Consider the following 135,682-nt stretch of genomic DNA (forward strand, 5'->3'; position numbering starts at 1 on the left):
ATAGCATTGATTTATAAAAAATTATAATTGAGAGAGGAAAAAGTTCAAAAGAACGTTCAGTGATTTGACATCTTTATAATGGAGTATCTAGCATCCAAAAAAGCTGATCATTGAATGAAAAGTTTACCTGAGTTACAATGGGAAGTCCAAGTAGATACATTAATATGCATAATCCTGCAATGAAATAGGTCCTCCTGGCCAGTAAATACTTTGGAAAGCTGTCAATTATAGCACTTGAAATACCTTCTACCATACCAAACTGTAAAAAGCAAATTAAACAAAAACACTTCTTATTCATGCGAATTCTATCTCTGTAATTCTAAACTTCAGAGATTTCAATGAATTTGCCATAGATTAAGTTGCATACATGCAATCATCTCTTTTGAAGTACAACAGTGAACAACACTTCACATGAGTTGGTAAAATTGTTAAAATACTTTGATGTATATACACCAGTAATCTACACTTCATATGTACAGTATTTAAAAATTGAAACTCATGACCAGATATTGTAATTAATCATAGTTTTTTATTAGTGATATTATCAAATTCCCATGATACTTGCTTGTACAGGTTGATAACCACTGATATAAATTGATGTAAATTTAGCTGATGATAATATCATATACTAATTATCACTATACACTTGACACTTGCGCAAAGCAGCTGAGTGACACCTCACTGTCTTGCTACTGTGAAAAACATGTGTGCTAAACAAATAATTCAAAAAAGGTACTCAAAAGTGCATCGAACAAATACAAGAGTCTCACTCTCTCCTGCTTTTTATACACTGAAATGTGTTTGTAGACTGTTTGAGTCTCTAATGATTGTGACCAGTCCAACTTTTGTTTGCTCAACTATTTAACCAAACAAAGCACAACAAGCTTGCAATACAACAGTGTCTGGTCAAGTCTGTTGTGCACATTATCTCACCTGGCTATCCAAGCCCAGAGTGAACAGCATAAAAAAGAAAATAATCGACCAGAATGGACCTCCCGGAATTCTTGCCAGCGCTTCTGGGTAGACAACAAATGCAAGCCCAGGACCTGACAACAACAAAAGTACATTTAGTAACTTTATTTATCAGCCATTCACATCGTTGTTAGGGAAAACTACCTTGGTATGTGTGTCTTTTGGCTAACAGTTAACCATGTAAATGTGACTGAGTGCACAAAGATAGAAAAACATTTAATATGTTTTTTGACCTGTTCAAGGTGACTGCACAATGGTCCAAAGGTTTTCAAACAGACATGTCCTTAGGGGGAGGGATTAAATGGCCACTCAGCCATCGTCAGGCCAAACAAGAGATCTATGAATTTGCATATGGGCCAAGATTCCTTCCAGACATTATGATATTATAGTGTCATTTCTTATGGCAATATTTTCAGATGCATGTTAACAAAACCGTTCCAACAATTGAACAGAAAGATTTGTTTCGATGATCACAACATACATGATACTGTGTGAGAAAAACAATGTCACATTACTTTGGACAGATCAGTGTAAGTAATGGACCATTGTATGCAAAATGGCTGAATAGTAGAACATCTCTCTCCAGAGAATATATTTTGAAGACAAAGCGCAATAAAAGCAGAAAACTATAGCTTTCATCCATACAGAGTCGTCTTGAATATTAAACCTTACAATCAAACTGTAGAACATACATTCTCACAGACGTACGTTCCGTTAATTGACCGCTAGTATGTTAGTGTGAATGTACAGTTCATGTCCATTAACACATCAGACCAGCCAATGTTTCTCAGTGAATACTGTATCTATTTCTTTTGATGCCTGCCATATTCAAACATGTATATCACTACATCTACAGTTAAAATTCATGTAATCAGTAGATACTGAAATTCTCTTAAAATTCCATCCTTCATGGGTTTTGCAGTGACTTCTTACACAAAATAACCCTATGCACAGCAGTGCATAGTTCCTGTGCTTTGATCACTATCATTCTGATTTGAATAAATTCTAGCATGATAATATTCTCACCTGATGTGACCACTTCATCTACTGGCTTGCCAATGGAATGAGCCATGTAACCCAGCACAGAAAAAATGGCTAATCCACCATAGATACTGGTGCCAGAATTTACTAATGGCACTATGATAGAGTCCCTGTAAAATAAAACAAAGCAACAATCTATGAAAAAAACAGAACTGCAAAACAAAATATTGCCAATAATTATTTATAGATACAATTTGTAACAGTTAAGGATTGTCTGATGGTAATGGTGTGTTTTCCATCATATACTTGCAATTTCACACTTATTCTATAGTAACTAAAATCTCTCAAGCACCATGATGTATGGAGCACATCTGAGTAGATCATGAAACAAACAAATAAAGAATTAGATTTTGGTACTTTTTGATGGTAACACTTGCATGTTTCGTGATAATGTACTTTCAAATCACTTGCTCTCATCAGCTAACTGTTCTGAACTTCATAATACAACAAGCTGTGAAATGAATGATCATTAGTACTGCTCATTTCTCAGTCTCAGAGAAAAATACAAAAGTCATCAATGCCATTTCACATTACCTCCAACAATTGTGATGGAATCTATTGAAACTTGCAAATGTGAGCAAACCTCCCCAGGCTGGTCCCAATGAATAGAAGATCTGTACTGCTGCATCACCCCACACCTTTAGAAAACAGAGGAAAAAACAACAGAAACCTATTGTATGAAAAAAAAGCAGCATGCATATTGAAAGAAAACTGTGGAAATAAATGCAGGCTTTGGCTGTATGGTGCATCAAATCTTGGAAGATGAAAAAAAGCATTACCATGTCATCATTTTGGCCATATTGATAGAAACATTTGGTTTGTAAACATTAGTTATTTTTCAGGCACCTTTGAGTATAGCATTCTACATCTTTCTGTGCACCATGTATATGCTTAGTATTCACAGGAAATATAACTGCTATACATCAACCTCGATTCATTACCTTTGCATCAGCCAGCAGATGAAACTTTGGAATCAAAAAGAATTTGAGACCTTCAGCCGATCCAGGCAGCGTTACACCTCTGATGATAAGGATTGTCAAAACAACATATGGAAATGTTGCTGTAAAATACACCACCTGCAAAACAAAATCACGAAGAGAAAAATCTTCAGCTGATGGAAAAGAATACCATGGAAGCTAAATTTCCACTATGATGTTATTCCTTGTCATATCACATATTATATAACATGCATACTACATTTAAATTCATATAAATGAAATGAAAAGTGAAATGATAGGCCTACAAATACAAAGCATGCATGCTTGTATTTTCCACCCTTTATTTTCTCATCACTGGTCATTGATATCAGTTTCAGTAAGACCACAAAACTTTCAGGCCAGAACATTACACAGCATATTGTACTATTAATTCAGGTGTGGTAGCTTAAAGAATTCAACCCCACATATTTATTTTTTAGAGTTTCACTGATTTCAACCAAAAGAAATTTTTAGTTTAATTGATTTTCTCTTTAGAATTCCTGCCTACTATATCATAATGGACACAATTAAAATTGTTTATCTGTGACAGTGAAAAATTTCCCAGCATCAAAATTATAGGGGTTATGAACAATGATACTGCAGCTGAATTACTTCATCAACAATGGGCTGTGTAAATTCTCGATGCAGTGCCTTATCTGTAATGTGACCATATTGGAATGTGTTGCAAAATAAATCAACTTGCATTCTATTGTAGCACTGCAAACACAGGTATAGTGATCAAGTCAGTATTGAGGGAATGTGTCGTGTATACTGCATTGACTTAATAATTTCGTCTGTCATGGCTGTCACACATAACACATGCCATTATGCAATGATATTTTCCAATTTTGAGTAACTCATTCCCATATTGTCATATGAATTTCAGCCAGTTTATAGTTATCCATATTAGGACTGATGAATGTGATGAAAGTATTACACTTGATCAGTACACACAACTTAATTCATGTCAGCTGCAGCGTATGTTAGGGTCTATGTTTGTACATTAAGGTGTATATACTGGAAAATACCAGTGAAGAAAAATATATTGTTACAGTTATAAAATATCAGGAATGGGCGTATTTCCCGCTTTCTCTAAAGGATGTACAGGGTCAGAAGCTGTAAATATTGCAGCTACAGTGCGTCAGTAACTTTGGCAACACAGTACATATATATTACCTCAGTGCTGGTATTGTGTAGAAAATATGAAGCCAACATTCCAGAGTTCTTATAAAACTCAACATTGAATACTGCATGTCCTATGTATGAATTCTTTGTTAATTAACAAAGTCATGGCGACAAGGAAATTGGTCTTGTTGAACACCGAATAACAATGAATTTCATCAAAGTTACGTATAAATCATTCTAAGGGAATGGCAATTAATAGATAAAATGTGATCTTATGCATACATTATCTGATGAAACATTGTCTGGCAAACTTGGGTATGCAGTATACTATATAAAAAAAAACCAACATGAACAATTCAGTTTATATCTGTTCATTTTGAAAGATGCTCATTTTTGAGGAAATGTATGTCTGAACAAGACATTAAAAGGGACTTGTTCATTATGTGTGCTCATAATTCCTGATTCTTTTTCATATATAATGTATTTCTTCAACAATATACATTATCAACCACTTAAATCACCACAAAACTGAAGTATTAGACACATACTGTAACACAAAAAAAAACGCTGGTTGTACATGCCCCTTCAATCCTCTTCTATTTATAAGGGACTATGGACAATTAAAACATGCGCTTAAGGTTCATTGCGTTTGACTTCAGACTCCCTCCCCTACTGTACATAGAAGTTTGAAGATCTCTGCTGTGGCATACAGTCAAACAAAATGTGAATTTGTGCATGATATAAAGCTACATTAAGTCTCTCCCCTTTACTGAAATTAGTTTTGTTTGTCACAAGCATGTTTTAATAATCCATCATCCGTCACAAGGCACAGTACAATAAATTACCCACAATGCTGTTCGATTTGTACCAACGACGTTAGTTTTCTTATAACTTTTTCAGCTCTGTATAAAAGCAATAATGTGAAGTCTCACGATAATTGATTAATTATATTTATTAAAAGCACGTTGAAATATTGTAGTATAAATTTCAAAGAAACCATTAAATAACCATAAAAGTCACATTCTTCAGGTACTACAAATGCCACAGTTTTGGGAAGCAAGTTATTACCAACTGAAGGGGTCATTCTCTGAAAATAGTTAGCATGTAAATTTCTTTTGTCTTTTCTATTTGGAAAAAATCAATATCCTTTTGTTTCATAAAACAGGTGCAACTAGTCTCCCTACTTTCCATCACTTTATTCTGTATGGCTGAGGACACGATCATAGGAAAATTTACAAAAATCCTTTCTCTTCTCTCAATCAAGCACAATTTTCTTAATCCTTTAAAATGGGAATTGAGAAGAAAGGTGTTTTTAAAAGTACGTTCTCAGAATTTTTACAAGTGGTCCAGGAATTTGTCTACACATGGGAGACATGGTAGACTTCACAGGGGAATCTACGTTGGTACAAATCGTGATGTATTGTGGGAAATCTCTAGTACTGTGCAAGGTTCTTCTACTGGTTTCATTATAGACTAATATGATTTTTGAGCACTATTCCAATGACCATAATGTCCCTTTTAGTAGTCTTTGAAAACTTTTGAAAACTGTACATGTTGTCTAAGTACAGTATGATATATCTCTGTGTGGCAATTTACTTTTGATCCAAGTTTTCTTAAACTGTGAATGCTGAATTATCAACCTTTTTCAGATAATTTGTAGAATAATTCTGCTTGATATCCGGGCATACCCAAGTTTATACTTCACAGATAACAAAGAAACACATGAAAGTAAATACATTCACAATACATCACAAAAATACTAGAAATAAATGAAGGTACCTTCCCATAACTGGCTCAATACTTTGCTGTAATTGTAACAAGAAGTAAACAAGTTTAATTTTTCACAGTTTTCAAACCACTGTTTATAATAAATATATCTATTACAGAATTATGCCATGAAATTGTTCACCATTAAATCAATGAGCTATGTTAGCAAGCTTTTTAAGTTGCGATTGAAATATTTATGCATGGCCAGATCTGCATTTGTGCTATGTTCAAGCGTACGCACACGTACTTTACCAATCAAAATGTTGCTTTTTTCTTTCTTTTTTTGCATGACCATGACAACCAAGGGCAACAAAGCATTATACATGTATCAATAGCGTGCAATGCACAGAAAGTATGAAATGAGATACGACAGATGATGGAACTGTTCTGTCGACATAGCACACTGGCTCTTATTATCTCTTTCACTGAAATGCAAGCCATTTTAATGTGTTATGTACACTCAGATCTAGCAATAGTATTCTGTGAAAGCTGTCACATGCAAATCATTTTGAAGCAAATCATAGATAGAAAAAAACATGCTTATAATTTTTTTAAAAACTCAATTGTGCAATGATTCCTGCTATCTAACCTTGCAAATTTGCAGAAATTTTGCTTAGAATTCAGTCATAATTTTTACTATAGAAACTTGTGGCACACAGCACACAACATTCTATTTTCTCATCTGTATTTGCCTGCTTTTCAATGCCCCAAACTAAATTAACCAGGAGAAAGTCAAATCCAGCAAATACCGATATAACTAACAAATAACGTAAGATTTTAAATTCACAGATTATAGTCTCAAGATTCAAGTCTCCTTATCGATCAGGGAGCACTTCTGTAGCATCTTTCTTATCGTGAAACCAGTTCTTATTCTCTGGTATTATTACCAAGAGTTTGCGACTTCATGAAAACATTTTTATATTCAACATCCCAGCAACATTCAGCATATATAGCTTCAATTGACAAAAGTACACAAATTTGTAAGGCCCCAATAAGGATTTGTTTCAGGCCATGTTTTCAAAAGTGGTTCTGCCACATTTTTTTACAAACTGAACTGTGATATTCAGTCAGTTCAGTTTTGATGACATTTGAAACACATACATAAAACTTGTCTTGTATTGTGATAAAACACCACTCTCCAATCTGAAACGTGTTTTTACACTGGTATGCAGATAAGAATGGACAGTGAAATTGATCTAAATGTTGCCACACTTGTGTAATTGGTTTGTAAAGTTGTTCCAAAACTTGCCTCAGAAGTTGCACTGACATGCTATAACTGCGGTGAAAATCAGAGAGCTTTTATGGACCCATAATAAACACACACCAGGGAGTACACTTTGAAGTGCACTTCACATACACAGACTCATATTACCGGTACATTCCTTATAAGCTGCTTTGAGTTACATTGTATCACAGCCAAGTCAGAGTCTAGTTGTCATAATCTTGTTGCCTTTGCATTGTAGAAGTTCTTTGGCAAAAAATATCATGATTTACAGGAAAAGAGGTGAATATACGCCAGATATAATAAGTGAGAAAGTTGTCGAAATGTACAGGAATACAAAGTCAGGAAATCTTTACCCTACACACACACACACACTATTCAGTGTCTACTTTATTGCTTTATATCAACAATTACAGCAGAAGCCTACTGTGAAACAACACTATCATCCGTCTGTTGTTTGCCGCAACTCAACTAAAGTTACCGATCCTGTAGTAAATTTTGAAACAACTTTACAAACCAATTACACAAGTGTGATAACATTTAGATCAATTTCACTGTCCATTATATATCTGCATATGACAATAACGAAATATTCACCACTACATTGTTTTGAAAAACGGAAATTCCCAGCAAAAACAGGGTACCCTGTTCTTGAAAAGCATACACAATTGTAGCCTAGATTCCTTTTCCGTCCGCTTGCCTCCGTACCTCCGTCCCCACGGTAGTGTCAAGCGGACGGAAAAGGAATCTAGGCTAACACAATTGGAACCACACAACCATTTTTATTTGGCCTAATGATGCTCTATGTATTTTATTTGAAATATTTGCAGATAAGCCAGTATCTGTTGGAGACATATTTATCCTCATTTCTCTTTTTAATTCAAAAAGCATAAATACCAGATGTATTACTACCAAAGTTTGTTAAAACAGTATAAAGGCAGCCTAGTAATCAAAAGCTGCATCCACTGTACTGCAGAGATTCACAGGAAGTTTTTAGTCCAGTAAAAGTATTATACTATTTGCCCGGCAAGATTTTAAAATCCAATTGTAAAATGCACAAAGTAAAAAAGAATGTGCTTCTCACTAAATAAGAGAAGTTATCATTTTCATAAATTAAAGGAAAAAATATCATTTTGGAATTGTCGTGCATGATAATTATTTTTAACCATAAAATACCTAAGACAGAGTTATAAACAGACATACATTACTGTCACTGAGTCTCTTGTTAGGCCTCTAGGTTCATTCTATAGACCTTCTATGGGATAGTTGTAAATGGATAATACACTTAGAAAACTGAAATGTATTAAATCTGTTCAACATCTTCCTTTGTGCTCCTTTATATATCTGTCAAACAACATCAGAATTGCATGCCTTTTGGTCAAGTTTGCAACTTTGAATATTGCAATTGAGTGTTGTGAGCAGAAAAACCTGCTTTTAACTGAAAGTTTCTTGGCAAAGTGTATGCCTTTATAATTACCATACATTAATATTAAAGTCAGGTTCACTTACTGTAATATGACACAGGGTCTGCCATCAAATTACAGTAAGTTACAAGTAACTGCAGTCACCCATTACATGTAGTTTATAAATTAGTCAACCCTAAATTCAGGGTACAGACAGTGCATAAAAAGAAAGTCATGTGGAGATCTATTTACATATTGCATAACACTGGACAATTGTTGAATACAACACACAGGTTTCAGAGACGGACTCCCACTGTCAACAAAGGCCCACTTTCCCACAGTCAACAAAGACTGCCTGGGAGAAATGTACATTCAATCAAAATTCCGGCATTATTTTTTGAACAAAAAGTGGTGTGCTTGCATGTACTATTAGAGTTTATGGATGTAAAGACGACTGACAAATATTGAAGGTGCAAAGCACACTTCATGATTGGTCAGTCTGATGGTTGAAGGATAAAATTTGCCTATTTAAATGTACTATGCTTGACTGTGCAGATTAAACTTGACCAGCGCAGTGGATGTTTGAATGGCAGCTAAATTTTGATGATTCGATTTTTAAACAATAAAAGTATATTCTTCATTTTCTCACCGATACTTCCACCATTTCAATTTTGTTCAAAGATAATCCAACATCAGTTTAGAAGTGTACAGTTTCTGCTTGAAGCAGTCTACTTTTGACTGTGTGGTACAGCTCTCTGTTGCATAATACTTTTTTTAGTTTGTATTTCAGATTTTTTTGCACTCTAAACTCACACTGTGTTTGAAGTTTTCAATACAGGTATAGGTCTAAAATGGACATCTAAAGGTAAAAGTAGTGTGTCTTTAAAATTACTATGTTGTAGATGACAATGAGTATACCAAAATGATGAGAAACTTCGATGTTCCCATTTATTAAAATCTTTGAGATATATAGTATTGACTTAATACCCCATGCCCTCTGATTTTAAGGAGGCTCATAGTACATCAAAACAAATTTCAGCCTTCAAAGAAGTTAGAAGCTGACAACACTTTTTCATACATTTATCAGAATGGCTTATGTAAAATCTTTTGTTAAAGTTTCAAGAAAATGACAGTGTTATGATGAAATTTTTGTATATTTCTACTTGCAAGTCAATGGATCTAGCTGACACTGCATCACCCATGGGTAACTTGACAAATGATTTCCACAGCAGGTTATTTTTTGAAACAATGTTTTCAAAGGTCAACAATCTTAGATATCTTTTGAAATCCACATTTCTTTCTTTTTTCTTTTTGTCTATCTGCCTCTTTGTCTATCCGTCTGAATTTTCAGTGTTACTGAGTATTCAACCTCAAGATACTTTCAGATTACAACAAACATTCAAAGAAACCATCAAATTTCTGTAGAAAATTGTTAACAATGTGCAATTAACCTTTCAAGAGTAGAACTTCAATGTCACCTCGGGTTTAAACATTTGCCTTTATTTTCTCTAAATATTAATTTCATCAAATTCAACCTTTCATGGCCCAATGGCTTAAACCACGATCCCTCTAGAGAGACTGTAGACAAACTAACACTGGAGGTCATTTATCACAGATGGCATTGACCAGCTTCACTATCACATTTACCAGTGAAATCACATGCCCACCCACTTTAATATCTAAATCCAAGCAAATTTTTACCATGGATGATCAAATTTGATGGGTCAATTTGTGAAGTCATATTTCACTTCCTAGCCCCTGATAACATGAGAAATTTTACCTCTTAAGTTTGGTATTATTCCCACTGTGTTTTCAATGCTGTGGATTAGGCAAGGAAACTACAGACACCTGAATCTGAAGATTCAATGATGATGTCTGACAAATAGGACTTGTCATTTCACACAATGAACTGATGACTTCTTACCTTGCCTGATGATTTGACTCCTTTCATGAGACAGAGGAAGACAACAAGCCATGCCAACAGAAGACACAGCGCCAAGTGCCAACGTACGTTTCCCAGGTTATCAAGACCGGATGAAAGATCCAATACGTACCGGCTGGAAAATAAGAGTGGAGTTCAATCAATTTCAGTGACAAACAGACATAATAAATCAAACACATCTGCATTTCATGAGGTACTTCTCAAGTTTTGAAAGGAAATGTTTTTCTTCGATTAAATCAAGTTGTGTAAAGAAATACAGTGGTAAACTCAATCGGCTATGACATTGTATCTCACTGACTTGACAATAAGTATACTTTAACTCCATAGATGTAAAAAATTTAAGTCAAATCTACAAATTTATGTATGATCTTTATTAATCATTATATGATTAATAAAATCAATCCATGTCATTTCACGTATACTCCTCTTCATTGTCTTAAATTAAAGTCTCTAGTTCATGGGAAAATATTCAATACCTTTCTATCTGCACACTTAATCTTTAATTTCTGTTTTCAACTTCTTCCACAAAATTTATTATTGCTCTTTAATAAATACCAAAGTGAAATACAGCATAAGACTCTTAGCGACTTGCAGTCATTCTGTTGATAGGAAAATCCTGCACATCAGAAAAAGTACAAGGGTATTTATATTTCAGATAAAAACTCTGAACTTAATCTCAAGGGGTTTTGATTACTTTTGTAGCTATTTTCCCAAAGTAAAAGACCATTTCAAGACATTTTGCAAATATCTTTTGGCAATTGATTATTGAAATTTGACAGCAATCTGAATATTCTGCAGATGTTACTCACTCCCAATATTCCTGGGATGGACTGACTACATCCTCACTTGAAACATTAAAAGTGGCATTTCCCTTTGCATCTAAAACCATACAGTTTTCAGTGTTCCAGTCATTTCCGCAGGTTTTCCAGGGCAGCTCCTTGGTGAAAGACGCAAAGAAATAAAACAGCGTGTACGAAATGATGACATTGTAATAGACGCTGACCAAGAATGAGATGACCACCATAGCATAGCCGGCACCTGGGAAATGAGTAAATTGAAACATATATCAATAATTTGAGGTGATTCCATCTGGAAAACATGGTGGCAAAGATCTTCAATGAGTAAATTGGATGCTGCAGACATTCATGAATGGTTGAGGTATGTGCTGAGTCACAATGTTTGAACTTGTGACTCAGCTGACTCAAGGAATTGTCCAGACTGACTCAAAGAGTTTTGATATACTGAGGGTAGATAAATGTTTTCGATTTCATCAAAGGCAGAAACAAACAAACTTTTCTTCATTAGCTTTTTCACCATATTAGCAATCAGATATGATAACGCCAATTCTGATGGCTATGGTTTCATTATTTTTTTCCTAACCTCCTGAGGTTTACCAAGATCATGCCACAGTACAAAATTATCTTACCACGAAATAGGGGACACAATTTCCAGGCTGTGATTGGACCTTCGCTGCAGAACTGACCCCATGCAACTTCCATGAAAAACAATGTCATACCGCATAAGAACATCATTATCAGATACGGTACAAGAAAAGCTCCTGCAATAGAACAATTAAGTGTGAAGTAAAATAAGTGTTAGAAAAGTTTAAAAGATCATTAGTGTTATTTCTTGTTATTTATTTATTTATTTATTTATTGCCACATCAACAAATCAGTAATTTTCATCTTGCAAGTGCAGTGGGATTTATTGACAGGCATTTTAATAGTTTCCATGCAATGCAAAGAATTTTTCAGGCTCTCCCCTTTGCTAAGACACGGGAAAGAATGGAAAGCCTTGGTTTCACACTTTCTAATATTTAAGCACTGGATAACGCATTGAGATGAAGGTGTTGACATCGTTTTCACGGCGGCGCATAAATAAATATAATCGGAGTGCCATATAATAATCGGAGTGTCTATTGATAAATTAATAGGTCACTCTCTGCGTATTGTTTACGACTTCTATTCATCACAGTGGTTCAGATATTTGCATATGACAGAAAAGCCACGATGGCCTTGGAGAGTACGCTTCATGGGCCTACTCGCATGAAGGTATTCTCCGAAGGAAGACTTACCCCCTCCATTCCGATAACATAGTGCTGGGAATCGCCAAATGTTACCGAGACCAACAGCGTAACCAATTAATGATAAAATGAAATCCAACTTTCCCGTCCAGTTACCACGTTCAACGTTCTCAGCTCCCTCGCCGGACATTCCGCCCTTACCCGAAGATTCTGGCGGACCCTAAAATACAGCACATACAATGTAATCATTGAAATGCACCTTCAGTTTACAATTGTTCGAGATACAGACAACTTATATAGTGAATTCTGTAAAGTATAAAATGATAAAGTACAGTAGATCATTTTACTATCTCTACAGAGCAGGTTTCGTAAAGCCCTCAACTTTTCGTAAGATTCGCACTCCGCATACGCGCATGGGTGGGTTGACTGTAAATCAACACACGAGAAATGCTTCACAAAATTCATAAGTAAGCTGAGACGGTGTATCTACGTGTACTAAATTCCTGTCGCTATGTTCAACTATTTTCTGGATTTGCCGAGATTTTACACATGGAGAAGACTGGCAAACCAATCACTTGGGACGCGTCAAGTACAGTCCCAGTCATTTCTTTGATTGAATGCGACGTGCGATAGCACGATTGCTCCCACTTATTCCAGGGTTGAAGGTAAGTTTTCACATTCGTGATAATTAATGGCGTGTTTTACTTTCCCTCTCAGTTGCATGCCCAACCTACAGACAAAAAATACCAAAAGGATGAACAAAAGTGACTCAAGGACGGTGACTCCGGTGAGCATAAAAAATTGTGCACAGCTAGCTTTCGCTTGTTAAAGTATGCGTGAACTTGTTAGCGTACTAGGCCCGCGTACTGAAAAGCTATTAAAGTCGACGTAGCGTCTTTACCAACCTGTTGATCATCGTTGACCGCCGGCTTTTCGTCGATCGAATACTGTGACATCTTTACGTTATAAGTGATTCATGAAGTTGAACTGCACACTAAGTTTTCGGGACGTTGCTGTCCCGGATAACTTCGACCGCAAACAGTAGACCTGGAAGAGAGACAAACTGATGTCGATGTTTTGAGAAGGTTCACTGCTAACTTTTATTATGCAAATTTCATTAATTTGCATTACAATAGGACTCAAACAAGTGCAGAAGTCATATGCGTCAAGTCATGGGTCCTGATCGTGGCTGAATCCCATATCATGACATGGGATTCAGCCACTCCTTGGGACCCAGAACCCTCGTAACAAATATTAAAAGCGCAAGTGTGACACCGCGAAAGGTTGCCACTAGGTCACCTTTGTGTTGATAATGTTCAAGGTCACGCCTACCTTGTTTGTGTAGCAAGTTGGCTGCATGACCATAAGTTTCTCACTGTTATCTAAGAACTTTTCATTTGCAGCGTTGTGCTACCATGGTGCTACTCATGAGTTCAGCCTGTTTACTAGGGGCGATTTTGAACAAAAGTGAAAATCTGTAACTTGTATGATCAGGAGACAGTGGACTATTTCACTGTCACGCCAAAATGCTTCATCTTATTGACATGCGCATATGAAATCATAATGTTCCGGTGATGCCCCGTAGTGGATGCTCACATTTTCACATGGCGGAGCTGTTATTAAATACCCATCCCGGTGCACATAAAGCACAATTTTAGACCGATGATATTCTCCATAGAATCGTCTTTGCATAAATGAATACATTATTTAAGTAATTGAGCATTACTTGCAATAACCCCTGCTAAGAAGGGTTAATGCTATCATTACCGGTTTGAGACAATTACATGGAGGTTTCCCGGTGTAGTCAGTCATGAAGAATGTTACTTTGTAACAATTGTTATCACATGTCATCCGATCGTACGAGTCATTCGATCGTTACCTCGCGACCTACATCATTCAATAGATAGCTGGGTGGAGGTGGGGGGGTTACTCCCGCTATTGATATGGGGTTATGGTTTACCCAAGTTGAAAATATCTCCAAAGAGTGACCCATTGTCAGCAATCAATAGACCCTCATAGAGAAGGGTCACCCCGGGTCGTCAACCTTATATTTAAGTTCGCTACATTTGCATTGCGTTGTGCCGACCGGGCGTCTTCACAAAATATTGAAACATCCAGAAGTCATGATTACTTTTATGATTATGATTACAGAAGTTATTACATTATGATTGTGTATTTCATTGCATGTAGAGGTTTCTCTAATACCTGAGGACATTTTCTATGTTACCCAGCCATGTTAGTTTGTGTTTGTTGTTGTTGCTGTTGTTATTGTCATCGTCGTCGTCGTCGTTGTTAGGAGGTAGTGAAAAAGAGACCCATGGGGGAGGGACATATACCCATACATCTTTCTGTAGGACGACAACACGCAGTACCCCTCTATCACCGGAACATGATGACTGCCCGAACATTGACTGGAGCCATCCAAGTTTAGCGAACGTAAAATATAGATATAGGCTACACTTTTCATATGTAAAGGAAGCCATAAAAAAACGTCTGCAAGCAGGGTTATTGCAGCCATGTTGTTTCACATGTCCACGGCCTAAAAGTGGAAATTCAAAGAGAACAAGAAGGGCAAAGAACAAGGAAAGTTGGAAACGTTGCCTTCTCTACATCTACAATAGAAAACCGTACAAGAACAAGACATGGAAACTATCATCGCCACCACTGTCATGACTGAAGTAGGCTTCTTACTACGAATTCTTGCAAAATTTGTGCATGGCCTTTCAATGAGACATTGATATTGTATGGGTATTGTACAATTTATCATGAAGAAAGACACAGCAGTAGTACCACGGTCCCCGTGACAGTAGGGGCCTACTAACAGAAGGATATGTGCGCTTCGTTACACTTACAATTTTTAAATACCGCGAACTTTTACCGCATTTATCAATTGCATCAAATAACTTATATGGATAGAAAAGTTATTTAGTGGATAAGGCTATTAGGATCACACAGACCAGTATGAGTATGGAAATCTCACACATTGCTTTCGGAGCGGAAGGCAAAGGAGAGAGAGGGGAGTACAAAGTGCGCGATAAAAAAACATGCGGACTAAAATTTACTACAAGGCAAATATGCCCATATGTTGTTGGAATTCCTAATGTCACTGCCGGATTTTATAAGTCTATATATCTTTTTTCGATGGTTTTTAGCTCCCATAGCCATATGTATATATGGCAATGGAAGCTATTCTTATAGGCTAGGGAAATGTCTGTATGTATGTTTGTCTGTATGTCTGTATGTCTGTATGTCTGTCCGTCAACATCAAAAACTCCAAAACCGCTGCACATTTCATCTTGATATTTGGTGTGTACATGGATGATGGGCTGTAGATGAGATTTTGTTCAAATGAAGTTGTCATTGCCAAAAATATGCAAATTAAATGAAAAAATGTAAAAACAGTCAAAATTGAAAAACTCAATAACCACTGAGCAGATTACATGAAAAATTTGCATGTAAGTACTTTGGGCTGACCTGAAATGATTATGCTTTTTTTATTTTTTGATATTGTTGAAAATATGCAAATTAGTGCCAAAAAAGGCGTTTTTGGTAAAAAATCTTCTTCTTCATAACCGCTGGTCAGACAGCTTTGATATTTGGTATACGGGTCCCTAGGGATAACCCAACTTGGATTTGTTCAAATTGTGATGAAATATGCAAATCTGTATTTTTAAGGAATTTTTTTGTCATTTTTGGTCAAAAATTTATTTCATCAAAACCGCTCGTCTGACAGCTTTGATATTTGGTATACAGGTTCCTACAGCTAAACTAAATATGATATATAGAATATATGATGAAATCTGCGATTTTGTATTTTTGGTGCAATTTTTGCCATTTTTGGTCAAAAAATGTTTTACTCAAAAACTACTTGTCTGATGCCTTTGATATTTGGTATACAGGTTCCTAGGGGTTCTCTTAGTGTGATATAGTGAAATTTGATGAAATCTTCAATTTTTGTATTTTTGGGTCAATTTTTGCCGTTTTTGGTCAAAATATTTGTTTCTCAAAAGTTAGTCATGTGATAGCTCTGATATTTGGTATACATTTTTATACATAATTATGATGAAATCATCAACTTTGTATTTTTACAGCTAATTTTGCCATTTTAGGTCAGGCCATCCTGAAATGAGCTATCAAAGATCTCAACCTTCTTCATCAATACATATGTCACGAAAAGTTGCTCTCTACATAACACAGCAGAGCTCTGTCGACTATTGGGTCGCTTGTTTTTTTCAAAACTGCTGGGCAGACAGCTTTAATATTTGGCTAACAGGTCCCTAGGATGACCTTAGTGAGATGATTTCATACAGTCAGGAAATACTTAATTTTGTATCCATGTCTATAGTAGCTTCAGGGACATTCGCCCTATGTTTAAGATAATGCGGTGATTCAGTAAGCATTTGAAATGGTAAACTGTATTTGGTGTTGAAATGCGGTAAAAAATAATGAGAAAACATAGCTGGGGTGATTTCAGCAGGTTTGGTTTCCAACAAATATATTCAAAGTTTTTTTCAATGTTAAAGAGTGATGGAGGGAGGGGGGGGGGGAGTCCTGGCAGATTTTGAAAAAAATCCAAACAAATGTCAATAAAAAAATCAGCCACAGAAGGTTTGTCAAAAAGAAAAGGTGGGATTGTGGGAAAAAAAGAATGTACAATGTATCGGATAAAAAAGATAATGTTCCTCATCAATCTTCCAGACAATCCCCTTTTATCAAATGGTACACCCATGATGTATTTTTGTGTGCAATTAACCATGCAGTGTATTTTAGTTTAAGATGTCAATCAAGTTAGGTAAGGATTTGAAAGGAATAGTCAAGTTCACCACAGTTAAATTTCTTAACTTTATCTCTTGTGTAATCATCCTTGTGTAATTGGTTAAGTTTGTAAGTTGCTCCATATGTGGATGTACCAGCTGTTCTGGAAGAAAACAATGTTTACTTTTCCCTGTAGGGTTTCTGAGTTGATGATGGTATGTTGAAATCTCTCCATGTATCTGGTGCATGGGTAAAATGTAAATATCGATTGCATGTTATGTATTTCAGTCTATGTCAAATATTGTTAATGAAAAATCATGAAGACCTTGCTGTGTGCTTGTAAAAGATAACATGTTTGTCAATACATATTAAAACTGCCTTGCAGTTTGATTGTCTTAAAAATTATCACAGAAGTTGAAAACGAAAAGAAACTAATCAAATTGCTGTAACATATTCACCCCCAGTGTCTGTAGGCCTATACTTAACTATTTTATCATTACATTCAACTTTTTGTTATATCTTTATCACTCTTCATGGGCCAAGGCACATTTGGGGTCAATGTCATCACTCTGTGCCAGTCTGTGAATGTCAGTCTGTCTGTATGTGTATGTCCATGTTTCATACAATTGTTGGTTTGTTTTGATAACTGTATGGGAGCGAACAGTGATTATTGTCACTATTTTTACTGTCTGTTATGAGTGTGTTTGTTTGATTGCTGCATTGTCTGCTGTAATGTGTTGGTTGATGTCATCATTCTACTGAGACACCGGGATCATGGATGGATGTGACTGATGTGATTTGATTTTGTAATCATTTGAATTTCATACAATTTTTACCACTTTGGGACGTCGAACGTGTTGATGGACTAAGTTGCCGGACCCCATTTATTGCCCAATGTTCCGCAAAAAGTTCCGGTCAGTGATTGCGAGAATGCGCATGCGCAATGGAACATTACCTCCGAGAATCGCAAATAAAATATGCTCTGTGTAACGAAAATGTCGTGGAAGACGAGAGCTTCATTTTGTCTTTGGTTGTAAATTGTACAATGATCATGGTCGGTCACGATTTTTAAGACAGTCACCGGTGGTTCTTCAAGTGAGAAGCTTACGAAACTTTTTTCCAGTAATCATATAGAAAATACACTCTAAGAGTACTTAGAACATGTTTGTGAGAAGTAGAAATGTACCTTCAGTCTAACAATCCTTGCTGGGCAAGGAAGTGGATGCACATGCGAAGCTTTATTTATAACAAGTGACTTATAGGCCAATTCTCGGCTGGGGTACGTTTTGTAACTTTCATAAATGTAATAATCTCCACCACGATTGCCACTAATTTGGGATAATTGGATTTTCATATTTTTCAAATTTCTCAAAAGTGTTAGGTGCCGTACAGCTTAATGTTGCAATATTGCAAATTACTCATAAAAACAAGTGTTTACTGTAAAAAGAAAAGCAGGTGAGATTATATTTGTGGATTAAATCGGCATTACTTCACCATCCAATTATCCCAAATTAGTTCTAATCGTGTTCTCCGTAAATGTAACATCAACCATAACTGTAATCAGATGCCCCATTAATGTAATATCGCCCATAAATGTGACAAAAATCACCCATAAATGTAATAAAAACAACCACAATTGTAATAAATGCTAACCATTGATGTAATAAAAAAAAATCACCCATAAATGTAGTTCTTGTCAACCATAAATGTAATAAATCTATTTTGTCATCGCAATTGAAGAATTATCTCTTAACTACTTATCTGTGACATAAGGAAAGCAACTTCACACATTGTTCATATCTGAATTGTTTGCGTTAAGTGTGTTTTGTGTATTTTGAAAGTGTATTTTAGGTTTCGCTGTTCTATGTATTGAATCCATTGGCCACAGCAAGACACAATGGTAATCTGCATGTCATTGCAATTGCTACTCCAGAGTGGAAAGACTGTATAACACTACGATCCTTTAACCCTGTTTTTCGAAAATTTGCCATACTTTCTTCATCAGTCGCCTAAAATTCATCTTCAGTGGATAAATTGTGTTGAATAATTGAGAGATTGTCTGTATTTCTATGATGTCCCACCTGAGGTTTGTTCTTACACTAGGGATGCTAATTTTGTTTTATTATGTCTACGGTAGTGTTCCCACCGTGTTCACTAGATTGAAATGTAGATATATGTTCTCCTCAACATGTTTTGTATCGTAAGTTTTTGTTATAAGGTTGTATATTTCTCTGTTGTTTGCTCTGAGTCGTCTGTTGTAAACTTTGTGTGGCATCACTGGTGACGAGCTATTTTGACGCTTCCTTATTATCATAAAATGTCATCATTAGTGTCTAACTACTTTTCTACTTCCTTGTTTGATCGAAGTTTGATCGGTACCTCTGACATTGTTCTAAGTGTATTTTATTCTGTGCTTCGGAAAGGAAACCTAGTTTCAGGAAAGTATGCAATAACATTACAACAGTCATATTGAAGTTTATTATTTACTCGGGGCATTGATAAACAAATGATCACATACAAGTTCAAATTTATTACATTAGTATAGTTGAGTTTTATTACATTTATGGTAAATTTGTTTATTACATTTGTGGTTGCGGGTTGTTACATTAATGGTTGACTGTTTTATTACCTTTATGGTGGATTTTATTACAATTGTGGTTAATATTACATTTATGGAAATTATTACATTTATGGAGGTTACACGTTTCACATTCATTTCTTCGGGTATACTGTACAGCTTTTATATATGTATATAAGTATGTATTTAGGTGTGTGAAACAGTGTCACCATGATAATTATATAAAATACTAAACATAAGTAAAATGCGAATATATGGGTTATTTGGAAAGCGATCTGAGTATTTTTACTGATGATAAAATGAACCCTTGCCTGTACTGTGGTCGTGCGAGCAAAACCTATAACCGAGTAATATCGAAATCAACGTGGGCGTAAGAAGCACGTTCCTGCCATGCGGCATGTCTGTGTTGGCTCTGCAATCTCCCCAAATAAAACGCATTTAGCACAATAATGATCACGGAAGCATAAGTGAATGATTGTGCCTTTGGGTATAAGATTTCTAGATGCGTGTCAGAATTTCGTATTTTATCAAAGGTCTTGAAACTTTATGAAAGTCAGCAAAGGACGCTTTGGAAAGCAACGAAAAATTAACCATCTCTTTAGTACGATATACTTTCTCGTGGTTATGAGGAACTATCTCTTCCATACGAACCAGGGCTATAGACTTGACATTTCATTATGCCTTGGAGATAACCTCCTTAATTGGGATTTATTAATTTTCGATATGACTCGCGATTTTAATTTTAGTACATGCCGATTAAGACTTCTTACATGTAATAGCTGTTTAAACTCTGATCATGAACATTTTTAGTACGTCACCAGAGTATCGTCGAGTACAAACTATAAAAATACAAACAGCGATATGTTGCTGCCTCATCGTCCTTTTCGTGAAACGCAACTGCCGGCTTCTGTGCTGCACCTGTGCCCGGCTTCCCCCACCATAGTAAGTACATATATAGCCACCGAGGGGCTATGTTTAGGGTGCAACATGCCGTGTATGGATCGCCTCGGTAAGCTTATGCATCCGAAATGTGAAATTAAAGTAATAAACACGATTGGGACTAACTTGGGATAATTAGATGGTGAAGTAATTTCTGTATAATCTGCAAATGTAAACTCATCTGCTTTTCTTTTTACGTTACACATTTGTTTTTACGAGTAATTTGTAATATTTGCAACATTCAGCCATAGGGCATCCAGGGTTCGAAATTAGCGGTAGTCCCGCGTCCACAGACTGCCAACTTTCCCTTGGGCTACAAAAACCCATGAAATGGTAGCCCACACGGACTACCAAAGCCTGGGACATGAAATTACTTAGTTCGACATGATGTTGATGGCTGTGAGATGACCGACGCTGATACAGTCAACCCAGCTGGACACAGAAAGGCTAGACTATGACTTTGTCATGCAAATTGAAAGGCGCCAGTGCAGTCGACTTTGCTGCGACAAAATTTCAATGAAATTTCATTTAATCTGAACTGATGTACTTGGATGACAGGCTCGGGACATGATGGCCAATGAAAATTCATTTTTGTAGCGTCCCTAGTACTAAACCCAACACTCGACTTAGCCGACCTCATGTGATCCGTGTCAACATGAGTATTATGAATTATTTCCGACGAAAAAAGATTTTCATTCAAACATGGGCTACCAGACCTTGTCACTTGGCTACCAACTTCAGAAAATGGTAGCCCAATGGGACTAACAGGAGAAAAAGTTAATTTCGAGCCCTGGGGCATCGAACACTTTTGAGAAATTTGAATATGAAGATCGAATTATCCCAAATTAGTTCCAATCGTGTTAATATTACATTTCTACTGACATACAAAGACACCACAAAAGAGAAAATGTCCCAGTCAGCGGATGCTGAAAACCCGGAAAACCACAATTAAATGCCTACTTTAACACTGTAAAGCCTGCCGCACAAGAGAGAAATTAGCTGAGCAAAATTTCATCTGAGGGCTGTTTGCTCAGCTAGTTTACTCTCCTGAGCGGTAGGCTTAACTATGGCTTAACTTGGCCTAGAATCCTATTCCGTCCGCTTGCCTCCGTACCTCCGATGTGGGTCGGAGGTACCGAGGCAAGCGGAAGGAATAGGATTCTAGGCTAGGCTTAACTGTGAACAGTTCGATTTCGACACACAGCATACAGAGAAATATGCAACTCATAGAAGTCGCATGCCATTGCTTGTATGCGTGTTTATCTTAACCACTTGCTTTCGTCCTTGGAAAGTTATACAATGTATTTATTCATGAATAAAACCACCTGGCGGCTCCTCTGAAGATTGTAATAAATATGTATGGCACCCTCTTTTTGTCCCCAACATGCTTTTTGTCTTCGGCTATATGTTTTAGTAGCTCCACAATTTTTCTTTCAGGTAGAAGTCACTGAAAGAGTGGATATGTTTCCCATAAGGTTCTGGATTGAAAATGCTAAATTTGACAATGTTCCCTTCTTTAGCAAGAGTTAACACACTTATCAGTAAAAATCATGAATGGGCTTCCACAAGGCGAAATTCAAGAATTGTGACCTGCTGGATTTACATATGTAATGTGCCGAAGTATTTTACACATCAAATATTTACAGGGAAGCTGGTGGCAAGAACCTTCCTGCTAGGATTTACAATATTCCCCTCCTGTCCACTAGTTTCCCCAATAAGCACTCCCTGCCTTCCCTCCGTCCACTATCAAAGCACTAAACAGCTATTGACAAACTGTGCAAACAAGCAATCCCTACTTCACTCCACCTCCCCCCTAAATGAAGTTTCAACACTGAGCAAAAGAATAAATTTCTTTACCTACCCATGCACTGATAACACTGATAATAGCAAAAGAAATTGCTCACTATCAACCAAGACATCTCCTATGAATTGTTTATGCAAGCATCTTTTTGATTACAGTGAGCAGGTTTGAAATGGGTAGGTTGGATTACCAGAATACAATTTATTCAAAGTAATGGTTGCTTGTTTTATAAGTTCTGTCCATATTGTTTCTGATTCGCCAAAGTTCAACACTGCATAGCGTTTTAAAAGTTGTTGGGTGTGTGTGTGTGTGTATGTGTGTGGAAGACAACAACAGCAAATAGCAAGTACAACAGACAACAGTATTCTTTATTTGTATGTATTTATTTCCTCACGATTAGCTTGGGTTGTCCCAATTTATGGTTAAAAATGTCCATTTAAAGGATGTTCATTTCAATCTAACTTGCTCTGTGGCGAATTCTGCTCATATCAATAGCAGATTTACAACACAGACATAAACTAACCATCAGAAGAGTATAGGATGAAGTTCTTACACAACATTGAAGTGAAGACTTAGCAGATCACATAGCAATACTGTTTCAGTGAGACGGTGAAATGTCTGTGAATATGGTACACATACTCTGGATTCAAAGGTGTGATATTAACCCTGTCACTATCAAACTATAGCGTAACCTTCCAGAATCCAATGGCTGGGTGGACACCTTAACTGAGAAAATAGAATTGCCTAGAAGCAAATGAACAGAGAAGGTATTTGAGTTTTGATGTTACTAGTTTGAAAATCCTTCACACTTGTATCGCAACATGTAGAGTATATACTGGTAAATGAGAACCAACAATGCACAGCTACGATGCCACTCTATATTCTTTGATTGAAACTTTTCCTAAGTTGACTAGATTCCCATAAAATTCTATTCATTCGGACTGAAAATGTAGATAGAGTAAAAATGTCATCAACAGCCAAAATAAGAGCAAGGATATTACAGATTGCCAAAGTCTTTAAATTTGGATATGAGACGTAGCTTTATTGACATTAAACAGCACATGTTTAGATCATAAAAAGTGCATGTCAAGATTATAAAAGACACAAAGCAGCTACATTTCTTCCCATATTTTGTAATCTCTTCTAGATGGCCATTCTATAGCATTTTCACACCTTATTGCCATTTCCTTCAATGGGATCTTCCTTTGCAACATTAAGGTGAGGGAATTCAAGTTGGTGGCACTCTAGTAGTACAATGATTACCATTCCAAAATTTCTGGATGTGAAATGCCCTTGCCAATGAATGATATAACAACACAATAGAATTCTATGGGAACCATAATAACTTCTTCAGTGAAGAAAATTATTGCAGAAAACAAAATTACTAAGAAAAATAAAAATTTGATCAATGTGTGTGGAAAATCAAAAAAAAAGTTGGTTTTAACCGACGGCAGCAGCAATAACTTCACTTGCACTATGATCTTCACTTCGTACAGTAATTTGCATTGTGACACTGCCCTCCATCATCGCCAACCTGGCACGTACTAACGACTCATGACCACCGCGATAAACACCAGCTAAATACAGGGTATGTGAACTTCGACCTTCAGCGACCTTGTCTGACCTCTCGCAAGGCTGCATACCAAGGAAAGTAACAATATTTTTGACGGCCTCTGTCGGTGACAAGGAAAGATAAATCTTATTGTAAATTTATGAGAATAACACAGTAGAAACATTACTGCATTTTAAAAGTCAGGAGGTAAAAAATTGAGTAGATTTTCAAGGAGTCAATTCTATATCAATGACTTTCACACAAGATTTGTTTCATCCATTATCTTTAGTCGACTCCATAGAGTGTCACCCTTGAGGTAAGATGGATGTTGTTGTGGCAGATTTGTCACACAGCCAGGAGTCTGATCCTTCCATCACACAAGATACACACAATATGACTTTTATAAATATCAAATGCTACACTGACCAGACTGATAGTGAGTTTCTCTGTTCCTAATGTGAATATAATAGAAATACAATTTCTTACAGCATAGTCTACAACACTTGAACTTCATACCTTCTAAACTTTTAGCTGAGAGAGCGTATGTTTCTTCAATTTGGTTTTCTTCACCGACCTCTTCCCATGATGCACCAAAATTTGGTTTCATGACTCGCTGTATGTGGTCAGCAACCGTGACCTCTATGTCTTCCAACTGAATTCAAACAAAAAAAGTAGACAAAGGTTATGAAGATAGCTCAAGCTGAAAAACTGGAAGGCAAGAATAGCACTGTTGAATATCGAATGAAATCTTGATAATTTTACAACAACAGTTGAAACAAACTGTAGAGGGCTCAGAAACGTCTTAAGTTTTATGAAGCTTTTGATGAAGAAGAAAGTTAAAAAGACTCATTGGTAGAAAACAATTGACATCAACATCTTTGCTATGCAACCACTGTGTATACAATAATTGACTTCTCTTTTCTATCAGATACTCACAACATATTCATCTTCATAACCTTCATCATCAGGTTCCCCTGTGTTTGGATCACAATCTTTTACAATAAACTTCATTGTGTTACTGAATGATGCTGTCACTGCAAAAGACACAAACAAATATGCTTGTTGTCAAAAAAGTCCTACATCATCCAACATATGAACTACAACATTTATTTCAACACAAGGTGCATTTAATTTGTTAGGATGACTTTTGTTCTATATATTGAATATAAAAGTAGTAGTAGCAAATCAAGTAGTCTTTCAGGACCACTAACTTTTTTACTCCGACTAGTGACGTTACCATTCCACTGATCTGATTGACCAATGAATACTAGCACTTGTATTACAATAAAACTTTAATGTGTGGAAGACTAGTGTGCTAGGGCAAACTAGACTGTGAACTTTCAAACTAGACCACAGGGCTAGTAAACTAGACTGCAGGACAAGCAAACTAGCCTGTAGGACTAGTGCACTAGACTGCAGGACTAATAAACAAGACTACAGGACAAGCAAACTAACATGCAGGACTAGTAAACTAGATTACAGGACAAGCAAAATAAACTGCAGCACTAACAAAATAAAATGCAGGACAAGCAAACTAGACTGCTGGCAAATGCATTTACCCTGGGACTGATCAGGAAACCACTAAATAAGAAGATACAGTGCATATATCACTTTGGTGTAACAAATTTAATGAAATCTTGAATCCTTTGCAAAAAATCTTGTCTAAAGAACTGAGGGCAATACAATGTACTACTAGGAAAAAAGGGCATCAAGTTGAGTTCCTGGAGACTGTCAAGAAAACTAGAATTTTGACAACAAGACAAACCTGAAATTGGATCTTCTGGTAGTTTAACACATGTATAGGTAGTCCCTGGTGTGTTGTATTTTAAAACTGGTGCTGGTACGTAGCAAAGTACTTCAAAATCATCTGATGTATCCATGTGTATTGTAACATTTTCCAGCTGTTGGTCATTTAATGTGTTTGTACAATCAAACTGAAAACAGAAGAAGAAAATATTGTCTAGTATACCAGATAAAGGTTTAAGTAATGAAGTTTCAAATTCATATGCAAAAATGCTCACATTGTTACTGGTTGATTTATGGTAAGTATTGATTTCTTTGGCTCAAAGAATGATCTTGGAAAAAAAAGAGGTCTTAAGTGCACTTTCTTATAGTAAATATCCATTTCAAAGCACAGTGTAGAACATCACTGATAGTTTCACCACAGAACTCCATTTCTGTACATATGGTCCAGTCATAGTAGTGAAAACAACAGTTTGATATGATGAACTTTGGCTGTACATCAAGTACGTGCTCTTCCACACAGCATCCTGTCTACAGAGGGCGCCATGATATAAATCTGTTCAAGGAATAAGTTGGGTTAAGGTGAAGTACTACGAATTACGTCAAAATTAGGTTGTGGTGTCATTTTCTTGAAACTTTGCACAAATATTCTTGGAAGTTGTGCAAGTGCAAAAATGAAATAAAAAATGGGGGTCACCACGCTCGTTTCCATGGAAACGGACGTTAAAATGGCGTCGTCAGAAATAAATTAAAATGATATAATTCACTTAAACTAAAGAAAGCAATTATAAAACGCTTAGCAAATGAGTTCATTTTAATAAATACCAAGACTTAAGATCCATATCTATCGAATGTATAGTTTTCATGATGTTTGTAAAGAAATTTTAACATAAGTATCGATTACAAAATGACGATATCGAAATTATATCACTACATAATTTTCGAACTTTCTTCCTGTCGCTTTGAATGGTGTCATTTTGACCAATTTTGGTGAATAAAATCCTGACATAATACCATTTAGTTTACACTTTTAATAAAAGGGTGTCACCACGCTACTTTTTACAATATCTCCAGGTGAATGGGTAATATGCGCCATGTAAATGGGAGAGAAATGTTAATTTTTCGCTCATATTGAATAAAACCAGCTTCCTAGGGGGTCAAAATATGACAAGGTTATAGGTCACATGTATTTCTAAGAGACTGGGTCAAAAAATTAGTTAAAAGCGCAATTTCAACAATGACAGGTGATGTTAAATACATGCTACAAAATAACCCATTTGCGGCAGGCTGGACTTAAATCTGCTTAGAAACGTTCTAAAGCGCGTGCGCGTCCGAATTCGTCGCCCTTTACCTTAACATTACAAGTTCGGGGCAGTCTAAACTCTCCATCTAAAGTCATAAAGCAGAGCACCTTCCCACAATCTACCCTTTCAATCCATTTCAACCTTTGTACAGTTTGCAGCATCCAACTGGAAACAACTGGATTTGTCTACAGAGTGGTAAAGGCAAAGAGGTCCTGAATAGCCATGTTTCAACACTGGCTCCTTGTAACTTTAACCCTTTCATAACCATGGTTTTGCCCAACCCCATTGTTATGAATGGTGATGTTAGACCTGTTTACAGGGAATTGGGGGTGAACAGGTTAACTCATAAACTCACAGTGCTTTGATTGGTCAATGGGAGCCCAAGTCCCATTCTTTTAAACACTGAACAATGACGACATACCTGAAATACTATATGTTCAGCAAAAGTGTGTTTGATACAGTTTATCATGTACTCCGTTTCAGATTCTGTCAACTCGGCTGGTGTGACAGATGATTTGAATAGTGGACCAAGGGCTGCAAACTCTGGTATGGCTCCAAGTTGTTCTGAAATACCAAATGATAACACCATTCAAATGTAAAATCCATTGACACACATGAAATTTCATATCAAAATATCAAAAATTGCTGACATATTTACTGATGCTATTTCCTGTCTACCACACACAAAACATCACTATAATGGTTAACACAGTTGTGGTGTAGCAACTTCTGGAGCAAAAACAGTGTCACATAACTTTACTACACAACTTGGCTTATGACACCTTTTAGTGAACAAAGCCACATGCTTGTAAACGTGATCAGTATCTACATGGAACACAAAATGAAGAATACACATCAAGTCTTTGGAGCAAGACAATGATGACGTCCAGTTTGCTTGGCTTAACCTCCTCATTATAAGGGTGTTTGGCTTGTGAGTGGAATTTGGTCAATGAACAGAGAAACCTTGCAATAGGTACTATTGCTCAATTAGCACATTAAAATATCGGCTTTTGCAATAAAAATATTTTTGGCACAAGATTTCTCAAAGTATGGTTATTTTTAAAATACCGTTGTCTTACCTGCAAAGATATCTTGCCTGGACGCAGCCATCTTATCAGGGCCTTTGCCTATGCCTACATCTCCTGTAAAAACAAACAAACAATAATGCCATATATCACTATGACATCAAAACTCTAGTGTTTCAACTTTCTTGCACTGAAGACAGGCAGTGTGGTCTTCAGCAAAGCATCATCAATGAACAGGACTTGGAAATTCAGGTGTACTGCACTGTACTGTTCAAGTGAATTTCAATGACAAAGGTAGTTGCAGAAACAACAGAAATTTCAATCTGTGGCTCTAAGTTCTAATTCACAAACAGGAATTAACTTAAGCTTCTAGGCTCAATTAGATGTAGAGCTACATATTCATTCTTTAATTGTATCAGAGGTCTATTTTGAAACCTGCATTCCACTTGGAGTGTCAAGGAGTCCAGAGTGAATAAACCTTACCTATAACTTGTTTTTGATCTGTAATTGGTTGAGTTTCAAGTGGTACACTCTTCATATCAAATGGTACCTCCGAAGGCTCTGTAGTGTAGTGATGCAGCGCTCTCTCCAATCCAACAATGGATACATTCAGAGCTGGAACAGCATGAACAAATACTGTGATAATCTAAAACATTTCTAGGTTGAAGTATATTTCTGTCCTGAATGTGATTAATCCTTTCATCAGCTTTCTCCTCAATGAATTTCTGCTCTGCCATGAGTATGGTTGTAACAAAATATCATGAACGGATCTCACCAATTATCGCATCTCCTTATGAAACCCTCCCACTTGACCACTGTAAATGATAGGATTGTACCCATATTTTGTGGTGGGGGTGTAAGTGGCAGGGTGATTAAAATATAACATCTTATGAATCAAAATACAGGTACACTGCAAGTTGGTTGTACAACTCCCACTAGAATCTCTAGTGAACAAACTCTAAATCTCCAGTCTGTCAGACAACTTATCCAGATTATCCAGGGAGATACTTACAGTTGAGGATGTAGACAGAATTCAATGCCTTCTGGTGTTCTTTCAGGACATGCAGGTACAGAGTGGCTCTGTCTCTCACTTCATCATCGCCGTCAAGTAGACATCTGTGAGATGATAAAACTACAGATTAGCTTTGATGTGAAAATTGATAATCCATTTCTCTGATTCACATGGTGATATTGACAAGGAAGAATGTACAACATAAGTTCTGTTTGCACTCCACCACTTACTAAGTATTGTACCACAAAGCTAACTATTGCAGACAAACCTGTTTGCCAGTATAAAGATGGCTTTACTGTATCAATAATCAATTACAAGACTTGGCATGGAATGTTATTTACGGTGGCCCAAAACTACCTGTTCTCCGCATTCAAAGTCTGCGTCGCATTCAATTGTTTTTCTCTCACATATGTCTCCGCATTCAAAGTCTGCGTCGCATTCAATTGTTTTTCTCTCACATATGTCTCCGCATTCAAAGTCTGCGTCGCATTCAATTGTTTTTCTCTCACATAAGCTTATGTCTCTGCATTCAAAGTCTGCGTCGCAATCAAATGTTTTTCTCTCACTTATGTCTCCGCATTCAAAGTCTGCGTCGCAATCAAATGTTTTTCTCTCACATATGTCTCCGCATTCAAAGTCTGCGTCGCAATCAAATGTTTTTCTCTCACTTATGTCTCCGCATTCAAAGTCTGCGTCGCAATCAAATGTTTTTCTCTCACATATGTCTCCGCATTCAAAGTCTGCGTCGCAATCAAATGTTTTTCTCTCACATAAGCTTATGTCTCCGCATTCAAAGTCTGCGTCGCAATCAAATGTTTTTCTCTCACATATGTCTCCGCATTCAAAGTCTGCGTCGCAATCAAATGTTTTTCTCTCACATATGTCTCCGCATTCAAAGTCTGCGTCGCAATCAAATGTTTTTCTCTCACATGTCTCCGCATTCAAAGTCTGCGTCGCAATCAAATGTTTTTCTCTCACATATGTCTCCGCATTCAAAGTCTGCGTCGCAATCAAATGTTTTTCTCTCACATATGTCTCCGCATTCAAAGTCTGCGTCGCAATCAAATGTTTTTCTCTCACATGTCTCCGCATTCCAAGTCTGCGTCGCATTCAATTGTTTTTCTCTTACATATGTCTCCGAGGTATGCCTCAGTGTACGTTATTCCGCGAAGCATAATTTCTATCGAACAGCGCTCTCAGACGGTCGCTATTGACAACGACGAACATTGTATCAAGTTATTTTCAATAGATTATCGATCGAAAATTTGTTTGGACGCCGCTTGTGCCGGGCGCTCGTGTGTTGAGGTCACGTCATAAACATTTCCACAATAACCCATATATTGACTTATACACTTAAATATCAACATTGAAGGTATCCGTTGGTTTCCTGTACTGAAATTAAATCGACGACAATTTTTTTAGTTTTGGTGATACTTTTACGTACGTTTCGGCACATTTTGGCGCACCTCGGCGTAGTTTGGCGCCATTGTGAACGGGGGACTACACGCGAGTGAGCGAGACAACAATGTGTCAATTTCGGACAAAAGGATATCGATCGATAACGTTCACTGCACGATTACAGTGGAGACTCTACGCCCGTTCGCCTCTGTTCTGTGTTATTCTTGCAGTTTACTGGGATTTTCATCGTTAATATTCGCCAAAATTTGGTATAAATTACAACAACCTCACTGGTATTTGGTCTGTATAATTTAAGAGACGCTAACCGATTAAAATGGGTCAATATTAGACCCTGATTCTGCATATGCAAACGCTGTAAGATCGCCATTTTATTGAGGGCAAGAGCAAAAATTCAGCGATCGGAAAAATAAAATGCAACTAAAACAAGTTTCGTCGAGAAATTCAAAAAAACTAAAACGACAGCAATTTTGTATATATATCAAGGAAACACCGTGCCACTTTTCACTATAATTGGTTCAGAATTGAGAAATTTGAACGAGCGATAGTTGTACGGTCTGTTCAGTACATTAAACGCAATTGTTTTCTATGGGAAATCGAGCAGAGTAGACACATCGTAAAATGAAAAATACATCTGAAAAAAACCGTTGGTTTAACTTTTTCATTTCGCTGTTATTTTTTATAATATTTGGTATGACACATATCATGAAGGGTAACTAAAACTCTACGGTTTTATTTTTTTTAGTTTCCCTCTTTTTTTATGACATGACGAGTTGAAGATCGTTTTGCTGTTGACTGTGTTTTTACTTGATTTTGCATATGTCTCTATCGCTTACGTATTTTTGGAATTCCCTTGTGAAATTCTTCCCAAAATATTATAATTGTAAGGCAGCATATACGGGAAATAGGACCTGTTGCTCTTTCATTAATATTTAGATGTGCAGCAAGGAAATACGGCGAAATTTTCAACTTGACGCGGGAGGTGAAATTGACTCTCCGAACGCGCACTCCACGTATGTGTGGCAAAAATTCGGGACGCATACGTGGAGTGCGCGTTCGGAGAGTCAATTTCACCTCCCGCGTCATGTTGAAAATTTCGCCGTATTTCCTTGCTGCACATCTAAATATTAAACATAGGGCCAAAGTCCCTGAAGCTACTATAGACATGGATACAAAATTAAGTATTTCCTGACTGTATGAAATTATCTCACTAAGGTCATCCTACGGACAAGTAAACTAAATATTAAAGCTGTCTGACCAGCGGTTTTGAAAGAACAAGCAACTCAACAGTTGACAGAGCTCTGTTGAGTTATGTAGAGAATAACCTTTTGTGACACATGTATTGATGAAGAAGGTGGATATCTTTGATTAACATTGTGAGTTCTGTTTAATAAGTTGAGACTGTACATACTCAGAGAAAGCACACTGAAGAGACAAAGGTTTGAAACTTAAGAAGTTCAAGGTCATCAAAAGCATTATAAGGAATCATGTTACACTTTCATTGTACTGTTTACACAGATTGCATAATTGCTATAAATAGCACATGAGGACTCTTTATACAGCCCAGCTTTACCATAAAAACCCTATCACTTTGACCACTCTTTTAATTGACCACTCTATTTTTTTCCTCAAAAAGTAATTTTATTTTATCCTTACCAAGTCAACCATAAATGGAAATTAGAACTTTCTCTATCTCTATCTCTATCTCTATTGACTATTTTGAGCAATTTCTTTTAGATAACATAAAGCACAATAAATGACGGTTCAGAATATGTCAAAGTTGGGATTCAGGAAAGTTGCCTTTACATGTTTTAATCCTCCAAGATGGTAAGCATTTCACTATGAACTGTCAAAAAAAGTTGAACTTTCTGATAATTCTACACTAAAATTATTCTGGCTTTGATGATTTCCTAATTAATTCAATTATTTAAAATCATATTAATTATTTTTTTTCTGGGTGAATTGATAGGGTTTATACAGTACAAGAATTACATACAATGTAAGTCAAATTTTGACCAAAAATGACAAAAAAATTCCTTAAAAATACACATTTGCATATTTCATCACAATTTGAACAAGTCTAAGTTGGGTTACCCCTAGGGACCTGTATACCAAATAACAAAGCTGTCTGACCAGCGGTTATGAAGAAGAAGATTTTTTACCAAAAACACCTTTTTTGGCATTAATTTGCCTATTTTCAACAATATCAAAAAATTAAAAAAAATAGTTTCTCAAAATCGTATTTTTCATCTACACAACAAATATCAAATCAGTAAGTACTGCGGTTCTCAAGATATTTGAGTGGACGGACGCCTCACAAACGGACATACATACATACATACATACATACATACATACATACATACAGACTGACGACGGACGCCGGACGGATACCCATCCCAATAGCTTCTATAGACTATAGTCTATAGTAGCTAATGAAAGAGCAACAGGTCCTATTTCCCGTATATGCTGCCCTTACAATTATAATATTTTGGGAAGAATTTCACAAGTTAGGGAATTCCAAAAATACGTAAGCGATAAGAGACATATGCAAAATCAAGTAAAAACACAGTCAACAGCAAAACGATCTTCAACTCGTCATTTCATAAAAAAAGAGGGAAACTAAAAAAAATAAAACCACAGAGTTTTAGTTACCCTTCATGATATGTGTCATACCAAATATTATAAAAAATAACAGCGAAATGAAAAAGTTAAACCAACGGTTTTTTTTCAGATGTATTTTTCATTTTACGATGTGTCTACTCTGCTCGATTTCCCATAGAAAACAATTGCGTTTAATGTACTGAACAGACCGTACAACTATCGCTCGTTCAAATTTCTCAATTCTGAACCAATTATAGTGAAAAGTGGCACGGTGTTTCCTTGATATATATACAAAATTGCTGTCGTTTTAGTTTTTTGAATTTCTCGACGAAACTTGTTTTAGTTGCATTTTATTTTTCCGATCGCTGAACTTTTGCTCTTGCCCTCAATAAAATGGCGATCTTACAGCGTTTGCATATGCAGAATCAGGGTCTAATATTGACCCATTTTAATCGGTTAGCGTCTCTTAAATTATACAGACCAAATACCAGTGAGGTTGTTGTAATTTATACCAAATTTTGGCGAATATTAACTATGAAAATCCCAGTAAACTGCAAGAATAACACAGAACAGAGGCGAACGGGCGTAGAGTCTCCACTGTAATCGTGCAGTGAACGTTATCGATCGATATCCTTTTGTCCGAAATTGATACATTGTTGTCTCGCTCACTCGCGTGTAGTCCGCACGATGGCGCCAAACTACACCGAGGTGCGCCAAAATGTGCCGAAACGTACGTAAAAGTATCACCAAAACTAAAAAAATTGTCGTCGATTTAATTTCAGTACAGGAAACCAACGGATACCTTCAATGTTGATATTTAAGTGTATAAGTCAATATATGGGTTATTGTAGATGTTTATGACGTGACCTCAACACACGAGCGCCCGGCGCGGCACAAGCGGCGTCCAAGCAAATTTTCGATCGATAATCTATTGAAAATAACTTGATACAATGTTCGTCGTTGTCAATAGCGACCGTCTGAGAGCGCTGTTCGATAGAAATTATGCTTCGCGGAATAACGTACACTGAGGCATACCTCGGAGACATATGTGAGAGAAAAACAATTGAATGCGACGCAGACTTGGAATGCGGAGACATATGTGAGAGAAAAACATTTGATTGCGACGCAGACTTTGAATGCGGAGACATATGTGAGAGAAAAACATTTGATTGCGACGCAGACTTTGAATGCGGAGACATATGTGAGAGAAAAACATTTGATTGCGACGCAGACTTTGAATGCGGAGACATAAGCTTATGTGAGAGAAAAACATTTGATTGCGACGCAGACTTTGAATGCGGAGACATATGTGAGAGAAAAACAATTGAATGCGACGCAGACTTTGAATGCGGAGACATATGTGAGAGAAAAACATTTGATTGCGACGCAGACTTTGAATGCGGAGACATAAGCTTATGTGAGAGAAAAACATTTGATTGCGACGCAGACTTTGAATGCGGAGACATATGTGAGAGAAAAACAATTGAATGCGACGCAGACTTTGAATGCGGAGACATATGTGAGAGAAAAACAATTGAATGCGACGCAGACTTTGAATGCGGAGAACAGGTAGTTTTGGGCCACCGTAGTTATTCCAAGTAAAACAGCAAATATTGCAAAGATATTAAGGCACAGTGCTTTACATTTTTATCTACTACATTTGTACAAATATTATTAGTACCTTTCAAGGAGCACTAGGACACTGGGCAGCAGGTCTTCACAGTTGGCTCCAAACTTGGCAAGTGAACTCACAGCGGCTGAAAGAAGGCACAAAAGTTAGCTGTCTCTGTGTGAGCTACACTGCACATACATACAGCTATATGAAAATATACACAACCATACAATAATAGCAGTCACTTGGCCAGTCTATCACTTTAGTTGTACAGTGGCAATATTCTCTGTACTCGTTTACAGGGAATATGTAAATGCGGGGACTGCATAATCTGTGCATCAAGATTTCAAAATCACATTATTATATCTGTGAACATCGCCAAGTTTGACAGGCTCCAAAAACAGAGCATTTTGATACAAGTAAAGTCTGAACACAATTTTGCATACCGGCTCTGACTGATGCATTTTCCAGGATTACCCTGTTGTAGATAAATCTGATGTATTTGGATGGTTGTTGTGTACGTGGGCCTTCACGTCCTAGTAGATGTAAGATGCGCACTGCCAGTGATGTGTGCTCACAGTCCTCAATGAACTCACAGAGATGGGCCAAACCAGCCTCCTTGGCCTCATTGTTCTCTTCAACAATGGATATCACAGTGTCAACGATGGCTTTCTTGTAGTCAAAACCACCCTGAAACAGTCAGAAGGAATAATGCTAATAACCAGGGTAGACAGACAAAGCAAAGATGGAAAACAATAATGCTTGATTTTGTCTTCAAGTTCAAATACTTCATTTTGCAAATGAGACAGATAGAATCATTCCTCACTATAAGTGAGTGATTCACAATAATAGAAGTTTCATCACCAAGACATGCTTGGGAGTAATATAACCCTGTGTTGTGTTGATTATACATCTTGCAGAGTAGACACAACACACATGATGGAAATAGTCATTTCTTTGGCTAAATTATTATTCACTATCAAATACATTGATGGCAAAGCAGATAAGACCTGCAGGTAGCCTCACCTCATCTCGGAGCATGGATGACAGGAAATTCATCATGACATTGTGTTTTCTTGGATACTTCATACACAGTGACTTGATGGCTTGTACAACCACCACTTTGAACTCATCTGAGATCTCAGACATGAAGCTGGAGATTTGTTTCATCAAACGGTCCACACTACTTTCACTGCCAGTCTGAGGGATAGTATAACAGAGATGAGATCAGTTCTGTCAGTGTTGTATGTAGTATAAGACCTTTCTGACACCAATATGTTTGGGAATAGAATGCATTATTATACATCTACCATCGAGGATAATAGAATTTTGTGTGGGCTAAAAAAGCTATACACGGAATGCACATTCCATAGCATTTAGTTTCCAGGCATCCCCAACCAGACCCAACAATGCAGTGCATTCTCTGGCTGCATCTGCTCGTTAACTGTCAAATGATTTCAAGGGACCCACTGGACGATATATATTGTTTCGCACTCTGTACATTATGGTGTAATCCAGAAGCACGTACAAGATAGCATTCCATACTTGCACTATAAATCAGAAGAAATATTGTTGAACCTGCATTAAAACAGTCGATACCAGGCTCATTTGATGCCCAAGTCACAAATGTAAGACGTATAAGAATAAAGTTATTACAAAAATACCACAAAGGATGCACTTGTAATTACCTCATAATATGGTTATTCAGTGAAAAAGAAAATGTGAAACTGAAGATTAAATCAGAGATTATTGCAGTACTGTAGAGATTAAACAGCATGATATTGGTCAGACAGTGTCACACCTTCCCTAAGGCCTTTTCAACTACACATATATAAACCAGTGTGATAAAAGTATCTGCCAGCAACAGCAGAGTAGTGTATTGAAGAAACTGCTTGATCTACTTACCTTGAGCAGAGTGGTGATGGCCAGTGTAGCAATACTTCTATTGACATCAGTGATCAAGTTCTCCAAATCAAGGTTGCAGGCAGTGACAGCAGCTGGATGGGACATGGCAACCTGTAGATGAGAGGTGGAGATGCATTCAATGGGATTCAAAAATCAGACTGGCTTTATGGGGCTTCATAATCTCATTTTGCATTCATGATTTAAGATAAAAAGGTGTGCTGATCTGGCAATGAGCAACTAAGGGTAAACACTGTAGAAAACTGGAAGAAGAGCTGGACAATGTGTATATCCCAGTGGATATTGTGATTTGAGGTGAATAATGACCAAGTATGTGGAACAGCACATTCATCCACGCAATCAGGGTATGACTGGTGGGTAGAGGTGTATCACGATAAATGACTAAAAAGAGTGTGTGTAAATTAATGAAAGACAGACCTTATTGAGGGTTTTGGTGGCAGCAAATCTCAGTGTTGGTTTTGGTGAACTCAGGAACAGTTGTAAAACAGATACAGCAGGGGCCAATTCTCTGGCTGTTGTATTCTGCATGTTAACAATGGCATGGGCTGCTTCATATATCACCATCTACAACAGAATGATATTGTTGTCTGTGAAACAAACTTGATTTACATGTGGAAATCATAAAATGTCTATGTTACTAATGGGGAAAGGAACAACCAGTCCTGGTTTACAAGTAATTATTATTTCACAGATACATACATACTGGGTAAAGACTAAGTGTACTTGAATGGGATTGCTTGCTAGCATGCAGATACATGACAGTTCTCACTCACAGTCAAAGTCAATGCACTCTAAGTTGAAGAGGATTGGATTCATTTCAAGAATTGAGAGAGATGATAATAATTGTGCAAAACACCCCATGGAAATTGAAAAATAACAATTCCAGACTTACCTCACTCTTATGGCGTAGACAACTCTCAATGAAGTCAAAGAAAGGACTGTCATGGCTGAAATGAAATGAAATTAGTAAATATGCTGCACTCTAATTTCTATAATGTTTTGTCAATTATGTATTCCAAGGACTAGTTTACAACATTAGACAGTTCAAAGTTCAACAAACTAATGTCCTTTACCATTATAGCCACAAACACAAATTAATACACCCATGTAAAACAAAATGCAGAAACATATGCAGGTGACTACAATTAAATGATAGTGCATTTCACACAAACCTGTTACCCAAATTTTCTGCAAAATAGGTTTACAAACAAAATGATCTTAGATTGTCCACAGTCCCTCTATCCACCGGTCTGGAAACGTGGCTGGTTTCTTTGTGACACTCCGTGATATGAACAAACACACGATTCACACCTTAAACAAAGGACACTGACAATTTCAACTGGCCGTTATATCAATGTCGCTACCCCACGATCCTATGACAGCCGCAATGTGATCGTTCAAAAACATGACATTTGTGGGTTGTTATTTTCAGAATATCACAAAACATTACAACTTGTTCCCTTTAGAAACACTAAACAATTTATTTTTTCATTAAATGGGTAACGTTGCCCCTCTAGATAAAACTTGAAAGGGACCACACATTATGGTTGCATTATGATCACAATCGAAAAACAAAATGGCCACGCACTGTTCGCAAGTGTCATGGACTATTGCCCGAAATCAAGAAGACAGGCAAAATCAGCTGAATATTAACATCAACAGCTGAGTAGTTCATTACCAAACTTGTTATTGTGTTGACATGATAGCATTTTGTAAAAGGTATTTACTGTGCCTGAGCGCGAGCGTACGTATCGAGAGTTCGCCATATTGACGCTGCATGGGAAAATATGCGAATAAAATCTACGTGCATTTCTGCAGTTGTCGTTCCTATTCTTCTCAGTTAACAGACATGATTTCACAGAATATTACACAGAAAACATATTTAGATCATATTTGGAGGCACTGACTACTAGCATTGCAAGAGAAAGGGACGACAAATTTTCCGGTGTGATTCCAGCCGTTGCTTGTGCTACGTCAACACACTCGCAGCGGTCAACCCCAGAAATTATCGCACACTATCATCATTTACGATGGGATAAGGATCACGAAAAACACACACCGGTTTCAGGATATGATAATTTCTGTCTTCGTGTCGTAGATAGACACAGAGAACACTTAATAGAGCCAAAAACAGCGAAAATTCGAGAAGAGTGTACACACAATCGGGGACTGTGGCATGCAGGACAAACCCAAGCTACGCATTATCACGTGACTTGCCCTCGTATCGCGGTTCGGCTGTGCAGTCTAGGTGATTGACACCTTTTACAATAGGCGTTTCCAGACCGGTGGATAGAGGGACTGTGGATTGTCCCATACTTACTGTGGCAAACCGGTGAGAGCTGGTAAGTATTACCCTGATTCAGTAATTATAAATTCAGCAATGAGACTTTATCATGATGTACTTACCCAGCATCTTCTTCCACTAGTAATTTACATGCAATACGGATCTATAACAGAGAAAGATTAGTTATGAGTGACCTGCAAATACCTCTACATGAAGTCAGGAACTCCAAAATCAATTTAATTACAGTCACAGAAGACTGACAGTTGTCACTATTGTTACAGCTGACCAAAGCAGTATGTTTCTCTCGTAACTATAGCACCATTTACTTTGCAATAATGTACCTCATACTTCAGAAAGACATATATTGCCTTTTCATTGTAGTCTTGTGAAAGAAATCAAAGACAATTATGTGAGAATTGCTTGGTTAATACAAGATTTAATACAAGGTGCACAGCTGCTTTATGTTTGTTATGGTATATTGAAAACACCACTGTTACATTATACTCAGATTTTTTTACAATTGATCTCTCAAAATACATTAATCTTGTAAAAAATAGTGACAACATCACTGTTTGCTCCCATATAGTTATCAAAACAAGTCAACAATTGTATGAAACATGGACATACATATACAGACAGACTGACATACACAGACTGGCACAGAGTGATGACATTGACCCCAAGTGTGCCTTGGCCCATGGAGAGTGATAAAGATATAACAAACAGCTGAATGTAATGATAAAATAGTTAAGTATAGGCCTATACAGGCACTGAGAGTGAATATGTTACAGCAATTTGATAAGTTTCTTTTCCTTTTCTACTTCTGTGATAATATCTAAGACAATCAATCTGCAAGGCAGTTTATGTATTGACAAATATGTTATCTTTTACAAGCACAAAGTAAACTGTTCTTGATTTTTCATTTACAACATTTGACATAGACTGAAATACATAACATGCAACCAATGTTTACACTTTGCCCATACACCAGATACATGGAGAAATTTCAACATACAATCATCAACTCAGAAACCCTACAGGAAAAAGTAAACATTGTTTTCTTCCAAAACAGCTGGTACATCCACATCTGGAACAACTTACAAACTTACAAACCAATTACACAAGGATGATGACACAAGAGATAAAGTTAAACTGTGGTGAACTTGACTATTCCTTTCAAATCCTTACCTAACTTGACATCTTAAACTAAAATACACTGCACTGCATGCACAAAAATACATCGGGGTGGACCATTTGATAAGGGATGGTGTCTGGAAGATCGATGAGGTACATTATCTTTTTTATCCGATCCATTGTACATTCTTTTTTCCCCACTCTCCAACCTTTTCTTTTTGTCAAACCTTCTCTGGCTGAATTTTTTATTGGCATTTGTTTGGAATTTTTTCAAAATCTGCCAGGATTTTTTTACCCCATTTCAACACCAAATACAGTTTACCATATCAAATGCTTACTAAATCACCACATTATATACTCTCAGTTCCAGTAGGTATAAAATTACCAAAAAAAATCTTAAAAATACAAAATGAAAGATATCCAAGTAAAACTGAAAGTTTCGCAAAGTTGCCCCAAAAATTCAAAATTCCGGATTTCAACTTAATTTCAATATATCTTATTAACAAAAACCCTAAGGACTGGTTTACTAAATATCAAAGCAATCAGACTGGTAAATTTTGAGAAACAAATTTTTTGACCAAAAATGAGAAAAATTGCCCCCCAAAATACAAAATTGCAGATTTCATCCTAATTTTAAATATATCTAATTAACATAAACCCTAGGAACCTGTACACTAGATATCAAAGCTACCAGATCAGAAGTTTTAGGAGAAAAATTTTTTGACCAAAAAAGGCAAAAATTGCCCCAAAAATAAAAGAAATTGCCAGTTTCAACATACCTTCAATACATTATATTGAGATTAATCTTACATACCTGTATACCAAATATCAAAGCTATCAAATCAGTAGTTTTTTGATTAAAAAATTTTTTATCAAAAATTGGGAAAATTGCCCCAAAATTACAAATATGACAATATCAATACAATTTGTGCAAACATGACTGAGGTCATTCTGAGGAACATGAATATTAAGTTTCATAGCAATCAGACGAGCGATTTCAGAGAACAAGATTTTTTTACTAAAAACAGAAAAAATACCCTTAAATTACAAACATGCAAATTTCATCCAAATTTTTGCACACATAATTTAGAATACCTAAAGAAGTCTGCATACCAAGTTTCAACCATATCTTACCAATGCTTACTGAGTTTTAGCCATTTGCAGGATTTTTCCTTTTCCCCCCTCATTTGCATATTCTTGGCACTGACATGTTCATTTGAACAAATTCACATCTCCACCCCTAGATGCACCTGTACACCAAATACTAAGACAGTAAGTGCTACGGTTTAGGAGTTTTTGATGTGGACGGACTAACAGACATACATACATACTTACATACATACACACAGACGCCATTTTGCCACCTTATACGAATACCTCCCATTTGCATATATACATATGCATATATGGGAGCGTAAAAAATAATATATTTTACACTTCTCACTGATTCAGACTTACCAACATACAAACAGCATATGGAGATTTCAGAGCTTGCCTGCTGTACTTGGCAACCAATTTTGACACAGCAAGACGATCATTCTTTCTGATGTGATAGAGCAGACCCAGTGCATGGTATTGCACCATCACATTATCACTGGACACTGCCTCAGTGGCTTCATTCACCCACCGTTTCACAACATCGTAACTGGTCTTCATCAAATGCTGTCAAGGGGAAAAATTCAAATTGATAAATCACTGGTATTTTTACATGCTTTGTATGGTATGTTAAAGCAGGTTTATGTTTTCAGATGCCTTCAAATGTACAAGTCTTTGTTAATATGCTGCATACTGGACATGTAATGCCTAACTGTTTTACCCAACTTGACATAATGATGATGGTGATGATGAAGTAAGAATTTAGCAGGAGAAAGGTTATAGAGATTCAGTACCTGGCAGGTTATCACCACTTTTCACTTTTGCCACCAAAACTGTGTTATTGTTTGATTTTGAGTTAACATGGGTGACATTGACAAATTCATATGTAGCTACCATGTAACGTTTGCACCAGCTATGATGACCTGTGACCACAACAATTACATGTGCACTTCAAAATCTTACCAACAGAAAGACACACTGCTCAAAATAACTTTTAGAAGCATAAAAGAAATCAAATTTTAGCAAAGTATACAATGCACACCCATACAATATGAAAACTTGGTCTTACCAAAGAAGAAACCAGGGCAGCGCTGGACACAGCGTGTACTTTATCCACAATGGCCTGCTTCATGTAACGTTCAATGCTCTGTAACATTGTACTCTGAAATGAATCACATCACAGACTTGAATGACAATTCTCATACAATGACAATGTAACAGAAAATACTTGATGACATTTTTGCTAATACTCAATTCTTACAATAGTAAATGCATACGTTGCTCATGAAACTCTAGTTTTCTTTACTGCAATATTTCATTGCGTCAGTACATATTGTTACGTGCAGAGAAAACGAACAAAAGGGTGAACTCAGCAGTTAACGTTTAAACAAAATTTATTACGAAAATAAAACTAATTGCTAAGTCAGGGATAGAGTACAAGCTTTAAAAGTGTACAGACTACTTATCTCAGCTGGGACGGCAAAGCTCCAGTCTCAGAGTTGTAACAGTCAGTTGGATGAATGAACAGTCCTTTGGCTTGCAGGCTTGAAGTTGAACAAAGTCCACAGTATAAATCCAGCGTTGGCAGAGAAGTCTTGAAAAGTCTTGAGAATGACTACTGCTGGAGTTTAGTAACACACAAGAGACACGATCCCAAAAGTCTGACTGGAAGCTGAGCGCGTCCCTTTTATAAAGGCATATAAGAACAATCTAGAACTTTTATTGACATGCTAATTACTGTTCTAAAATTATCTCCCTTACACAACTAATCAACTTTCCAGAACATTCCAAACATGACTAATTGAATTCAAGGTTGTGAGGTCATCAAGGGCAGTGACCTTGGGAATGTTCTAGACTAATTGAACTCAGGTCATGATGAGTGTGGGGGAAATGACCTACATAACACACCCCCTCTTCAAAAAAAGAAAATTTTTCAAAGAAAAATCTTTCTTTTACAAATGTAATCTTGAAAAAGATTTAAGTACTCAAAATTTTTTTACTCTAAAGTAAAATTTCTTGAAAGTGAACAACAATAAACTCTAAATACGAGAGAGACAGTCTGCAATTAAATTGTCTCTGCCTTTGATATGTCTAATATCAAGATTAAACTCCTGTAACATTAAACTCCATCTTAGCAATCTCTGATTTTTGCCTTTAAATTTCTGCAGAAAAACAGAGGGTTGTGATCAATATAAACCACTATTGGCTGATTTGAAGAAGTAACATAAACTTCAAATGCTGTAAAGCTAATATCAAAGATAAACACTCTTTTTCAATTGTAGAGTAGTTTCTCTGGGATTTGTGTTTCTCTGGGATTTGTTAAATTGCTAAATTTGTTAAAAATAGCAAACAGGATGATCTGTCCCATGACTATCCTCTTGCAATTTGGTATTGGAAAAACTCGAAATGGCACTGAATTTGGCATAAAGTATGCATGGCAAAGTCCGTTATTTTTATTGAGTTCGATAAAGTCATTGTTCGGCAAATACTGGCTTCCTCTTGGAGATATTCCGCTTTCGCAGGATTCAGTCTGTCTGGATGTTGTTCCACTGGATTACTGTCGCAGACATCTTCGTTGTGATAGATGATGTTTGTCCTTGTTGGAACATCTTGAAACAAATGTTCATGGATTGGTTCTTTCAGCTGTTGTTGTTGTTCTGGCTGGAGGTGTGCCAACTTTGTAGACTCCAGCTTCTCCAGGATTTCTGAGTTCTGAAGCTTGACCGAGCCCAGCTTTGAGTTTAGAGTATTTTCACTCAAGTCAGTTTCAGTATCACTATCTTCATAATGGCCAGAACTGACTGCACTGACAGGCTGAGTTATAGTAGGATTATCCCTATCCAAATATGGCTTAAGCATATTTATGTGACATAGCTGTTTTTGTTTTCGCCTGTCAGGTGTTATTATGATGTAATTTAAATCACTCAATTTCTTATCAATTAGGTATGGCCCAAAGTAACGAGCATGGAGTGGTTTGCCAGGAATCGGAAGTAGAACAAGAACTTTTTGACCTGGTTCAAACTTCCGTTTTGAGGTGCTTTATCATATTTGATTTCATTGACTGCTGAGATGACTCAAGATTTTCTCTGGCTAATTCACATGCTTTAGAGAGTTTTGTACGAAAATCTGACACATATTGCAAAATATTCAGACAATCATCATCGTCTGATAGGAATTTCTCTTTAACGAGCTTAAGTGGGCCACGGACTGTATGTCCAAATACAAGCTCAAATGGGCTAAAACCAAGAGACTCCTGAATTGACTCTCTAACAGCAAAGAGCAAAAAATGAATTCCTTCATCCCACTGCTTCTCTGTGTCAAAACAGTAGGTCCTAATCATGTTTTTCAAAGTTTGATGAAATCTCTCAAGAGCACCCTGACTTTCTGGATGATAGGCGGATGACCTATACTGTTAATGCCTAGCTGATCCATTACTTGTTGAAAAATACCAGACATAAAGTTGGAGCCTTGATCGGACTGGACACATTTAGGGAGGCCAAATAAAGTGAAAAATTTGACTAAAGCTCTCACTATAGTCTTTGTCTTTATATTTCTCAGTGGTATGGCTTCTGGGAACCGAGTTGATGTACACATTATTGTCAGCATGTACTCATTTCCTGATCTTGTTTTTGGTAGGGGCCCAACACAGTCTATTAGTATCCTACTAAATGGTTCTTGAAATGCAGGAATTGGCTGTAAAGGGGCCTTTGGAATGGTCTGATTTGGCTTTCCTACCATTTGACATGTGTGACAAGTTTTACAGAAATGTGCTACATCCTGCCTGAGATTAGGCCAATAAAAGTGACTGAGAATTTTGTGATAAGTTTTCCTGACTCCTAAGTGACCAGCCCAGGGCGTTTCATGGGCCAGGCGCAATATTTCAGCACGATAGGGCTTTGGAACCACAATTTGATGTTTTATAGCCCAATCGTCATCAACCAAAACATCTGGAGGTCTCCATTTACGCATGAGAATACCAGATTTTGTATAATAGGAAACAGAGCTATCTGAAGTTTTACCTTCATCATCTACCCTGTCAAACAAAGACAAAATATCTGGGTCTTTGTGTTGTTCTGCAATGAGATTTGATCTAGAAAATGTCTGACTTTGGTCAGCAGAAGTTTTACTGGAAGTTTCAAATCCACGAGGGATAACGGAATGATCCGTGTCAAACACCTGACTGAGAAAGGTGTCATTTAAGTCAACATCTGTGACATTATTTTTGAGAGTATTTTGATTCTCGGAAGTTTTCTTTGACATGGCTCGAGTAATGGCACATGAAGGAAATAAATCGGGTATCTCTTGTTCAATTGGCTCTGGATCCTGATCTAAACTAGGATTATCAGTCACAAGTGGATTAGTAATGACCTTGTCCCCAGCAAGGTCGTTTCCAAGAAGAAGGTGAATCCTTCAAAAGGCAAAAAAGGCCTAATACCTAAAGCCACAGGTCCAGAAACAAAGTCCGAAGACAAATAGACATTATGGAGAGGAACAGGAATGTAGTCATTGCAATCTACCCCCTTAATAAGAACTTTAGAACCTGAAAATGACTTTTCAGAAAACGGCAGGGTATCTGCCAACAAAAGAGACTGGGAAGCCCCGGTATCTCTTAAAATTTGACAGGGGTAGCGGAAGAAAAATCACTAGAAAGTGATATAAAACCATCGTGAATAAATGGTTCGAAAATACCCATAATGCTATCTTGAGAAGAATTGACCTTGACCTCATTAATTGGGGATGAGAGGGATTTAACCTCAGAAAATGTGTTGCACACATTATTAGACTCTAATCGAGTTGATGAAGAAATAAAGCCGGTGGGTTAGATCCACTTTGACTACTTTGACCTTCACGTTTTCTTTTCAATTTGAAACAATCTGACATTAAATGGCCGTCTTTCTTACAATAATTACAAGAAAGTGTACCGAACTGTTTGTCAGAAGGAGATTGAGACTTGGGATCTGATGATGTGGGAGTGTTACTTGAATTTTGTGAACTGTTGTCATTTGATTTTCTACTGTCCTTTGAGAAATTCTTGGATGAAAAGGAGGAGTTAAATTTACCTGCATTGTTTCTGTATGAAAAGGACTGGGATGGTTTGCTGAGAAAGGAAGATTTGTGGGTCAATGAATAATCATCGGCCAAACGTGCAGCAACCTCCAATGTATCTGCCTTTTGTTCATTGATAAATGTCTTGATGTCACTCCGGATGCACCTTTTAAATTCCTCAATCAAAACAAGCTGTCGTAATTTGTCATAATTCTGACTGACCTTTTCCGAAGAACACCAACGATCAAACAGTTGTTCTTTTGTTCGAGCAAATTCAACATAAGTTTGATCTTTCGCCTTCTCACAATCCCTAAATTTCTGACGGTAAGCTTCAGGCACCAACTCATAGCCTTGAGAATTAATTCCTTCACAGAATCATAATCTGAAGCCTGCTCTACTGACAACTGAATGTAAATTTCTCTGGCTTTACCCACCAAAGCACTCTGCAAAAGCATAGACCAGGACTCCTTAGGCCAATTCAGACTCTGAGCAATTTTCTCAAAATGGAGAAAATATTTATCAACATCCTTTTCTTGGAAAGGGGGAACTAACCTGAAATGCTTAGTGATGTCAAACTTGTCTGAAGGGAAGAATTTTCCTGACTGTCCAAGCTCTAAACGTTTTATTTCTAACTGCAGTCGGTGTTCTGCTAATTCTCTTTCCTTTTCTTTTTCCTCTCTTTCTTTCTCCCTTTGTCTTTCTTCCATTTGCAATTCTTTTTCTTTCATTTCCAATTCCCTCTCTTTCTGTCTTTCTTCCATTTCTAACTGCATTTGTATTTTTTCTTTTTCTAATGCCTGTCTCTCCTTTTCCATTTGTAATTCTTTTTCTTTCATTTGTAATTCTTTTTCTTTTTCTAATGCCAATTTTTTTAGCTCGAAATCTGCCTGTATTTCTAATTCCAATTTTTTGAGTTCGAAGGAAGACTCAGGCTCATAATCTTTTAAGGCAGACTCCTCAAAATGGCCAGAATTAACTAAATGTTTTGCAATCTTGAACTGTATTTCTCGCTTGCGCATAGATCTTTTGACATCTACTTTAAGGAAATTTGCCAGTGCTATGAGGTTGTCTTTTCTGAGGGAATTAAATGTGTCCTGATCAAGGTCATCCATAAATTCGTCTGGCTTGAATTCCGCCATGATTGAATTTCGCTGAGTTCACAGTATACAGTAGTTTTGAAAAGGTAGGCAAAATGTTGTCAAACGGCTCAAAATATTCGTATCCCGGACAAGCCCCCAATTTTGTTACGTGCAGAGAAAACGAACAAAAGGGTGAACTCAGCAGTTAACGTTTAAACAAAATTTATTACGAAAATAAAACTAATTGCTAAGTCAGGGATAGAGTACAAGCTTTAAAAGTGTACAGACTACTTATCTCAGCTGGGACGGCAAAGCTCCAGTCTCAGAGTTGTAACAGTCAGTTGGATGAATGAACAGTCCTTTGGCTTGCAGGCTTGAAGTTGAACAAAGTCCACAGTATAAATCCAGCGTTGGCAGTGAAGGTCTTGAAAAGTCTTGAGAATGACTACTGCTGGAGTTTAGTAACACACAAGAGACACGATCCCAAAAAGTCTGACTGGAAGCTGAGCGCGTCCCTTTATAAAGGCATATAAGAACAATCTAGAACTTTTATTGACATGCTAATTACTGTTCTAAAATTATCTCCCTTACACAACTAATCAACTTTCCAGAACATTCCAAACATGACTAATTGAATTCAAGGTTGTGAGGTCATTAAGGGCAGTGACCTTGGGAATGTTCTAGACTAATTGAACTCAGGTCATGATGAGTGTGGGGGAAATGACCTACATAACAATATCATGGACTATAGTTTCAAGTACTTTGAGTCTCTGACAATGCATGTAAGTTATTACATTAGAAGTAACCATTGGTTGTATGCTGTAATGTGGAGCCAATATTACCAACAGATAATTTCACATGGTGAAACTTAAGATGACAGATACAGAGGTGTAACTCACATGCTAGCAATCAAAGACAGCATGACAAGCTAATCTGATCTGACATTACTTACATCAGTGATCTTACAAAGAGTTCTAATGGCAGCAGCCCTGAACATATCTTCCTTGCCAGTCATGTCTTTGGTAAGACTGCTGGTTACGATGATTACGTCTTCAGCAATGTTGGCCATCTCTTTGATGGTCAAATACACCATACGTCGCAATGTTGGCTGAAAAATGGAAAAAGGCCCGATAATGTGTAAGTACCGGTAAGAGTTTCACATCATACCACAGTTCACTGAGATACGGGGATACTATGCTGCATTCTGTTGACCTGACTGCTAAATGCTTAGCACCTTATAATAAATATTAGATATATGCTATGTGTAAAAATACTGCAGGATTTAAAATGATGAACCAGAGTACAAAATCACAAAATCACAGCACAGGTGCTACAGATGAAAAGGTAATGGAAAAATTCAAAGGGTAGTCATCCGTTTCAATTTAACATGAACACTGATTACAGTAACATCAGTTTGGCACAATCTTTGATTTAGTTCTACCGTAATGTAAAAAAATCCTAACATAAAAAAAAAAACATGGTCTGCCTCTAAAATTTCACCACTGAACTTCCATACAATAAAATTATTTTCTAAAGTCAACCTCTCCAGTGAAAAGGGGAAGAAAGTATTCAATCTTTGAAAAGTGGTGCTCTGTTAGACCACTCAGCTTTACTGAAAGACTAGCTGTTCGTGTCGTATATACTTACATCATTAGATTGGAAAAGTTTTGTCATAGCAAAGAATGTCTCTGTTGCCTCCATGGTGCCAATGTGCTCTCCCTGTAAACACAGAATGAAATAAAATGTCAAAGTGCCTTGGAATCAAACAACATGCAGAGTGGTGATATGAAGAAAGCATTAACAAGTTTATAAGTATCCCTATACCACTGCTCCATGAAGTTGAAAGTGCTTGAATCCTGATGATAGTTATGGTAAGAAAAAACAAAAACAAAACAAAAACAAAAACTGAATTACCTCCTAGTAATCACCATCCAAAAGTGTCAGATAGCAAGAAAAGAAAAAAACACAAGGTGATGCAATTAAATAGTAATGTATAAAGATCAATTCAAAGCAAGCATCAAGAGGAAACATATAGATACTATAACAGTACAATACTAGTACACTGTACCAGTACATGCGATAATAAGCATACTTAAAAACTGAGGTTTGATGAAAGAAGCAAAGCAAATTACTGCCACTATGATTAAAGATAGAATGCACATCAGGGAGAGATTTTCTGGTCTACAACTTGTGAGGTTTATTTTGAAGCTCATGGAGTTAGTATTTTTCAACAGTTTATGTTTGCAAAAATCAATTACACTAGACAACTAATAAGAGAGATTGTAAATTTGTAGAATTACTAATGGATTTGGTATTCTTGTTGCTACTATGTGAGAATGTACCGGAGTAACATGCTCATATCAGCAGATATTCACAGCAAAAATTGAAGAAAAAACACCTTGTGTTGATTTTTGCAACACACTGATATGAATCAACAGTAATATTTTTTTCAACAAATCATCTGCACAAAATCTATTGCCTCTGTAACTCTACTTTGGGCCTCTAATTAATACTTTTTTACCATGCAGTACCACATCATGCAGTAACTTGTTTTATTTCTCCAAGTATGTATCTCATGATGACTTTGGCTGTATATTAATTTTACAGCTTGAAATACAGTCGCAAGATGATCACCACAGGTGAGCAAATCCACTAGCCACAGCTAGTAGGTTTACTGATTAATTAACCCTTTTCCTGCCAAGTCGGTGAAAATCCGCTTGAAATTCGGTGTAGCCAGAATCTAAGCACTGGTGACCGTTATTCTCCCAACCCGGTGGAAATCGGGCCCTTTTTGGGTACCCCCTTTCCTGCCAAGTCGACGGCACTACGTTTTGCTATCCCCTGTGCGTTTAGGGGTCATCCGAGGAGAGGTTTTCTGACAAGGAACGCCTTTTCCCCTCGAAATGGGTTCGCAGGGAGTCGATAGACAGGGAAAGGTGCAGAAACCTGTCCGCCAGTGCCCCACACCCGAGGGGGGCTGGGTTTTTTTTACCGCTTTTTAGCGGACTTGGCAGGATAGCATGGTGACGTTTTCTGGCGGAGTTGGACGTACTTGGCTGCCTGGCACTATAGAGATTGCTGCCGAACTTGACCAACTCGGCAATGCTAATCTAGAAGGCTACCTCTTGCAAACGACTTGGCAGATATGCCGATGGTGCGAGACGAAAGTCACTTATTCAGTTGTGCGTGACTGAAAATGAGAACGTATTTTTGACGGGACGGCTCGACTTGTTCCTCCGATGGAACGGATATGAACAACTCGGAAATACCATTACAAACTGGTGTCCGACGTACTAAGCTGGGCTTCAGCTCTGCAAGTTCAAGCCAGGCAACGTCCTTCACCGCCTTGGCCGTGCCATTCAATGGACGTAGCTTTGGATTTTTTATTTATTCCATCGTCCGAAGTATTGGCTCTGGTTTGCAGGCAAACGTATCCTCTTGCCGACGCATTAGTAACTACGTACGCTGTTTGCGTAAAGAGAATTCAAAAGGTGACATAAGGTCAATATGCTACGGGGATACCGCCTGCAGTTAGCAGGGACTGCTTTTGTTATGCAAACCAGCTAGCAGTACAATATGGCTGCCAGGCATGTGGACACGTCGATGGCTAGAACAATGGAAGCATATTGCGTTGCACCGTGCATCGCAGGCACGCAAGTGAGGAACTGAAGACTTGGGTGTAGTGACTGGTTATCACTGGTTAGCTGCAGCCCAAGCCATGTCGGTACAAACCCGTACCTGACTGAGGACCACTCGATTAAGTCAGTAATGAACGGTAACACTCGTAAGCCAACTCCCAACTGAGCTGGCTAAACTACGTTGAGCTGTGCTTCAATGGCTCAGCCATGTCGTTAATACAACGGCAAAAACGTAGTTTTTGTGCTACACTGCCAAGTCGTTTAAGGTACGTATTCAATTGACCCTACCCTGGGGAAACAGGACAGGTTTGCCGGTGCTTCTGCACCCCTAGCACGACCCTCAGGGTCTCTGACTAACAGACGAGTGAGGTGATGATTGTGCCTAGCGGACGTGCGTAATACTGAAGGAGTTTATTTCCGAAAAAATAAACATGAAACGGCAATAAAATGACGCACTCCCAGGGGCAAACAAAGCCGGTGACCTCAATTTTTTTCTGCAGCAACCCTTGAGCTCCTTCCCCTGTCTACGGGCATGTAGAAATTATCGAAGTCTAACACGTATAAGTACGGCTAAAACTACCCTGAAAATGGGCGATTTCTGCCAAAATGCCTGGCAGGATAACATGCAGGAGAGCCAATCTTTTGCAGGCACATATTATGGGGCGGTTTTCTACTGACTTGGGAGAATAACGGACAAGGGCGCTCGGCAGGATTAATTAACGATGTCCTGCCAAGCCCATATTTCACCACCAGGTCAAGATGGTTAAAATTAATGAAACACAACATATTCCACATGGTGTATTTTAACATAGTACTGTACATTTGAAGGCTGTTGAAAACATAAATACTGTAAACTTGATTTTTTGGACTAAAGATGCCATAACAGGCCAAGCCAAGTGGGTGAAAATAGTCATGTTTTGGCTCAATACCGCTTTTTACTGACTTAGCTGATTGAGAAGTGATACTGTCTGGCAGGGAAAGGGTTAAAGTTGATGAGGTAAAATGTTTGGGACAATCTCCAGTACAACATTCAGAAATAAGTAGGGTCTAGTGTTATGTTTGGGAAAGGGATCAAATTTTAAGAGTGTATGCGAGATGATTTTCACTGAACATGACAAGACTTACAGTGTTGATGATGTAGAGTATCTTGGTCAGAGTGTGACAGCATCTTCTTGGATTTATAGGTGTGTCATTGAAATTACGAGCCTGAAATTCAACAATCAGGAAAATATGTATTAGATCTTTCCAAAGATTCAGGCACAGTGTAGAGAGTGTGTGGTACACTTCCCTTGGTGAGAGAATACAGATATGTTTCCTGTTACACTGCAAAATCAACGATCCAGTAACAAGGAAACTGGAAGCATGTCAATGATAATGAGACTATCAGAATTCTCCTGTATTCCACAAAAAAATCCATCCACTATTTCAACTTTCAAGTCTTTTCAGCCATGTTCCCTTCTTCTATACAAGTATTCAACAACAACACCAAGATCTAAATTTACCATATTATATATTATTAACAAAACGGCTTAGCTCCTGGAATTGTTTTTGCAACATTCTGTTTCATGTTACTAAATGAATCTATAAATGGTAATGGTTACCATGGACTAGTGAAACCTAATTCTGGTCTGGTGGCAATACATACTGTTCGTTTCATTAGAATAATACGATTTTTTTTAAACATTCATACAGGTCTTATATTTTCCACATGTACTTACTTCTTGCAATACAGCACTCTTTTCCAAGTTTGCATATGGATTGGAAGAACCTGCAGGGTAGAAAGTAACCAGCCAGATTTATTTCTGAAACTCACCACAAGTGATCTTATGACATATAGAAAGTTGCATTTAGCTAGAACAGAAATATTTTTGGTTGATACTACGACAGATGACTGTCGAAAACTTGCCCACGTGACTTGCCTTATTAGCTGCAGAAGTCTCTGCGTTCAACTTTGAAGCCCTAACAAACATAGCCAGAAATTTGTATTGCCTGCTAGCGTGAAGTGGCACAGTAAATGAAATCAAAACCATTTCAAATGCCTACAGAATTTGTATAACTTTCTTAGGAACACAAGGAGACTTTTTTCAAATGAAAGGAGGACGCTATAGGTGTGAAGTTCATTGATGTTGTCAGATTCTCGCTTCGTTACCTCAAATCAGAGTTACAACATTTTACTGGCTGACAATACATGTAGTGTCTGTGATGTGATTTCAATTTCTTGACAAAGCGGCTCTAGGTAAATGTAACAGATTATTAAATACAATTCTATATCAACACAAAATCAATCATAAATTTTACGTGAGTGGCGATGTCCTACAATATTTCTTGAAACTTTCGATCTGGTATCTTCACGTAGTCAGTCGAGCCGACGACAAAATGAATCGGCAGCTGACACGATCGAAGCACAAGTCAATCATTCTGGTCTTACAAAATAACTTATTTCTGACTTACTGTCTTCCTCATCCTTCTTATCCCTTTTCAACATATGCATTTTCGTTAGAACAGTTCTCAAAAAGTACGCAGGAAAGTCAAAATTTTACTGATGTGTGCTGTATTACACTTCCACAACACACCGGCCACGTCACTTCATATGTACTGCGCATAATACTGCGCATAGGAAGTTCAGCAAAGCATTATGGGGAAAGCTCCCTAGGTTCTCATATTTAGCTCAGTTCGGGTGGATATGGTCATGTGATTATCGCTTTACAGCTTTTATAACTAGGCATTTAGATACTTGACTATCATCAAATCATCAAATAGTTATAAACCATTCCGTATCAAGTATTACAGTTTATTGAAGGGTAAATATCGCCCTCTTTTGAAACCAGAGCCAGCCTAGATTTGTTACCAAACTACCCTTCAGCGTTTTTTCTATTCAACTTTTGACAGCCTTGTCACAGGTGGCGCACATTGAACGCGTATAAAATTATATCTTATTTTTCACTTTCATGGTGAACTTTATTAAAAGTGAAACCAACAGTTGTAAATGTGTACACAACTGTATCAAATTTCCATTGTGTCAGCATAACAAATGTTAAATATATTGTTGAAACTGAAGCTATTTAACAACTTTAAACCCCCGGGTTTAAACCATATGCTTTCAATGATAGTTTCCTACCATATCCCATCTCTTCAGCAAAAGTGTTTAATGACTGTTCAAACCGACGGATTTTGTGTATACTAGATCTCATGCTGTATGTCAGCAACAGTTCAGTAGCTTTTTAGATGTTTTCAGGCTAAAATTAGCTTAACTGATGAGTCAAGCCCAAACTTTTTCAATCATGCATTTCTTATATTTTGCACACCACTAGTGAGAAAATAACCGATCTAGAATGCATTGTGGATTACAAACCTTTATGAACAGCCAATGAATCATTGGTTCGGAAAGCGACGACTAAGACCTGCGAAAATTACTACAACGGTGTTGTGCCGAATTCGTCAAAAATACAGGTCCGTGTCCCATGAATTCGAAATTTATGGGTCATCCTAAATTTTAATGCCACGTTATAAAGCCTAAATTTATCCACATTCCGGTGCAGAATTAAACCCATTCAAAAGATTTGTGCCATTTTCTGGTCGTTACTTTTTATTGCTGTTCTGACATTTCCGTCTAAAGTTAAATATGTCCCTAAAAATACGCGTCTGAAAATGTGCAAAGCTTGAGTTCCGAATTAGCTCATATTCAAAGTTCGATTCTGTCAGTCGCATGCTCACTCTTTTGTTACCGTTGACGTCACAAATAAAATTACTGCTCATGTAAGAATGAACTTTACATAAGTATTTTGCTTTGATGATAAAAGACCAAAAATAACGGGTTTTGATGTCTGCTTTCAATGTTTCAGAACCCTACTATATTTTTGTCAAAGACTTTATGCCTTACATGAGTAGCAGGAGAGAAAATACCTTCAATGAACAATATGGACTTACCAATTCGAGAGGTGAATATTACTCTACTTTCATTGTAGAATGGGAATAAAGGTTCGATTTAAATTGAAACACATTTAGATTTGAATAGCCACAACGGCGAAAACAATGCATAATTTTCCACCTAAAAGCAATGGTTACGTCACAGTCCTAGCATTATTACTTTGAATCCTTAGATTAGTCATAAAGTAAAGTAAAACAAGAGTTTGGTGTATTACCGTAGTTAGGGAACACCATATATTCTTGTCCGCTCACTTTTACTTCTTATGTATAAACATAAATAAATTGGCATTAGCTTTTGTTTCATTTATGTTTTATTTCACAGCCGTAATAGTGGCAACTGGTTACGTTGCATTTACATAAACAGTTATGGTTTTGATATCTCTGTACACATTTTGTCAGCCGATGCACTAATCACAGAATAACCTCTACTTAAAACACAAATATTTTAAGTCGGTAAAGTGAATGAACAAAATGCATAAGTTCCTGCAAAAATTATTTTAATGCTTTCGCGCACGCGTAGGCCTATTGCGGCGTGCACTTCATTTTCGTGAGGCTGCGTTCACAAAAATGGTGAGGGGAGGGTAGGAGGAATCGCGATTGAAATCTAATTTTTTTTCAGATCCCCCTCAATACTCTCAAAAAAATTTCAAGTCCCCCCGTCTATATGATCACTTTTTTTCGATCCCCCCTCAAAAAAATTATCATATAGCCGCATATTAGTTAGGAATTGAATGCACGCAGAGAAATGATACACGTGTATTGTGAAGTTCTGCTCGTAGATGTTCGGCACTACCTCTTATCAGCAGTTTGTAGAGCTATATTCCTAAGGCAAGTTCTTGTATTGATTCATTTTAAACACATCAGTGGACTTTTTGGATTTATCAGTCTAAGCCGACTTGAGTTAATCCAACTCCGGCCAGGTCAATGGCACCAGCTGAAGAGCACAAAAAATGACGATCATGAGTGAGTTTCTTGCTACATTTTGCCAACAACTGTGAAAAACTGAGCACAATGACCTACCGAACAAATAATTTTACAAAAGTACAAGACATATACGACTTAGATTCTACTATAAATGTTTTTACAAAATTGACAATATTTGAAGGTTAAAACATTCCAAACGTTTTAATCTCAGAAATTTTGGGTGTAATGATGGTGAATTTGGTAAAAAATAAATAAATAAATTCATTTAGTCACTCATTTTTTCATTTAAATTATATTCTTTACTGTTCAAAATTTTACTGTTGTGTTATTGTATGATAAGATGTGAAAATTTCATTTACTTCATGAACTTGAAATGAATGGTTTTATATATATTGATTTTAAGTGATATTCATGAAGAACAGTGACCAAAATTAGGCATGGTGACCTCATCTTTTTTCTCGATGTTTGATTATTCTTATATGCCAGAATTCAAAACTCCCTGGTAACTGTTAAGTCTCGTGGTCTTCTATGTGTTGTTCTCTGGCCTGATCTTATAATTATAAGTATGTTTCACTGTCATGAGCGTCCGAAACTCTTCTTTTCAACTACATCATCAGAGTCAGAGCTATCACTGTCACTGTCGGTATGCAGTGACAGCAACACTGCCTGTAGCAGTAGCAGGGCAGTAGCTGACCGTATTTTTGTTCAGTTTATACAACTGTGTTCTTCTTCTACTCCGTAATGCTGTTGAGTATCCAGAATTCAGCTTGCCAACACAGCCTGCATACGTTTACCATGCATTTGTATCATTGCCAAATGACTTTTAGTCTTGACTCTAATTCAGTTATCACCGATATTTATATATACAGGTTTTGTTGACGAACTGAATATTGTATATTTCAGCATGCTGTAGGGAGACACCAAGAAACTATATTTGATACATTGCACAAAAATATTGAAAAATTATCAACAGTGCCAACTTGTTGTTTTTATGAATATTTAATTGTATTCATACATTTGTAGATTTTTTCGAGACAAAAGCCATAAAATGCGACAAAATGGTCCTAGATTTTGTATAATTATTACTGACATTAGAACCGTTGGATGACACAAAATGTTGGGAACCAAAATATTTTCAGATCTCCCCTGACAGGCAGAGCAAACATTATTGTGAATAACAGTCTAAGAATGGTTACACCGTACTACAATTTTGAAAAGTACACCATTAGCTATTTTGGTTGACTGTGTATGCTGAAGGAAAAGAATTATGGTAGCACCAAAGACCAATGTGCAGAGGTCTCTAAAAGTCGTTGAACACACTTGGTATACTATCATTGCAATGTGATATCTTTCCTTTCAACTTAACAAAGCGATGTAAACCAAGGACCGTGCATTGTTAAGCTTATTTTTTCAGGCCACGGCCTTTTCAGAATGTGTTTATAAAGGTTGGAGATATCGGATAGCGGAATGCCCTCGGCGCTTCTCAGCGAATTCTCGTTCCATAACCGGGCATGACTGCTCAATTCTTCGTTGTAAAAAGCAAGATGGCAAGCTCTGATTCGAGTTTTCACGTTTTATTAACACTTCTTTGCCTATCGGTGAGGTTTGCGGTCGGCGCGACGTCGGTTAACTACACGATTCAGGCTGCTCCCGAAACTAGTATGTGCCAGTACACATTCAACGTACCCGACTCGGGTCAGGGTGGCTGTGCCACCGCAGCGAGCTCGGCAGACACCCTTGAAGAGCTGGAAAGCTTGAGAGAAGAAAACAGCAAGCAGAATAACAGACTTGAACAGCTCGAGGAACGACTGGTGAGAGCTGAGGCTGCTTTGTTGAACCAATCGTTTAGGATAAGCGACCTGTTGACGAATGTTGTGAGCCAGCTTCAAGGTATTGATTCAAATATACTACATGTTTTGTCATAGACGGGACAAAATATAATGGCAAATATTCATTGAAATATTTTAGAAACATTACGCTAACAGTTTTCAACATTGACAATGAAGTCAGTATATTTGTGAATAATAGGCCTAAATGAATAACATTTAAACCCGACATGAGATTTCAGTAGAGCAAATACTTGTAACATTCTCGGCTTCTATTTAGAGCAGTTTTCTGCTGAACAAACCACGTATACTTAGATCTCATTGCAAGTTGATAGCACGCGATATGTGCATCGATGGAATTCGAATACCAAATCAAACAAACCACGCCGAAGCGACTATTTTTATTCGTTGAAAGCCTGGACCGTTTGCCAGTGAGGCATTCCTATCTCCTTTTGGAATTGACGGCACAGTTTCAACTAGAGATTGCAACAGTACAACGTCCATCTAAGTTGCTATTTCAACTGATGAATTCGCGTGGATTATTAAAAGAATTACATCTTTGCCAAGCGGTGTTTATTCGGGCCACCAAGCCGTGCGAACCAAACCATCAACAATGAAAAATAGGTACTCAGACAAAAGTAAACGTTTTCAAAAGTCCCCATGGCCGACTCCGTCATTCGTATATCTACACGTACTCGTGGCATACTTAAAAGACGTGACACATTTCATTTGCATTTGACAAGGGCGCTTTTATATCTTAGACGAAAAAAAACACAACAATATCCCCGAACGTTCGTTTTGACAATTAGGCCTACATCAGGCCATCGTAGCTTCGATTGCTGTCATCACAGATGACACTGACGACGTTCTCGAGCAAATGATAATTTTTGTTCAAGTTGGCGAATCTTTACCACCTGGCAGTCACGTGACTGTGTCTCGACCGGCGCATGTGAGAAATTCACAAACCAACCAAAAGGGAATTTAACAACAAGTAACAACACAACAGAACTGAATCATTTTGGGCATATATTCCATTTGACTGAGTACATGTGTTTTAATACGTCAAATTCTATTCCTAACCATTTTATACATGTTTGACCCATGAACTAATGTCCCCGTTCCTCGTCGAAACAAGTACCCATAAGTCATGTCTGAAAATTAATCTCAAGACTTTCGTTCCCACGATACACAAACACTGTGATCAAAAATGCATTTAGGCATTGTCATTGAATGGCATTAGTACGTGACATTGTCATTGAATGGCATTAGTACGTGCATTGTCATTGAATGGCATTAGTACGTGCATTGTCATTGAATGGCATTAGTACGTGACATTATCATTGAATGGCATTAGTGCGTGACACTGTCATTGAATGGCATTAGTGCGTGACACTGTTATTGAATGGCATTAGTACGTGACATTGTCGTCCCAAAATGTAACTCTTGGTCAGATTCAACTCGAGAGGGTGCCCTTTCAAGTTCCGTTCTATGACTTCAACTGTATACAAGGTACAAAGTCGAAGACAGACAGAAATAATGCAATTAAAATGGTGATTCAAGGGGAAATAGGGATGACTCATGACAATGTCATATTTTTACGTTCAAAAAAGCAAGTGTATTGTGTTTTTCCTTTTCTTAAACTGAGCTGGAATACACTGTGTAATCCATGCAAACGCATTGTATATCATGTGTTTTAACACTTGAATATCAGAAGGGTGTGATGAGCATTACATGTAATAGTCTGGATTGGAAGTCAGTAGATAAATCCCCGGGTTTCAAATATCCAAGATGTTTGAACATTAGACAACAGCAAGCTGTGTTTGATACGTTGATGATATAAGCTATTTCGTCAGGACTTAAGAAGTAACATTTCATTTTACACACAGAACAAAGACACTGCCAGTCGACAGTAAATCGAAAAATATACTACTATGTAGTAATTACTAGTAATCTCAGATGAATGTCAGTGTAATGATTGAGTTTTAAAAAGAAGAACTGAAAACAAGGGGGCGATTCCTACATTAAAAGTCTGAGGGTAATGATGCGTTAGGTCCTAACATCTAGAAATACAGTGCTTTCATTATATCATTAAGCAATAAAGCACTCTCAGCGATGGTATACTACGAGATTTTGACCAGTTCACGACATATATGTACGAACGATAGCGAGTGCATATATCAAGTGGACTGATCAAAATCGAGTGGTATACCGTCACTGGCTATGCTTTATCGCTGTAGTTTATTGAAATTCTGGGATGAAACGTCAAAAAAGGATTTTTGCACTTGCCGAGAGTTCGCGCGTGTGCCAACTTTGGTATAATACGAATATACCGCTGTTCTTTTCACGTCTCGACCAATCAGATCACTTCATTGGTGCTATCAATATACTGGTATGATATAATACAAATTATGCTTATCATAACAGGCCGACGTAGCCAAAATAATACCAGCATGATCCCTTTCGCGCCCTTAAATCTGGAAAGACAGTATAGTGTTTGGTATTTATATGAAGAAAACATGGTCAAAAATCATGCTAAAAGTAAACATGCTAATCCTCGTTGGATGTCAGATATCAAAGTCCGTAGGTAACAGTTGCAGTGTTACGATAATCGTATAATATAAAATCAGTAGTATAAAACCAGACACCTGCTAGCGGAAATTCAAGATGACCAACCCCCAAGAAAATGTTATTTGAATTTCGTTATCATAATGATAGTTGGTGTAACGTTTTCATTTTTTAAATAGCCATTCGACTTTTTATATTTTTTTTTGAACAACAGCAACCGAGAAGACTTGCCCTGACCCATGGGTTACCTACGGCGAATCCTGTTACTGGTTTGCCAAGAAAGGCCAATCGACCAGTTGGCACAACGCCCGATTGTTTTGCCAAGTGATGAGTGAGGGCGCCGATCTGGTCGTGGTGAATGACAAGGATGAAATGGCGATGATCGAGGCATACGTAGACGTACTCGATGCTACAAACAGTTGGTGGCTTGGATGTACAAATAATCCGGTAAGAGAGACGAACACATACCCTTCTGTTCTTGAAATTTGATCCGACTTTGTGGAGATTTTACACTCAGTTTATCTCTTGTGATTGAGAAAACTTACAAGGGCGTTGCTCTCGGATTTAATGTCATTTTATCAAATTTGATACTGTAATTAAAAGATGAAAAAAGTTTCTCTCTCAGACATGCACAAAGAAGGTAAGGGGAACACCATTTGATTTCTGGGGGGGGTATGGAGGATTTTGAGAAAAAAAAATTGTCGCCAGGTGAGATAGAAGAAAAAAAAATTGATCCTGTCATGGCCTGAGAAAAAAAAATTGTCATAACAGACAGAAGTGAAAAAAAAATTGTCACAATGCACCAGAAATTAGCAAAATTTGGAAACCCTATTCTCATGTATTCTTTGCCGGCGCGCCGCCATAGGCGACGCAAATGTTTTTACCACAAGCAATTCTTATGTTTTTTCCCAGCACTTATGATATAAGCATGCACTACATAGGTCTACTTTACACCTCAGTACACTCAATGTTTTCTTCCCTTTTCTGACCCAAGAAATCATATTTCAGGATTTCTGTTGCAATATCTCAATGGCATAGGCACTATCTAAAGGGGACTTTTTGACTTCTGTAAATTGTGAAAATTTTAAAACACAAGACAGGAGTCAATAAACTAGTGTTAAAATCAATATATTATTCTTTCAATATAAATATATTAGGAAGATGCACAAGTTGACCATGAAAAATTGAGGAACAACAAATATAATGAAATACAAGGGAGGGGGTCATGCACTAAAAAAATTGAAAACTTCAGGGGGGAGTTACTCAAAATGTGGAGAGGAAAAAGGGGGCGGGGTTACTCAATTTTTTTGGCGAAACAAATTGAAACACATCTCAGATTGCACCATTGCACACATACATTTCTCAAAATTTTCAATGCGAGAGGGGGGCACCCCCTCTCGTGCTCTCCCACCCTTGGGTCTTCTAACAGTTTTACTGGTAAAAGACAAATTTAAAATACCTCTCGGATTGCACTACACTGCACCGTGGCGCACATCAATTTCTCAAAATTTTCACAGGATCTAGGACAAAACTGAACTGTTGTGAATTCATCCTTTATTATCACAGAAACATGTTTTCATTTACCTCAGTTCAATGACCATTTTGACAGTTAAACATACCATATTCATGCTTTTCATTAGAAGCTGGCAGCTGGAGAAATGACACAAGAAGGTCACAGATTTTCCATTCCTGTATATTTATTTATCTTCAGTCTCTGGCAAACAGAACTGTTTTTCACAAATTGTATTGTCATTGTTTGGTTGTTGAATATTGTGACACAAACACTGATCATGCATAAAATGTAAAAAAATATTGCAGTGTTCAATGTCATTTTCAAACAGTTTTACCGAGTGCAAAATAACCTGAAACTCCTCTCAGATTGCACCATTAAACACATCAATTTCCCAAAATTTCCAATACGAGAGGGGGAACCCCCTCTCGTTTTTCTCCCCCTTGGGGTGTTCTAACAGTTTCACATAGTAAAAAAATTAAAAAACACCTCTCAGAATGCACCAGACTGCACCATTGCACACATCAATATCTTAAAACTTTCCATGCAAGATAGGGGAAAGCTCCTGTGACTCTTTCCCCTAAGCCTCTCGCATATTCCCCCCTGTACTTTCAAATTCTGCCCGGTCAGATATCCTAGTGAAAACCCTGTCATAATACCCATCCAAATTAAACAATATATTATATGGTTAGATACTACGTGAGCTTTTATATCTTTATTTTATTGTGACTTGCAATTTCATTTTGATGGGTTCACCTTTTTTGAACCATCATGAGATAACTGATGATAGTCTAGCAGAGTACATCAGGATTTCAAAGGTCTTTACTGTTGCTGTATTTTGTAAATTTTACAAATACATGTATTTGTATTTAACTTTTCTAAGTGGGCGGGATCAGTCAAAATTTTAGAGTTAGAGAGGGGAGTTACTCAAATTCATCATGGTTGAGGGGGGGGGCGTCACTCAAAATTTCTGAGTTTCAGGCCGTAAATAATGACGGCGCATCACAAACTTGATGACAAAGAAAAAAAAATTTGCATTGCTACTCCATTTGAAAAAAAAAAAATTGACGCAGCTCTGACAGTAGAAAAAAAAATTGCTGTCACTGTGACAGGAAAAAAAAATTTGCTCCCATACCCATTTCCTCCATACCCCCCCCCCCAAAAAAAATCAAATGGTTCTCCCCTAAACAGTCATTGTTCCTTCGCACGGGTCCGTCACTTCGACAACTCTGATCTCGGGGAGCATCACGCTGCCCGTACAAGAGACCTTGGCAAGCGAAGATGGTAAACTGATTGTTCTGATAGATAATAGATACATTTAAAACCACATACATTCCGCCATAAGAGACATGGTTTAGACCGCACATAGAACGCACCCCGGGCACAGATATTCAGATTCTCAAAGTTTATAATGCAGTGGGTTTCAGTGTACGAGACGGATACATTGCACGTACAACAAACGATTAGCTTGGATATCTCTTTAGATCTACCAATGTGGGGTCTCATTCTGAGGCTCATGGTGTATCTAAAGTTTTCACTGGCTAATTTTTTTCGAAAATCGAAAATTTAATCCACCCAGAGTTAACACAGGGATGACATCCATTTGACTTTCAAATATAGGTAAATTCAGTGATGGGCCATTTCAGATACTAGTAATCTCTTTCCATAGAACCAAAATTTTCACGGTAACCCCGATTTTTATTCTTGATTTTGAGAAGAATGGTTTAAAGTTTCGTTGAGTAGTTTGAGCGAAAGTCTGAATCGATTTCGAGGCGCGTACTAATTGGGGGGGGGGGTAGGACAGATCCAACTTTATGCAGGGCGAGAGCCTTATGGTTTGCTGTCCTGTTTATGTCAATCGCATTTCTTCTTTCTCCCCCCTCCTCTCTCTCCCCCCCCCTCCTCTCTCTCTCTGTCTCTGTCTCTCTCTCTCTCTCTCTCTCTCTCTCTCTCTCTCTCTCTCTCTCTCTCTCTCTCTCTCTCTCTCTCTCTCTCTCTCTCATATCACATCCTTGCTCCTTTCAGTCAAGCAGCTTCTTCACTTAACAATAATAAGGTTGCAGAGATTAGCAATCGTATGATTCAGTCTTGAAAACGTAAATGTCAAATGCATCATAAACACTTTCAAAAACCTCTACGATTATTTTCCGAGCGGAATTTTATGGAATTCGATGAAAAAAACTAACGCGATATTTAGCTGCATGGCCAGTGAGGGTTACAACTGAAGAATGAAGCTATCATGCAGCTGTGCACGTCAAAATGGTAGCTTAGCCGGAGAGAAAAACTATCTATAGTGTCGTTACAGTTACCAATCACCGTATCCTAAATCATTCCGGTCTAATTACTCTATATTTATGCCAATCATCCTGGAGACTTTCTCCCGGACATTGAATGATGACTGAGATAATTGAAAATAAATCTTCCTTCGGGCTTACAGTTGATTTATTTATAGCATAACTGTTCACTGCTGACGAAGCATATGTCCGTACTCGAATATACTGCTGACGAAGCATATGTCCGTACTCGAATTTTTCCTCTGTCATAAGAATATTTTTTTAAAAGTGAAAATTATTAATTTATCGAATTGTGAATATCTAAGAAATTATTATTTGTTGGAAAATTTCTATTTTTTAAAAATCAACCCGTGTACAATTAGCACAAATTTGATAAAGGGGACGGACGCAGCCTGTCAGTCATATAACTAAAATGATGGTTGGACTCCGATCAGAACTGAATAAAATTCATTCATTCTGATAACTGAACACTCAAAATATCACACAATTCAAAAGACTGGCAATTCAGGTACATGATGCAATGTTATAGCAGCTAATTGACAATTGGTGATCCAAGAACTTGGGCAGGCCATGACTGGCGTGAGTTGCCCTTTGAGTTCCTTCTGTGACGATGCCATCACAGTCCCCTGTGATCTATTCCGCTCTTGGACTATGCATCCCATAGACGTGTGTGTACATATGCCTGGTTTTTCTCAGGCATATGTACACACACGTCTATGTGACGCATAGTCCAAGAGCGGAATAGATCACAGGGGACTGTGATGGCACTTGTCGCATGACAATGCTCGTCTGTAATCATGGCGTGTTGAAATGGTAATGGCATCCAGTGTAAGGTTTGATTATTTGAGTCAAAACTCTTAACAACACACAAAAAACTTCCAAAGAGTCTTCCATGTCATTTAATGTCAGTTACTATTGATAATGGAAACACCTGAATATACGATAATGTTATTTTAAAGTTCTATACTCAGTAACTTACCGATATACAAGTACGTATTCTTCTGCCATATAGTTTATCCATAGACTTCTCTATAGAGTCTGGGTTATCCTTCAACTCAAAAACTCATGTGGAATGCCCACTGTACAACTTCTCATTACAGTTTTTGTGTTTTTCCAATCGTCGACCACTGATCTTGAATTTTATCAAGAAAACAGTGCATAGTAGTGTACACGATACGTTGCGTTGACATAGCTAATGCATGCACTTTGCACATAAACGTGTGTCCCAGTACAAATGAAAACGTTATTTAAAGGTTACAACTTATTTCAGCTGGCTTGTCGGTATTAAAGCTCCTTCAATTCATTTACAGATGGTTGTACGGACGAGTTTAACTTTTTGTATCAAAATCCTTAAATTCTAATTTCGGTCTTTGGATTTGAGGCGTTTATCGCAAGTCCAGATAAGATGTAAACTTCTCATCCAAATGCGTGGTAATTTGAAACACTGCAAAAAGTGCTGGGTATTTCTGCTTACTCAACGATACGACTTGACCAAGCTGACGAATATCACTTCACACCAAAAAATTTGCATTAGATCGGATAGTATTTTTGAAAGCGTGCTGAGAAGTACGATTTCACCATGTGCCCTGCCAATGCCCATCTTTTTTCATCTCTGTACATTTGTCCTAGATCCTGTACACGTATATGACTAACTACATTGAAAAACGGCAGAAAAACAGCGGAGTCACTAGTCCTCCCAGTATCTTAATCCGTGTCTTTCCGTGTAATCGAAATTCGACGCACTAAAATGAATGCCATAACACAGCAAGCCAACAACTGGAAGTGAAGTAAAATTAAAGAAGTTAATTTGGCAACTGGCGGCTTGGCGATTTTCTGTTTTTCAATAAAGATCATGATGTGCCTTACTTGTTCTCTATATTTTATGCCCTGTAGGTTCTAATTCGTACGTGCTACGCTCGGACGTGTCTGGGAGTTAGCCATTGGATCTTAAATTACGCAATCACGTCAATATCAACGTGGCAGTTTCTGATTTTTCCATTCAATTTATTAAATTCAGACTTCAATTTGGACTAGACAAGTTGCCTATTGTAATCGGGGCAAGTCCAGTCTTCATTATCACTTCCAATTTTGTCATTCTTTTTTTCCCTTCTCATTAAATAGAACGGGAAATGGACCTGCATCGACGGAAACGAGTTGTCGTTTTCCAATTGGTCAGACGGACATCCAAGCCGTCGACCGAATCGTTGCATTCACATGTGGAGACTGAACAACCAGTCCTGGAACGACGCTCACTGCAACCAAGATTGGGCATTCATATGCGAGAAGAAGCTGGCCGTTGAATGAAACATGCATCCCGTACTGTCTGGTAGAGAGATTTTTACGTGGGATACATTATTTAGGTCATATATTCGAAAGGATTATGAGAATATTACAGAATCTAGAAATTAGACATTTACATAGTTTGTTTTATGATTGTAATATCATTTCCTTGACGAAACCTCCAGATCAAGTATACAAGCTTTTTACTTCGTCTTTAGAATGATATACTTACTATTAAAAAAGTTTATTCATCACCATTCTTTTCCTGTCCATGTTCCAGGTAATTCATACTTGTAATTTTGTTCATACCGACACACATCAAAGCTGAACTTGGCTAGGACTAGCCGATAGCACAATTGTCATTTTAATATTATGGATTAAACATTTCCGTGCCCGTATACTTTTAATAAACCTCTTTTTCGGCTTCCCAAGCAAAAAAGAAAGTAAGTAAAAAATTTAAAAAATGAAGAAGGTAAATGAGTAAAAAGAAAAAAAGAAAAAATATATATTAAATAGCGAATACACGATTATAGGTTTTGGGATTTTGTGTCAATAAGTCATAATTTATTTCCAACGCAGGCGCAAGAGGTAATGTGACCATATGCTCGCAACTACTAGTGTCAAATGCCATTGTCGTTCCAAATTATAGTCAAAGCAAATCCCTAAAATCAAGTCGTAATGAAATAACAAGTTTTTAAACAATGTCTGTATCAATAAAGGGACGCTCAGAAAAAATAGTGAAGTATTTACTCTGTAAGGGCTGTGAGTCGACAGTGCCAATGGCAGTAAGGGAATCTGTTGCCGCTATTAAGCGACCTAAACCCCCTTGTGTTCCCAAGGCAACAACCATCGCAACCAATGTGATCAGTGAGTGATCGGCATACGGAAACCATAAAATGTCGGGCGGTGGCAACGTGACGACAGAGCTAACACCGTATCCGTGGCTGATTATATACGAGTCCTTCTTTGCATGAATGGGAGCTTTGCCATCGATCGCATATAGCCTTTAACCCAGCCGAAACCAATCAACAGGTGTCAGGGGCAGAAAAAGTTCCGCAAACTCTTTATCACAAGAATTATCTCGTGAATACCTCCTGGCCGTGTTGCTTGAAGTGCTGTCGGTTATTCTAGCTTGGTATCTAGGATGGAACTGTCATCCACTCTGAATCAGTGATGATGGTTGTCATACAGACCATTATCGCTTGTGGCAAAACTACAACAAGGACGTTTCTACAAAAAATATATCACCATCATGGTGTATATAAGCGTTTCTGGGAGTTCCTCATCGAAAGTAAGCAGTGAGGAAAGCGGTGTTGACTTCATTGGTAGCGGTAGAGCGGACTCTGACAGCGTGGCCATGAACGGATTTGATGATAGCGTAGCCGACTCAAAGATATGGGACATCCACGACGAAGGACTAGACTTCTACGAGAACCACAGCACTGACATCACATCTACCAATCTCTGGGTTAAAAAGCAGTTTCCTAGACTCGTAAAACATTGGCAGTCATCGGTGGACAAGGGCTCAACTCTTCATATTTTGGCCATCGGCTCAGGAAGAGGTGATGTGTTTCGTCTTTTTCCCCCACAAATAATGACGGGAGAGCTACTACGCTGTCATTCATGTGTTAGCCAGGCGTGTGTCACACAGTCCGAATAAAATCGATAGCGTATTAGGGAGCCTTCATTATTTACGGCCTGGGTGGATCAAAGGATTTTAAGGGGTTACAAAATTAAAATTTTCGATAGGTTGTTGAACAAACTTTGTGGAAAATGAATCAATTAAGTCATAATGTTAATTATCATTTTGATAAATTAAACATTAAAACAAAATATAGCAGTATGCTTTGATTTTAATAGTATCTTTCACATAAATAATATTTAACGAAAGCTACTGTTGTAATGATGTGTAATATAAATGATAATAATATTTTGTTTTCTGAAGAGTGGCCAGTTCAAGGTAAGCTTATGTTTGACACATAAAAGTTACGTCTTCAATGCAACTCTCTGAATCAGACTTACGAACGCAAACTCCGCCTGTGACTGAATTTTGTGGAAACATCAAATGTGTACTCAACACTTTAAATAAATCAGTAATGCTGCTTTTTGAATTTAGAGAATCATCCTGAGGGTGATTCATTTTATCAAGCTGGCCCATTTTTGAATGCTCGCAGATGATACACGTAAAAGGCACAGTCCTAAATCCTTGTTCTCGCATTAGTTCTTGTTGACATTGATATCTGCATCGCGCAGCGTTGTTTTCTCGATTTTTCCATGGAAATGTTTATCAAGGCAATCGATTTGTATTTACGTAAAGCTGCTCAACAACCTACGACATCAACCCCAGGTCTCATCGATATATCAGCACTCCATCAGGTTCAAGAACTCACTGAATCACGTAACTTGAACGTAAACTTTCAATATTTTGATCCACATTTCTTGATAAGTACAGGTAATAGATGTATACATTACATCACAGAGCATGGATCAATATAAATTAAAGTGACCCATCTGTGTACTTTAATAAATCTTATTGAGTGAGTGTGACAACAGCAGACTTGTGTTTTCCTGCCTGTGAAGCATTTCGTGTTCAGTAAGCTTATATTATATGGCTTTTAACACAGCCCTCTACATACATGTTCATTATTATTGCTGTTAACTGACTATAAAATATTCAATTAAATTCTGGAGACCTCAACATGCATACTGTAGAGACTGGAACAGAACCCGACACCCACCACACCCCATCCCCCAAGATGGGGAGGGGTACTCCCAATATTTTCATACCGGGGTGTGCCACGCAATTTGAAAGTATCTACTCATGAATATTCCAAAAATATGGCCCAATGTTTGATTTTACCGAACAACTTGGGGAGGGGGTTCCGTTATTCTTCTCCGCGTGAAGGTTTTCCTGAAGTATTGGGTCATTTCCTTTATTACTGACCCATGTTTAGACGATGAAAGTTGACCCATTCAGGTCGCACATACCCGTACACCTTTTTATTGGAGTAACACCCCCTCCGCAAAAAAGCACATTAAAAGGTATCAAAATTTCAGGAATGATGTTCCTTTAACTAAGTTGCAACAAATTTTGTAGGCGTAACATAGAATTCTAAGCTCTTTATTCCCAAAAATTCATTTCCCGATGTCACGAACCTTTAGTCAAAAGGGGAGGGAGGGGAGGGATGGGAGGGATACTAAAACTGCTCACTGGAGAGAGGGAGGCCAGGAAAATTTGCAAGATTTTAACATCAATTCCTCTGCCTCAGAGGCCATAAATAATGACGGCTTCCTATTCTGTCGCTAGTTATGGTGTCATATTGCAACGTTTCAGCAGTTAATATGTAAAAGCAAACAGTGTCAAAAGAAAATACCATTTGTTCATTAATTTCACAGGCGGTAAGCGGGTCCACGCGACAATGTTGACAGTTTATCACCAGTTTTGTAGCACGGAAGGTGTCATCCGGGTTTGAACCGGAGCATCGCAGGTTTCACCTGCACCTTTCAAAGTAACTGTACTTCAACGCTTCCACTAGACTGTTTACAATTGAACCACTCCAAGGGAGACGATGATTACTTTTAGAATGGCTGAGTTTTATATAGAATATGAGATCGACTTGAATTAATCCTGTTTTATCTTGTTTATTTTCCTGCAAATTAAACATCACAACTTTATAGTATCTGTAATGTGAATACGCTGTCTATAGCATAACATGGTGAAAGAAGTAAAAATCGTAAATACAAACTATTGTGTGGCGATTTCAGGATGCCACGTGATCGGATTAATATCACTAAAAGCACGTTTTATTTCGGTTGAATTGGGCCTGGTGACGTCAGATGGATCAATATTTCCGCAAGCGCTGAGTTGTCGCGTTACATCAGTGAGGTTACGGTGAGTGAAAATAATGAACAACAAAACAACAAAATTGTAAATATTGTAAAGGCCTGTGTTAATCATGAGGCAGAAGATGGGCAAAGGTTGTATATGTGTGACGTAATACGAAATATTCCTTAAAGAACTTGATACACGGCATTACAAGACAATACTGACAATTTGTGACACTTTCAATACCCAGTTAGGGCTATGTGCCAGACTAGTAATAATCATATAACACGATATTTTAATCCGTTTTACGGCATATATGCCAGTCAGTGAGTCGCCTTCCCCATTCCTTCAGTATATCGACGGTCAACATAGTCTTTGTCAAAGTGGTGTCGTGTCATTCCTTGGTCGAAATAACGTCTCCAAAAACTCATAGCAGGTCGTATTTAACTAAGGTTTAAAAAGCAGTTATGAAATATCCTGAGAGTCCTATATATTTTTAGAATTCGTAAGTAACCAAAACGAAAAGACTGCATGCAGACCTGACCTGTTGTATTAAAATTCTTTTCAGTTACAGATTTGGGGAAAATCAGCTTATATCATCAAATGCTCCGAATGCAAAATGGAAGGATCATACAAACAGCCAGTATCACGAATACAATGGCAAAACGGCAAGGAGTAAAGAAAGCCATATATAACACAAAGGCATAACGGAAAGCAATTCCGTCATGACACGGGTCAGGACAAACAATATTATTGCCTTCACGCGTTTAGTCAGGGGTTGTTTTGCTGTATTTTTCAGGATTTTTTTGTTCACCACTAATAAATCAGTCGAGTTGTCCTTAACATATTTACATGGAACAGCGTGAGTTTTAGCGGTAACCACTGCGAGTCCATCAGCAATGTTCGAACTCAGCGGTAGATGTTCTCAGTTCTGTGTAAAATTGACGACAGGGATCTGTTGACGTACAACGCTAGACTGGTAACTAAAACTACACAGGATTGAGGTAGAATTCGCCTCGGGGACAGATATTCGGTCTTTCACACATTTACGATACTTCTTCATCTAGCACTTGATGCTACTCATTTTGAAGCTCATAGAGTAATCAAGTTTTCACCCACTTACTTTTCCCCACATAATCTATTCTACCAATTAGGTCAGGCCTTCGTATAAATCTATATATAAATACGAAACGGGAAGAGTGTCAGCAATTAATAAAACAACGGGCAAAGTTTGGCTTTGTTAGTCCTTATTCAATACAGGTAATAAGTAGGCGCGGTTGATAAAACTATGAACTGGACCCGCCTGTCCGCTGGTATGTTCTTGTTGCAATGAATAAGTCTCTCATATGAATGACATTCATCAGACAATGGGCTGACAAACTGAGGGTGATATTTAAAAAAACCGTCAACAAAGTAATAAACACATAAATGTCACTCCAAAGCAGTAAATAGTACAATTTAATTTTTCAAGTTGATGAGCGGGAGTCATATTGCTGCCGCTGCGTCAAAAAGTCAACAACTTTACTATGTAGGACTGGATTACATGTCGCGATATGTCAATACAGAGTGCACACATTGCAAAATTGTACGTGGGTTTTACATTATTTTTAGGAATTAGCTGTATCCACGCGTCATAGTATTTGCCATGGTTACTTTTATCGCGATTTTATTTTCAGTAACTTGGAGCAAAATGTCACCATGGAGTGTGCATTAAATAGGCATTCCTGATGAATAGTGATCTTGAAAGAATTACAAGCTACAACATATGTTGTTGTACGGGCTAAAGTTAAAAACGTTGTTCCTGATTTCGTAGATACATGCCCCGATATCTTGTTGCATTTGTTCGATGAGATGGTTTGAAATCAAATGTAGGTTATGTAAAAGTGCTTAGCGAAGTGTGACCACTGCACGTTTTTCAATCATTGACGACAAAGGCACAACTTAAATTTTATCAAGTATTAAACAATCGAGTTGCGACTCAAATAGGACATCCGAAAATATACGTGTAAGCGCTTTAATTTAATCGACCAAAATCCTCTTCAAGCAAAGTCCAGCAAATTTCAACATATTTTATACGTGTGCGCGATGATGACGAAACTCGGTCGCAAATATCGTCACATCTCTTGTATCAGAAATTGATATTAAATATACGTGAATTTGTTACTTCGCAGTTTTCACAGTCTGTCATTTTGCTCTAAAGTATAACATTTCATTTTTTTCGACTTTTATAATCAGCTATGACAATAAAGTTATCAATCCCACGACAGGGCAGAAAGACGCAGAAATACTTCGACAAGTAAAGGACCATTTCTCACGAGTATCATATAGAGTGGTGGAGCCCAACTACAATAGACTGCAGGATCTTCAAACGAGACTCGTCGAGAAAGCAGCGCCGGAACACGTGAGCTTTGATATTCGACTCGAAAAGGTAATAGAAAATTCGATAGTCGGAAGCATAGAGTGCGAATATTTTGTCCCAGCGCTTCGGTCGATTATAGACATTACATTAGAACTTATTTACCCATTGTCACTAAAATATATTCCCGGTGTTTTCTGTTGATTCAATGCGCTCTCTAAAGCGTTCAACTTTACACGTTGTATTCATCGAAGTTTCCACACATTGGTTTTAATTAAGTGGATATTGATATGGGTTTAGGCAACAAAGTAAACAGTTTCACAATTACAAACCACGCGGAGAGTCCTCGACAGCTTTTGTAACGTGATATTCCGCAATGAAACTACAGAGGATGGCTAGCAGACAATAATGACTCATATATGACGCCAGACATGCTAAGCACTTATTCGCTAATACTCTTTTAAGTGTGATTTGCGTTTTATATCTCTCTGCGTTTAATAGTGTAACCAAAGAAACACTATTTATTTTTTGTCGCTGTCATATATACCCTGTATAGAGTAAACTCCTTTATACTCTATCAAAGTACTGTTCTTTTGAAATGTGAGATGTAAAAAATTTCCTCTTGCGTAAGTTGAGATTCGAACAGATGCAGATATAGAGATATACAACAATGAGTGGCTCACATTAAGAAAGAATATACAATACATAGCTTTCATATTGTCCAGGGTTCTTATCATAATCAATATGACAAGTTGACACTTTCTTGGTAGGCGTGTACTTCGTCTCTCATGGACAAGAAATTTCACCTGATTCACCTGTTGCATGTGGTGGCGTACATTGAGAATGCAGAAGAATATCTACTGCAGTGCTACAAGCAGCTGCAACCAAACGGAGTTCTTCTGGTACAGATCGATTCAGGTGCGTCTACAGTTTGTAAGAAACCCCGCCTTTCTGCTATCAACAGTTAGGTATAAATGCTGTCAAATAAAACAATAGTTTCCTTTAAGCTACTGGCACTCTGGAGCGAAACATCATATCACATCTTCTACAGCGATAAGCTCTCTGATTAACCAAGTGCGATTTTTAAAGTCCTTTATTTATGTTAACAAGATTGAAAAAATGCTTCTTCTCAGACGATGAGAATGGGCTTGCATTCTTGGATGGAGTGATCAAGGCAAGCAATGAGCGGTCGGGTGGATTGATGAAGGGGTTCCTGATGACGTCACAACTGGAAAACGTTCTGAAGAAACACAGTTTCAACTACGAGAAATTCCACTACGCTGGTACTGCGGACATCACCGAGTGCTTCAGAGACGACTCCTCCGAGGGAGAGTGCCTTCTTCACTACTTACTCCTCCAAGAAAACTTCAACATCACAGAGCTTACCAAAGACACCAGAAAGCAAATCCTTGCACACTTACGAGAGAGCAGTCATGTTAAAATGTGTGGCGAGAAAATCGTAATTCAGGACGAATTTGACATGTTCCTCATTTATAAAGAATGAAAATGCATGAAAAATTAAAAGAAACCTACAGACACATTTAATATACAAAATGTGACATCATGTAATTAGTGTGATTTAAACAGGAATAGAACTGATGACGGGTTTGCTATGGGGAAAATATTGCATATATATATATATATATATATATATATATATATATATATATATATATATATATATATATATATATCACCAACATTACTGAAAGAGCCTACACTTACAGAAGTTTTGAAATTCTGATGCAGGTATTCTTGTTTGTAAATTGATTGAACGTTATCACAAAGTCTTGGAGTGATCAACAACATATTATCAATAAAGATAATGTATCACATCACAAAGTACAGTTAGGCGTTTTACTTTTTAGATGTCTTTTGATTTCCTTCGGTTTTCCAACTATGAAAACGAGTTTTTCGTTAGTGGAACAACTTATCAACTTCTCTGAACGTTGGAGGAATGTTGACAGCGGTTCAGTCTCAAAGTAGTGAGCCATTGCGAAAGATGTCTCTGATGGTGGAGATCTGGACTAATGCAATTTTATGGTACGGCATGGCACCGACTGGTCACCCGGTGATTTTTTTCTCGTCAACGGATCGTTTTACAATGTCTCGACAGGGCTGTTTGCTTTGTAAATATGATCATCAATCTTTGGAATCTACCGGACAGAATTACGGTCTGTTTACCAAGCCACAGCCTGGGCTAAATGTCAAACGATCCATATTTTGTCAATCCTCAAACACAAGGCAAAATATAAAATGCAAAATGTGTTGCCTGTAGCAAGCATGGCAACATGGCCGGAAGTTTGAAACTGGTATTCTTTGCTTGACGATACACACAGAAAAAAGGCCAAAATACAAAACGAACGCAGCAACACAAAACAAAACGAACCAGTATTCACATGTAATATGACGTTAAAAACTGGTGCAATTATCAGGTCCATGGAACATTTGTGATTGCAAAGTTAAGTAGGACAATCCTGAACCACTTAGTAGTGGTACCAAGTGTCCAGAATAGGTAAGCATACCCGTACCCTGCTAGCTTTCGAAAAGATGCAAAAATATTCAGGGTCGGTGGTTTCACTGGGAATAAGCCATGTTGTTGAACGAACAAAAATCGTTCTGTTTTGCATACTGAATTACTTCATCATCGTAGGCTTAACTGAGTAGTTTCTCACTGAATTGTAAGAAATAGAGAATCTCGATATAACAGTTGGTCATCTAATAAGGTGTTGAACGTAAAATTCATTATTAACTTCCAGGGTCTGGCTTGGAAAACAGATGACGACAGCTTTCCCCGTTTTTGTAGTGGACGCTCAATACTACCATCTTGTAACCTCTCTCTTATCACCTCTCTCTCATCATCATCATCATCATCATCATCATCATCTCTCTCTCTCTCTCTCTCTCTCTCTCTCTCTCTCTCTCTCTCCCTCCCCACCCACACATCCGTGATTTAAAGGCACACAAAATTTCTGCTTGTTACACTATACTCAGAAAACTGTACATATCCTGACAAATGGTATTCGAAGATTTTAATGCAATTTCTGGAAAACTCATTTTACTAGACTATATCAAATGATTCATATTGCTGCCGAAACGGTCGCTTGGAGATATTTTGACTATTGATTTTCGAAAATACAGCAGTGCAAACGTTATTGTGCGGACGTGCGGTTATATTAATTATATTAATACTTCATGACAGCTTGACGTCATACAAACGTTATGTACTGTAGCTTGTTTTAAAATGATTGAGTGACTCCAAATGTATTCTACAAATGCAATTAATTTTAGGGGTTTGTGCACATGGGTGTCATATCTCTGTAAATCCTCCAGTATTTTATAGAGACCGTGAATTCCATAGAACGTTATAATGATCGGTTATATCATGGTAGTTACATGTAAATCTCCTCAAACATTTTATAAAATCGGAGAAATCTTACTCTTAATAATCTGTGCCAAAATGACCGATATACAAATAAATGCAGTTCTACGCATTCATACGATCTCCACATACTAGTAGTCTCGACATTCTCTTACTGACAGTTCCCGGGGGGGGGGGTAATCCCATAGATGGCTACACGGGGGGGGGGGGGGTCCGCGCGAAAGGGGTCGTTTTTTTGCACTGTTTGGTATCAGAAAGGGTATACTTTTAACGAGGTGTTGGTATGAGAAAGGGTCCGGTTTTAAACACAAACTGACATTTGTTAAAAAATCATGCTGTCAACACTGGAAACCCATGTATCTACATCCCAGATCTACCATCAATATTTCCGATCTGTCGGTTTGACTGTTGGTACATGTACCCCTGGTACGCAAGGCGAGTGAGTCGTTATGCGGGTCAAAGGTCAACCCCACGCTACCCCGCCAAGAGATAGCTGCGTTTCGACAACTAGGTATCAGAAAGGGTAGGTTTTTTTTGCTCAAAACTGGTATCACAACAGTTTGGGTTTCCATGTTCGTGCGGAGCCCCCCCCCGTACTATTAGCCATGGAGTTACCCCCCCCCCGGGTGACAGTTTCGCCACATACTGTAAATGCATCATTTAAGGTAGTATGTGCCTCGAAAGTGAAAGACTTAAACTTTTGCTCAACTTTCCTCAAGGAATCCTTCAATCATTCTCTTTCAAAATCAAGAATAAAAATAGGGGGTCACCCTTCAAATTTTGATACTAGAGAAAGAAATTACCCAAGATTTACCGATATTAGAAATTCAAAATGGCCGCCATCCCTGTGTTAACTCTATGGAGAAAAATAAAAATTTTTGAATTCCGAAAAACTAAGCCGGTCAAAAGTTTTCTTTCACCAAGAGCTTTAAAATGAACCACCACATGTGGTATATCAGAAGAGAATTGTAAAAGTTTGAGAGTCAGAATGTCTGTCCCCGAGGTGCGTTCTACCTTAAGTAATGCATTTCTTTGTAAAACAAACTGTTGGGGAAAACTTGTTCTTTCCGCTCATACGCTAGGTAAAGTTTCTGGTATGTCTCATAATTTGAAGAGTTTCAAACTCTCTTCGATCGAGTAACCAAATATTTCATAGTCCGATCTGTACAACTCAGCCAACCGTTCAACGACAGTGTCCTCTATCCCTGCGTAATGCTGAACAGCTTGCGAAGATGACGACGACTGACCAACAGGAAATTTCACTAGATGTGATATCTGCAACTCTCGCAAGAGCTCGTCCGCGTCGGCGTTCAAAGTCTCGTAGTGACCGATGAAGTCGTACTGAACGTGGCATGGATGACACCTGTGGTGATACGGATTCCAGTGCATGTCTTCTTCTTCAACGTTCTTGACAACCTCGGTCAGGTATCGTACAAATTCAACAAACGTTACGTTAAGATTCGGTGTCCTTTGAGAAAACAGAATTCCAAAATCGCGTGGAAGGTTCTCTTGTCGTATTTTTTTTACTATCAGAGGGCCTACCATGTGTTCGAACTCCGACTTTACGAATCTGTTTGTGCTTTGAAATTTATCCTTCCATGCAGAGAAAACTCTCTGCAAAGGCTCACGAACAAACATGAATTTAGTGTAAAATTTCAATCTCTGCTGAATCTCACCATCCGTGTACGACGACAGAAGTCTTCTACGAACTTCAGAGCCTCTCTTTGACGCGCGCTTCAAATCATCAATCACGTGTTTCCACGTTATCGACGCAACCTTTCTGACGGCGCAGTACATAAATTTGTATTCGTCAATGACGAATATATGGCTGTAGAGTTTCGCATGGTCCGTGTAGTTGACACTTTTCTGTCGACACACAGCACTGATTAGTCTCTGCCTCATTTCTTGGGTTTCTATAGCGTTGTAACCATCTAACGTGGAGGAGTTTCGCATGATGGTGTAGCTGTCCGATACAAGTTGACGTCTGATTGCTTCAATATTCTTTGATTTCATCAATATAAATAAATAAATAGATAAATTAATAAATAAATTATAATTATATGCAATGGTCTTACCCAGCCATCATACATCATATCGATAAAAGATAAAACACATTAATACAAGAAATCGTGTCAACGCGCATGCCAAATATACTGAGTTATAATATTTTGGACATTTAAAAGAAAAAAGTCGCTAAATTTCTTAACTATTGACATTGTTCTGCTCACTGGAACGTTCTGAACTTTCAGTTGTCAAATGTCTACTCCCTGCGTGATTGTATAGAGTCGGCGACATCAAATAATTTATGGTACGTATCACACATTGTGTCATTGGCATATTTACACATTTTCTGCATACGTAAAATGTGAGAAAAACTCTAATAATTGATAATTGACACTTCATCATATTTCAGGAAGTAAAACATCATAAATAAGATCTAATGTGACATAAAAATAACAATATTTTGATAAGAAATCCACTTTTTCCTGTTGGAAGTGATATGTTGTAAATGAGAATATATGAACACTTGTATAAACAGAAGTTAACGGGACAATGGTTGGAACTTTTGATAACATTTCGTTATTTTTGATCCAGGAAAACATTTTTTTCCTTCTCGATAAAACATACCGAAGTACAAAGGATTAGCACTGCCAACACAGCACAGCGTGTACGATATGCAATGACATTGTTGACAGATGAATGCTATTCAGGACTAACATTCAACTACCATATATGACATCAGACATTACAAACAAAAGACTGTGTAGACATGTTGAATGCAGGGCCAAAAGCTGTTGAAGATACGGCAATAGTTACAACCAGTGGGGCTTTAAAATATTTTGGCTAATCTTAGCTGTTTGACCGGAAGAGTATTTGGCGATTGGGTAGAATTGATTAAAAGAAGACAATTATATAATGTATATGAGGCCTGATTGAATAAAGATGTTCCACTGCAATCTTAAAATGATCCTCCACGAAGCTGATATGAAATCCATATCTAAACCCCATTGCCATCTTCAGATCTTCCGAGGAAGAGAACTTGAAAAGTGGGGAGGGTTCCAAGTTCAACAACTTACGTTTAATCCAGTCCTCTCATCTTGCCAACTGTGACTTGTAATTGAATGTTTCACCTTGCTCTCCGAATAATCTAAAACAATCAAACGAAAGGTTTTATGTGTTTGCAACCAGCCAATAGAAGCGCACATGGGATATTAAAATACGCTTCTCCCTTGCTCCAAGAAGCGAGCGAGGCGCACTTATAACGCACCGAACAGTACCGAAAATGAACATTTATCTGGAACTTTCGACGTGAGTTTCTGATATTACATTTTTATGAATGCTTACATTACTGCTTTGTTACAACTAATACGAAAATAATTTGTCAATGGGACCAGAACACAGTGCCAGCAACTACAGACCAACACGTGCAAATGCAACTTTTAACAAGGTGCCTGAATTTCAGTTGCCAGCAGCAAATGTAATGTGCACAATCTATATGAAGTATCACCATAGCTTAATCTCGATCACTAGGTCTACTGTTGTAAGAATTAACACAGTTATTGATTTTTGTGCATTAAAATTCCGATGATCATCATTCTCACCTTGTCGCAAATATTTCGAATAAGAACCCTGTGACCAAATCATCTCCAAGAGGAACAGCACGCACACGGAACATGCAATTAATGCGACAGTTATCTGATATATCTTCATCGCACAATGTGCTCACATCGCATTGCATCAACCAAATCTCGTCGTCACGCGTTTGTTCAAATTTCCTCCGTATGAACCTCATGTGTGCTTGCTTACCAAGGTGGGGCTTGGTCGAGAACAACAGGAGCACCCGCACTTCGCGTGCTCAGTGTCTCGTCTGCGCTCTGTACTCGGCAGTATACAGTTTTCACCATGGAAACGGGTCGATCAGGATCGCAACGAAAGTTTTTCACGGCTACCATACTCAGATGCTTTTCTTCTGGTATCGATCATTCATTCTAACGATGAACACAAATGGTTAACGATTTGAGATATTTTCAATTTCGTTGCAAATCATTAAATGCACGAGCTCACGGTTGACACAGGTTCTTTTGTGTTACGTAGCGCGTCGCGTCGCTCTCCACGCAGAGTTCTTATCGAGTGCACTGGTTGTTCTCTGAACGCGTCCACGCAAGGAGAAATCTGTCTGGCTCCCAGTGTGATCGCGCGCATCACGTTGATACACGTAACCGTGACTTGCAGGCGTCGAACTTCAAGCTTCGCGTGAGATGACAAAAAATACGCTTGGCAGCTATAGTGAGATGGTCTTGTGTTATTTCAGTATAAATACGTTTCGTTGAGGGTTTAATGATAAAGAATTTCTTTTTTATTCGAGAGGAAAATCGAATATTCAAAAAACGTTTTATCATAATTTACATACAATTTTTCGTCCGTAGGCTATGTGAGTCAATAAATTGTATACATCAGGACAGGTAGGCCTATTATTTTTCTCGGGCAAACAACTTCTGAAGATTTCCTGTCTTGTGTCTTGTTGTTATTTTCAATGAATGTCCTTCTCTTAGGATTTAATTTGTTCCCACAGAAAAAAGATATGATTGATGATAATTTTACGCAATCAGTTTTGTTTTCCGTTGGATTCCCTATGTCACTGATTTTTCTCTTTAGGTCTTTGTATTTTTCACGTATTTTAAATCCTGCCCTACAGTGAGTGTACTATTCATTCCACTATAGTTTTGATGGAATCATAAACACAACCTGAAACAGTATATATAGTTTAGAAAATTCTCCGTGATTTTTTTTGAGATCTGGTAAGAACTTTGTCGATATTTCAACGAAATGACGAAGAGGACATTCGTTATTTCAAAGGAATATTCCTTTACGGAATCTTCTTGACCTGGAAGGTTGTCATGATCTTCAATTGTACAAACACCTCAAAAAGGTTTACAAGATTTTGAATCCCTTATTTTCGAAGCCATCAAACGTAAAATTATTTCGGTCTATACTTCTATGATGGCACACAACTGTGTTCCCGGGTCACGTGACACAATCGTAATGCGACTTCATGAATGAGAATCAGTGAAGAAAAATTGTTCAGTTTCGTGGATATTTCCTCCAGGCATATACTGCTCAAATGTCCCCTTCATGTATGGAACCAGAAATAGATAGGCGTGTTGCAGTGACGCTTCTATTTGTACTTTGCAGCACAGGTGCTTAAATCAACCAGTGATCGCGAAGCCCCCTGTAAACGTACATAACAGGGGGCTTCGCGATCACTGTGCTTTGCAGTATGAAGTATTTCATGATAACCATAAGAATTATTTATTTATTTATTTATTTATTTATTTATTTATTTATTTATTTATTTACTTACTTATTTATTTATTATTTATACTTGATCTATTTATTTATCTATTTTATCTATTTATTCAGGAACGCAAACTCAATCAGTGGGCATACTTTCTTTACATTTATAGTAAAATGTTGTAAAGACTGTAAAGAGCGAAAATAAAGCGCGTCAACAAAATCTGTTATGGGACCTGACGTCAAGCAAGCCCACCAACCACACGCACGGCGGTTGTGGAGACCAAGGTCACCTTGTACAGACACCAAGACACTGACCTCATTTTTGTGTTCGAAATACCCGCGCGAAGCACAACGCGTGAACGGAAATCTCCGGATTCGTGTTGCGTTTTACCCTATACCTTTCGAAAACTTAACACAGCCGACATGCTCTGTTCTTATTCAACTACACGAACGTGGCGCAAATATACCGAAGAGCATACTGGGAAGAGTTACACGTTCGCAGACCAAGATCCACAACCTCTTACACTCCTCTCACATGTCATGTGCATGTGTGATCGGCTATTCTGATAACGTGACCATCGTTTTGCTTAGTCATCGTGCATAGTAAAAGTGGCAGTCCGTAAAGATATCGTCCCGTCATAGAATTGTCAAGTACCAGGTGGACGATATTTTATTGTCAGTTGCAATAGAAATTTGTCAACATAAAGCGACTAAACTCTCCAGGAGCTTCCCCACCGGGGTCGAAGAAACCGTCCAACAACATGGCGCCGATAGACACGAAAAGTGTTATCCAACAACATACCCAAAACAACAAAGTGATGATTTTCAGTAAATCAACATGTCCGTTCTGCAAAAGGGTAAGTATGAAGTATTTCTCAGCATGGCATATCTGCGACAATCGAATCTTCGAGCTGTACCCCTGCATAGTAATATGAACCAAAGTGTTACTACTCGTATTCGTAACACAGGACTATCAATCAGAATTGAAACCGGTGTCAAAACGTAATGCGTGAACCAAGTGCTCGCCCCGTGTCAGGCAGACACATGTATTGATCAAAGATTAGAGAGTATTTCATCTCCAGTGTGCTCTGTCCAGCCACTTTGTCAGCATGTCTCCCTGTGCACGTTACCTACGTATTCACGGTGATTCAAGAATATTACCGATGGCTCTGTCAGCTAGCACCTTCAATGCGTCAGTCAGTGGTCACATAAAAATTATGTTATCATGAAGGTTTCATAATGGCCTGATAAAGCCAGTCAATGTCAATATCATTAATTGACAGGAAGCGATGTTAGTAATTCAAGACTGTTTCATATTTTATAGGAATTTATAGTGCAGACAGGGGTTTCATAATATAATTTACAATAGGGAGTTGGTGGTGGATACGCATGAGATGTTGACAGACATGTGTAGAGGGCGCCATCACTGCGTTTGGAATATTCCGACATGAACCACTGTCCTCCATAAACTAACTAAAGAAATGCTTTTAGTTCCGGAACTAAATATTTCAGCCAGCAACAATCGCCAGGTTGTAACTCCTTCACAACTACTGGTAGCGCTATTCCGAATTTGGTAGCCCGCAAATTTGCCTATGCTTGTAAATCATGGTGTGATGACAATCTTTTATGTTCAATGAAAGTGAAACAATCATCGAGGTACTCCATAATAAGGCCAAAAAAAAAAAGAAGCAATGTTTCTGGTCAGGTCTTTCTTTAAAAAATGCTGCGGCGACGCGCATTTTATTTTTTTTTCCCTCAAGGGAGGGAGGAGGGTCAGTTTTATAGTTTTATCAATATAGTCACATATATATGTTCATGCAGTCACTGATCATGCCTCCCAAAGAATTTTCTCTTTCTCTTCAGCCATTTTGGTTTGGTGTCAGCCACGGCCGCCGGCCACAAACAGAAAAAAAAAGGGTGACGCGCTGTTGTTCAACTGACACACGCGCTGACCAGAAACATTTCTTCTTTTTTTTTTTGGCCTAACCAAGCATAACAGTAGGGTGACCGGACGAGAGGCCCTCCTATTCCCTACAATGGAGCTGACACAAGTTTTCTGAGAGTGAATGCTCGAAATCGAAGGCATAAAGGGGGACCCAGGTAGTGATAAATTGTACAAATTAACCTTAAGTTTGCAACAGTTGTGCACATTTATGTCTATGAACAAGGAAATGACGTGAAAATCTTGAAGTTTATGAACACATTTTGTCAACAAACGTCAGACGGGACGCCATCTTGGAAGTCGTCTACTCGCACGCGAACGGTCACTATGAGAGATCGCGTGAACGGAAACACTTGCATTTCACAGTGAATGTTGTGAAGACTAGGAAGTCAAGATGAGTGCAAAAATTTCCTAAAAAGGTTTTTCTTCCGAGAAACTGCTGACGAAATTTTTACTTTGAAACGACTATGACTTTTGGCATCATTTTCCAGGAGGGAAGGAATGGCCATGCGGACAAATTGTACCTTAGATATTTTACTACTTGTTTTTTGCTCTAAAACAGCTCAGCTATGCAGCGCAAAGTAGCGCCCACGGTTTTCCCAAAGCAGGAAGTAAAGTTCGCAATAGTGCCGTACTTGAGCAACGTGCTTTTTCACCGGTGCGCACCTGTCTCTGACCAGAAACAATGGCTTGTATCCATGATACTGTAAACACAAAGGTCAGCGTGAGGACAATCTTCCATTTTCTTTCACTGGGACTTATCAACCAATACAATATTCTCACAGAAATAATTTGGAAACTATCAATGCACCTTTCACCAGACTCATTATTGTACAGTTAGTCATCTTTGAGCAATTTTAACAATATTTGATCCGATTTTTTGGTCATATTGTCTCATTATTCCTCATTACAGTATTCTTAGGGAAAGAATTTGGAAACTTTGATTTTCCAGAGGCTGCCAAATTGTGTTCATGCTAATTAGCCAAATTATTTTTTCAGATTTGGACTTTGTACCAACACTTTCAACAGGTGCAATCAAGATTTTGGCAAAAAAATTTTAGTTTAAAAAATCGTCCGGTCACCCTACTAACAGTACAGTAGACGTCTTTTGTTAGCAAAACTTTTAGGGTTTTATAAAGTTCAGGAGTCTGAGACTTTTAATATGAAACAATCAAAAGGTTTCGCTAACATTTTTGTTTTCATTTTCCTGGAAAACAGTTACTGAAAACTTGATGAGTCAGTTTCCAATGATAATGAAACAAACGCCATGATACAGCATTTTCCTGGTAATCACTTGATGAATTATTTTCATTCTGACGTATGTGCTGTGATTAAGGCAGGGTACTACTTATTGCATGGAATCGGAAACATATTCTCATTATAGTGTGAAGGTGTCAGAGAACACCTTGGTTTTCGAGAAAAAGGTGAAAATAGGAAACATGGCAAGTCTAATGGTTACATGAAGTTCCTTATCATGCTGTCAGTTAAAGTGCATTGGAAATTAAGGATTTTTCCCCCAACGTTCTTAGTTGGCTTTTAGGACCTTGTTAAATAAAGACAATAAACATTTTAACTGATGTAGCAGCAGTAGAGTTTTCTGGGTGCCCTCTATCCCCAACACAAAGATGCTGAGTCCCGTCAGATGGTCTCTGGAATTTCATGTAAACTTGACTTGACTGAAGTCTCTGGACTTATTATAATAATATCATAATAGAGTAAATTAAAGGAATAGACTTCAGCAGAGTTGTCATAGTGACACTGATGGTGATATGATTGTGAAATTTAAACAAATTTAAACATTTTTAGCCAGTGTATGGCGGCAAATACCAAGTGACTGGTAGGGCTAGCCTAAGGCTTGTCTAGGGTCAGCGTATTGCGGTATACAAATATGAGTGTGTATACATGATGTATGATCAATGAAAATTTATAGGCTTTTCATTGAAAACAATAGTAATGTAGAAAGCGCAGGATGTTGTTTTACTGTGTTTCAAAGTCTCTTCATAGACAGAGAAGGCATGTGTCATCTACACAAAATAGATGAATAGTTATGAAATATGAATCAGATTGGTATTTGATCAGAGTTGAGCTTCCTTTCCATTGTGTAATACTTTATAAATCATGTAGTGGGTTCAACAGGGTTAACTTTCTGCTCTGCAGTACAGGGCAAAGTGTATTTACATTTAGTGTGTCTCACTTGTTGATTAGCTGCATTGTCAATATTTCAGCATACCTTATTTAAATGAACACTCTACCCAGCTATGTTAAACCCATAGACAGTAGAAGCTTCAAACAAGTGAGATGTGTTAATTTTGAGTCTATTTTACTGATATGCAAATCAGATGTATTGCCTGAACATGACTGAAATGGCCTGATTTCTGATCAACACATCATTTCTCAATCGCCCAAGTTCAACATGTCATGCAGCCTTTGGCATGAAACAGGTTGATTTGATGGCCTTGTTGTCAATCATCAGTCCTACTGCAGAGATATGTCAGATTAGATCCTGGGAGTGAATAAAACAATGTATTCACAGAAATGTAGAGAGGACAGGCTGAGGGAGCTGGCCACCTACCCTCTATAAACCACATTCACATATACTAGATTGGACACAACTTAAAAGGCTGTGTCAATCCATATAGACATTCAGTGACTTTTCTATGTACAGTACTGCAGAGCGGAAAGGAAAATTAATCCTGTTGTACCCGTTTAGTGATTTTCCAAGGATTGTATAAGGGAAAGAAGCTCAACCCTGATCAAAGACCAGTCTGACTTTATTACACTCGTTTTCATCTATCATCGAACGCGCAACTTCATGTGAATGTTGATACATCTCATGAATTCATCAGTGTGTTTCCTTTGAAACTTCATGAGTTGATAAGGAACTTCCTAGGAAGATTTCAGACGCCGCCGCGCCGCGCTGGCGACAAATTTACAAGTTTATGTAAACATAAAAAGATACACTGTACGCAAACGACTGACGTGAACGTCATATTCCTAGCTACGTGAATACGTACCTTTACATTAGCGATTCGTGTGAATTGTTCGAAAACAATGGGCGAAGTTTTAGCCCGGTAAAATGTATGCGTGAATTTCATTTCATTACGACAACTATTAAAAATGCGAATAACAGATCGCGGTTACAAAAATAGTTTTGGCGGCAAAGTTGAGGGTTGCTGCAACATTGTACAACTGCCGTGCACAGTATAGTACACACTTCCAAAATGCAACGTGGTTTTCCGACACCATTTCTGACGCGAAGACGCATCTGAGAACTTCACTTGAAAGGCGTTTCTTATGTTGAAATTGCATCGACGACCGGAGTGTCTAAATCAACAGCGCACAGTATCTGCTGCAAATACGAGAGAACAGGTTCCCTTAGTGATAGACCAGCGCGAGAACATACTAAAGTTGTCGACAACGTTCTCCAACATATCGAGTTCTACAAAAGGCGGCAACCAAGTATTTACTTACACGAAATCAGAAGGTAACTTCTTGATGATAACGGGTGTACGGCCGAAAACGTACCATCGCTGGCGACAATTCACCGAGCGATAACCGAATACCTGAACATGAGTCGAAAGAAAATATCAAGTCTTGCTGCCGAATCGATGACTCCAGCTATCATCGGACAATATACACTGGATTTCATAGAAACTGTTTCTGATTACAATATAAATCAAATACATTGGTTTGACGAGTCTTCGGTGATCAGAACTACAGGCAATCGTCGTTTTGGACACGCAGAAATCAGAACACCGGCAGTTCAAATACAACGCCATGCCATGCATCGAACGCTACGTACGCGATCAACATCCTTGTCAGAGCTACGGGTGTCGATCATTCCGATGTGATCGTTGGACCATCAAACGGGTTGGAGTTATTGAACTCTTTCGATGAGGCTGTTCGAGTTACGGATAATTTGGAAATCCTTGTTTGGCCGTAGGTGACTGTGTAATTATGGATAATTGCGGTTTCCCACCACGCCCGATATGTTGAGCAAAATCTCCAACGACTATTGCAGGCGAGAGGGGTTCGACTGATTTACCAGCCACCATATAATGTTTTCAACGTTTGCGAGCCGTGTTTCAACTATATAAAGAGCGAGCTGAAATCTCATCAAGATTTCGCCTACAGGTTCACTGAACTAGCGACTGCTAATGCCATAGCAAACATTACTCCCGGTGCTTGTCGTTTCTTTGCGAGAGAATGTGGTTACATTTGAAAATGGGACCGTCATCATTCATAGTATCGTCACTACACGCACGTACATTTGTGCCGGGGTGAGGAAATGAACTAGCGCGATGTTGACTCTCAAAACGAACCTACGCGATGTTGATTCACAAGGAAATTTCGAGTACATTTTTTCTCTCTTGTGAATCTTTCGTATTTCACAAAAGTGTAAGAACGTTTCTCTGCCCGAAACTGATGACGATGTCCCATCCTGAACGTAAATCTTCGCCTTTAAAGTTCCACCTCGGCATTTTAAACTTTCACTTACTAGCTTTCATTCTCATGAATTCACCCTCTCTTTATGTACACGGATGTTATCTTTTGTGCACCATAGTATTGGAAGTGAACGTTAAACACAAATTCTGATGACATTTTCATTTACAAAACTCATCGGCACCATGGACAAACCAACAAAAGTTTGGAAAAACTCGAACACCGCGGAAAGCATGGAGCGTTCCAGGGACAACTGTGCATGCTCTCAACGAAAATAAATGTGGCGCACGCGTGTTGTATGCCCCAGCAAGTTTTAATTTGTTGGCGCCGACTTGTCTGGAAGTCTGTAGCAATATTATTAATTACATCGTTGAGGCGGCGAAATCTTCCCAGGAAGTTCCTTATCAACTCATGAAGTTTCAAAGGAAACACACTGATGAATTCATGAGATGTATCAACATTCACATGAAGTTGCGCGTTCGATGATAGATGAGAACGAGTGTAATAATCTTCATGTTTCATGACTATTTATATATTTTGCTTAGGCAATCAATGCCTTCTCAGCCTGTGATCTCTTATGAAAATGTAATTTCACAATTTTCCTGGTGAAAGTTGTATTTCAAATGTAGACATAAACAGGGCTGTCAATTATAGCCGTTCACCGGCCGCCGCCTGTTTTCCCTATTCAAGGCCTGCAATAATGATCTTTACTACCGTTGGCTGCGCTGTGCTACAGAGGCGCAGCCCCTAAGGCTCATTGGTAGCCGATTTCTGATTGGTTTCATTCGGTACTGTCAAAAAGCTTTATGTGTTCTGATTGGTTTTCGGACGTACACGATCAATATGGCTACGAAAGTCGACAGCCAGGTTAGATTTATGGGTCCAAAAAAGACCCCGAGAGGCTTACACTAGCTCTGGATATAAAAGTAATGTCAATATTTGTAAATCATTTTATTTTCCTGAGGAATTTCAGTGATCGGGGGTTCAATCCATCAGTGGTATAGCATGCAATGTAGATTTCACGCCACGTCTGAGCAAAATGCCATAGCATTACGTGTATTTAGCAGCTGGAATTTTTGATTTATTTTCCCCTTTTGCAGATCGTGGATACTCTTTACAATCAGTAAAAATCGTTTACTCAGTGCAAAAAACTTTGTAGGGATTGACATAATTTTTAGTGAGTTTTGACTACCACTGAATTTGTTTGCACCAAGCCGCCGTTCTATGAAATGTATACGGTAGTACATGCTGTGTACTGTGGTTGTTTCGAAGGCCCGAGTATTGAAGTTTGATAAATATTTTCCGACATCCGAAATCTTTCCTCAAAAGCAAATATCGATATTCCGATTCTCCAAAATCATTTGCCAAGACCAACATTTTTTAATGTTTAGGGCAATCACAAAATTTAGCTAGGCTTGACTATATACTTTCGCGGTATCTTGCACCTACGTGCAGTGATGATGTTTTGAATATGGATATAACATGCATTGTAGTGAGCCTACCCACTTGGCCGGTGTGGGTTTCGACAAAACTCAGACTACTGTGAGGGATATCAGAATAGATACTACGACAGTCACCAGGAGAAAAGATTTGATCGTTAACTTTCACGCGCAAGGATTTACTACGTAAATAAATCAACATATTCTCAATCTTGTCGATTGAGAGGCCGACGGACAACGAAGCCACGCAATATCATTAGCGGATGTGAACTTGAGTATTGTAATTGTTTGTATGACGTAGCGTCTACTCAAATTGTCTCTGGTAATGGTCTTGTATTTACCCGATTACATTTGTAAATTTTCACACTGGAAATTCATAGCCGGTTACTCTGAGGAGAGGTCTTGAAACAGACAAAATAAAATTACAGCAGTGTCAACCAGACGTAGATCGGAATTTTTTGTCGTGACGTTATGACATCAGTTTTGCAGTGGGGACAAGATCTTTTTAAATTCTAATACGATTAGCTGTTTTTGAATGGGAACGTATTACAATTATTGAATTACTTTCTGCAGATGTTGATTCTTAAGAAATAGTTTCTGCAGGTGTAGTTTCTAAAGCTACATCTGAAGAAGTAGTTTTTGCAGATGTAGTTTCTGAAGCTACTATTTCATCAGCCTGAGAATCACACAATATTGAGGTATTGTCAGCTGGTACTGCCATACAAGCCTTGGGCTTAGATGAGTACTCCAGTGATTCTGATTATGGTTCAGATTATGATCTTTATTAAGCAGGTTGTAATTCTACAGAATTTGTATGCAAATAATAATCAATAACCATAAATTCTGTAATACTTCTGTTTGTTTTACATAATTTATTTCACAAGATTCAATTTCATGTTACTTTTTACAATTCAGTTACAATAAACTTGACAGTAAATTGCCCTCAAAAGTGCCACCACAGGCCACCAATTGAAGATGAATAAGTAGAAAAGCTTCAGCTTCAGGAGGGGGACACCCCCCTCCTAGCCTCCCCCCGCGTGCACTTGCGCGCACGCCTTGCTCCGCTTCGCTCCGCACAAGGCTGTACCCTCCTGTTCCTTCACTTGTACCCTTCTATTCTGAAAAACATTGACAGCCCTGCATAAATGTGATTGTGATATACCAAAATTGTTTCAAACAAGGCAAGTGGTATCTCAGATAAAGTACATCATAATCACAGTACTGGTATGATGCATTGCCAGTTGTCACTGCTGAAAGGAAAAAGCTGTCAATCCTGAGAGTTATGTTTTGTCCTTGTTGAACCTACCGCAAGTCATATATTCCAGGAAAAATACATGTACATTAATGAGTTCATCAGCAGATTTTCAAGTCTGTCAGTCTCAGAGACAGAGAGAGTTTACAAATGACTGCCACTGGTTGCAAGCCCTCTGTATTGACTCTTTCACACTTTATTGTTGTGAACAGAAACTTTAATAATTTAGTGGGCGTCGTAACCTTATAGTAACCCCTACTTGAGGTGGCTTTTGTCTATTGTATGTATTGAGCTAGTAATTTTCATTTCAAGGAAACTAGGTCATGCTCAAAGCATAAATTTATGAATTCTGCTTATCATCACAGGTGATAATGAAGAATGTTTTTAAAAGCCATTCACAACTGCAAATTGCAAAAAGAGTTTGAATAATTATGAAGTTGATATAATATGCACATGTTGTAAAGCTCTGCAGCCAGAACAGTCATTTGTTTCAATAATAGAAAGTCAAGGTCATGTGGAGAGAAAGAATACCCTACATTTAATTCAGCAGGTGAACATTTCAGTGTCTTTAGCTCTACTGTCATAGATGCAGAGCTTATCAAATAGGTGTTTGTCCATCATTGTCTATCTTGTGGAGTCTGTCAACTTTTGAACTCCAAGCTTTTTCTCTGAAACCACTTGTCCAATTGGTTTGAAATTTGGTATGCAGGTTACCAGGGATTACCTTCTTCAAATTGTAGTGGAATCTGCATATTTGTATATTTTGGGCAATTTTTCATGTTTTTGGTCCAAAAATCTCCTCTGAAACAACTGGTCCGATTGCCTTGAAACTGGGTATTGAAGTTCCTTAAATCAACCTCAGTAGGGTTTGTTCAAATCATACTTGAATTTGCATATTTGTAATTTGGGGGTAATTTTTTTCATTTTTTGTAAAAAAGTTTTCTCTGAAACCATTCTTCAGATTGCTTTGAAATTTGATATGAATGTCTGTTGGGATTATCTATTGGTATATCAGTTTTGTAAAACTTTGTGAAAAATGTGCAAAACTGTAATTTTCTGGCAATTTTTGCTGTTTTGGGGCCAAAAATTCCAAACATCATCAAAGTGTTTGAATCTCCTTGCCCAATTGCTTTTGTATGCAGGTTTGTAGGGATGACCCAATTCAGATTTGTTGAAATCATGATAAAGTTTGCACATGGGAACATTTGCTGGTTTAGGTCAAAGAAAATGTTTTTCTGGACAGTTGAGCAATGGTTTAATTGTCAGTACTCAGACAAAATGCTCCAGAAGTTACAGTTGACACTAATGTACATGTATGCTAATGATCACAGATTCGACTTTCCCATCAAAAAATATAATCTACAACATATTCAGAATTTTGCTTCAAATTTTCAAGTATTCCCTTAATTGACAATTATTATCTTTATTATCTTAGATATAAATATCACAGCAGAGCCCTACTGGCCGTTTGGTCCCTTGTTTTAATATTGTTTACTAATTTTGGTAATTAAAAATACCCACCCAAATTTTAGTTGAATCGCCTGGTGAAATGCCGAGAATCAATTTATTCTGAATATTGTGTATTCTTCAGTTCCGTGGAATAAATCAACATGAGTGCATAACATGACATGATCTTTGTCTTAATACCCTGAATAATTAGCAGAACAATTATTGAAACTTTTAAAATAATGTTTTAATAATGTTTCTGGGCAAGTATCACGTAAAGATTAATGATTGCTAATTGTTAAATACTGTTCATGGCCATTTTCTTTGCATAAATTTCTACTGTATGTTTTGTCAGATGCAGAATATTTTTTTGCATTTGTACAACTAGAGTATAATTTAAATCACAAGTTGACAATCATTTTGTGAGCTCAATGTCGTAATGAAGTTCAACAAAGATCAATATCATTAAAAAAATCCAATAATACTGTAAAGACTGACGTAGAACTCTGCATTGTCCTCTAACGGGAAGATTATTTGAAAGATGTATGCATCCCCATCACCCATTGATAATGTATCCGTATCTCCATGACAACTAAGTATGCTTGATGCATCTAATATTAATTTTAACACAATGATATGTGAATTGTTAAGATCTGCTAACAGAGTCTGCATGTGCAAGGCTAATTGGCCCAACTATATCAAAGGACAGCTGCACTGTTCGTAAAAATACACCAGCAAAAGCCATCTGGTCGGTAAGCCCCGGCATCCAGGTAAAGCTCTGCCTTCAAATAGGTGTGTCTGACAGTTACAAGGATTCATTTCACTCTGTTGTCATCTTTGGACTGAACTCATCGTCCTCCCGTTTCATTTCAGGTGAAAAAGTTGTTTGACGAATTGAAGGTGGATTACAAAGCCATTGAGTTAGATGAAATGGGTAAGTTTTCAGTCTGCTTAGATATTGTCGGTGAGGGCAAACTCATAGAGGAATGTCACTGATGAAAAACAAATAGATGTTAAGGTGTTTCAGTTTCTTCATGTGTTATCCATAGTGTCCATGTGAAAAATAGCCATTTATAATGCATCTAGATTATAGTTGCCTTATTAAGATGTCTGAATGATTGATTTTCAAGGATTTATTCATTCTCATCTTTCTTCTGACAGTGATTATGTGAACCTTTATTCAATTTTTTTTGTTCCGATGACTTTTTCATTACTCACACCCAGATAATGGCAAAGAGCTCCAGGATACTCTGCATGAAATGACGGGCCAGCGTACCGTGCCTAATGTGTTCATAAACAACCAACACGTCGGTGGCTGTGACACTGTGTTGAAGAAAAACAAGGAGGGCGAACTGATGAATCTGATTTCACCGCCTACGGACAAGTATGATTATGACTTAATTGTTATCGGCGGTGGATCGGGTGGACTTGCTGCATCCAAGGTGTGTGGAAAAAACAACTATATTTTAATGTTATATAATCGGTGTCCTGCTTTGCTGAAGAAAATCTGCTTTGATGTGTGATGAATGATACTTATGTCAGACACCTCACTTTTGTCGCATCAGGAAGTACACAGTGTGATTCCATGAAATCAGTATCTTGGTTTCCTCTTGGTTTTGAAAAATCTCAGTAAATTTTGTGTGTTCTGAATTAAATCCTCCATAAATGTAAACCATTCATAGGGGTCAATTTTTCCAATAAAGACAGGTATAATATCTGTTTGGCTTTATTACATGTAAGGTTGTTCTCCTGGGTTCAATTTACAGTCTATTTATTGTAATGATATATTTTTATTGCAACTTTTATAACATTCATATTGCAACTTGAAACAGTTACACAGACTATATCCAATGTCAGGAGGTCTACAGTGCATGTGGTGGGATTTGAACAGATTGATTAATTTAGACATTTCAAAAGAAATCAATCATAAGCATGTCCATCAGGGGTGGGTTAAAAACGATTTTCAAAGAAAATGAAGGGCGCGTTTTTCTTGCAATCACAATGTACTGCAAGTTGTTTTCCTACAGTCAATATGTCAACTTCTTCATGGCCACCATGTGTCTTGGTCTGATCTCTACAGATACTGCTTTCATCACCGCTTTGAGATTGCTTACTGGCTGAAAAAAATAAATAATTAAATAAACTGGATATGGGTCTTTTGACATGATGAAACATTTACTTTTTCCCTACACAGTCTGGAGACAAGATTCTCAATAATAGCACACAAGGTTATGATTTCGTTCGACGAATGAAATGGTTTGCACAGCCACATCCATAGTATGGCTGAACAATAAAAGTGACATATGCTGGTTCATGTGATTGGCTTATACTGCTAACATTTGATGAATATGACCGATCAAAATACCTGTTGTACTAGAGTAGACACATTGAAATGACATACTAAGCAGAAAGGGCTGAATCGCTTCCAGGCTGTTTTAGATTCTGAGTTTACAGTCACTGCATGATGTATTGATATGTAGCAAGTGCATGATCACCCAAGACAAATTTTTCATTTGTAATTATACAAACATACCATGAAAATATTTAGTAAATACAGACTTTTCTCTCTATCTACATCATTTATGGGAGGCAGCAGGAATCCAGAGTAAACAGAAATGTAGTGTCACTTTCATTTGTACTTCCTTAGCAAAAAATGATTGAACTAATTGCCTTTAACAATCCAAGGCTCTTACTTGGCTTTGTTTTTCTCTGTCAGTGAAAACAATCTGTTTTTCCTTATATTTTGCTTTTTATAATGGCAAATCCTTGATAGTATCTGGTCATTTAGCAAGGCAGTTTTAGTCAAATGTAACCAAGGTAGTCTTAGTATTCATGAATGCTGTAGATTAGCAATGAACACAGGACTGGTCAGTTGTGAGAATTATGAACAATAAACATAAAGTAAAATATACACCTGTGCCACATGTACCGGTATTATGAAGTGAATGTCAAACAAAATATGTTTTTAATTAACTGCAGGCTGCTGCTGACTTGGGAAAAAAAGTTGCCGTGTGTGATTTTGTCAAACCAACACCTTTGGGAACATCATGGGGTAAGTCTTATTCCTTGGATAACTTCCAAGACTACTTGTCAAGGCAATTGAATTCAACTGAATTATTTCAGTGACAAAGATGGGTTCCCAAACGACTAATTAGCAAGTCTACTGTTCCTGTGTACACAACAGTGTAGCCCAAGTCTTTTCAATTTTCAAGGAACTGTGTGATGCATTTTCATTTGCATTGATGTATCTATAAACATGAGAGTCACACTCTAAGAATTGTGGGTTTTATCTTTGTCAAGTTGACAGCCTGCATGTGCTAGGGTGCCTCTCTTTCCAAGGAGATATAGACAAGGCCCCCTAGGATCATGTTGAATTGACATTCAATGAGCATAATATGAGTTTTCTATAGTCTCACTCGAATTGTGCATAATATGAATTATGTTTCTTTGCTTTTTTCACAGGACTTGGTGGTACGTGTGTCAATGTTGGTTGCATACCCAAGAAGTTGATGCATCAAGCTGCCTTGTTAGGTGAGACAAGCAAGTGATTACACTCCAGACACGTAACAAATATAGCATAACCAGGAACATATGGTGATGTAAAAATAGAAAGAAAAAATAGGATTGCAATTTTCTGCATATCTAATGAATGACATCCATTTAAGAAAGGCACCATAAAATTGCCATATTTCCTTTTTTGTATTTTCAAAACAGAAGTCACTTTGTTGCCCTTCCTGTATGATATGCCTTTACATGACGTGTTGCAGTTATGTTGTAGCTGCCTTTTAGGTACCTTTGCTGTAAAAGTTACAAACAACAGTAAAAGATTTGATCAACCTGTCAGCTAAACTAGGGGTTAGTTCATATGAGCCAGGCAAATTGGTTACCAACAGAAAAACTGTATGTGTACATTGTAGAAACGGTCAGATGTTGGTTGTACATACAGGAATGCTGTGAGCTTGCAGTCAAAAGTTAGAAGGTTGACACAAAAGAATTTTGAATGTTAAGAAAACAGACTAAGGTTCCTGTGGAATGGCTGCTTAACCCTTTTCCTGCCGAGCGCCCTTGTACGTTATTTTGCCAAGTCAGTAGAAAACCGCCCCATAATATGTGCCTGCAAAAGATTGGCTCTCCTGCATGTTATCCTGCCAGCCATTTTGGCAGAAATCGCCCATTTTCAGGGTTGTTTTAGCCGTACTTATACGTGTTAGACTTCGATAATTTCTACATGCCCGTAGACAGGGGAAGGAGCTCAAGGGTTACTGCAGAAAAAATTGAGGTCACCGGCTTTGTTTGCCCCTGGGAGTGCGTCATTTTATTGCCGTTTCATGTTTATTTTTTCTGAAATAAACTGCTTCAGTATTGCGCACGTCCGCTAGGCACAAACATCACCTCACTCGTCTGTTAGTCAGAGACCCTGGGGGTCGTGCTAGGGGTGCGGCAGCACCGGCAACCTGTCCTGTTTCCCCAGGGTAGGGTCAATTGAATACGTACCTTCAACGACTTGGCAGTGTGGCACAAAAACTACGTTTTTGCCGTTGTATTAACGACATGGCTGAGCCATTGAAACACAGCTCCACGTAGTTTAGCCAGCTCATTTGGGAGTTGGCTTACGAGTGTTACCGTTCATTACCGACTTAATCGAGTGGTCCTCAGTCAGGTACGGGTTTGTACCTACATGGATTGGGCTGCAGCTAACCAGTGATAACCAGTCACTGCACCCAAGTCGTCAGTCTCACTTATGCGATGCATGGGTACAATGCAATATGCTTCCATTGTTCTAGCCATCGACGTGTCCACATGCCTGGCAGCCATATTGTACTGCTAGCTGGTTTGCATAACAAAAGCAGTCCCTGCTAAATGCAGGCGGGATCCCCGTACAGCATATTGACCTTATATCACCTTTTGAATTCTCTGTACGCAAACAGCGTACGTAGTTACCAATGCGTTGGCAAGAGGATACGTTTGCCTGCAAACCAGAGCCAATACTTCGGACGATGGAATAAATAAAAAATCCAAAGCTACGTCCATTGAATGGCACGGCCAAGGCGGTGAAGGACGTTGCCTGGCTTGAACTTGCAGAGCTGAAGCCCAGCTTAGTACGTCGGACACCAGTTTGTAATGGTATTTCCGAGTCGTTCATATCCGTTCCATCGGAGGAACAAGTCGAGCCGTCCCGTCAAAAATACGTTCTCATTTTCAGTCACGCACAACTGAATAAGTGACTTTCGTCTCGCACCATCGGCATATCTGCCAAGTCGTTTGCAAGAGGTAGCCTTCTAGATTAGCATTGCCGAGTTGTCAAGTTCGGCAGCAATCTCTATAGTGCCAGGCAGCCAAGTACATCCAACTCCGCCAGAAAACGTCACCATGCTATCCTGCCAAGTCCGCTAAAAAGCGGTAAAAAAAAACCAGCCCCCCTCGGGTGTTGGTGGGTGGACTGGCAAGACAGGGGTTTTCTGCACCTTTCCCCTTTCCCCCCCCTATCGACTCCCTGCGAACCCATTTCGAGGGGAAAAGGCGTTCCTTGTCAGAAAACCTCTCCTCGGATGACCCCTAAACGCACAGGGGATAGCAAAACGTAGTGCCGTCGACTTGGCAGGAAAGGGGGTACCCAAAAAGGGCCCGATTTCCACCGGGTCGGGAGAATAACGGTCACCAGTGCTTAGATTCTGGCTACACCGAATTTCAAGCGGATTTTCACCGACTTGGCAGGAAAAGGGTTAAAGGACTGAAATATTGAGCATATGGCATATGGCATGATATCGTTATAGAAAAACTGCCACTAGTATTAGAGAAACTTGTACATGCATTGGTGTAATTGCCATCTCTGTGTTGTTTCAGGTCATTCTCTGGATGATGCCAAGAAGTATGGATGGCAAGTTCCAGATGATGGTGAGGATGTTTTGTCAAAATCAGGCTGTTTTCAGTTTTAATATTATATAGGGCTCAGCCCTTGGTGTCGAGCCAGGCGTTGAGATTAAAAATGTTATTTGTATCGATTCATAATTAGTAATCATAAAGGATAAAATAGAAATAATTGTTACTTTCTATATACGTTTGTACAAGTATGACCGGTTTACCCTCTGATGACAGTTCACGTACACGATGTCAGACCCTGTAGGTATAGATTTTCTGTTATGTGTAAAAAAGTTTGACATAAATTTGCAATTTTTACCATGATTACTATCTATTGTGTTTAACAAGGGACGTATTGTGCCATAATTAACTTTGCAATGGTAACTGTACCGCCCATATTCCGATATTGTAAGCTGAAAACAAGCGTTACTTCTAAAAACGGGTAAATTTTGCACATTGTTGTTGACACAGAGGGCTCCTTTCTAAGATTCAATCCCAGCATTCTTTGCGAATGTTCTCGTTCATATGCACAACAGTTTTCCCTCTTCTTTTAATTTTTAGGCGCGATAAGAAATTTTGTATCAGCGACAGGGTGGATAATAATAATTACTCGCTAATAAAAAAGATATATTTTATTAATGGCATGGTATAAAATAATAGAGAGCACGTTTCGAATTTATTTACGATCACTCAAAAAAACAGGGCGGCGCCCACGAAAGAAGGGTACACTTCCGGTTACTCACATAGTATATTATGAATACGCGCATGCGTAGTCAGTAAGCCGCTGGCGCGACTATTAAGTACTGTGTCTCATTCTTGAACAGTTGGTTATATGCATGAAAATGCCCCAGGAGGAAGTTTTTCAGTTCTAAAAATCACACGTACCGGTATAAGAAGTGTGAGGCATGTGAGTAAGCAATGTATCTCCATGTCAAATTGTTTTATCAGTCATACAATATCTCCTTTGAAGACAAAACACAGTGTTTTACTTTCTTGTAACAATCAAGGAATTCTACAGTTGAGTGAATTCCAAATAATTTAGTGTTTCAAATTTATTAATTGCATTTAATTTTTTACAGCCAACATATGCTGACAAATTCGTTCCCTAAATCAAATAAGATTTTCGTAATCACTGTGTGGTTTTCTTATCGCCATAGTAACCATGGTTGTATTGCCTTTACAGTTCAGCATAATTGGGACACAATGAAGACTTCAGTACAGGTAAATTCGCTACCCCTCAACAGTTACCCACCAAACACCTATCCTAACCCTATCAGTTACCTACCAAATACCTATTATCCTAACTCTATCAGTTACCAACCAAATACCTATTATCCTAACCCTATCAGTTACCAACCAAATACCTATTATCCTAACCCTATCAGTTACCTACCAAATACCTATTATCCTAACCCTATCAGTTACCAACCAAATACCTATTATCCTAACCCTATCAGTTACCAACCAAATACCTATTATCCTAACCCTATCAGTTACCTACCAAATACCTATTATCCTAACCCTATCAGTTACCCACCAAACACCTATCCTAACCCTATCAGTTACCTACCAAATACCTATTATCCTAACCCTATCAGTTACCAACCAAATACCTATTATCCTAACCCTATCAGTTACCTACCAAATACCTATTATCCTAACCCTATCAGTTACCAACCAAATACCTAGTATCCTAACCCTATCAGTTACCTACCAAATACCTATTATCCTAACCCTATCAGTTACCAACCAAATACCTATTATCCTAACCCTATCAGTTACCAACCAAATACCTATTATCCTAACCTTATCAGTTACCTACCAAATACCTATTATCCTAACCCTATCAGTTACCAACCAAATACCTATTATCCTAACCCTATCAGTTACCAGCCAAATACCTATTATCCTAACCCTATCAGTTACCAACCAAATACCTATTATCCTAACCCTATCAGTTACCAGCCAATACCTATTATCCTAACCCTATCAGTTACCAACCAAATACCTATTATCCTAACCCTATCAGTTACCAACCAAATACCTATTATCCTAACCCTATCAGTTACCTACCAAATACCTATTATCCTAACCCTATCAGTTACCAACCAAATACCTATTATCCTAACCCTATCAGTTACCAACCAAATACCTATTATCCTAACCCTATCAGTTACAGGGCTCGAACTTAACTTTTTTACCTACTTGCCCTGCGGGCAAGTTTCCAGAAATTTTACTTGCCCGAGGAACAAACTTACTTGCCCGATTTTTTTGTCTGTTTGCATTGTTTGGGCAGAGATCATGAAGACCAAGCAATCTCAAAATGTGGCCGACAGCATCATATCAATGCAGGTTCCGTTTTGTCTGTATTGATAATCGTGTTAATTGTTACGATCCATTAGTGTTGGTCTTCGTGATCTCTGTCCACTCGTCCACCAATATTCTAGTGTAGGATTGGGGTCATACAGTTGAAGGGGTGGCCCATCAATCGATATTCGCATCAGCAAATCTCTTTTCCAGAAGTTTTGAAACTTGCGTTGTCGTTTCCTTTCATATATGTCGCACTTCTGCTTCTTCACTAACTTTCCACTGAACTCGATGCTGCGACCGTGCTATAGCTTTATCACCGTCGATTTCTGAGTGGCCGGCCGGTTGAACGTGTATTGTATCCCCTGACACAGAACTTGTTCTGGAATCTGTGACTTTGTCAGGCGTAGATTTCAAAAAATTACATGAAATCAGGGTAGTTTGCTTCGCTATGACGTACAGTCTGCGTTGTCTCAGTCAGGTCACCGCGTGCAAAGTGGCTGTTGAAATTACTGACCAACACCCCCTTGGAGTCAATAGCGAGGGAGGAAAGACAACAGCTGAATATCACTCGCTCAATGTTGACGTCCAGCTTGTCGGTTGTGATACCCGCTTCAGTGACTTGAAACAGCGAACATTGTTTAACAAAATTTCTTGAGTTTTTTATTCCCAGAACATGTAAATTTTATCAAAGTATATCACTTGCCCGACCGGGCAAGTGCAATTTATTTTTACCAGCCCGATGTCAGGTTTTACTTGCCCCGGGCAAGCGGGCAACCGTTAAGTTCGAGCCCTGAGTTACCAACCAAATACCTATTATCCTAACCCTATCCGTTACCTACCAAATACCTATTATCCTAACCCTATCAGTTACCTACCAAATACCTATTATCCTAACCCTATCAGTTACCAACCAAATACCTATTATCCTAACCCTATCAGTTACCTACCAAATACCTATTATCCTAACCCTATCAGTTACCAACCAAATACCTATTATCCTAACCCTATCAGTTACCTACCAAATACCTATTATCCTAACCCTATCAGTCACCCACAAACACCTATCCTAGGCCTATTAATTACCCACAAACACCTATCCTAAACCTATCCCTAACCTATCCCTAACCAGATTTGCTTGTTGGTATGACACCTGGTCTCAGTTAAAGTCCTTTTGAAAGAAATGTATGTGGTTTTTATGATTGAGTAAATCAGGGTAGCTATTCTGTTTTAGTAGTCATTTGTACCACTGATACTTTATTAGTTTTTATTCCCAAATGTTTTCCTGTGTAAGTATGATTTTGTATACAAATGAAAGCACTTGCAAAGTAACAAGAAAATTCAAAAATATAATTACAATACTTTAGGAAGTAAAAGGAAATAAGGAAAATCTTCTCTCACTAAAAGGGAAAAACAAACCTTTTCAGTTCTTGAGCTAGATAAGGAGAGAATTTCAAGAGTTCATAATTGTTCATTGGTATTTCTTGTTTGTTGATGTTACAGAATCACATTGGTTCATTGAATTGGGGATACAGAGTTCAGTTGAGAGACAAACAAGTCACCTATCACAATGCCTATGCTGAATTCACAGATCCACACACAATAAAGGTGAGCTGCTTTTCCTGTAAACAAAACTCTATGTTGAAAGTGGAATGAGTTGCATAACCATGCAAGTTTGTGTTGTATATCCAACTTCATTGATACCAGTCCTCTGAAGATTTGCATATAATTTGATGTATGTGTCCTTTGTGCATAAGCCATTTGTGTGTGAAGTGTTCAGTGCATGACTAGCATAACATTTAATTTCCAACATTCAAATATTTTTCCAATAATTGATGATTTGAATACATTTTGGCAAGAATGACAAATATGCATGCATAAGTGTTTTGATAATGAACGGAGATGTTTGTTTACACTGTTACAGTCCTACACAGACATTTTAGACAGTATAATCATTGTACGTATATGAAACTGGTCATGCTACCTCTGTAACACTATAGATATATCTACTTGTGTGGTTAAGTGTAAAAAGTAACTGAACAACAAATCAGAGAAGTATTCTACATATTTCACAAAATACGCATTAAACGTTTTTAAATTTGTGCATGTGATCTACAGGCTGTGACAAAAAGAGGCAAGGAGACAGTTATGACAGCTGCACATTTTATCCTTGCAGTCGGAATGAGGCCTCGTTATCCAGACATTCCTGGAGCCAAAGAGTATTGCATCACCAGGTATTAACAACTCTTTCATTTGAAGAACTCAGGACTTTCATATTCTATTTTCAGCCTGACAGTGCATTGTACATATCATATCCCCTCACTGCTTGCATAAAAAAGCTCATGTATGTTATAACTACATACACATGTGCCCCTTCAAAGGTCGCCTTTCAAGGGTAAAAGACAACAGGATAGCAGTTTACTTTCCCTCGTCAGATTTGTTCATTTACATCATCCCTAAAGGCAGTAATGTTAAACATTTACTTTACTGGTAGTAGCAGCTGTTTCTTAAATCTATATTCTGCCAAGTTGATATGTCACCATAAGGTCAAGCTGGCTAATACTAGTTAAGCTTAACATTTCCAATATGTTTCATTTGAAGGCCCCTGAAAACAGAGATACAGTTTCAAACATGATTTATATCGTCCAAACCTGCTATATAACATTGCATGGCAAGTCAGTGAAAATACATACTAGGTTTTGGCGCAGTGGCGCTTTTTACTGATTCTGCAGATGGGGAAGTGATAAGCCTGACATGAGAAGGGTTATTATTGCTTTGGTAGATTTCATCTATGAATGGAGTCTCAAATCCTAGAAATCATCTTTCAGAATCTATGCGCAACAAATCAACTGTGTCTCTGTTCCATTCTATTTCATGGCAGTGATGATGTGTTCTCTCTCGCATACAATCCTGGCAAGACGTTAGTGATTGGTGCTTCTTACGTTGCACTTGAGTGTGCCGGCTTCTTGGCTGGAATCGGTCTGGACGTGACGGTCATGGTACGGTCAATACTGCTGCGAGGATTTGACCAAGACATGGCCAATAGGGTTGGTGACTACATGGAAACCAATGGAATCAAATTCATCAGGGAGCATGTGCCAACAAAGGTATGTTGTTCTTACTGATGTTGATGTTTGTCTGTGTCTTTCTGTAGCACAATCACAGATCTGAAAGGGAAAGTTTAGTGATAAACCAGTTTGTATCTAGTATTAGACACCTCGGATATGCCTAAGTTTGTGCATTAATCAATTCTTGCAGTAAACCTTCAGTGTCTGCTAACCATCAAAGTGGTACTTTCTTTTAAAAATTCATCATTTACAGCATGTTAATCTTTTCACAGCCATGGTTTGGCCCAAAACTGCTGTTATCAATGATGATAATAGACATATTTTACAAAGAATTGGGAAGTCGGGGTGGGATGAACTGGTGAAACTCACAGATAATAATTTGATTATTTACTTAGCTCAAAGGACTCAACTTGCGCATTTTCGTGTTCATTTCCCTAAATGTATTTCACTGAAATTCAGTGAAATACATTTAGTGTGTTTGTCTTTTAAGCCTTAGGCATTGTGTACAGTATGCAGTGTTATTGTTGGCACATGATTTCTTGGTTTTGACAATACTTCAATTGAATGGTCAACAATGAAATAGTATTTACCACTTAAAAAGACAATGATTACTAGTATGTAGCCCAGGGGACTCAACACTATATAAGTTTGCCTTTAACCCTTTGAACCCGGCTTGGACATAAATGTCCGATGACGTCATAGAGTACCAGGGGGTCAGGGTGCAAAGGGTTAAGTTTATATGCCTGTTCTTCATAAGTATCTGTCCTCTGTTGGCATTCAGATTGAACAGCTAGAAAGTGGTACGCCTGGAAAACTCAAAGTCTACTACAAACCGTCACAGGGTGGTGAAGAAAAATCATTGGAAGTGAACACAGTGAGTACAGCCAATAATAATAATTATTGCATTGCCCTGTAGCACTGGAGCTGGAATAAAAAAGAGCAGTTGTGTATTTTGAAAATGAGCATTTGTGAAAAACTATTTGGTAAAATATTAGATTGGCTTAACAAACTATGAATTTCCTTGTATCAGAAACTCTATTTGCTCTACGATACTCTGCATAAGAAAAGTTGCTCTTGTGTGTAAGTGGTTCTTGTGCTTCTTCAAGGTACAGTTTTATATCAACAAAGTTAATTTGTCTTAGTTTTGTGTGGGATTAGAAAGTAAAGCCGTAATTTGTCATTTGTTGTAGGTATTAGTTGGTATTGGTCGAGATGCCTGTACTGGTACCATTGGCTTGGACAAAGCAGGTGTCACAGTCAATCCCAAGTAAGATGTTTGAATATTATCTGTACTACCATTTGTGAATCTGAAGCCCTTGCATAAATTTGACTCTGTAAGAGAATACTGCCTGCATGATTAGTATGATTAGTATTCTATGAAAAGATGTTAAACAGGGCTAAACTAAACGTTACAGATGAGCCCTCTCAAAGAAGGTGTGTGTTTTTGTAAACTGCGCCCTCTATTATTGTATTCATGTTAATATTTATGCTAATTTCTCAAGTCAAATCTGTCATATGAAATATAAGGTTATGATTTACATTGATATTCATATATGTTGCCAGCCCTCTTGCCCGCTTTGTTTTTATTTCATTTTTAATGAATCAATACAACATAAAAACCACTGAGCTTTACTAATTTTGATTGAAGAAAGAAAGTAGCCAGCATTTAGAATAAAACTCAAGATTTGTAATAGTTCCTTCATATGGTACTGGTCAGTTTATTGTAACAGCAAATCATTAATGCACAAGTTCTGATTTTACAGGAATGGTAAAATACCTGTAGTCAATGAGCAGACCAACGTGCCTCATATATATGCTGTAGGTGACATCCTGGAAGGTAGTCCAGAACTTACTCCCATTGCCATCGCTGCCGGAAAATTACTTGCCAAGAGATTGTATGGAGGTAGCAATATACAGGTAATGTGAAATTTCCACAGCTGAAAGGTGATAGCACATGTCGTCCACTGTATTCAGAGGGGAACAAATACATTGTGGAGGTCTCATATCAACAAATATTTGCTTGATTTGTGAATTTGGCTGTTCCTGTAATTTGCTTGAACTGTTAGTGTTCATTGATATGTATGATGGAAATACATACAGGATTTCAAGGCAAGGCTTTAGGTCCGCTGAATTTTGCTTGATACCAGTCTCCAGACTAAGAAATAACTAGGGATATAATTACCCATTGTTGTTGTTCAGTTTATTTGCAGTCAATTGTTGTCCAATAAATGAAAATGCTAATTTCCAGCTCCATTTTATGGCAGAAAGACTGACTGAATTCTTTGTCATGTAGGATGTTAAATATTACACTTTTTTGTCCTGTTAAAATATTTTTTTAAAAATGATCTCATTGAACTTTTTACTTTGTTCAGTGTGACTATGTCAATGTGCCTACCACAGTATTCACGCCATTGGAGTATGGTGCATGTGGCTATTCAGAGGAGAATGCCATTGCCAAGTTTGGAGAAGACAATATTGAGGTAATTTGGATGCTTTCTCCGTTCAAAATAAATTTTATGATGCCACTGTTTAGAGAAAGTGCAATCTGCCATATGAAGCAATGTTGATTTTATAAAGTAGCACTGAGCTGTTGCCGTAAAGAGGCGCATGGTTTACGACGATGATAAAATTGAGATGCTGTATGCCTATAGGTGTGTTCTCTGTGTCTTGATTGTTGGTGCAACTATGGACAAGGGAAGGACTTGCTGTCATTCCTGTTCTGCCTATGTTTATATAGGAGCCATGCACATGATATTTCAATGACACACACCTGTGTCCTCCCTGACTGAAATCTTACCGCACTAAAACGTGGTAGATGTGGCCCTGTCTAACCCGTTCCATGGCTGTTGTTTTAATTCTAACACATGGTCATCAATGGTATGGTTACACCTATGTTGAGGGGATAGGGCTGTCAGGGGGTAAAAGTTACCGGTACGATAAATTTGTGTGTATCCATATATAATAAAGGGGCATGTCAGCTATGTTTACATTCAGAACATGACTATCACTATTCAGTATTGATGGTTTGTTTGTGTGTGGTGACCTGAGAGAAAATCAGTGTTTTTCTATTGCAGATATTGAAGTCCAATTTCCATTCATGAGACTTTCAGTAATGTACAGTTGAAATGCCCAATGTTGGTTTTTAGTACACTATACAATGAATTTTGGTCATCCAACAAGATACAGAGTAATGATCAGAATATTTGACCTAATTTAAGAAGAATATACTGACAAGCATTGTCAGGAAATAACTGTTACCTCCTTGTTGTGTTGGACACAAGTGCCGTTTGTTTTTCATCTTTTACTATGAAGTTGTGTTCTGTATGTCTTTATTGTAGGTTTATCACACCTTATTCAGGCCTTTAGAGTTCACTGTGGCCCAGCGAGATGAAAACGTCTGCTATGCAAAGGTCATTTGTAATAAATCGGATAATGTAAGTGAGAAACAACATTTTTCTGTTGAAGAGATGAATTTATAGATAGAGTTTGTGGGTTGGAATACTGTCATTTATTGCATTAAAAATTTCAAGTATGTTTTGTGCTGGAGGATAGTGGGCATAAAACCACCACTTTGTGAGGGCGCAATATGTTAGTGTGAAATGACCTCTCTGTAATGACTGTTATTCAGTGCTATGGTTTGTCCCTTTGGACATCCCATCAAGCAGTGATCAGGGAAGCTATCTTTTGGCAGAGGAACAGTCAAATTTATGACTCCTGTTTATCACAATGTGTAAAGGTAATCCATAGGATAACATATAAATCTCAAAATACCATGCGTCCATTTTGTTCTCAGGAGAGGATTGTCGGTCTTCATGTCCTTGGACCAAACGCTGGAGAGGTCACGCAAGGATTTTCATTGGGAATGAAGTGCGGTGCCACAAAAGCACAGCTTGATGCTACAATAGGAATCCATCCAACCTGTGCTGAGGTAAGCACAGTTAGACAATTCAGTAATCGCTCAAATTATCAACACACTGTTGGTGAGACTGCAGAAGACAGTGCCCACACTGAAAAAGTTTCACAAATCATGACAATCCTAGGGGGTCCAGTTGTTCCAAAAAGATAAAGGACGGCCTAAGGAGGAAATTCCATCTTTTTATGATGGGTTCAGGGTTCAGGGTCCTTCAGATGTGACACCTTGTCATTGAGAGGTGGCTGGGGAAGTTGAAGTCTTAACACGTTGTGTAACTTCCGTCCTTCATGGATGAAAAAAGCTTTGATGGAGGAAGTATCTGGCCACTATTAGGCAAGATACTGTGATTGTGGCAAATGTCTTGCTAACATTAATATACGTATAAGGAAACTGAAGTCTAAACAGTTCTATACCTAAATCTTGTCAAATTCTGGGAGAAGTAGGTAGGGAATATCTTTGCTATGTCGTGTGAGGGAAGTGGGTGTTGACAATGTTCATCTGGTTTGAAAATTTCATTCCTTTCTTTCTAGCGCTGTGGTTAGAATCGATTGTACATAATAGTTGTCGTTATCAAAAAGTGATATATAATTAGCCAAAATAGTTGTCATTGACAGAAAAGTGCTGCATAATTAGCCAAAATAGCTTATAAGAGAACTGTTACCACCTCCAATTACCCATGTCTTCATGAAAGACATCGGTGGCACAGTGCTTTCACTACCGTTACATAACCTTTCAGTTTCTTCTTTTTTTTTCTTCCTCCCAAACAGACATTTACAACATTATCAATGACCAAGCGGGATGGTGGAGACATCACCCAAGCAGGCTGCTGAGGTTAAATCCCTGCTAGTTCCTCTACCCAGACCACCAATCTCTCATCTCTAAAACACATCATTAGCATATCCATAGCTCACTGCAGTTTGAGACAAACCAGAGGCCATTAAAAAAAGTGGAACAATATTTTAGAATGATGTTTAGGTACTTCTTTATAATTTTGAATACTAAATGGTGCGACTTTGTCACATATCTTTAATTAAATAGACATGCTTTTTCAGTATAATTATGGTGCTGTACTCAATAAACCCCTACACTACCTCCAGTGATTTTCACTCCCTTATCAGACCAAATGTCAGTATAATTCCACCAGAATGAAGCTCAGAACAGCTGAAGTGTTGACAGGCATTATTAAGTGCCGACATGTCAAAAATTTATCTTTACAATATTGTATTTTGCCATTTTCATCATTTGTAAATGCAAATTTATTTTGGAGATACCCACGGTCTTATTTTTGCTCGTTGTGACAACTCTGGCCGTACATACTTTCTTTATGTGTGTTTTGCTTTAGAATGAATTAGAGATTACTAAGGTTAATATCAGCTAATTGAATATTTAAGCAATAATGACACTGAAGAAATCAGGGTGATATATAAAGCAGTGAACTATCATGTTTTGAACTAATGTAGCTTTGGTGACTTCAGAAACATGTTCTGTGTTCAGATCATTGAAATTGTTCAAAGAAAACATTTGCCTCTTGTGAATTGTGGTTTAATTTCAACTTAGTGGTGTGAGTTTTATACTTTCCAAATTCTATCCGTATCTGCAGTGAGCAAAATGAGATGAGAGAAATTTTCTGGGTAGTAACAGCAGGGAGATCAGCGGTTGAAGATGAGGGACTGTGAAGTCTGAGTACACCAATGTGGTGTGAGAATGATGGTTTTCATGGAAAACTCACTGTGAGTCAGTGAAGACCGGAAGAATACTCCACTGATCAGTTCCTAATTGTCGTGTTGTCTACGAGGATAAGTGTATGCATAATTCAACACATACATGACCAGCCTTTTGAATCAAGTCACTCAGAGGGAGGGGGGAACATCCATTTATCTTCATAGACTTCACGATTTTGGTATTCTATGAAAACTTTTACTGGCAAGGGTAGCAGAATTCAATTATTGTTCCTTAAGGAATCAGAGCTTATGGTGACTGGTAAAATAAAGAGATATGGTAGAGAAACATGACTTCTGCCACTCTTTCCAGTTTTGTCATATTATTACTTCTATGCTTTTGAAGGTATCAATATGGAGTTTGCATAATGTTTATGTAAGTGCTTTAATTTTCCGAAGAGGAAAAGAAATCTGCTTAAAGTGGGATGTAGTTAGTTTTGAGGGCCACAGTCATGTTTGCCATGCACAATTTGCAATTACACAAAGATTTTCATATCATTGCATATTGTCAAACACACCATGGTGAATTATTTTAAGATACTGTGTAAATCACCAATTTTCAGTCTGTCATGACTCATTCTACATAGCAAGACACTGTTTCACAATCACTGCAAATAGTTGTGAGCAATCAATATTTCCTGATGACAAGGTTAATTATGCTCATTGTCTTATCTGAGAAATTTTACAGAAAATATTCATTTGATATGTTATGTTTTAAATCTGTATGCTGACATTGATTACAAGTCAGTAAATGTAAATCAGCATTAATAAGATCATAACTCTTAAATCTAGTGACAAGCACAAGCATATATCTTTTGTGAGTTTGACAAAGGTGTAAATTAAAATGTCACCAATTATATCCTATTGGCTATCACCCCTCAATTAACACAGCACGGCAGCCATATGTATTGTGTGTAAATAGTGAAACTTATGGGGCAACTCCATTTTCTGATCACGCCTTGCCTGCAGACATTCTGATCAATTTCATGATACTGTAGTATGAGAGTTGCAAATTAGGATATTTTTTTTTATTAATTCATCAAGCATGTGATTGATTCACAATAAATAGTTGCTCTATCCATAAACACTTATCTTGTTCTTCGTTGTGATTTGTTTTTCCATCGTATAGTATGAATAATTGACTCTCCAACACTGATAACATTTTCTACAAACTAGACTAGATGAAATCAAGGGTGTATAATCATCACTTTCCCCAACCTAAGTATCTGGCTTCCTCTTGAAATTCAGCAATCTTGTCCTAATTTGCAAATAAAGATGATCACTATTGGGGACTTGCCTGTCCTATTTCAATGTCCTAGTGTTGAGAGAATTAGTTTGTCAAAACGGTCTCCATATAATGAATGCCCACAGTCCTTGGAGGTCTGACCTGATATAGACCCTCTCACTGCTCAGCCATTCCCAATGTGGTATTCCAGATTCTGATTTGACACTGTAGTCTTTGGCAACGCTCAAACCAGAATGTTTTTGGCCTGGTGACATGCTTATTAATTACGATGACTGAGAAATTCTATTATATAATATAACGAGTAGATTTATTTGAAAGAGACCATCTAGCGTGTGATTCTTTAGCTCTGACAACAGGAGACCTTTTCAGAGGACAAACTAGCCTGACTCTGCCATGTTACATCTTATATGTGATATGCTCCTTTGCCAGACGTGGGGAGGGCACAGCCAGCTAACCTCTGGTATTGCTCCTCAAGGTAGAATGCGCCTTGGGGACAGACATTCGGACTCAAACTTTTACAGTTCTTTTCTGATCTAACACTTTTTGGGTTCATTTAAAGCTCGTGTAAGAAGACTTTTCACCGTCTCAGTTTTCGAAAATAGAAAATTTTGTTTTTCTCCAGAGAGCTTATAGGGGTGGCGGCAATCTTGAATTTCGGATATCGATAAATATTGGGTAATTTGTTTCTCTAGGACCGAACTTTGCATGGGGATCCCCTATTTTTAATCTTGATTTTGAAAGCTGATAGTTGAAAGATGTTTTGAGGAAAGTGACAGCAAAAGTTTGTCTTTCATTTTCGAGGCGCGTACTATGTATATATGGCATTAGGGCCTCACTACCCTGAGGCCTATAGAACACGATCGGAACTAATTTGGATAATTGGATGCTCAAGTAATGTCGGTTTAATCTGCAAATGTAAGCTCATCTGCTTTCCTGTTTAAGTTATACACTTCTTTTTATGAGTAATTTGTAACATTGGAATATTCAGCTATAGGGCACCTAATACTTTTGAGAAATTTGAAAAATATGGAAATCCAATTATCCCAAATTAGTTCCAATCGTATCATATATATATATATATATATATATATATATATATATATATATATATATATATATATATATATATATATATATATATATATATATATATACATATATATAGTGTTTCATGTCAGCATTCTCCCATCATTCCATTGCCAGCTCCCAGCTCCCATCTCCCTCCCACCCTCTTCAACTAACTTAACCTAATTGCGGAGTATTGTTCAAGTTTCTTCTTCAATAGACTTTAGTGTTATCGGCATGACAGTTATCACCAAATGAAGTGCAAACTTTAAGTAGACATATTCTGGAAGATTGTCATTTTGAAAATACAATGTAAAATGGAAGTAGGCCTAAGGTGCTAGCAACTTCCCATCCTGACAGCTACCCAATCCTGTGTTTACTTTAAGCAGTACAAAAGTGTCATTTCCGTTTGTCAGACGCGCCTGTGTAGAACCTAAGATCCTTCTTCGATCTTCTGACGAATAATATCTGTACCAAACCCACAAAAGATGGCTAATTTCCATTCTGAAAAAATGCAGATTTTATGACAAACGGGCAATTGGAATATAGCAGTTTTTAATGGATTCTATAAAATGAATTGGAAACTTGATATGGTCAAACTTAGATTGTCATCACACGCATTCATATCACCAATCAACTACTCAGTAAGATCCATTGACAATGAGAAGAAATCAGAAACTTCAGATTTTTCCTCACTTCAATACGAGAGGTTTAGCCATCGCGACTCGCTAAGCTATATGTTTCTATTATACTGCCCGATTGCTGTATATTTGATTGCTTCGTCAGGCTTTATATCAGATGAATTTCCCAATCTTCGTGTTACTGAGGGCCTGAATGACTCTCCAGTCTGGTCCAGTTTCCACTTCTCCCTTCCATTCAAGCGCTTGTTATTTCACACCCAATGTTATTATCGAAAGCAAACTGCGATTAATGTATAATTTGTTTTGCCCAGTGTTTTTCCTTTCAGTCTACTAAATATTGTATTCTTCCAAGAAAGTATCGCAGGGGCCATTTAAAATGAAAATGTCGCTGCTATCTGTTCAAATTATTTCGGTAATATTTATTTCTTGTGAGCAACTCATGTTGTTCAGCTAACTGAAAGACGCTAAATTTCAGTCATCAGAATCTTTACTAACCCTCTCAGACTCTGTTCGTAACTTTAACTACTTCGATGGCCAAATTAATAGTACATACCGGAATTTATGTCGTCAGCATATTGACATTATATGCGCGTAGAGCTCTGTCGATTGGTAATTCAACATCTTTCAGTATTAGCAAAACATAAATAACTCCTCACATGGAACAAAGAAATATGATTATTTATATGAACCGTCCTGGTACTTTCCCTTTAACATCAGTTTCTGTTATTCCAGTAGGTTGGGCCAAGTAAACCTACACACCATACGTGTGTCATGCATTCTGCGGACCTCTCACTTTCCAATGTTTTAAAGGATCATCTAAGCACATCAATTTGTATAACACATGCAAAATTACGTGATAAGTGAGTTAATTATTGCTTTGAGGACAATGCACCCATTTCTCACGTTCTTCAACTTGATTATTTCCTCTTTACTCTATATTTGAAATATACCTTAAAGTTTACAAGTATACTGTGAAAGAAATTCTTGATTTTGGATATTGGAGAGATGTTCGTTTGTTTGCGCTTACAAAGTCAGCTTAGCTAGGAAATATTATAGATTTAGGTCGGTGTGTCAATCCATGCATCGTCTCCGAATGCAAAGGATGCCACAAACTAGCCAACATGACCAAATAATAGGTGACGGAAAGAACTCATTCTACTATTACTTCTCCTGCACTAAGTCTACGATCACGGTGACAAAAACAGAAGGAAATCAACCCTTTCCCAGACTTTAAAATGCAATATAATATTATCTGACGTGTAAGAAAGAATATTATTTGAAACCGTAATTTTGAAACTGAAATACTGTGGTGTCAATAGAGGCCTGCAAAATTTTCTCTAGGCTATTTCTATTCTGGAAAATAAGAAATTACTTTGGTTAGGAGTACGGAAGACTAAAATTTTACACTCTATGATGAGCGGAGTGGAAATATCTTTCCCGGGTCCACAGAAATCCTCTTCCTAAGAGGGGTAGGCTGTTTTTGCAACAATGGTACGTAACATCTGCAAAACGCGAATGTTTCAGACACCATACCAACAGATGAGGAAACTTGCTTGGTGAGTATGCGCTCTAAAGTGAAAGACTTAAGGGTGCGTTGCACCCACCACAGCGTATTTTGCTCAAAAATCACCTTTTTGCAAATATTCATTCAATTTTAATAAATTTCTTAACCCAAGATTAAAATATTGGTTGGGTTCAACTTTTAGCTTGTTAAGCAGTCATAATTTGCGTGATAAAGAAGTGTTATTTTATGCAAATGTATGCAAATCACCGGATTTCCTGGCCGGCTTCTTTTTCTTCCCAAATTCAAAATTTCCAAAGAATCTTACACCATTCTGGCTTGGTCAAATTTTCTGAAATTTTCACATTATGTTCTTTGTTTGGCAATAAAGTTCTTACATTTTGAATAAGAGGCATTTTAATTTTGCTAATCACGATTTTAATCACTTTTTAAGTGTCAGTCTTTCAACCTATGCCATTTTAGAATAAGGATAGATAATGCAAAATAAAATAGTCGTTTTTTCTACATATACTCTTCTTCTTTTAAGTGAAATATTACATTTCAGAAAACAGCATCCAGCTTTTGACTTAAATTAATTTTATCATTAATACCAAAGTTGAGGTTTTTACACCAAATACACGCCCACTTCATCCTTCGAGTAAACTACTGCTACCATACTAAACTTTAGAGGCTCGGCTTTTTGAAAATATATAAGCTTAATATGAGAGGGTTTTCTCGTCATCTTTGATGAGAAATATTGCTTTGAAAAAGACTGTGTCGGCAACATGCAGCTCCACCTGAAGCTTTTACTTAAACTTTCCTAAAGGAAGTTTTTCAACCATTCTCTTTCAAACCAAGAATAAAAATCGAGGGTCACCGTGCAAATTTTGGTACTGGAAAAACAAACTACCCGAGATTTACCGATACTTGACATTCAAAATGGCCGACATCCCTGTGACAACTCTATGATACGTTTTCGTTTTTCAAAAATGTTTTTCTTACTCCAAGGCCAAAGAAAGAATGGAAAACGTTTGAGATCCAAATATTAATGCTCGATACGCAGTCTACCTTAATCTAGGAGTCCCAATACTTCAATCAACGCTTCTTTATTATTATTTTTAAGGTAACACTCCACGACTCTCCTATTTGACTCGCCTCATTGGCTACCTGTCAAACGCAACCACAAATAAATCGCACTATTTGTTCATAACTTTATACGCAAGAAACCATCCATCTTCATCGCCGAGGTACTTTTCTAATTTATACTTTTCCACACTTTTGAGAATGCCTTCTTGCTTAAGTCTTGCCATTGTCGGCCCTTCCACGCAAGACGGACCATTAAAATCATTGGTAGTTATGGCGATGATTCCACCTATACATAGGAAAAGAAAATATTCCTTACATTTTCGTTCCGACTTTCAAGTTTAAAAAACTAAAAGTGTGACACATAACATGTGTCAATGTAATAAGGTGCAGTATCCAGCAGTACAGTAGTAGTTTTCAAACTCATTGTTTAGTCATAGACCACATAGACCACAATGTTCAGAGAACTGCTCGGAGCGAAAATGGCGAAAAATTGAGAAAATAGTCGCAATCCTTTGATCAGATTGGACAAATCGTAGGAAATGATGGTTGAAACTATAATACACATTTTAAGTTATTTAGTATGGATAACAGCAGCACTAGCTATGTACTGAAGATCTGAATCGTAGTGGGTACGAAAACAATCTTTACACTCTGGTCGCAAAACTGTCGCACTATGCACAGCAAGTGCTCGTTATCAGTAACCTAGGGAAATGAGAGATACACTTGGCGCGATCTCTGTGTTAAAACAAAATAAAAAAAATTGTCCCTCACCTGGTTTCAGTACGCGAACCAACTCTGGGAGACATCTATCATCCATATGTCCACGCAAAAAGCCACCACTACAAATCACAGCGTCATAGATGTCTGAAACATAAAGAATATATGTTTTTCCCACTGGATTGCATTTTCATTCGATCACGAAACGTGACAGTTTTTCCCTGTGGACAGCAAGCATCATACCGACCTAAGGTCATAGACCGTCAGCGGTCAGCAAGCATCATATCGGCCCAAGGTCATAGACTGTCAGCGGTCAGTAAGTATCATATCGACCTGAGGTCATAGCAGGTGCCGCCAACTGGTAAATTTCATGAATTTCTCAAATCGTCACAAAACCTGTTTTGAAGGCTGATATACCGATTTTTCTTATTTTTGACCCTGACCTAAAATTTGGAGGGGAAAGTGAGAGCTGTTCGTAACTGCCCTCCACTGTATACGCTGAAAATGTGCCCTCCCACTGAATTTTGTTGCCCACTGCCCTCCGGTATCTACAGTCTGCCCGCTCCCCACTTCCCACAACCATTCAAGCTCCCCACTGCCCTCTCCCCACTACTGAAATTCCCCATTGCCAACTAGATGCCCAATAGGCAACCCAGATCAACACAAAACCATGCAAGCAGTTAGCAGTATACCTTGGAACATTGCTCCCCCTCCCCCTACGTATTTCCGGTGCCCACTGTCAAAAATTTTCTCCCCGCCCGCTGAAAGTAATGAAATTTCTTCCCCGCCCACAGTAAATATCGATATTTTTTCCCCGCCCGCTGATTATTTTGAAATCTGCCCGCCCGCTGAAAAACTTCGCACGAACACCTTTTTGTACGAACAGCTTCGTTGGCGGCACCTGTCATAGACCGTTGGAAACACTCGTATACGTGTCAACCTTAACTATTGTTGTCTTTCGTGCAATTATGTTGTGAAAGGAAATCGCAAAGCACAGTCCCTCGTGGGCTATTAAGCTCTGAGACTATTCGCCCCATAGACGAGGGTTGTTTCTCGCTTCTGTACACTCGTCTATGGGGCGAATAGTTCCAGAGCTGAATAGCCCACGAGGGACTGTGCGCAAAGTATAAACTCTGCCTCTGGTTTCAATACTGAGAGTGACAGCGCTGTGAGATGACAGCTTTCGAGTGTATGAAACTTGCTGTTTATCATTGTCTTTTGAGGTTGTTGTGTCACGTATGTATGAAGGAGAGAGAGGTGAATTTTTTTTACAATATTACCATGTCATATATTTACTCACCAGGTTCTACTCCCTCGATGGGCTCCGCTCCCAATGTGGCACAAATGATATTTGTGTAAACTTTCTTTTGCTCAGCCAATTTCAAACTCTCTTCTGACATGTCAACAGCATCAATATTACTGTATCCATGGCGTGTCAACTACCAAATGAAATTCAAAATGCGTTTAACCCTTCAACAGAATGATCGGGTAAAATGCTGACCTTTTTCATAACAAAGTCGGACCTTTTCACAGAGAAATGGGGGTTAAGGCAATGTTCACTGGGTAGTTCTACTGTCGCCTATTCTCCGAATAAGCCACGAAATAATTATAAGCTTGGTCGTGGGATGACGCTAAAACAATTCACAGAACCTATCCAGAAATATGGTGTTACATGATACTTTTACTGGTTAAATAAGTTATTAAATATCTTAGGAGGGCACTTCTTACTGGGAAATGTGATTCACAGTGACATTTTTCACAAACGACAGGAGAGTTTAAAATGCGTTCAAAATGTAAACAACGCCAATTTTATGTCAGATTATGAGGCTCTCTCTCTCTCTTTCTCTCTCTCTCTCTCTCTTGCATTTTGCTTTATTTGCGTGTAAGTCAACGACTAATGCAGGTGTCATGTGACATCCATTTATGCAAATTCTATCAATCATAATGCAGATCTGAATACAATAACTCATTGCAAATACTGCAAGGCCATGTCCATGTTCAAAATTAAGATTTATATAAAAGTCAACTAAGTGCAGCGGCAAATGTCACGTGATAGAGAGGGCTTGCAACAAAGCGTAAGCTTAATGTTGTTACACGTCTTAATATTTAAATGTTGTAAAACAGCTTTTTCAAGGGCGACCAGAGACAATGCAGAGTATTAATGGTATGAGAATACGTTTTGTACATGTTAAGTAAGGTATATCTTGTCGAACAAACAGAGAATTATATATACTTATACTACAATCTGATATTTCAGTCTGGTAATGTTGCGGTCCCTGTGCGAAGGTTGTTATAATAAAGAAAATGTTCACGAAGTGTATTCCATGAGTTCATAACTTTCATCAGCTTTGTACGGCTGTCTACAATTTTCAACTCGACTTGGCATTTTCAGATCTCTTGAACGTGTTAATGTTTTACTTGTATACAGCGGATCTGTTTATGCGTGTCTAAAATCAGTATTTGCACTCCATACTTTATTATTATTCATGCTTACACGATACCCAGCTTGGCTTGTCTTATTGTAAATCAAGCTCACTGCACTGAGGGCAATGAACAATTCCTATTACTTACATATTAGAGATATAGCAAGTTTTCCAATATCATAATTTAACATTTAACAGTTAATAATTTAACAGTTACCTGCACTGAGACTACTAGTACCATGAAAAGTTTAATAATACTTTTAGGTGAAATTCCAATATCATTATTGTTGTCCACATCTGAACTTTTAAATACTCTATTTGAATCAAGTACATCAATTATCAAACACTTATAAAAGCACAAATTAATTTAGTTTAGCATTGTAAAAATTTATTCTTAATTTTCTCATAGACTCCAATATATAGTGAATCAACATTTCAGTGAAGTTCCAAAATCCAATTTCTTGCACACATATTAACCTTTAACCATCCTAGGCTAACTAAGTACTTTAAAATGAAATATAAAATGTCTATAAATACACAGATTTTGATATTTTTATATTGTAAAAATATTATTCATATTTTTCTCATAGACTCCCATGTACAGTGAATCTACATTTTGGTATAGTTTCAAATTCCAATTTCTGGCGAACACATCCATTTGTTACACCCTAATCTAGTCAAGTACATTAATATCAATAATCGAGAGTACATAAATACAGGGGTTTACCTATTTTTGTATTGGAAAAAAATTACTCATACTTGCTTCGTAGACTCCAATGTATAGTGGATGAATATTTTCAGTGAAATTCCATAATCAGATTTCTTGTACACATAATATGCACCTTTAACCATCATATTCTAATCGAGTACAATTATGTTGATTATTGAACGTCTGTATATGCACAAGTATACCAAGTTTTGCATTGGAAAAAAAATTATTCATAATTTTATCATTGACTCCCATGTATAGTGGATGAACATTTTTGGTGAAATTCTAAGGTCAAACTTTTTGTCCACATGCCAGTTGTAACAACCCTATTTCATTTAAGTATATTTATGTAAATTATCAAATATCTATAAATGCATAGATATAGTTTTGCATTGAAAAAGTATTACATCGTTTTCTCATACATTACCATGTATAGTGAATCAACATTATCAACAGCTGATTTTTAATTAAATCCAAATATCAAAATTTTGTACACACACACTTGCGAAAAAATATTGCGATCCACCAGTAATTTCTGTCCAACCCCTTTGAGGGGTAATTTCAAAATTATAGCAAGTCAGAAGGGGAAATCTGAGCATTAACATCATGTGAGTTTGTAAGGAAGGTAATTTGAAAAAAATCTAAGCTCTTCGGTTTTTTTTTATTCTATCGCTCCATACTCCCCCGAGGTGTTTGTGTGTGCAGCTTTACTCTGAGTCAAGCAATGCAGGGGGGTCATGAAATTTTTGTCATCTTGAAAGGGGGGGTCATCAATATTTTGGCACAATGGGTAGGGGGGGGTTCACTTATTTTGACAGATTCGCAGGAAGAATTTGCCGGCCCACCCCCGGCCATATTAACTGAACACTCCCTAATTTGGGACAATTGGATTTTCATAAATCTCAAATTTCTCAAAAGTGTTAGGTGCCCTATAGCTAAATGTTGCAATATTACAAATTACTCATAAAAACAAGTGTATAACTTATAAAGAAAAGCAGATGAGCTTACATTTGAAGATTAAACCGACATTACTTCACAATTCAATTATCCCAAATTAGTTCCAATCGTGTTTTTTCATTAAAAACATTTCCTGCCGTAAAGTTATTTATAATGATATTTTGCTCGGATGACAAAAAATGTTTGAAATGCGTCTAAAACCGTGAAGAACCGTCTAAACCGTCTGACTCTAAACTGTCTGACTGCTTTCTTTATTATTTACAAGTCCTTATCTCCTCTCTGACCTGTGTACACATCACTCCAATTGCTCCGCAAACATTGCAAACATGCTAATCGGCTGTCCGTATCAGCGAATTAATTGATAGAGTCAACCCAGCCGTTCCACACATAGTAAAATATTTTACTACATGTGGGGACGGATGTGATGCTGACCCTATCAATTAATCTGCCGATACGGACAGACTATTGGCAATGTTTGCAATGTTTGCTGAGCAATTAGGCCTACAGTGGCGTGTATACAGGTTGGAGAGGAGATACGGACTTGCGTAGTAATAAAACAGTCTGACGGTTTGAAGTCGAAATCTTTGTTTGAAAAACCACCGTCAAAATTGATAAAATAAAATAAAATAAAAATAAAGTAAACAGTTGCACAAAGAATCCCACCCTCCCCATCCAGGGAACTTACCGCTTTTCCTGTGCTGGAACTGTCTTACAAAATGTAATGTAAATACACGTTTTATGTTTAGTTTTTTTTTGCATAGATTTCATTTACTTGATGGCGTTCATAATATGGCTTTTCAATTGATCGAAGTGAGTCTTTTCATTGCAATCTAAACTAAGACAATTGTTTGTCTATCGCATGACAACATGCGTGTTGCCTTGTTCCGTAAACAAGAACCTCCGTCAGTTTCGTATTTTGCCATCTCTATGGCAATTGGAAGAGGCTACAATTGTAGCGGCGAGACATTATACACGATGCAGTCAGTAGAAAAATAAATTATGATAAAATAGCCACTCCCGTACAAAATAAAATCATAAAAAACAACAACAAAACACACACACAAAATCAATAGTTTAAAGCTATAGATGTGTAAAGATGTTGGAAACTGTCTTTCCGATAGAACTCGTCGACGTACACAACCCATAGATAATGGGTATGGCTAAGATACATAGGGCAGAATCTAAGTTTAACTTATTTAAATATTATATTTTGATAACGAGCCACAGTCGTCGGATTTGCATACCTCAACAAAGCTTATATTAATACACTTTGCATGAATTAATATTGGTCGTGCTGCCTTTATCATTCGAATCCAGGTTAGAGTCAATGTGTCTTGAGCAGACTGATCTCACGTATCGAAAGACTGGAAATATCTTAGATTTCGCAAGAGAATCAACCATACCGCTAAATGGCTGCATGCAAAGCTTGGTGATGTGTGTCTATCCTTGAAAGAAGAGCTACAACGAATATAGTATAGATATTACCTCAACACCAGAAAGGCCCGTGCCAGCTGCGCAGTCAAGAATGCGGCCGTCCTTTTGGTGAAAAACCTTTGAGAAACCTTTGGCTGCCTCCACGGGAGCATTCCACGTCGCGATGGCCAGGTCCTGAAGTAAATTGGAAAGTAAATGAGACATTACAATATGGGCAGGCAAAGACGTAAACAGACATGTAGCCTTACATACACAAATGAACACACATTTGCCAACATGAATGCATAAATTCAACATGATCGATAGAAAATAGACCAATACATATGAATATCTACAAATATATGAGTATCAAAGATAGATAGATGATTGAAGATAGGCTACATACATCGACATCCACAAATGCACACACATAAGTACACATTCACATCAAATGAATCATTTGCCTCTTTATAGACATAGTTACTGCACACTTAACTTCCTCCCATGATCGTTGTCGACATGACCCACATTGCCGCTCTTTAACATAAACAAGTGTGCCTTGCCTATCAATTCTCAAGATAAGAACCTTTAAACTGAGTACTTAGTGAGTCAAAATCAGAGAAATATATGATAAAAGGACTCGTTACACTCTCATATCTGTCGCTCCACTTATCGTACATGGCTCTAACGTCATCACTTGTGTTTTCAGGTCGTCTGATCTCTGCGAGTAAAGCCGATATGTTAGACATGATTCTGAAAGAGACGGAGTGAAAAAAGGACGCTTCAGCTTTTAGTTGATATTTTTGAGATGTGACCGGTAGATTTTGTTGTTATTCGTCATCTATGAGCGTACAATGTTGGCGCCACTGAAACGAATTCAATTATTTGAAGCATTAACCATGACGGCGAAATAATGAAGAAATACAAGAGCGTTACATGGGATATGTGTCAGAAACAGCATCTTTACAACTTATACACGAAAAGGGTAACATCGAAGTTAGGTGTCAGCTAGTTAGACGCTAAGGTTATAGTGCGAGACTAAAGGTCTCGAGAAGGGCCAGCTATATCGGGAAAAATCACAACCCTTGTTCTGCGCTGTTCGAGTGGACCATGGTATCGAAAACTAATGTATGTTGGAACACAGAAAAGGAGAAAATTTGTCTGGTTGGAACCCCATGGGGTCACGGGGAATGTGTTGACCAACTGTGGGTAAACTCGAATTTGCGTTTATTTATTTGAAAGCGAAGTTAAGCGTAGCTGAAGGTAGTTACGAAGACGAGGATGGTACACCCTACTAACATTACATTGTTGGAAATGATATTTGACAATACACAGTATAGATGTCCGGATGTTGATTGTAAGTGGTTTACAAAAGAATCGTACAATATATAGAGCAATCTGAGTAAGTGAGTTTATAAAAAAAAACCCAAACAACCAACTAACAACGGCGTTAAGATTATTCCCATCTTTCTGTCTACGCTTCATGCTATCCTATCCAAAGCCCAACATGTAAAGCGTAAGGTGGAGATAATGTTCTACCGTATTTCTTTCGGAAACCCACTCAAAGTCAATCTTGTATGTAAATATCGGCTTTCCGAAAACTAATTGTAAGACATTCCTTTCACGCAAATACTTCTGTTGTTTAATGAATCATTAAAAGTGACGTACAATAGGAGAAAAACGTTGAAAGTTAACTTTGCACCAATAATTTTGCGTCAAAATCCAAATGTAAAAGTAAACAAGCGCTTTTGTCAAAAATTCATTTGACTTCCCTGACGATGATTTTCCCGTGACACTGCAGTCTCTATTGAAGCTTTCGGACGTCCTCAATTCTGGACAAAAGCTGACGTCACCATCGATTGTGCGCTTTTTACTCTCCAGCTATACCGCTCATAGTGACTTGACTAGTGTGTAACATCAGGTGATAATACTGCCTCTCTTTGGTCTTCGTCAGCAAAATTCGAAATATAGTTGAATTGCGAACACAACTAAAATTTTTCTTATAAATTAAAATACTTTGCATGATTTTAAACAAAAATTAATTTTAGACAAAATGATATGTGGGCGACACGACAGCTAAACGGTACGCATTGCACACATCAAAAAATTTTGACGATTCACCATACAGAAAATATGAAATTACGTCACAATCAAAAGGCACAGAACATTCCCTACGTCTTCAAGTGTAAAATTGGAGTTTGCTATTGTTTGAAATTATTCATTGCAATATTATCATATATATCCTGGTCACACTACAGAGTCCGATTAGTATATCCGTTGTCCAATTGCTACACCCTCAACGTACAGAAAAACAACTTTTTTAACCGCCCAAAAGATTACTTCTCCCATCTCACCTCTAGACAGAGACAAAATTGCCGCCAGTAAGCTTATGATGAGCTATGGCCAGTAGTTGCTGAAAATGCATGATTCACATTTTTGAAGCTAACTTGCTATAGGCAATTATATGCTATTTTGCATCATACAACCCAAACGTGTAAGCCAAACGAGTATTATTATACATGGTATAGGAAAAGTCTGCACATTAGACAATTTAGACACGTTAGGGCATGATAAAATAGTAAAAAAATTATTTGACTTGAGACCCTAAAATGATGTAAATAAGGAGCGTGTGGGACGGCTGTGGTGTTGACTCAATCAATCCGCTGATACGAACAGCGGATTAGCAAGTTGGCAATGTTTTCGGAGCAATTACAGTGGTGTATACACAAGTTGGAGAGGAGATAAGGACTTGTCGGTAAAATTATAAAGCAATCAGACGGTGTGGAGTTGAACTCTTTATTTGAAATATCACAGTCAAAATTAATAAAATCAAGTAAGGTAAACCGTTGCACAAAAAACCCTCTTCCCCACCCTAGGGGACTTTCATCTGTCCCCTGTGATACAGGTGAGGCATTTTAGACATGTTAGGTCCGTACACATTTGGTCGGCACGTAACACGATAGGTTCGCACGATTGGCATAATAGAATTCGACTTATCTCGATACCCTAAAATGATATACACGTTTGACATTTTAGACACGTATAGGTTCGTACACGCGTGAGGTCGGCACTAGACTTGGTTCAAGTCTGTGATTTGTGAATGTTTGAGTGGCGTGAACGCAATGATTTGTATTTTGCTTTCATGTGAAACCCGCCCGTGAGTGGAGTGGACGCGATGAGTGGGGTGAACGCTATACAGGGGAGTTTCACCCGGATGCGGCAGAAACTAACTCACTGTACTGCGCAGACTCAAAGGTAACGCATTCAATCGCAGCGAAAACCTGGCCTGCGCAACCAAAGTCCGAATAGGTTTGTACGAAATAGGAGAGACACAAGAGAAACTATTATAAATGATTTTATTTTTTAAAAATTCACCGACTTGAACCAAGTCTAGGTCGGCACATTACACGAACGGTTTGCACGATTGGCAAGGTAGAATTTGACCCATCTCGAGACCCTCAAATGATATACACGTTAGACATTTTAGACACGATAGGTAACGCGTTCGTACACGTTGTCGGCACATTACACGATTGCGAAAATTGTAACAGTGAGAATATTGCAGTCCACTCTGGAGGGACAACCTGCGAAGTCTTCCATCTGGGATACACATACAGTATGAAAAACTTCATTTTTCAGGCAACACCAACTCTTTTCTTTTGACTATAGAAGCTGCATATTGTCTAGCCTCTCCCTGTCCGGTATTCGTATACGTACATCATGTGTGGATTTCTAAGGTGATTTGCATTACAATACATGCCAAGTCATAATATGATCCGCAGTGCATGGATACCTTGCGTGATCAGACCGTTCCACACTGCCATGCATGTCATCAATGTCATCATTATTTTGTTGCTTTGCCTACAACTTCTGTTTAGTAGGTATATATTTGCTGCAAGTCTGTGGGCATATAAATTAAAAAATTAAAAAGATTAAAAGATTAAAAGAATTAAAAGAATGAATTTCAGCTGACATTTGCGTTAGTGGTGGCTGTTGAGTATGATCGTTAGAACGCATTGGGTTTACAAGCCAGTCACTACTTGGAAAAGACAAGCGACGGAGACCAGTCTACTTAGTAGGCTATTGAACCAACTCAATAGAGAAATCAAAGAAAGTTCGTTTATGAGATTCTAGTTTTCAATATTAACAGATAAATACACGTCATTTCTTGCATTTTCATCCGAGCGTGTCAACATACACCCATCGGGTCGGAAAAAAAGAAGAGGAATGGAGATTGAAGGCTCTGCGACCGCAATGCTATAGATCTATATCTTCTCAAAGACGGTCTGGAAATCCAAGTTAAATTTGAAATGCGTGCGGTCCATGCATAGAGACACGAACCTACTCAAACTTGACATAAACACCTGTGTATACGTTCCAGTGTAGTACCATGTTCGAACAGTGTCGCTCAACAGGTTGGTCATACCTATGTTGCATATTGTAAAGTGTGAGTGGTCCTACCCACTTAACCAAAGTCACCTTGGTTAATGCGGTCATAGACCCTGGAGTTTTTCTCTACTAGGTCTAATGAAGTCACCTTTGTCAACGTGTAGGTGATGGCAATTTTTTAGCTTATTATGTAAGATTGATACATAATACTAGCGGCACATTATCTAGGATGATATTCTTTGCATCGTCTTGGTATTGATGCATGTTACTCTACCCTGACCGTGGTTGATGCGAAATGTATCAACGCGTGCACTATTCGGAAATTATGCTTCGGCACACAAGCGCTGTAAGCCATGATAAAGTCAGTATTAAAATTATTAAAAAGTCGAAGACAATACCTTTTAAAGTGTCATATGGTTATTTATACCGTCAGGTCTTGGAATGTCGAAATGTCGTGAATGTATACTGTAACCATAGAATATTTTCGGGGTCTATGCTGTAAAAAGAAACACATCATACTTTGTCTCACTGTGGAAGTTAACAACATTCACATGTTGAAAATAAACGATTCAAACCAAGATTTACAGCAAGTCCGACAGATCCAGAGAAAGTTAACAATTATTCTTGCTTACCTGACCAAAGGTGTGCGAATACTCTGTCCAAACTGAAGATCGATCGCGCGTGTGTCGTGATGCAATCTCCAGCATTGGGTAGCTGATCCTTTGCCTGATGCACTTCAGTTGGGGGAAGGTCAGGTGACAAATCTGTCTGCGTGAACACTATTGTCTGTAGAAAACGCAGTTTAGTGATAATCTATCCTCTTTCAGAGCCCCTCGGTGTCTATGCCAGCTGCCCCGATTTTGAGCTTAGGGGAGTCCAGTTATTACTCGGGTTTGGCTGGAAATATCCAAAGAAGGGCTATGTCACGTGAAATTAGAACACAATAAAGGGGATTATGTTTCGTTCACACAGCACAGAGTGGATGGATCACTTGATCTCTAAAACTGTCCACCATGTTTAAAAGTCTTGTAAGCTTAAGTTTCACTGAATAAAAATGTTATGGCAAAGTAAAGGTGACTCTCCGTGTGTTTTCATTCCCTGAACTTCAGTTCCAAATGTTCTAAACTTAATAGTATATATCTTACCGAATCACTTGGATCAATGAAGATATGAAAAATTATCTACTCCGGGGAGCAGTTTGATCTGATTAAAGAGGGGTGGGAATTTTAAAACAACCTGCACGACATAACCTATTGTACAGTAAACTGAGGCCGAAAATTCAACTGCTTCAACACTGCCGCCCCACGTAAGAAGTCGTTTATCCTCCGTCATCTAGCTTAGCTGCGTGTCGTAAGGGAGCCGTCATTATTTACGGCACGGGGTCGGAGGAATCGGGGGTCGCTTAAATTGAAAGCTACGAGGAGTGTTTGCTCAAAATTTGGAGAGAAAGAAGGGGGTTACTCAATTTTTGGTGCAAAATAAAATAAAACACCTCTTAGATTGCACTATCGCACACATCAACTTCTCAAAATTTTCGAATCGAGAGGGGAACACCCCTTCTCGTCCTCTTCTCCCTTGAGCCGTTCTAACAGTATTACGTAGTGAAAAACTACATATCAAAAACATCTCTCAAATTGCACCATTGCATATATCATTTTCTCAAAACTTTCCGCAGAAGATAGGGAACACCATCCTCTGGCATTTCCCCCTCAACCTATCGCGTGTTCTCCCCCTGTACTTTCAAATTCTACCCGGAGTCAGATATCCTATGGAAAACCTATGTCATGCATGGTTCCCATCCAAATTAAACAATACTATATGGTTGGATTCTGATTATAGTGTGAGGTTTTATATTTATATTTCATTGTGACTTTGTGAATTTCGTTTTGTTGGTTTAAACTTTTCAGCCATCATGAGATAACAGATGATAATCTAGCAAGGTACAACATGATTTGCAAAGTCTACTATTGCTGTATTTTTGTAAATTTTACTGATAAAAATATTGATATTTACTTCAGTCAAATAAAATGTCTGTGTTGAGAGGAGGGGTTACTAAAATTCATCATGGTTGGGGGTGTTTTGGGTTTATTCGAAATTTCAGTTTCCGATGAAATTCCTCCGACCTTCAGGCCATTAAAAATTATGGCTCGCTAAGAAGAGCGAGGGATTGAAATGAAATATCACAAACTGTTACGCAAAAGTACATGCGCAGTTTGTAACAATCGACAGAATCAACAAACGATCAATACAATAGGGACAAACCTTCTAGTCCATATTAATAGTATCCAAAGACACCCATATTATGAAATTTAGTAATTTCAAAGTGGTTGATGTATACTTGGGGCATCAAATTGCAAGAAGATATTGCAAACCCCAATGAGGATCATCCGTAAGCTTGAAATTGTTTATACTATTCTGTGTGTTGTATCACCCCAATATGTAACAATTAACCCAATATGTAATACTAACCCAATATGTAATAACACTTAACCCAATATGTAATACTAACCCAATATGTAATAACACTTAACCCAATATATAATACTAACCCAATATGGAATAACACTTAACCCAATATGTAATACTAACCCAATATGTAATAACACTTAACCCAATATGTAATACTAACCCAATATGTAATAACACTTAACCCAATATGTAATACTAACCCAATATGTAATAACACTTAACCCAATATGTAATACTAACTCAATATGTAATAACACTTAACCCAATATGTAATACTAACCCAATATGTAATAACACTTAACCCAATATGTAATACTAACCCAATATGTAATAACACTTAACCCAATATGTAATACTAACCCAATATGTAATAACACTTAACCCAATATGTAATACTAACCCAATATGTAATAACACTTAACCCAATATGTAATACTAACCCAATATGTAATAACACTTAACCCAATATGTAATACTGACTCAATATGTAATAACACTTAACCCAATATGTAATACTAACCCAATATGTAATAACACTTAACCCAGTATGTAATAAAACCTGGGATATAATACTAAGCAAAATAATACAAAAAATGCCTAACAACCATCAACACATCCCTGTGTGGCCAAAACACTTCAAAACTTTAGACGAAAGCGAGGAACATGTATTGAGAACAGTAAACTTGCAGAAAAGCTAAGAACGCCCAGGTACCATAATCAAGCCGTCGGCGAGCTTTAAATTTTAATTTTAATTGTTTCTTAATTTTCATACAGCGGAAAATACCTGAAAACACGCACATTTCTTATAATCATTCAGCAATAATTTCATGACGGAAAGAAAAGCTTCACCAATATTGCTAGTTCCTGACCTTACAACAATCAGAAAATGACAGCAATGGTTCAAATTTTTTACTTGTTTGTTTACATGCGGAACGCTTATGGCTGTCAACATTTATGAAACCAAACACAATTTATGGTAAATATGAAAGCGACTACGGATATATAAATTTGATGTGTAATATCACAACATTATGGGCAAATAAACGGGAATATTATCCAGACATCAATGTGTCCACAGATTAATAAAGAGAAGAAACTATACATAGGCCTAATAGCTTTGAAAGGCTGAAGTGACCAACTTCGATTGAATCATAATACTGGCCTTACGTTTATAAGCCTAGGCTTACTTTATGGGATAGAAAGAAATATTCATTTATCTATTTTTGGTATTCTCTCAAAATAAGTGCCACACTCAATATTTTTTTGATTAACTCAATATGTAATTAACCATCGATTTTGGGTTAACCAAATATGTAATAAACCTTCCATGCATTGTGTGTAGACAATTTATATCATGTTGGCTTATTCAAATATGTAATAAAATCCCCATAGAGAATGCGTTATTACATATTGGGTTAACCCAATATGTAATAAAATTTCCAATATAGAAGGCATGGAAATTTTATTACATATTGGGTTAACCCAATATGTAATAAAGTCCCCGCAGAGAATGCATGGAAGTTAACAATAAAGTTTTGAAGTTGAACTAACTGTTGCAAATATTACAGCTCTTCAAATGTTATATAAAAATTAAATTCAACAAATAAAATGGAAATATAAAAACTGGTATTTATATTATTACCACTAGTACTCTATTTTCATTGGTTATTCTATGTTCTGCAGAAAGTTTCATTTTGTCGTATTGTACTCACTGTTTGCAGACACATTTGTTGGATTTCGCATGTCACAAATCTTGTAGTCTTTCAGGCACGAAACAGCCAGACTTAAAGGTATGGACATCGGTCCCAGGGCCTAGGAGTGGCACATGTAAAACAATGTGTGATCTTTGCGTCAGAGGCGGAATAAACGATGAGCGTATCTATTTATCCAGGAAATCTTAATCCCGACTGCTATGTTTGTACGCACATTGAGCCAGTCGACGTTAGGGACACAAAAAACAACACGAGGAACAAACAGACAGGGGTTTTGAACAAAATGTAGCCGGTACTTCACCGATGTCTGTAACTCCAAACATGAAAATATTCGTATCTTGACGCACTTTGAACATAGCTCGTAACAAGGACAGTGGAAAGCCTTGGAACTACGTGTACAACTATAACAGCTACTCATGTAGTTTGTGAACAGTGAAGATTTTTCCTATCAACAAGTTTGACAGATGGTGGACTAACCTTTCCTACTGCAATTGTTATCTCCCTCGATTCAGCACAAAATTTTCGTATGGACTGTTGATGCGGTGTTTACAGTTGTTACGTGGTGGTAAATCCTAGTCGTATTTACGACTGCTGCGTAAACAGTCACTGAATAAATTTTGCACAGCATTTACGAGCACTGGATATTTTTACCGTTTTTAATCGAAAACCGTCCGTATACGCGTATGACAGTGACAAAACAACACAAAGAATCTGGTAATTGTTACTGAATTACTTTGACCAAAAACAATTCACCCAAATGCCGAACGGTGATCATACAGAACTCTGCAGGTTTCTGGACTAAACGACCCCAAACCGACCGGATCTCAGTCAACTGTGCCGGGCTCGACGTCTACTCTATCAGCGTCAACTCAACTTTCACTCCAGACAACTTTACTCACAAACTGGGAATATACTAAATTTACCTTGAAAAAAATTCAAACTGTGTATCGTATTGAAAAAATCTTACCGGGGCCACGGAACAAATTAAAAAACCAACAATCCCAACAGAAACAGTGGAATGATCATTAGTGTGTAAGGTCGCTGTATTATATGTCAGGGTAAAAAAATCTAGTTTTGAAATTTCTGGACGGTACAAAAGGCGGGGCAGAATTAGACAAGATTACGACCAATGTGTTACCGCCGATGGTACATAACGTTCTGTTGATAGCAGATAGTTCGGTGTCCAGTGAGACACTATTCCCAATATACCACGGCTATTGATTTGAGCTGCCTCCGATCGAAAATTTTCTATACAAAGACATGATATCAATAATTTTGCGAGATTATAAGTACCCGCTGTCTTCTCGCCAAATAGCTGCGATCAAGATCATTATGATAGAAGCAATTGACCGCCGAACACCTGCTTGCTGTTCTTATACACAACGTGTAAAAATGATTATTCCTGCTGAGAAATACGACAGCAAATATTGCAACGTGAATTTCTTACTATTTTCCTCGCAATGGTTTTACATCTGTGTCTATTTTAACACGGTCACTGGACCATTTCTGACGATTTTTACAAACAAAGAATCAGTTCACACTCATCGTGGGAACACATTGCAAAGACGTTCAAAAAATGTTCATCACATAAAGATTACCGTTATCCCCGTTTCAAAGATGTAGGAAATGTATAATGTGTTGTTCATCTTGAAAAATCCCGAACTGCAGCCTCTAAATACAACTTCCCGACAACTTTACAAGCACACTCCGGTCATCACATGACGGTTGTAACCGTACATGTGCTGCCGCCAATGGAGAATCAAAAGACTTCAAATCAAAAGTAAAAAAGTATAGAAAAATATCAATATCCAAGCATTGTAAAACAGAGTAATTTTGATAAGGTCAATTTATTGTATATTATAAAAAATATCCAGGCCACTCGGAACAGCGTAAGATAATGATCTCACCCGTTCGAATACTACACTCACACAGGGTAAAAATGGGAACTCAGAACGTTATATACTGCTTCCGCCAAGCGAGTCCGCTTAGCTAAAGACGGTAAAATGACTATAATTATTATTGCTAGTCTTTGTAAATTTTGCCGAACATTCGTTAGTAGTTGTCGAATTACTTGAGTTTGTCCGAAAACTATTTCAGTGAATGACGTAAGTTTCAAGACACCTGAGTGTCGGGATAGCAAAATCAGTCACAGACAATCGAGGAAGAACATAAGAGTCTATTAATCTGCCAATTAAATGAATCCTAAGTTACTATGAAAGTAAAAAGGTAATGTTGTGTCCTGGTTGGGAAAGAAAAGTTGATTAAGATTTCAAAAAAACGTCAGATAATATTAGAGCAATTTAGTAAAAACAAGCTCAGAAAAACGTATAGAGAAGAACGACATCACGGCGATCTTCAAACCTTTTATCATGTTTCAGTCTGAACGGTCAACATTTGATGCTATAATCTATGTCAAGTGTCTCTTTTTGGTCAAATCTGACAGAGATGAAGCAATCGCGATTTAGTTTCATCGCCCCGACCCGACAGAAAATAATGCAGCTCATGGGCACCTGTATAATCGTGGCGTGAACGTATCCAATGGCCGTCCACTGCATGGGCCATTGACCGTGCATCGCCAGCAAACAACGGTTTTGGACGTCACGAGAGCATTTTCCGCAGCCTGTGAGCGATTGAGTGATTTGGGTTGGCTGCATTGATCGGAATCGAGTCGATTTCGGCCGAAACAGTTCGTAAAGTAGTTTTTCGCGTTCCGTCCGAATTGGATCCGCATGTTGCCGGTTTTGTCCATGGCAATCAGCAGAGCTGTGGTGGGAGGCCGTATAAGGCCGGGAACACACGGCATCGTATACGCAGGGCTAGGCGACAACACTCTCCAAAAGAGATCTATCGTAAAATATCGTACTGCGGTCAACATACACATCACCCATTCATAGGCCTGGAGGTACATAGATCAACAAACAAACAGGGAGAGGCAATCTGCTTGAAACCATGAAATAGTCCGTTTGTGTCTGAACTCATCTGAGACTCGTGTTCAGTAACCGTTGGTCAAGTATTTTGCTCAGTAGTAAGAATCGTTTATTCATTGTTGACATCGTAATCGATCTGATGTACACAACAAATGTTTGATCGTTTTGCACCTTTGCGCGTCCCATCGTGATTGGCAGCTGTTTGAATGCTTTCATCTATTGTTTGTTGGACGCTTCGAACACAGCATCGAAGCAGTTTTGGCATCAAAAATCAACTTAAAATGGAAAAAGAGAGAATTTCGCCAACAAGGTGATGCCACAAGTATTCACAAAACGTAATATGTTGGAACAGTGCTTTAATTTACACCATGGTTGTTGAAAGATCCAGATTTTCGGGAGCATTCGTTGACGCTGTTATCATGTGCCACTCATGTTGGATTATGAATGCCCAGGGAGATAGGGGGTATTTATAGGCTCCACAGTGTATCTTCAGTATATCAACTTCACGGTCTCTATCGATTCCATGTACCTCATTAATTAATGTTATGTACTTTGAAAACATGTTCAATTGCTATGTCACAAGCACTTGAAGGTTAAGAATTTATTTGAAGATAATGAAGAAATGTCCTGAGGATTGGACGTGAAGTGATTTTGTATGCGAATGTACGATTGAGCTAAATATTATTACGTATGGGGTTAGGAGCCGTCATTATTTACGGCCGGGGGGGGGTCGGAGGAATTGCTTTCGAAACTCCAAAATTTCGAGTAACCCCCCTGCCAACCATGACGTGTTTGAGTAACCCCCCCCTCTCTGCTAAAGAAAATTTGAGTGACCCCCTCCCCCCAAAAAAAATTGGGAAAGTTGAATATCTATACAGTAAAATGGATTGCTGCTGCGACAGGCCCTGTACAGACCCTGATTAAACCCTGTGGTATAGGTCTTTGTCGGAAGGAGGTTCCAATTGCTGTGGTAGGGGCTGATGTACAGGTCTGTATCCAGTGCTCTGGTGACAAGCAGTTATTCTGTAGGGTTTTTTTCAAGAGGGGGAAGATGTGGTGCGAAAGCACCACAAGAGACCGCATAAGCGGTCGCGGGGGAGGTCAGGAGGGGGTGTCCCCCCTCCTGCCATTGGAGCTTTTGAAAAATAGAGGTTAAAATGGTGTTATTTGGTGGCACTTGGGGAGTATTTTTTTCGTATAAAAAACTCAAAGGAAAATAAATCTGAGACAGTATTCCAAAACTTATATTCAGTTCACTGATTTCAACTATATTTTTTGAAACTGAAAAAATAGCGACAGACATACATTTATTCACATTTATTATTTATTATTATTTTCCTGCAATAAAAGATGGGTTTGTTGTCAAGGCATTCAACTGGTTTTAAACTTTATAGCATCAGAATAAGCTTGCTTTACACATTTTCCCCTATCGGTAACCTATACAATGTAGAATATAGAAAGCAGACGTTTCTCATCAATGATCAGGCAAGTATATCAATCTTTAATCAGGAAATACTGAAAAATGTACTCAGTACTAGCCTCTAACATAAGGCTTGCCACGTCGAATAGCTGATCATTCTCGTCTGAAGATCACAATAACGTGAAACACATAGTGTAATGAGATTTTAGTTTTTACTTGAAACCACCTGTATTAGGAGCATCATGGCCAGGGCTAGAGCAGGGACTCATGATCAAAGGATGGTGAGTTCGAGCCCCGGCATGGCTGTGGTGTTGTGTCCTTGGGCAAGGCACTTATTCCTCATTGTTTCTCTCCCACCCAGGGTGATGGGTACCTGGTAGGACAGAGGTTGTTATGTGTGCGTTTAGCTCTGCTGCGCTTATTGGCTGCACATGTGAGCTGTTGTCTGCTCCCCAGGGAGTTGAGTGGTATCATATTAGGTCCAGTGACCAGGGGTAATAATAATTGTAAAGCGCCTGATCACATCTACTTGTGGATATGTGCGCTATATAAGAACCAAATATTATTATTATTATTATTATTATTATATATATTATGTGTGTGTGGTGTGTGTGTGTGTGTGTAAACAAATACCGGTATGAATATACATATCTTTACTATTATTGTTGTATTAATTCGTAACTCAACTAAATGCTTCAATACATGTCAACAAAATTGAGTAGCCCCCCCTTTCTTGTTCTCCACTTTTGAGCAACCCCCCTTGTAGATTTCGATTTTTTGAGTGACCCCCCTCAGATTCCTCCGACCCCCCCAGGCCATAAATATGACGGCTCCCTTAGGATTATATATTGGTTTGAATGTTATTACATATTCATTTAGTATTACAAATTGGGTCGAATATTATTACTTATTAAGTGAAATGTTCTTACATATTGGGTCAGTATTAAATATTGGGTAAAAAAAAAACTCAAAAAAAAAACTTTGAAAAATTATCAAATTTTAGAAATGCTGCGGGTTTTGAAGGGGCATGATCATGGTTGCTATGCATACTTTAGTCTTATTTTGGTCAGTATTATATTCCAAATTCAGTTTTATTACATATAGGGTTAGTATTACATATTAGGTTAAGTGTTATTACATATTGGGTTAGTATTACATATTGGGTTAAGTGTTATTACATATTGGGTTAGTATTACATATCGGGTTAATTATTACATATTGGGGTGATACATGTGTGACAGTCAAAGTTGACTGCTAGAGCAGTGAAAATTGTTCTTTGGTCACTAGGGTAATCTCCTTCAAAATTTTATATCAATCGCTAATGATTTCACTGTAAAGTCCTTTGACACTTCGATTTCAAGGAGACTTGATACAAGGGCCTACGTGGATTTTTTAAGGGAGCATTCGTTTTTTATGGGGTAGGTGGAAATCAGGTCAATGATTGAAGGGGATGTCAAATTTATGAAGCTTTGTTGATAGTTATTGGAAGAAAAGCAACAGAATTGACTTTAAAGTATGTAAAACAGAATATTGACATGTCTTTATTATGTCTGACAGGTGATAACAAGCAGAAAAGAGCACTTTTATTCACAAAAATACAATTTTCAAGTTGACAAAGAGAAATAAGTTCACTATACAACTTTCATAATACCTTGAATACTGGGAAAATAGCTCAAAATTTTGAAAATATGGTGTTATATAAAGTGTTTGCAAAGATTTTTGGACTTTGTAATTGCATTTAAACAAGAAATCTGATTTTGGAATTCCACTAAAATGTTGAGTCACTATATGTAATGTAACCTATGAGGATTTTGTGAACAACGATTTTTTTTAATTTAAAACTAGCTTAATCTGTGTATTTACAGGTGTTTGATTATTGATATTAATATACTTAATTAGACTTTAGTGGTTACAGGTGCATGTGTGTGCAGGAAATTGATTTTGAAATTTCACAGAAATGTTGATTCACTATATACTGTAGTCTATTAGGAAACAATAATTTTTTTACCATACAAAACTAACTAAATCTGTGTATTTCTAGATATTTAATATTGATATTAATGTACTTGATTTAGACTAGGGTGGATATAGGTGTTTGTATGTGCAAGAAATTTGATTTTGGAATTTCACTGAAATGTTAATTCAATAAACATTGTAGTCTATGAGGAAACTGAATTTTTTTACAGACCTTAATCTGTGCTTTTATAAATGTTTGACAATTGATATAAATGTACGTGATGAGAATATTATGTTTGATAAGAACAGATGTGAACAACAAATATTTTATAGGAGTTTCACCAAGTGATTATTTGTAAAGTTCAAAAGAATTCTTTGAAAATCCAAAGGTCAAATGAGAAATTATGTGTCAATTAAGATATTATTGATATGGAACATGACATCTGGGGGAGGGTCACTGTTTTTTG

General features: G+C 37.8%; 7 protein-coding genes across 9 annotated transcripts in view; 3 read left to right on the forward strand and 4 right to left on the reverse strand.

Moving 5' to 3' along the window:
- The window catches only part of LOC139134614 (sodium-dependent proline transporter-like), a 21,379-nt gene extending 7,792 nt beyond the window's left edge, over window positions 1-13,587 (reverse strand). Inside the window, exons 1-10 of the mRNA XM_070701542.1 lie at window positions 13,378-13,587; window positions 12,524-12,692; window positions 11,876-12,007; window positions 11,259-11,487; window positions 10,432-10,564; window positions 2,955-3,089; window positions 2,548-2,651; window positions 1,999-2,123; window positions 934-1,046; window positions 128-259 (exon numbers count right to left, since the gene is read on the reverse strand). Coding sequence (XP_070557643.1) covers window positions 128-259; window positions 934-1,046; window positions 1,999-2,123; window positions 2,548-2,651; window positions 2,955-3,089; window positions 10,432-10,564; window positions 11,259-11,487; window positions 11,876-12,007; window positions 12,524-12,692; window positions 13,378-13,428 — 1,323 coding nt within the window. The 5' untranslated portion in view covers window positions 13,429-13,587. The remainder of the gene's footprint in view (window positions 1-127; window positions 260-933; window positions 1,047-1,998; window positions 2,124-2,547; window positions 2,652-2,954; window positions 3,090-10,431; window positions 10,565-11,258; window positions 11,488-11,875; window positions 12,008-12,523; window positions 12,693-13,377) is intronic.
- A 9,322-nt stretch (window positions 13,588-22,909) lies between these two features.
- On the reverse strand, window positions 22,910-53,630 carry LOC139134618 (coatomer subunit gamma-2-like). The gene is made up of 22 exons (XM_070701546.1): window positions 53,464-53,630; window positions 52,731-52,780; window positions 52,138-52,218; window positions 49,022-49,093; window positions 48,327-48,482; window positions 42,319-42,411; window positions 41,613-41,816; window positions 39,143-39,183; window positions 37,629-37,683; window positions 37,154-37,300; window positions 36,719-36,829; window positions 35,840-36,013; window positions 35,260-35,503; window positions 34,883-34,958; window positions 29,182-29,285; window positions 28,653-28,784; window positions 28,224-28,286; window positions 27,566-27,708; window positions 25,863-26,031; window positions 25,034-25,131; window positions 24,614-24,749; window positions 22,910-24,218 (listed from the first exon to the last, which is right to left on the reverse strand). The coding sequence occupies exons 1-22, from the start codon at window positions 53,501-53,503 to the stop codon at window positions 23,986-23,988; spliced, it is 2,622 nt and encodes an 873-aa protein (XP_070557647.1). The 5' UTR covers window positions 53,504-53,630; the 3' UTR covers window positions 22,910-23,985.
- Window positions 53,631-57,281: 3,651 nt separating this feature from the next.
- LOC139134620 (C-type lectin 1-like) lies at window positions 57,282-66,597 on the forward strand. The gene is made up of 3 exons (XM_070701549.1): window positions 57,282-57,753; window positions 60,469-60,701; window positions 66,180-66,597. The coding sequence occupies exons 1-3, from the start codon at window positions 57,375-57,377 to the stop codon at window positions 66,360-66,362; spliced, it is 795 nt and encodes a 264-aa protein (XP_070557650.1). The 5' UTR covers window positions 57,282-57,374; the 3' UTR covers window positions 66,363-66,597.
- A 291-nt stretch (window positions 66,598-66,888) lies between these two features.
- Window positions 66,889-74,217, forward strand: LOC139134619 (histamine N-methyltransferase-like). Its single transcript, XM_070701548.1, has 4 exons — window positions 66,889-67,900; window positions 72,432-72,592; window positions 73,291-73,438; window positions 73,654-74,217. The coding sequence occupies exons 1-4, from the start codon at window positions 67,591-67,593 to the stop codon at window positions 74,022-74,024; spliced, it is 990 nt and encodes a 329-aa protein (XP_070557649.1). The 5' UTR covers window positions 66,889-67,590; the 3' UTR covers window positions 74,025-74,217.
- Window positions 74,218-77,003: 2,786 nt separating this feature from the next.
- On the reverse strand, window positions 77,004-77,855 carry LOC139136019 (carbohydrate sulfotransferase 10-like). Its single transcript, XM_070703838.1, has one exon. The coding sequence runs from the start codon at window positions 77,853-77,855 to the stop codon at window positions 77,004-77,006; it is 852 nt and encodes a 283-aa protein (XP_070559939.1).
- Window positions 77,856-81,660: 3,805 nt separating this feature from the next.
- On the forward strand, window positions 81,661-109,669 carry LOC139134621 (thioredoxin reductase 1, cytoplasmic-like). Its single transcript, XM_070701550.1, has 17 exons — window positions 81,661-82,054; window positions 92,593-92,653; window positions 92,944-93,161; window positions 94,699-94,771; window positions 95,182-95,250; window positions 97,564-97,614; window positions 98,762-98,799; window positions 101,389-101,493; window positions 102,004-102,119; window positions 102,767-102,992; window positions 103,735-103,827; window positions 104,144-104,220; window positions 104,717-104,870; window positions 105,326-105,433; window positions 106,292-106,387; window positions 106,747-106,881; window positions 107,634-109,669. The coding sequence occupies exons 1-17, from the start codon at window positions 81,959-81,961 to the stop codon at window positions 107,694-107,696; spliced, it is 1,779 nt and encodes a 592-aa protein (XP_070557651.1). The 5' UTR covers window positions 81,661-81,958; the 3' UTR covers window positions 107,697-109,669.
- Window positions 109,670-114,124: 4,455 nt separating this feature from the next.
- Window positions 114,125-125,616, reverse strand: LOC139134622 (demethylmenaquinone methyltransferase-like). 3 transcript variants are annotated; one of them, XM_070701551.1, is made up of 7 exons: window positions 125,364-125,613; window positions 125,130-125,227; window positions 120,990-121,095; window positions 120,415-120,537; window positions 116,141-116,279; window positions 114,895-114,987; window positions 114,125-114,409 (listed from the first exon to the last, which is right to left on the reverse strand). In XM_070701551.1, exons 3-7 carry the CDS (start codon window positions 121,089-121,091, stop codon window positions 114,234-114,236), a joined length of 633 nt encoding a protein of 210 aa, XP_070557652.1. In that variant the 5' UTR covers window positions 121,092-121,095; window positions 125,130-125,227; window positions 125,364-125,613; the 3' UTR covers window positions 114,125-114,233. The 3 variants fall into 3 exon arrangements, with proteins under 3 accessions (XP_070557652.1, XP_070557653.1, XP_070557654.1); XM_070701552.1 differs by lacking the exon at window positions 125,130-125,227 and having other exon boundaries at window positions 125,364-125,614; XM_070701553.1 differs by lacking the exons at window positions 120,990-121,095; window positions 125,130-125,227 and having other exon boundaries at window positions 125,364-125,616.
- Window positions 125,617-135,682: the final 10,066 nt, after the last annotated feature.

The sequence above is a fragment of the Ptychodera flava genome, chromosome 6, assembly GCF_041260155.1.
Source record: "Ptychodera flava strain L36383 chromosome 6, AS_Pfla_20210202, whole genome shotgun sequence".
Lineage (NCBI taxonomy): Eukaryota > Metazoa > Hemichordata > Enteropneusta > Ptychoderidae > Ptychodera > Ptychodera flava.

Coding starts and splice junctions, on each gene's coding strand:
- LOC139134622 (XM_070701552.1), bottom strand. CDS start 121,091: ATGTCTAACATATCGGCTTTACTCGCAGAGATCAGACGACCTGAAAAC. Junction 116,280..120,414: donor CGGGCCTTTCTGGTGTTGAG/GTAATATCTATA, acceptor TTCATTTGGTAG/TTGACACGCCATGGATACAG. Junction 114,410..114,894: donor GGTTCGCGTACTGAAACCAG/GTGAGGGACAAT, acceptor TCCTATGTATAG/GTGGAATCATCGCCATAACT.
- LOC139134619 (XM_070701548.1), top strand. CDS start 67,591: ATGGTGTATATAAGCGTTTCTGGGAGTTCCTCATCGAAAGTAAGCAGT. Junction 67,901..72,431: donor GGCCATCGGCTCAGGAAGAG/GTGATGTGTTTC, acceptor ATCCCACGACAG/GGCAGAAAGACGCAGAAATA. Junction 72,593..73,290: donor TTGATATTCGACTCGAAAAG/GTAATAGAAAAT, acceptor CTTTCTTGGTAG/GCGTGTACTTCGTCTCTCAT.
- LOC139134620 (XM_070701549.1), top strand. CDS start 57,375: ATGACTGCTCAATTCTTCGTTGTAAAAAGCAAGATGGCAAGCTCTGAT. Junction 57,754..60,468: donor TGTTGTGAGCCAGCTTCAAG/GTATTGATTCAA, acceptor TTTGAACAACAG/CAACCGAGAAGACTTGCCCT. Junction 60,702..66,179: donor TTGGATGTACAAATAATCCG/GTAAGAGAGACG, acceptor CTCATTAAATAG/AACGGGAAATGGACCTGCAT.
- LOC139134621 (XM_070701550.1), top strand. CDS start 81,959: ATGGCGCCGATAGACACGAAAAGTGTTATCCAACAACATACCCAAAAC. Junction 93,162..94,698: donor GTGGACTTGCTGCATCCAAG/GTGTGTGGAAAA, acceptor AATTAACTGCAG/GCTGCTGCTGACTTGGGAAA. Junction 95,251..97,563: donor GCATCAAGCTGCCTTGTTAG/GTGAGACAAGCA, acceptor GTGTTGTTTCAG/GTCATTCTCTGGATGATGCC.
- LOC139134618 (XM_070701546.1), bottom strand. CDS start 53,503: ATGCATATGTTGAAAAGGGATAAGAAGGATGAGGAAGACA. Junction 36,014..36,718: donor CCATCACCACTCTGCTCAAG/GTAAGTAGATCA, acceptor ACTATCCCTCAG/ACTGGCAGTGAAAGTAGTGT. Junction 34,959..35,259: donor AAATGCATCAGTCAGAGCCG/GTATGCAAAATT, acceptor GCCTTCTTTCAG/CCGCTGTGAGTTCACTTGCC.
- LOC139136019 (XM_070703838.1), bottom strand. CDS start 77,855: ATGCGAAACTCCTCCACGTTAGATGGTTACAACGCTATAGAAACCCAA.